This window comes from Myzus persicae, unplaced genomic scaffold (assembly GCF_001856785.1).
Source record: "Myzus persicae strain clone G006 unplaced genomic scaffold, MPER_G0061.0, whole genome shotgun sequence".
NCBI lineage: Eukaryota > Metazoa > Arthropoda > Insecta > Hemiptera > Aphididae > Myzus > Myzus persicae.
In genome coordinates, this window is record NW_019104344.1 from 218,125 (window position 1) to 362,303 (window position 144,179).

Consider the following 144,179-nt stretch of genomic DNA (forward strand, 5'->3'; position numbering starts at 1 on the left):
TCTTTTAATTTTAAAGGTGAACACTGAACATGTTTTAAAATATTTTTCCAAGAGTTGCTGAAGTGGATTATTCCTATAAATCGAATTTCACTGGTATATTTTTAGTTTCATAACTTAATTATCAAGATTTTCAAGAAGAAAAATTCGATACGTATCGATACGAAATAGTTACGTACCACCTCATATCGGAGTTTGAGTCCGATACCGGTCGGTACGTATCGCTTGTATATTGCACGTGTAACATCTTGAACGCTCAAAATTGACCCGATACGTACCGATTAGCTCCAAATTCTTTCTTGAAAATCTTGATTGTTAGCTGTTAAATAACGGAGAACGTCATAAGTGATACCCGTAACTGATACGCATGCGTATAGTCCTCAGTCATTAAAATATTCAAAATAATAATGATAGAAAATAGTAGTGAGTTTTCTAAAATAATTGGTGTCTTAAATTAAATCGATCACCCGGTATATAAATAGTAACTATACAAAATATAGACGCACTACGCACACGATCGAATAACGAAATGCATATGTGTAATACAATTATGACCCATTCTAATCAAGTCACGCTTGTGTGTCGAACACGGTGTTTTCGACGTCCCTCCCTCTCGGCGGCGGCGGCGACGATACTTTATTCCTGAGCTCGATCGAAAGCCGTTTGACCGCAGTTTGACTGAGCCGCTCGGACAACAACAATAATATTAAATACGATAAATAATAACTCTAAGAGTTTATCGTATACAGCAATGGGCGTACCTAAATTATAATATAATATATTATGTTATTATTTTTACGGGGTGGCGGTGTGTAGGGGAGTAGAGCCGCCAAGTTTCGTCGATGATTACGGTACGAAATAACATATCAGTTTTGGAATATCCGAGCTAGACTTCTGCGGAGTTTCCGATTTTCATACTCTTATAGTCAGGTACAGTCACTACAGTTAATTCTCTTTCTGCAAACTTAATTTTTATAGAATCTTCTCCTTTATTTAAAGGACACAACGATAGAGCACCCGTTGTGGAAATTTGCAATAAAAATACAATTTTAAACCATTTATACCTATTTAAAATATATTGAGAGGATCGAAATGTCGGCCGCGCTGAAGTTATCTTCTTTTCAGATTTTATCCGAACCCTTATCGCTATCGGAGAAGGTAGCAATTAAAAAAAATTCCTTAAATCATGGAATAAAATGAATGATATTTGACACAGCATTATTTTTAACACCCGGACTTTTTAATCTCGAATTGAAATTTTCTATCGTTTTCGAAAACTTTTGAATAAGATCCGACCGAATTCTGCCTAGGCGATCTCGCAGTTTATGGACGCACACATTTCAAGGGATATTCTCAGGATGCCGAAGTAGGAAACAATGAAACTATATATCTATATACACCCCTGCATTGGCTGAGTACTCGCGTAGTGTTCCGTAAAGTCGTTTCGGACCGCGATTATACGCAGTGCGAGAAAAAGGAAATCGGACGACGGCGCGGGCTTCCGGAATAATCCTCGCCACGTCCGGTCCAAAAACAGCAGCCGGGCAGAGGACTCCACGCGGCGTTGCAGTCTTTTAAAGTCTTTTTCTTCCCCCGCTCGCACTCTCCTACACGCCGTATACACACACACACATACATAAATATATATATATATGTTTATTGTTTATGTACGATTTGTGATTCGGGTATATACACGACTTATTGCCGCCACTTATGTAATGATATATACACCGCGATCGTATAATATATAATAACGTGACGCCCTCGAGCCGGACCCGATCGACTGGAAAATCGATTTTCCTCCTCCTCGGCCGTTTGGTTTCTCGTATATATAATAACCCGTATTAGTCACGTCCGGCGTGGTGTCCGGTGACACTATCTAAGCGCGGCCGTATAATAAGTATACAGGAGGGGTCACAGCACACAGTTTTTCACTCACATCCCCTACACATCGCAGTGGTCAGCAATTAGTTTCTAGTGGATGATCTGAAAACAATTCCAGAAAAATGATTATACATAATATTTTATTATATATTATATTCATACAACGTTATAGATAATAACCTGGGTTAGGTATTTACGTTATTTATTTCGGTGTTAAAACTTAGAAATGCTATTTAAGAAAATACTATAAAGTATATATACAATTCAATCACTTTGAAATTTGTATTAACTGTACAATTTTACCACGGGTTCAACCACCACCAAAGATGGAAGAATCTGAAAAGCAATTGTCTGCTGTGTGTGGACCGGAATAAGCTGCAAGATTGAAGAAAAACATTTTTGGTGCTCTGGCCTTTTACCCTCCACCGTTCACCACTATCGCACACCCTCTGGTCTATGTGAACACTCTATAGGTTCGTTGGGGCTAAAACACCGATTTGCGATCGCTCTGTATATACACGGTTTTCTGGCTCCGGTCACTGCGAAAGGCGTTCGAGCACGTTATACAATAGCAATATAAAAACCTAATATATGTTTAAGTCGCTTGCACATAAATACATGTTTATACCGTACGAAACGATCGTAAAAACCGTCTGAACCAAATCCCGAGAGTTTGATTTTTTTGGTCCATTCACCCTTGCGAGATCCTAAACGCCATATATATATATTTTTTAATAGGCAGGCTAGAGCGGTAGTAAACGCTCTGGTAAACAGCGATGGACCCTGCACATATACCCTTACCAGGGCGAGTTTCGAACCGAAAAAGTCGTTTTCCGGGGCGATTATTTCCTTTTCGCGTTCCTCCCAGGAATCGGAAGTGACGTTTATACTATGTATATACATTATACAACATATATATAACGAGTAAGCTCGCAGTTCCATCACTGCTGCAGGATCATCTCGATAGACGTCGTAATAGAAAACGAGTTATTTATAAATATTATGCGCTTAACACTACCAGTGTCTCGTTCTCGTGACTCAGAGACTTAAATATCAGCTTAATTATTCGCACTGATACTTTATAAGGCACGTACATCGCCGATTGTGTGCAAAATCGTTTACATAAACTCCGCAGTCCTAGCGCGTAAACTTAAAAGTTTATTATGCACGATTACATTATTTTAAAGCTTCCTGCATAATGTTAATGCTTAATAATTATAGTCATAAACTATTATTTTTTAATATTTACATGATATATACATGTGAAAATTGTTTTATCGACTTGGGCTTAAAAAATAAATAATAATTGAAAATTTCATTTGCCTATAAATGAAAAGACACATATGAAAATATTTTGTTGTTAAAGTTACACTAAAAACAAATATCCTTTTTTTTCGTAAAATGGTTTTGTGTAAAAATTCCCGTTTTTCCAGAATGTTTTGTTTGTTTTTCCTGTTGCTTTTGAAAAGTATTGGAAATTTTCAATTTTGACCTCCCTAATGCACCAACTAGATTCACTTGCATACCATAAACGCTGCAATTTAAGAAAATCGAAGCACTTTTACTACAAGAAACCGTGATGACAGAACAAAAAAAAAACTAAATATAAAAACAACACATTATTGTAATATCAATGCATTCATCGCTCCGCTCAGAATTTAAAATGTTAAAACATATGGTCAAAGTTGTAATAATTAAGAACTATAAAAAAATCATAATAATTCGACTCTTAAAAATATTACCGATATCATAATTTTTTTAAAATATTGAGCAGGCAACAGCAATAATATGTATATAATATGCATCGGCAAATACTGTCAGACTGTAAAACGTATATGAGTGGGATTTTCAAATATTAAGAGTCTGAACTCTGGAGTCAAATTTTTAACGCGACTTGATCACAAATAAAGCTTGATATAAAGCTGTTTATTGCATTGTACTCATTACTGTCTATAAAACTGATAGTATTTTTCGACGGAAATATTATCCACATTTTGCCATGTAATAATTTACTGTAAAAATATGCGTTTCTTGTGAATGAATGACGAACAAAACAAGATGTCAATTTTGTAATTCGTGAAAGTTTTACTTATCGTTTTCACTGTGATAAAAATATAAAAACAAAAGTTTGTTTTATATTATTTGTTTTTTTTCCCAAGTTTTATATGAAATTGTAATGGTGAAAAAAGAATTATAAAACTTTTAACTGATAAGTTTGTATATAATTAATTCGAGTTACTTTATCTTCGAAAAACTTTCAACTTGCAGTGCAACAATGTTACAACTTAATAAAAAAAAAAAAATAATAATAATAATAATAATAAAGTATAACTTTTATTTAACTCATTGAAGCCTGCTTGAATGCCGTAAAAATAATTAAAAGTATTAACAAATTATAGATAACTCTCGCCTTGTATAGCTTCGAACATAGGCGACAAATAGGACTGTTGAGTTTAACACCATGGATACCTACTTAAATAAAATCTTAAAAAATGCATTTAAAATCCTTAGAAACGCAATATAGGAAAGGGAAAAAAGACTAAAAAAGTCACGAAATTATTTTTTATCAAGAAAGCTGAGCTTTGAATAGCGAGCAAAAAACAAAATAACAATGCACTTTGCTATGAACCCGCATAGTCCTCCTAATTATTATAAAACGCCGGCGGCGATATGATGGTGCTGCAGTCCCACGTCAATAAAATACCGCATATATTATAATCCTTCGTATCTGCTGCAGTGACATCATCTGATGCGGTTGCGACGTACTTCGATACAGAAAAAAAATGATTTCGTGCGAAAATAAAAGCGAAAAGCGCGAAAGGATCAATACACAACATTACGGGACGCGTGTACCGAGAGTGTACGTGCGTGTGTATACGCTGCAAAAACGGCGTGTGTTGATCATTAAAAAAAAAAAAATACGAGGTCGACGATTTACGACCTTTCGCGTAAAGAAGGGAAAAAAATATTGAAGTTTGTATGCTATTATAATATTATATACACACATATATGTGTACTCACGCGTAGGTATACATTTATATATATATATACATATATATATATATATACATAATATATATTATATAGGTACACACGCGATATCATAGCGAGACCGGTTTTCGTGTTATTGGCGCGCGGAAGACGGCTGCGGCGGCGACAGAGGAGACGACTATTATACAACCGCGACCGCGACGTAACGATGGTATTGGGGTATAGATGTTATAGCTCCGTGAAACAATAATTACCGCGTGGATTTAAATGCTAAAACCTAGAGGCGTCAAGAAAATGAAATTTAAAAAAAATATATTTACAAAGTATATATTATGACTTATGACTTACGAGTTATGAGTAATAAGTGAAGAATTGTTCATAACATCATTTTTAACAAAAATGATTGAATAAAAAGTAATTGGTGTATTATTCAAATTATATAATTAAAATATATGTTTTGGGGTCGATGAGAGTCGTAAATAAAACGACCGATGTATAGTATTGGTATTGGTATATACAATCCTCCAGCGCGTGACGAAAGTATCGTCTATAGCTGTTGTGTATGGACTTCGTAAGGGGACCAACTAAATAAGAGAACAGCATTACTTCGGTATGGGTACACATAGACGATAGACTGTGTATTCAAATAATGACGACTGTCGAAGACAAGACGAAGATACTGATATCTACATTTTATATTGATTATATTAATCATATGTATGTGTATATGTTATATAACAGTTAACATATTTACGTAACATACATTATACATTTTTACATATCAATTTATCGTCTGTCTGCATGTCATCGTCATACGAATGTGCAGTTCTCGTGGATTTTGTTTGGTACATATAGACTATATTAGTTACACATTTTGTATCAAAAACTATCTTATAAAATATACAGAAAATGCAAAATAAGTTTCATTTTAAATTATATTGATGTATCAAATACATTTTTAATGAAATTTACATTCAAGTCGGCGCCATTATAATAATATTGTGGCCCATCAACACCTAGGTAATGAAAAGATAGAAACTCCCTACATGTATGCATGTGCGGCACCCTTCTCACGGTTGATTATATGCCGAGAATATGTGAAGTAGCTCTGCAGGGACGCTTAAAAGGAAATATCGGGACACCCCTAAAGATCTTTCAACTCGACCCTAAGCGACATCCATACAGAATACTGGATTTCTTGATGGCGTGAGTAATATTAATAGGATCACATTGCAGGTGCAGGTGATGGACCAATATTTTCAACACTTAATTGCACACGTTGCTTAAATATTTAAACCTTTCTCTTGTAAAAAATAATTATTACTGACGGTCACATTTCTATACCTTGTTGAAAACGTTGAGGTAACAAAATAATATTTTAGTAAGTAAATTATACTATTATATTATATACTATAATATAGTATATTATATTCAACGACGGCATTTTATCCATTCCGTTTCCCTTTTTGTAAAAGCGGCAATATTTGTATTCTCGAAATTCATCAATTTTATAAATTTTAAAAGTAAACAAAGTGGTATCAAGCCGTTGAACATTTTCTCAACTTATTAAAACTACTAAACACAGTAATTAGTGTACGCCACACACGACGACGTGACTTAAATAAATATTTAAATCCATAAAACCAATAAAAGTTCATTCAAAGGTGATTAATTTGTCCTCGGTAAGCAGCCAAGCAGGTACACGGCTGTAGATTTAATTTAATGAAAAAAAAAACAATTAAATAATTAATGTATAATTAAGAACCAATTTGACATATTTTGAAAAATAAGAGTCGGTTTAGCTTTTCCTTTTTTAACTCGCAATTAAAGCATGCAGTGATCACAATTAATATGGTCGTCATACAATAATACCGTCATCGTTATAACAAACCGTCTTGGAAAAATATAATATTTGTAGATATTTATTTAGGTACCTTTAAATGTAATTTTAAACTTATTCTTGCTCCAAAATCACTTGAAATATTATATTATGTGGATAAAATGTCAAGTCCGATTGCTTTAGATAACACCCTGACATTCTAAACGAAAACGATCAATTATTTATTTTGTCGGTGAATATGCTTTCCTTAATAATTACGCTGACCTACGTAACTACATCTGTACTCTAAATCTTAGAAACAAAAAATACAATTGAAACTATGTGTACATGCGTGCCTGAAGGTCTGAATTTTCGCGGTTTCCTGGCGGCTAGAATAACGAGTGTCCACGAATATCTCTGCACAACACGGCGACGTCGTGGGAAATCGACATATTATTATTATTATTATATTATATTATATTATATAACCCCCGAGTGCAATATATACATAAATAAATATATATATATATTATATATAGAAGAAAAATAATAAAGACGGTCTCGCGCGCTGAGAATATTATCATTATTATTATTAAACGATAATAATAATAATAATAATAATAATCGTAATCGTTAAATCGCGTTTTAAATGTTTTTTTTTTTTTTAATAACAGTTATAATAACGGCAGTGCTGCACGTCGATATCGGTTTTTTAAGGAACATACACCGCAGCGTTGTATCCGCGTATACCCGGCTATGGGTATTGGGTACGTATCGGCGCGGGTTATAATTATAATCGGAAAGGATAGGATAATATGGTGTACGGAGGTATATACCTACATACATATTATTATATTAAAATATACAATATAATATACCTACTACCACGTATAGGTACCTATACAAAAACGACGGGCGCGACAACGGTGTGGGAGGAGGAAAGTGTTTATGTGTACAACACGATGACGACCCCTTCCGCGCGCGCGAACCGTCGTAGGTATACTATATTATATTATAGTCTTCGCCCTTTTTCGTCGGAATATTATACACGCGCGCGTGTTTTACATATAATAATAGTAATAATAATGATAATAATAATAATAATAACAGTACAACTATACACACATAATTTCGATATTAGGTATCGTATGTATACCCATGCTTTATAATTATTGAGTACGGCGGGTAGGTATTATGTACATATATATATACATGTGCATGTATATGCCGGTATATATGGCCATTAAATGCTGGAGCTCAACTGCGGCATATATAATATTATAATGTTTGTAGTGTGTATATTACACAATAACGATATTATAATGTCGGCGGAGGACTAATTATTATTAATATTCATTGTTCACCAAAGCCACGGTATATGATTAGGGTTCGGATTTCAATGCATTTGGAATTTTTTGTTTTTCCGATTGGCCAAAGTTATTAATACGTGTTTCAATAATGATGAGCGATGGCTGCAGATGACGTCCTATTTATTTCTATACGAATTTTTTTCATTTTATAGCTCATTTTGCCCTAAATTTCTAGAAGTGTGACTAACAAAATCTGCGTTTATAGTTTCGCTTCAGATTGAATCACTACAAGATGTTATTAAAATATACACTGGTCGACCAGTTTTTTTTATATAATATAAAAATTCTATTGTATATTTTCAAAATTAAAAATTATTTGAGAGAATTTAAAAATTTTTTTAGAACATTGTAGGTAACTCAACACTGAATTTAAAATGAACTCTTTAACATTCAACACTAACTACAACTTATAAAAGTAGGTACCTATGTAAGTATTCTTCAGGCATATTACATTATCAGGGCTGTGAATTTAACGTTTCCTTACTTATCGACGAATTTCCATTTTGAATTCAAAATCATACAAAAAAATAACTTATTTTACATATTTTATGCGCATTAGTCCATAATTTAAATGCACATAACTGTTTTTACATTTTTATATTGTGTATTTCGGAAAATATTATGGATTTATCGTTTTTTTTTATCAATATATAATAAAATATTTGAATACTAATAGTATTATATTTTTTTTATAAGGCTTATCTATTTTGATTTTAAATAATATTCATATTTAATATTTTACATATATTATTATAGGTACCTTTCAAGATGCAATATAAAAATAACTTTGAATTTATTTTATTAACTAAATTTTGCATAAATTCACAGTTTGGAATTTTTGATGCATATATTTTCCGTCATAATATGCAAATTTAATTTCAACATTTTTAAGTGCAGAAAGTGCATGCTCATATTGCACGGTTTTTAATGCATTCAATTCACAGCCCTGGACATAACTATTATTAACAATGTATAATTTATCATGACGTGTAGTAGGTGTAACATTTTTTCAAAATAATATAGTTAGGTAGGTTAGGTTAGGTTAGGTTAGGTTAATAAAAGAAAATGTCATTGTCTTTTTAAAAACTTTTTTTAGCATTGTTGATTCCATATTCTACGAATTTCGATTCAAAACATACCCCACTTATAGAATGTTTAAAAAATTAAACCAAATCAACAAAGCAGGCTGCAATTGATAATAAATCTGATTCTTTGCGATAAAAGTTGATCACAAATCATCGTAAAATCTGTACGAACGGTCTGTGAACCTATACAGAGTAGGAAACTCGTGCACGGTTTAAAAGGGTGTGATTATTATTATTACTATTATTATTATGACAGAGGATGGGCGTTCAACGAGTTAAAAATTAAATTTAAGCTAAAACATTAAGTTAGTTTTAATTAAGTCACCTAATAACGAGATAGGTATATTTGTTTAATTTTGTTTACTCTTTTTTACGTCGTCGCCTAACGTGTTCTAAAATATAAAGGTTTACATCCAGTAATAAATAGTATAAAACTTATACTTTTGATAAATTTTTTTGTAATTATAGACGATATTGTAATTACAATATAAGTTATAACGGATTCTATACGATTTTTCTCCCTATCGTGCAGTGCTGATCAAATAAAACCAATTTTTTACTTTTGAACAATCCAAGTTAATTTTGTTCGTACCTATTCCGTATATTATTAACTTTGAACTTGATGAAGTTAAAAATGTTTGTAAACTTACCCAGCCTCGATTATACATTTCTCTAAATTATATACTTATGCGTATATTAGATTCGTTTTTTTTTATAATTTAAAGACCATTTAGTACCGCTCGAATTTTGGTATATTATCATCATAAAGAGCTGAAAACGAACGACCAATAAAATTATTGGCTGCGGAAAATAAAGCGAAATTGGTAATATCATGAACGATAGATTACATCAAAATGCATATTACGACATTATAATATTAATTATTGCACGGTCATCATTTCAGAATTTCGAGTGAAATTCAAAAATATTAGTCACAACCATGATAAAAGCTGCTCGGAATACATAGGTACAAATAGGTAAGCTCAGATTTAAAAACTAATAACTATTAACAAAAATGGTTTTTACTTTAATAAAAATGAATACTTTAATGGGCACAATTATAGCAATTATAACAAACCACTGTAAAATAAAAAGTGCATTTAAGGATGCATATTATAACTGTTGCATCTCAATTCCTGAAAACTTACGCCCCTGAATCATTGGTTGTTCGTATTTGTTTTTCACGCATATGGCTGTTATAATATTATAATTTATAGTATTATGCTATTATGCTAACACAATATGTCAATATATTGTGTACAAGAAGGAAACCGGATTTCGCGTTGCAGCAGACGGTTTTGTTTTTTACACCGCAAAATCGATCGGTGCGTTGCTTATTAAAAAAAAAAACACCAGCCATTTTCATTAGTCGACCGATACGTTTTTTTAACTGTTAATCAGTGCGTTTCGAGTATTATTATTATTATTATTAAAATACAAGATATACATACTGCAATAGTGCAATAACATTTCGATCACGAATGTTATTTTATCGACGGTGGAAAAGGCAAAGTGATGTAATCCACACCGCCATCGAAATAGAGATTTTAACTGATAATGTTTAAGACATAATATATACATGACTCCATAGTAACATAATACAACCCTCAAATAATTTTTATTAAACTTATTGACATTTTATAGTCATTCCTGAAATTTTTATTTTTGTGGGTCATCACCCACAAAAAAATGTCACTTGGTATTTCTACTATCAAATTATAAAAAAATATGATTGTTCTTATTTTAAATTTTAAATTTATAGTAATTAATCATAGACATATCGAGAAACGATAATGAGCAAAAAGTTAGAATTATTCACAATTTATTATTTATAGAATGTCTAGCGTCTGCGTGTACCTATATATTAATGAACATTAGTGTAAGAGAACTAAAATTGTTTAAAATTAAAAATCTTTCAAATGCTTTTAAAAATTGACGTCTAGTTTGACTAATGTTTTGTTGGAAATAGCTAAACGCTAAAAAGAAAGATTTTTTCAAGTACTACTTGCAATGGTTGAATTAAATGTTGTCAAATAGATTTTTATTCTTTTACCTTTATTCCGAGTTATGTATGATAATTTTTTAACGTTTCTTAACTTAATATTTGATTGAAAAATAATAATTTTGTTTTTTAAATCATTTTCATAAAAATAATTTTGAATTTAGACCTTGTTAAATTAAAAAAATTCTTCCTTCATAACCTAGAAGAGAAAAGCTGGTAAATGTATAGGCTACGAATTTAAATTCATACATACATTAAAACAGTAATCGGGAATTCGGACATCAAGTAGTAAGTACATATACCTACCTTCAACGTATTAGTCAAGACCACAAGCAATAAAATGTTTTCCAACAACCTTAATGTAGTACCTAGGTATATTTCAAACATGATCTAATCAAAATTTAAATAAATTATGTACAATAGTATTCGAAAAAAAATAGGAGAGCGGGCATATGCTTGGTGAATAATCTCCACCATGTGTATCATTATTTGTTATGGTTAACCGTGTTGTACCATAGCACATTGATGCGTCAACCAACATTTAACTATGATAGTCTCCTTCTCCCCATAATAAATGTTTGGGATCAATTGATTATACAGACTACTGAGTGGTTTGTTCAACGTTAGACACAACTTAATTAGTTCTTGAAAATATTCTTTTAGCATAATTATTTGATTTTATTATAAAACAATATTTTTGCAGACAAATTATATTTTTTCTTTTTTTATTGTTATAACTATTTCTAAATATTGACAACACAAAATTTCAATTTAAAATTTTTAAACATAATATTTTTGTACATCCAAACTTACATGATACATATAATTTCAAATTGAACGAGTAGTTATTTAGTTATAACTGTTAGGTTAGACGTTAGGATAACCTTGATTTAAAATTTGAATAGTGGACCAAACCTTTCACGGTGTACCCTGTACCATTCCATTCAGTTCAGTGAAATTAAATTATTTTATATTATATAATTAACTACTAATTAGAAATCAGATCATTAATATGTCTAATATTTAGGAATACTCCGGAAAAGATTCAGATTCTAAATATTTAAAGTTAAAAAAGTAGATATGCTGTCATAAAGTACAAAAAATATCACATAAATGTATCTAGGACATCTTAAATGTTAAAACCAACTACATACATCTTAAAAATGTATTATTTTATATTGTTATAAGTTATAACTCAGTTAAAAATTAATACACCAATAAAGTAAATAAATAAATAAGTTTTATGTTGTATTGTATTAACTGTGGTACCGGGCCCAGTATGGACCTTTATTATCTAAAATAAAAATAAATAAATACCCAAACACGATATGCCCTAATATATTGTTTACCTTTTAATTTGACAATAAAATTTTGAAACTTACAGCACAAAATGGAATTTACTGAACTCCGAAAATATCAAAAATATCGAACATCTAGATTTTAGACACGGATCAACACACACGTCCACGGTCTACTTAACACTGACAATTTTCAAAAAACGACTAGTGTCTTGCGTTAAAAGTATCACCCTATATATTATGGCCACATCAAATATACGATATGGCCATATATGTATAGGTTCACGTAGTATTATAATAAACGAAGAGTAATATTTCTGTTACAAAATCGTTGTTCGCGGAAACACTGCACACACAAATAGATTATTACTATTCGAGTGTGTGCAACTACGTGCACGTATAACATGTTTATGCGCTTGATATAAAATAATATTATTATTAACATTCAAACGGTGCACAAGTGTTTCCATAAAAATCCAAGCGCAGTGCTCGCGTCATACGACATTACAACGCATATCATATTATATTAGAATAATATTATACACGCGCCCTCCTATTATCTGTGTGTACTTAGCGTACTTGAGCGCATGCCAATCGCGGCCCGTACGCCGTTAATCGCCGTATATACGATTATCGTTATTACAATATATCATCGTAAATAAATATAATATTATGTTTGTGTGTGTGTGTGTGTGTGTGTGATATAATGATTTACGATTTAAGAGTTATGACTAATATTATTGCAGTATGGTCGTTGTCGTCACATGCACACTCACACACACCCGACGGCCCGCTAGCACAGTAAAGCGTAAAGCTTCGGGTTGTTATAGGGAAATATTAACTAAGCCTAGTTGAAAGTTACATTGTTTAAACTACTCACCCTATCGTCTTATTTGTTTTAACTGGAAAACGGTTATGAGTTTTGGTGTAGTTACTGTGGGCTGTGGCTTGACTATGAGAACACCAGCCTTTTCAATGTTTCGAAGTTTTGATCTGCTAGCTGTAAATACCTTCCCTCTTTTTCGCTCGTTTAGCAATAGATTTCCAAAACTGACCAAAATTGTTCTATGTGTTACCTAACCTATCGCTTGATGGTACTGTGATATTGTATATTTTATAATCGATTTTTTTAAGCAATCAATTATGTGGTAAATGGTAATGCACTAATTCTTTATGCAAAAATACTTAAAAAAACATAATAGAGTTGATTTCAATTTTAGTAGAATAACGAAGTTAAATTAAAATTATACAAGGTGATGGTGAATCATACTCATTCCCATTATTCCTTTGATAATGAATTTATTCAAATACTGATTTTTCAAATTTTTAAATATTTCTAGATTTTTAATTTTTTTTGTTCTACTTTAGGAGTATCATGTGCGGATACAAACTTACCCAAAAAAGTTAACTAACCCAAAAACTACTCTAACAAATTTTGATTCTGATAAGTTAAAATGTTCAGAACAATACTTATTTTAAACTTGTGTTCCTGTTCTCATTTGAAGTGTTCTTAGTTTGTATTTTCACATGACACTCCTTAAGTAGTACAAAAAATGTCAACAATTTAAAAATGGGGTCTTTATAAGAACATTTAAAAATTTTGAGAAACTGTATTGCTGTAAAAAAGGGGAGTGAGCATGCTTGGTAAATATCACCTTGTATATAATTAGAAGTATAACCATGTTACTAACTTAAAGTTATTTGTGGATCATTATTAATTTATCAACTAATTCAGTTAAGAGTTATCGAAAAACTTATAAATTATAAATTTGAACTTTCTAACTCGTAATTGCCCAGACTTGTGAAACACTACCCCATACGGATACCGATTATAATTTATAGCAGTTGTAGCTTTGAAGTTTATTATTAATGATAATTTTTAATCGATCTACAAATCAAACTGGGGTTGTTTCCCTGAAAAGTACAGAGCTGCACTGCAATACCAACATTTTATATTTTATTATTATTATATATTATATAGTAATAACGATGATATTAAAATAATATATTTTTGTACTGCCGTTTGAAACGTATGAGCATTATAACAATATATATAGTAATAATAAAATATCACGATTTTCGGACGACGAAAATTCCGACGGAGGGTCGAACGACGACTGTTAACTAATATAATATGTAGATAGCTCTACGTATAATACAATAGTATTTAAGGGGGGGGGGCATTGGGGACATTTACCCCGGGCGGCCGAATATTGATTTATTTAGGGGCTGTAATATTGTATCAATAAATATTTTTTGTTTAGGAAAGAATTTATGCCATGATATGGCCATAATTTGATGGTGTCATATTTTGTAAATCTGCAACGATAACTGATAAGTGCTAACATAGAAATATGGAATATAATTAATATTATTTTAACATAACTTCTATTGTAGATAGACAACCATGACATAACCATGAAGAATGATAACTAAACATTTGTTGAGAAAAATCAAAAAAGTGGATCTGTGTTTTTTTTTTTTGGGGGGGAGAGGGGAGTAAAATATGATTGATCCAGGGCGCAAAAATTGTGAATACAGCACTGGGTAGACGCCATGAGAATTCGATTTCGAAAAAATAAAACAGTGAAAACAATAATAATATAATATTGTCAACGCGGACTTGATGCGAACCTACCCATATAATGGTATGTACGTCACACACATGCCACAGCACGTCTACACGGCACTTCACACGCACTCACACTTGTAAAATCCGTTCAGGTCCGACTGCTCTAATGCACATATTATATATTATAGGTAATATACTTCGTATACTTATCTGGCGGATCTCTTGCGCTTCGTCTTCATCTTTGGAGGTCTGCGCCGCCGCCGCCCGTCTGCAGATCGACCGGCCAGATAATAAACATAGGTACCTATATATATATTTGTGTGTGTAGCTTTATTTTGGCACTGTGTCAATGCGACTTCAGCGTTTATACGTTGTGTGTACGTATATATGTATTGTATACGTATAGGAGACATAACCTACGAGTTACGCGCGCTTATTGTATATATTTTTTTTCTGATTTTTTACTTACCACCAAAAACCGCCGCAGCGCATAAGCCCCGCGGAGGCGACATTATAGCCAGCTGCAGCGGCGGCAAGGTCTCGTATCATCGTGGGCCGCCGAGAGAGGTGATATAATACTATCTTATTTTTTTGGCAATTTGTTCTCCAATTTTTTGGTTTTTTCGCTTTTATAGTCTAACTGACGTGGAATTATTTATATTCATAAAATTAAAACTAAATTGTTGACCCATATTCATCAAAAAATTCAAAATGTATGTTTCATATTTCAAATTTTCCATACGGGATGTATAACTAGCAAACTATAGCAAAGTGTACACGGTGTCTATTATGGGTATACAAATGTTATACGTCCAAACCCCAGAAATAATGATGTAAATAAAAATCACAGACTTAAAATTAATTGAGGATTTTCGAGTACTTACCATATATTGACCGCTCTAATTTTATTCAACTCGACCAGCCAAACTTCAGTGTCTTAAACAATGTGATGATCTTTTATCATGTTGTGCTGCAGTGTAAATTGTTTTTTACCACGTTTGAAAATGTAACAAACAATTGTGATAATAATACCAGCAGAAACGAAACATCAGACAGACACCTAGGTTCGCGAACAACTTACGTTAGGTTTTCTGTTCCTTGTCTATACTTAGGCCAGATTTCTAAATATTGCAAAACATTGTTATAGGCAAGCGCAGGTACAAGGATAAGTAGGACATTGAAAGTTTATAGGTATTAGGTAGTAGGTACAGTATTATAACATTTAACATGACTCCGCTCGTTTGTCTAAATCGTTTAATGTTTCTAAAATAATAATAATAATAATAATAATAATAATAATAATAATAATAATAATAATAATAATAATAATAATAATGATAATAATAATCTAACTAAATATCGTATGTACAAAGCTTTTCTCGGTTTACATCAAACGGTATACACACATTTATATTTATATATGTATAAGTTTATTTACATAATAATAATCGTTTAATATATGATATATATTCTGTAAATCATAATTTAATACATTTTACAAACTATAATAAATTATCTCGTAATATATATATTATATATACTATATACAAATCTGAGTTCTAAACATCGTTTTCTGTACAAGTTCACGTTTTCGACTAGCTCATAAATAATATTCATCTATTTGTATTATATATATATTTTTTGTTTTTTATTATTATTTTTATTTTTTTTTAGTATAAAATATGCGTTTTACATAGATGTAGACGTTGTACGCGCGTTTCAAAAAAAAAAAAATATATAAAATAAAAACTGGTTGTTTCGAGTAAACACTACATCGCCGTCATATAATATGTATAAATGGGCATTATAGGCGAAAAGAGAAATGAACGTTTATACTTCACCTTTGTTTATATATTATATATTTTTTTGTGGTTTTTTCAAGTTTTAAAATAAGGAGGAAAAAAAATCAGAAGACAATACATAATATTATATTCTTGTACAAAAATCCGCGACGGTCATCAAAAGGTTTTATCGATATGCGAAACGAGAAACAATAATAATATTATATATATAGAATTATAATTAAAAATAATAATAATGCTCGACGACATACGAAGACTATATATATACTTATACTTACATACATACATACATACATACATACATACATACATTCATGATACATACATACATAATATGTATACTGGCCATATGTGAGCGCGATTACGCGCGCATGTGTGTGCGTGTGTGTGTGTGAGAGAGAGAGTATTCTTATTTTTTCGGCTTCTCTTTTGACGGGAATATTAATAGGAACTATGAGTATATATGTATATTATTATGTAATATGTATATTATATAATAATGATGATAATAATATTGATAGTAGTAGTAGTAGTAGTAGTAGTAGTAGTAGTAGTAGTAGTAGTAGTAGTAGTAGCATAATAATAATAATAATATTAATATGTAGTACTAATGTTTGTCATTCGCCGACCCTGCTGTGGTTAGAGTGCCCGGGGAACGGCAAATCCAATAATCACGCGTACTCGGATCTCCAACTAGCCTAGATGGACAAACAGAAAGACAAAAACGGTTAACTAAGGTCACAGATATCGAACGAGACGAAATCATTGTAATAATATGTCATACTCTTTTTCCCTTTCTATTGCCAATATTGTAAATTTTTATTTTATTATTATTGACTATTGATCTTTTATCTTAAAGAGGCAACTGTACTATTCGATGTACCTATATTCCATAAGGGCCGCGATTCGCCAAAACGTATGCCAACTCAAATTGTTTCATTAAATATGCATTTATTAGAATAATTTTTGATTTTTGATATTTATAAGTATAGAGGTACTTACAGACCATAGTTTCAGTTAATTTAATTTTAAAATGAGAACCAGCCTTTTATATCCCTGATTGTTTTTAGGAACGGCTTTCTTGAAAATTGATCCTATATTTATTGAGTTACTTGAAAAAAATAAGTTTTTATCCCTACGGGATACTGCTTAAATGGTAACTCATTTAACTATTAAAAAATAAAGTATTTAAAGTAATTAAGTGAAAACACTGTCCCTATATTTGAAAATTGAAGTTTTAACAAACAAGCATTATTATAAAGGGAAAATGGGAGCTTTACAATGCAATAGTATTACATTATTGCAGTCTCAGATTTATTAAACTATTAAGATGGAATATAAAATTAAATTTTTTTAAATCCATTTTCAGAGAATTGTTATTTCAACTTGCCACCTTCCGAATACGAAGCAAAATTCCAAAAAATGTACCTGAGGTTCACAGGTGATTCGAATTTATGTAGTAGTTTCGACTTTCGAGTAAATAGTTTAATAATTATTGTACTTCGGCATGCTTACCATCGCGTTTGACGATGTGGGCAACCCGAGTCCGGTGAGTGACGCCATGTGATGGTGGTGCGGGTGTATGGGTGCGGTGGGTGCAGCTGGCTGCGTGGCCTGGTGATGGTGATGGTGGTACATGGCCGCGGCCGCAGCGGCCGCGTGGTGATGGTAGTGGCTCATTGCCGCAGGGTGCGGGTGCAGAGCAGCGGATGCCGGGTGGTGGTAACCCGCGCCGGTGCCGTCGCCGCGCATCATGCCGGACAGCGACAGACAAGCACCGCCGCCTCCACCACCGCCACCACCGATGCCCCCTCCAATTCCGCCACCTAGACCACCGACTATCGAACCCTTCTTCTTCTTAGACTTCGACGACAGCTTCCGGTTTCGTGTCTGTATTCCTTCCTTTTTCATCGTCAATGGCCGGTTAACCTGCAGCATGAAAATAGAGAAATGTCAATCATTGATAATAATTTTAGAACAATAAAAATCGTCATCTATTTGCACAATATCAGTTGTTTACAGATTATAAATGGAGGATATACCCATTCAAATAGCACCCACTAAAATATTTAATATTGTTTACAAAAATAAGTATAACAATAAACTGAAATTAATCTGACGGACGGTTTGGCTTGGCCCCAAATTTGGATGTGCGTATTGCACCAAATGAGAGCTAAATATAATGCTTTGTAAATGATGAGTACTTATTTTATTTTTGAAACTAAGTTTGGATTTGAATGTGGATACTTTAAAATTATATTTCTAACAGACAATATTATACATTCTCGACGGTCGAGCTATACTGTACAATATAATAATATATTGAATTCCCGATTTTAGGAGCAGTTATATAATATAATAAGCAGTGCTTCGGTAAGCAGTACTCGCCGCTGTCTTTCGTCACCGAGCCCACAACAGTGATGCACTTATAAATCCGATGCCTCGTCGCAGTTCTATAATATACGCACCAGAACGTATAAGTATTATTGTAAAATAATAATATGATTATATTATTATATAGAACGTCGCGCGTCACACATGATATCTGCGCACAAAGTCCTGAGATTGAGGCTAATTCGCATAATCCAATATAATAACGGATTCGATACGCGCCGCCGAACGCTTTGCCCGGCCCCGGTACAATGGTAATCGATTTGCGGAAGAAACGCCGGAATAAAGAGCAGGACGGTCGCATTATCGTGTCAAACGAAATACCGTCGACGACACAATACCAGCGTTTATATAAAAAAAAAAACCTATATAGAGTATCAATCTTCATATTATTATTATTTGTATAATATATTATTATTATTATTGTTGTTGCTGCTGCTGCTGGTTGGGCCCCGGTGGTGTATACACATATTATATCGGTCTTTTGTGCACGCGTATACTGTTTCGTAGCCGCCGATAATAGGTTTTTTATTGTTGCGGCAGCAGTGCACATCGTCGCTGCATCAGCTGCCGCCGGCCTAGCCGGTATACGCCCATCCCCATTGATACGCACTTAAAAACGTTGTACCATATAATCCTCCGAGATCGTCGTATAATGCTAAAATGTATATATTTTCTCCTCGGAGGCACCCTCTCGGAAAACGACCCTCGACACACGATAAACATAATAATATATACGACGCGCGTGTGTATATAGAGGGACTTCAGCGATTTGGCGACACGCATGTACAGTGTACACGTATAATGTATATGTATATACCTACTACGTACCGAATAAGTGTTTTTGTAAAACATCTCTACAATGTGTGCGTACACACACGACACGAATTTCGATACGGGGATGAGGTTGGGGTTGGGGTTAGGGGTTGTGTCTCACGCAAACCGCGAAATCCTAGCAGTGTTATGTATACGGCAGTGTCGGCCGCGGCGCCGCCGGCGGCGAGAGATCGCTCGCGGAAAAACCGTCTCGGAAACGATCTACGCCCCCGCGAAAATCGGCGAGATAAGCTCACCACTACCTAGGTATATAAATGGATTTATACCCCCGTGGCTTTACCTTTCGGCGCACTATAATATAATATATGGGCGCGGCAGTGACGATGACGGTACGCGATTGCGTAAACGATTGTCGTCGTCGACGGAAACGGTTCTATATATAATATTATGTTTCTTTTTTCTTTCTCCCGAGGCCCGCCGGGCACAATGGAAAGCCGTCGGGGTCGCCGAAAACGGCGGTCGTACACCTCTTCTCTACGCCGCGTACACGGAGAGCGGTTAACGATAATAATATGAAATTATTATCATCATCATTATTATTATTATTTTCGACGACCGATGAGGTCGTATACGATTATATACCTATATTATGGACCACGCGAGAGGAGAGAAAAATAACTATATACCGATGCGCACGAGGTGTTGACCCGCGGTAGGGGATTTGGGTGCACTACATAATTTGACTTTTCGTTTACGTTGTATAATAATTAGTCATTAGCGGTTTGCGCACCGTCGACCGATGTGGCGGCACCCGCGGAGCGCCATCGCGACCCATTGTCTCGGGCGCGGTTTGTATATTATAATATTATTGTTGTGCGCGCCTATCCTCTTCAACAGCGGTACCGTTCGTCATTGTTACGATATATTTAGCTGGATATTATTATATTATTTACGACGATCTCTCGCTGGCCGCCGTCGACCGACGGAATTGATTTTCTAATCGAAGGCTGAACTATGATACACCTCGAGTATATAGACATGTAGGTAATATAATATAGTATTATCTTATATTATAATATCACTCCAGAGGACTAAAACCGATACGACTAAAACGACGTCGGCACATGACGATCTGGTGTGTGAAACGAAATCGAATCGAAAAGAGCTGCCAGTGGCATGTCATTTCCTGCAGCAAAGTTTTCGGCTTTTCATCAGGTATGGCCACCGACGTATTCTGTGAGCTGCATTTTACTACTCGATCTTAGGTACATAATTGACACATTGGCTGCATTATCTTTACGAAAATTGTGGTGATAGGATTCTCTGACCTACAGTTGTCCACGACTATCGCGCACGGGACTGCAGTGGCGCTAAGGCGGCGGCGGGAGAGACAAGTCATCCACAGAAAATGTACCCAACAAACAACGAGCCGTGACGTGGAATAATGAGTATCGATGATATCGTATATTTTATTATTATAGGTATGTATGTATACAGGTAGGCTGCGCAGTACCGGCCATGTGTAATACTATATAATATATAAATCCGAGGAATTCGACTCCGAATATCGTAGCTGCGGCGACCCGTGACGACGAGACGGTTTATTTAACATTGTTTTAACATTAAAACGCCGGTCGACGACGATATTAAATTAATATATTCGAGACCACCCCTCGTACGGCGTGTTACATACGTGCACACAACGACGAAAAAATCACAAACTGACCGTGAATAATGTTTTATCGGAATAATAATTTAATAATCAACGTCGTCGACGGGGAACGACATTTTATCGGACGATGACAAACAACGGCGTTTCGGCCGTCGTAACAAGATAATCGAGCATCGTATATAATATAATAAAAACATGTCGACGGGCGGTCCCGGTGCAGTGTATCTGGTACCACGTCAAAACCGCATCAGGGCGCGCACTCACTCATACACACGCACACACACTCTATCAAACGCTATTTAGTATTTATATTCATATATGTACTAGTAATGATAATAACAATAATAATATAATCGGACATGGTTTCTATATTATATTGTGCAACGAGCTTTCATCGGGAATATAATATATTTCCGTTTCGCCTGGTTTTCGAGTATGGTTCATACACCGCAACCGCTGTAACAGTACTCGTCTTCTGCACGTCAGTTGCATATTTTTTTCGTCAAACGTCCTCTCTGGTGGCGGCAGCGACAACGGACATCCGATCACCACATTCTATAATATAATATTATGCTATGGTATCACTGCCGTGGGATATCGTCATCGTATACGACGCCGGAAGAGAATAATAATATTAATATACCGACTGATGGGTATATATACTTGGCAGATTTTGGCAGGAAACACGACCGCGGTTATGGTATTATAATATACATAATGTACACGGTATACCTATATAATATAATACACGGTGTACGTGGCTGCGGGTCGGAGGATGTCAAGATATATTCGCACGCACTCGTGACGACAAAGACGGCGGCGGTGTTTATAAATATTTCTCTTTTTCTTTTATTATATACTCTTCCCCTCTTGGTTTTTATTTTTTATTTTTATTTCTCTCCTCCGATCCGTCATTGTCTTTGCGCACTGGCGTCTATTATACACACGCACAAACTCGCGAGAGCTCGCGATACAGGCAATTATTATTAGGTATTATATTATAGTGTGTGTGTGTGTGTGTGTGTGCAGTACGTACCTATACATATGCGGTCGTGTAAACGGGACCACACGGCGAGTTGTTTAAAAACTATATATATTATCATATTGTATGAGCGACACTGTTTGTTACGAGACTCGGCCGGTGATAGCGATCGACGCCGTGAAAAATATAGATAGATAGGCGAGATCGAAAAAAAATAAACTTTAATGTGGTACGATGATTTCGGTCTCGGTCTTGACTTCTGTGCATATTTTCTCCAATTAGTCCGTCGCCGCCGGCCCTCGAGCGTGGTGGCCGGAGGGTCACAGCATCCCCGCGCGTTCAATTCACCGCATCGCGCGTCGACTAATTGCGCGTGTTTAAATATACATATAAGAGCTCTCCCCTCACCCGCTCACTAAACGTCATATTATTATTATATTATTACTTCTATCAACATCGTCAGCTTCATCGTCATTTGATTACAATCATCGTCGAGTATATATTTTTACACCCAGCGATGATGACGCATGTGCGTTAATATATATAAATAATAGGTATACAGTCGAGTCTTGCATGTGCTCGCGGTCGATTTAAGACGAGTATATTATAAAGGGTGAAAAAAACGCGAAACCGAACGGGTCATTAAATGGTCTAGTTTATAAATCGGCGGTACACGCGTAGTTATATTTATACTTCTTACGAGGTACGTGGTTACATATTGTAAATACCGTACGCCGAAACGGGTGGTTCGCTGCCGCCTGTAATGTCGGTTGGCAAAGGAAAAAAGGGAACGACACCGGCCCCGAGGGTGTGTATATACATATTATATGCGCCTAAATGCGTTTCGGAAGTCGTCGGTGTAAAGCGCCAAAAACCCTCTCGGCGTGGTTTGCTGCACGATATTATTATTATTATCATCATCATCATCATAATGTGCGCTTATATACAAACGACAGGGTTGGCGCCGGACAAACGGACGCGACGACGACGACAATAACGACGGGGCATGGGTGTATTTAGGTGAACCTATATAATGAAAGGGTAGTTTTTGTGCAGAGCGAATAAAGGACGCAGAAAACTCGCGATTATAATATACAATATAGGTACTAATATCACGTGTATTGTGTACATATAACGGAGCGGTACGAAGTAAATGTGAAATGCACGAACGTTAAATAAAATATTCAATTATCTTAGTTTTTGAATATATATGGACAGGGGTATTATGTTTATTTACAGTGGACCGTTTTCGTCAACATTCTTACTGATGAAATAAAAAAATCTATTGGAGTTCAAAAAATAAAGAAAAAACAATGAGACATAAAAATAAACGCGTGCGCCAGCCATCGTCGTTATGTACCCATAATGGCAATACGTTATAGTACACAAGTATCTCGAGAAAGCTGTGATCTGGCGGCGCTGCAGCTGCAGGTCATATATATGTACAATAATAATACATATAGTGTACGAAGCAGTTTGTTATATACTTTATATACCTATATATACTCGTACACGGCACGTCGATTGCGCATTGTATACGCCGAGGTGCAGGAAAATAAAATACGTTTTCTGTACTTACGTTGTGCAGTTTGTAGTAGAGACCGCAAGCGTTGCAAACGGGTTCGCCGTTTTGGTTTCTCCTCCACAGCGTCGTGGTGGACGTTTTGCAATTCGCACAGCTCGTCCCGGCTCTACGCGCAGCTGATTGCAAGGACTGTAAACCAATACAAAAAACAATCGGATTAGTTATCTTTTATATATTATTTACTATGTATTATTATAATATGCTAATGTGCTAAAGAACGTCGGACAGAGCAAAATAAATAAATTAAAAAATGCTCGACGAGGTAAAATCGTTATGGAGGTTCGGGCACGAACACATTGGTAACGGGTTATATTATTTCGATGTATAGGCAGTGGCGTCATGAACATTTTATTCCGAATAAGGGAAAATATTGAAGCTATTCACACAAAGAATTAAAACCTGCATGTGTTTGATTTTTTTTTATTATAAAATAAATGTTGATATTATTTTACAATATCAATTATTGTGTAGGTAACTTATACATTTCACTAATCAATACGGATTCAATATAATATTATGTTAACATTTCCTCTATTATTACATACAGCATTTGAGCATTATACAGAATGCGCTCTGTTATCTATGAGCTGACTTTAAAGAGAAAACAGTAAAATATTATATACCTATTGTATAATTTAATAATGTCAATTTATCAAATTGAATTAAAATCTGCAACATGTTAGTATATTACATATTCAATTATGATACCTAGTCAAATATAAAGATAAATTTACACCCCAACAAAGTTACCCACTCATCTAAAATTGTTGGTTTCAATTGCTCCGACAAAATATGTTCGGGACTTCAATGGATATATAGAGGTATACGTACAAAGTACGGAGCGCGTCGGGATTTCGAAATAATGAATAGAACCTAGAGGCGTTGTATGGCCACGCCAACAATATTGAATATTAAATAATAATGTCGTCAGATTGCGGGATCAAATATTTCGCAATATCGATATCAACGACGATTTTGCCGAGCCAAAAACGCTTTGAATACCTTTTTTTAATTATTAAACGAGCGTGCGATTCGAACGACTCTATGGCGTGTGTACACACACCACAAAATAATGGCATAGCAATAATAATATAATATTATTGTTCGTCGTGTACTTACACATTATACACGTTATGGCGCGCGTAATACGCGTGCCCTTCATAAATACTTCACGTGCACAATAGTAGGTACTTACCAATATATATATATATATATATACATGTAAGTACCTGCAGTAGTTAGTTAACGTATATACATACATATTGTCGTATATACTAAACATTACCTATATATATATATTATATTATAATACACGCGCCGCCCGGTAGTTATGATAATTAACAAAGGTTGTAAGTCGAAAAGATTTCTTCTCGTCCGGACTATTGTATCAATTAGGCCTCGCGTGGTATGTTTATATTCGAATTAAAAACATTCCACTGCATTAGCATAATATAATTCTGTGCGCGTTGTAAGCTGTCGTCCGTTCGAAATGTATAACGGCTACTGCGGCATAGGTCTGACTGTCTGAGGGTACACATATTATACCGCCGCGCGGCATGCAGTAGATACCTACTACCTACAGAATATTATTATGTATAATATAGGCAGGTATGCCTAGTTAATTTAGTATGAACGTCTCGAAATATTTTTGAAAACAAAAAAAATTGAATGTTTTTAATCATTTCCATTTTTCTTTTTTTTATATTATATTGCCGCTCCACCGTTTGCCGGATGCATTTTAACGTCTGCAGCCGAAAAAAAAATGTGTTGTACAATGAATTCGTGCGCGGTGGTAACATTTAGACCCGTTTTCTCGAGACAAACACGAACAATAATCCCCGCCCTTTTCCTGTAATTACCGTTTTATTTAATTAGTCGTTATATGAGTTTCCAGGTGTTTTGACCTCATCGCGCGGGTAATGATTGTATGACCAAAAAAAAAAAAATGACAACTATATAATAAATATATTATAGGTATTTAACAACATACCATAACATTATAACCTATGACGAGACGAAAAATTCAAATATTTAATTCCGTCGAATAAAGTAAAACGCTTAAGTATTAAAAATACTGGTGCCTTGGAGTACTGGCATACACACAGTAAATCGATACCACTATACCTGTATAATATATTCGACGTATACATAAGATATATATATATATTTATGTATAAATATAATATGTGCATTGTACACGGTTAAAACGTAAAATCGCTAAGTGGTATGAGAAAAAAAAATCACGTATTAAATATACGATAGGTGTCGAATTTCACAACAAATGTCATTCAAAAATAAATTCGTTTATAATATACGCACTCGACTACACAGCTTACACATATACATATATATATATATTATTTCTCGTTAGTCCTAAAAGGTTTTAAGCTATTGAAATATTTTTATATAGTGAAGACATATTAAAGTATTACAATGTAGGTACATAAAGCGTCCATTAAACGCGTCGATTTGGCGTGCATGCATCACGGAACGACGCCACCTTTTATATTAGGTACCCATAGGTGGGTACGTTTTATAAGATATATATAGTATGTATATACTAGGTAGTAGTATATACTGTATATGATGGCTTTTTATTTTTCAAACCCCGCCGACCCTAAATTGAAGGAACATCTCGGGAAACGTCGGAAGGATTGAATAGAGAGTTTTACGATTCAAACTATATACAATAGCTTTATTAATAGAAAATAAAATAAATTCTGCGTGGAATATTGGCGAACGGCGGCGATAAGACCCATGGCCAGGTAGGTGGATATATTATAATAGTACGTGTATAATTCAAAAATATATGGAACGGATACACACAGAATGGTTCTTTTGTAACGATCACGAATCATGAAACTACGACAGCTTATAATAGTCTACATCGATGATTTGTTTTCCTTTTCAAAAGAAATCAAACAGGCCTTTTATTTCCACTCTACATCCGTAGCACGAGTCCCTGATCACGTATGCACCGTTTCAATAAACAGGTAGCTCTGGGGAAAATACCATATCATCGTTACCGGCAATCGAATGTTTAGATCACCCTGTATTTTATATTATACAGTCCAGTTTACAAAATATTTTTATTGCCCAGCGAACAAAGTATCTAAATATATATCTCGCATATACATTATAATAATATAATATGTAATAGACCGCGGTATAGTGACGCAGTTTTTTTTCCTTCAAATAATATATAATATAAAAGTTTGTCCATTGTTCTAAACTGCAGTAGGTCTCTCCGCTAGCGAACATTATATATCGTATATATACATATACAGATATTATTATAAGACATTAGTCGTTCGGAACGAGCGCAAAAAAAAATTCTAAACAAGCCTATTGTTTGACGAAAATCGCGTTCGGCACTCGTATAATAATAATAATAATAATAAAATTATACAACGCTTCATGTTTAGGCGCGCACATATTATTTCCACGAGGCCCATAATGATAAAGATAATAATAATGATACTAGCTACGGATATTTCAAACAATCAAACGGTTATTCTGCCGTGGTGCAGTAAGTTGTGTAACGATTTCATGATCCGTTTTCGGGTCTGCTTCCGCTGTCGCGAGATTGATTTCTCCGGCGCAGGAATTCCACGGGCGCCGCCGACAACATAATAATATTGTAATATACTATAGGTACCTCCTCCGTATATAACACGCTGCTGCACATATCATATACCCACGTCTAATGCGGCGGCGGCTACTTATACCGTTTTTCGAGTATACTATACATATACGTCACGGACAGCGTAGGCATACATAACCGATCGCGCGGACGAAACGACTTGTCCAGTTGTCAATATTATAATAATAATTTATGTACGTGAACCGGACGTCAAGCGAACTCGCACAGTGTGCACCAATAATCGGATCGGTGTTGGACGACAGCGAGCACCGAAAACGGTCGTCCGTAGGTATGTACTATTATCTATATATGTATATATATATACAATATACACCTATGTATTTAAGCAGTGAATTTATAAATATATACTATACATATATACTGTCTATCTTCGGGTACGAGACTTGGGCCAACGAGTCCATTAGAGGCCCTCGAGAGACGTAGGCGTGTGCGCGCTGTGTAAACGCATCATATACATACTATATATCTTTGTATATATATACAACACAACCCCGCTGTACGGGGCCGATAAAAATAATATCAAATAATAACATTATACGTCGCGTTCGTATCGTCCAATTTGTGACTCGTCATTTTATATTTATTTTTTTTCGTTTTCTTTTATTTTCCTCCTTTCCTATTATGTACCACGCGCGAGAGATATCCGTAAACGGCACGTCAATATCATAATATCTTATAAGGTCCTCGGCGCGCGTGTATAATCCGACACGATAATAATATTGTGTTCGCCGATCCAATCATTTGATAAGTGCGCTGGTATTTTGATAAATGGACACACGACGGTGCGTGCGTGGCTGCTGAGACGCATCGGCGGCGGTATGGAATAATAATAATAATAATAATAATAATATAATAACAACATGTGATATTCAATTTTCGGGATTTGATACGTGCACAAAATTGTACGCGGCATAATAACATAATACATAATATATTACTCATATTTACCGCCACCGGTAACCGCGGTACAGCGCCGGTATATTTACAATATTATGCGTGTTCTACGGCTTCGATTATAAAGTATATGATGTTAATATTATAATCATAACTAATTGTGTGACGCGGAATGATGAAATATAGATTAATAGTAATTATTATACCAACTGGTTAGTATTGCATGCGCCGGAAAGCGGAATATTCTTCGGAAATCATTAAGTCTCTTGTCGTCAACGATAATAATATACGGTGTAATTACTCGAGACGTGCGAGCTGCACTAATTACCGTGAGATTTTGTCGTTAATCGAGACGCGGTGTTATTGTTTTCCTACGCGTCCGGTTAATCGTCGACGATTGAGAGTCATCGGAGAAAGGTTAGGTTAGGTGCCTACTGACAATAGGTACTATATAGTATATCACAGTGGAACTGAAAAGCGTGACAATTTCCATACGACTAATTTACATACCTATACGGGTTTTATATCATCAAATTTAAATTATTATCAGAGGCGACATCGCGGATGAAAAGTGAAAATTCCGCGGAATTTGGAGGCCGAATACGTGCACGAGTAATGATCGCCCCGACGGACCCCAAGGACCTGATTGAGCGTGAGAAATTGCTAATAGCTCGCCTATCCAACAGATCCACCACCCTCTCGTCGGCATCAAAATGAACTCTGATCTACCCTATTATGTAATATAGCTACTCGCGCCGCTCATAATATATCAAATCGTAGATGCGGCGGAGGCGGCGACCAAGTGACGACCGAATAAACGCGATACCCGTGTTACCGCGGTAACCGAGGGCGATCTATAACGACATTGTAATCGCTGCACACACGCACTGCACGTGTAACCTACTCGCGGGTATACCTACATAAACTATATACATATATACAGTATAGTATAAAAGCGCACGTCGCGTATTCCATCGGACCTATACAGGTATACACAATACGACGTTATACGAGTGTTAAACTGCACATAATATATAAAATTATAATATATTATACGCGTATTAAATACATTATAATATGCGCTAAACGGTCGTGCGCGAGTATATATTGAGGTACCTATGCGTCGCGAGATATCGAAACCGATAACAAAATAATTGGTGGAAAAAAAATTAAGTACAAAAAACTTAATGGGTAGGTGCCTCTCTCTCGTTCGTGTTATATATATATATGTGTGTGTGTATGGCATGGCATATAGGTATATAGTATAATAATACTTATAATATGTGCTCGCGATCGTGCGCGCGACGGCTACATCGAATAATGATGACGATAATAATAATATTATAACAACAACAGTCTAACGATAATAATAATAACCACATAATGTAAGAAAAACGGCCTAGATCGCTTCGTCATGCACAATCAATTACGCTATTAGACGATCGTGACGGGGGGTGCAAACACACATCAAACAATTCATTAGGGAAAATTTTCCTAACTCCGACCTCACCGCTAAGCCACAGCCGAGTACAATATATAATAACACATCGCGACCACGAGAGACAGCATATTATTATTATTATTATTGTTGTATAGGTGCGCGATAGGCGAAGAATAAGAAGACGACGACGACGACGGATAATCCGTTCGTATGACGGGCGTCGTCTTACGGGTGGAAAAAAACGCATTGTATAATAATTGCGGGGTACCTACACGCGGTATATAACACGCGCATGTCCACCCACCCCCGTCGAAGCGTTTATTATTCCATATCAACGCTCGTCCATCTAGTCTGTAGTCCATCCGCGGAATGAAAATAATAATAGCCCTTCTTTCTCGGTATATAACTTAATAAATTGCAGGTACAATGATGGTAAATACGCACGCTCACACATTATAGGTATTATAGCCCTCGAGACTCTCAATATCGTTTCTCTGCGAGTGTATATTATATTTTAATATACCTACACAACAATAAGTCAATACTATATTATGTTATCGTCAAGGTCGACGATATATAATATACTGTGTGAAAACACACCGACGGCGGCGCCGTTTGGTGCACATATGTATATAATATACCTATATATATATAATATAATCGAAACGTACGGAACTAGTTTTCGTGTGAACCGTAAAATTCGTATCCGTACATAATATATATATACTCACGGGGTGTTAACGTGATGTAATTAATATATGCTAGCGCATATATACATTGTAATAATAATAATATTATATATGGGGAAATATTATTATTATTATTTTCGTCCGTGGAGTGTAAGAGATTCGGCCGAGGCGAAGGAGTAGGACGACGAAGACGATGACGATGGCGAGGACGAGCTGAAGTGCAGGAGGAGGGCAAAAACAACTATACATGCGTATGGGTTATTAATCGATTTCGATAAAGCTGGGTGTTACGATTAAAAGTAAGAATAATTAATAGGCTAAAGGTTATAATTAGAGGTATATATTCTCTCCGTTAATATTTACTGTAAGATCGTGACCGAGGGGACTTTGCGCAGCACCACCCACCGCACGCACACATATAGAGGTATGTACGTGCGTATATTATACCTATAATATTATTATTATTTTCTAGCGGAGTCTATAAATATATATGTATACATTTTTTATAATATATTATTCGAGAAAGGAATAAAAAAAAGTAATAATAATAATATACATGAACCCGGAGTATATATAGCTGTAGGTAGGTACGCGCAATAATACATCTCATCGATACATCGAATAAAAATAATAGGAATAATAGTTTTTGTACACGAGAAGATTCGACGAATTATGAAAATATCAAGTACAACACCTCATGTCAAGTAAAATCATTCAATTTTGTGTTATATATTATACTACTGTTTAAATTTTGATTTAGGTACATCAACATTATCAAAAAAAAAGTCATCTGCTTAAGAATTTACAGGAAAAATGTCAGTGTAAAATTTTGCGCCACCTAACATACAAATCACACACTCGAAAGTTTTTGGCTTCTTCCAAATTATATTATAAAAATATATTGTTAATATGGCACATGGCAGTTAGTTTGACATTCACCATCTGCAACACGAGGTAACTCTAAGATAAAGTTATTAACAGCCATCTTCTACTTCTGATATCGGTATATCGTAATATCGTATATATAAAGTAATAATTAATCACCAAACGATAATATATATTATATATATATAGTATAAAAGTTTAAGTACCTGAAAAATTATTCTTAATTATATTTAACAATTCCAAAAATCATAATTAGAATAAATTAATCATTAAATGAAAACTTGGTGTACTAGAATGCTTGGTGAATCACCCTACATAGTATATACCTTACAGACATATAACACTGGGATATTACCATTTACCATAATTATTTAAGTATCCTTGTACCTATGATATTCGGACCTGTGCCGTACTATAATATAATACGTACTATAATATTATAATATTGTCTGGACTTCGCGATGCGACTGAATTAAAATTTCTACAATACATTATTATTATATTATTAATATTATCGGATCCCCTCGGGAATTGATGCAAAATATGCGTTAAGAATTTTTTAAACGTTTTGAGAGATCAACACACGTCGATTATATTATACGGTGATTATAAATTACCGCACGGGGCTGAGAGCGTAAACATGGTTTTCACCTATATAGGCGATTATGATATATTAATATTATACATAAAATTGTTATTTTATACATCAGCCACGCCGCTTCAGCCATACTGCACAAATATGCACTCACGCCTAATTTAAAATTTTATTTTTTTGGTTTGACTGGGAAAAGTATATTCAAAACCGTTAATTGAATTACAGCCGAATGGCCCGAATGCAATATTATATATCTTATACGAGATAGGTACCAACTTTAATGCGTATCGATTTTTGTGCTCGTACAATTTTTTTTTATTTGGAACCACCCGGCGATGCAAAACATAATATACTTACATTATAATTATGTCGATGTATATACATATAATGCATAATACTTTAATCGCACCACGTGATGAATATTCATGAGACAATATCACCGATTTTTGGTTTTTATTATTTTTATTTTGTTAAGTTACGTTATTATAAAATGGACAGACATAATATTAATACCGTATAAAACACGTTTCCGAGCAGCCATACACGTTCCCCGTACCAGTATTCAAACGGAATATATACGCGTTGTTGTATTATGGTCGCGATTAAAACGGAATTTATCATCGTATACAATATTATACACACGCCGCGCACATTATAATAAAATATACACGCTGGCAAATTGCTGCAGTGCTATTGTCGAAACACGAAAATGTCGTGTTTGCGCATATTTTCTCGTGTTATACGCACAATAATAATAACGCCGGGGAAATCGTTCGTGCTCGGTTCGTGCGAACCCGACCGGCCGGCCACGACGACGATGGTTCTATGTACGAAAACGACGACAAAAAAATAGGTAGGCAATACAAAGTAGGTGGAAAAAAGAGACAAACGGCTTATCGAACGATGATAATAATAATATTATATTATAATATGTTCTATTGTTAAACAATAAATATTCTCTTTTGGTCAATGGCGGCGGCGTAACGAAATATCGCGAGCGGCGGCTGCAGTTGTATAGGTTATAGGTACCTATAATATCGTGTATAATACAATATAGCATCGTGTTGTATTTTTAATGCGCGTTTTTACAACACACACACACACATTCACACACACAATCGCAACACACGTGGAAATATACAAACACGCCGAGTTCTGCAGTGCCTATGTGCAGAGGGTACAACAACGCACGAGGGGAATGAGAGATCCAAAGGGGGCGGCGCCGGGAAGGGAGAGACCGGTACGGGGCCGGGTCGTTAAATTAGCATACCAAAGCAGCAAATACACATATATGTACACACACGATATATCTATACATAGCTACTACTCTCTCACTCTCTCTCTGTCTTTGATCACTCGTGTAGGATTATATACTTATACATTATAACTCGTACGTACCAGGTATAATATTATAATATACCAACAAATTGGCCAGGAATCCGCTTTCTCACTTTTTCTTACTCAGTCGATGCTAGTTTTTTTTGTTTTACGAAAACGCGACATGATCACTGTTACAACAACGACAATGAGATCACTGCTGGTGGTGTGCATATACGATTTGTGACTGATATTCAATGGCGACGACGTTGTGCAGGGAGAAGGACGCATTTTGAAATATAGTATTAATATCATTATTATATATTATACCCTCGATGGATCCGACAACCGTGGAAAGTTTATTTAAATTAAACCCTCAAGCATCGAGTTAACTATTTTGCCTCCAATAGTTTCTTTTAATTGGCTGTTAATATATATGGTCGATACTATGAGTATCATGCTATTTATGTGGAACTTGAATCTTCTGCACAAAGATATCGTGATCGGAAGACGTATCTATCGTTTATACTGTAAGCATTATATTATGTTATACACCATAGGCGGCAGTGGTGGCTAAGACAAAACGCGTATATTATAGATTATTTGGTAGTTTTAAAAATAAAACAATATTTTCCGAGGGGAAAATAATTGTGGATTTCGGACTTATAGCCACGACATCGTATAATGTATAAAACGTAGAGTTGGAAGGGGTCAGACCTAGTGACGTCCGAGGAGTAGTGGGAGGGGGAAGAAATCGTGTGGAATTAAGTGGTCCGAAGAAAAATAATGGTTTTTAAACTGAAGGGTCTGGCTGCTGGCTGGCGGTGGAGCTCGGGAAGGTTTTTACTCTGAGCGAGTAGTTTTTCCGACGGCGGTAGCGGCGGTGGTAGGAAAAACCGACAGAGTTGCGGCGAGATGGGTGGTTCGAGGGAGCGCGGGCGGCAAGGGACAGTTTCTGCGATAATAAATCACGAGGGATTCGTAACGTTTAGAGAAGATAACGAAACAAGGGAGCTTTGTCATCGGTGTATATATATATGTGGTGCGACGGGGTGCGGGTGGCGTATATAATAATATATAAATAAACGGACGAGGCGGGTAGGAGAGTCGAGTGTATACTGCAGGAGAGCGGAGGAGAGAGATCGTTTATCAACGCGCGCGCGTCGTTGGCTCGCCCGCTCGGCGCGGCGCAGATGACTCGTCGGCGGAGCAAGGTGAGGGATCGAGCGAGCGGAATCGTAAGCGCGCGCGCGCGTCCCGCTGCAGTGGTAAATCGGCGCTGTGGAGTCCGACGCCAACGGCGCTATTGCCGCTGATGTCGTCGCGGCCGGCAATTGCGCAGTCGATACTATCGGTCGCCGAGCGCTTCGCGTCCCCCTTTTTCGCACGCACGCACAATGGTCGTCGACGGCGGCGACGGGTGGGGCGAAATACATTTTTACCGTCCCCCTCGTTTCATCCCTTATTCGCTGTGGAGTGCGGGGCGTCGCGCGCGCGATTCTTATCGGACGGCCCCTCTTCGGGTCGTTCGTCGTCGGGGAGGGGGGAGGGTTGATATACCCCGCCGCCACGGTTATATAATAATAATAATGTCCTCTATACATACATGGGCTATTTTTTTTAATTTCCATTATTTCCGTGTGCGTTTTTTACTTTTTCCAATTCAGGTGTATGATATTATATAAATATTATATATTGTACAGTTTTTTTTTCAATCCCGGCCCGGTGAAAATGGCGCGACGGGGGGCAACCCCGCGGACCGGTAGTGTTCAGCGGAAGGCGGGTATATGATTATATATGGCCAGGTCGACCCGCACACCAACGGCGGCGATTCGGAAATCAGATGACGTAAAAACAAACAAAAAGAACAATCGAATTTCCAACTGTCGATCGAGCCGCGACTGACGAATGACGATGATGCACAGCACGCGTACACGATATAAAACATTTATAATATATTTCTGTATTAAAAATGGATAGGTACTTATTTTTCCCCATTATGTTGTATATATTATATATTATACAACACGATTTGACCGTACGACGTATTATTTTACGCGAAGCGTATCCCTTGGCAACGGATTTGTTGTGACAATCAAAAAACGTAATATTTCGTATACGAGGATTGTATACTTATGCACATATTATATTATATATAGTTTCGACGACAAAGGTAACATAAAAGCTCAGCCAAGGAACATTTTTTTTTTTTTTTGACGGGGGTGCGCACTGCGTATATTTCGTAATTTAACTATTTTTTACGCGTACGAACGCGATCGACGACTAGAAAACAATGCCCAATAATATTATATAGGCAATGTTAATATAATAAAATAATGTATGTAAAAAACGAACGTTTGCGAGGCGGCAGAGTTCAATTAGACGACCGCGGCGGCGGGGTTGTCAACGACCGTTATCGCCGTCGTCGCGCGTCCTCTGCCATTCTGTTGTCGTCGGATCAACCGGGCCCGGTCAATCGGGAGGTCTCCCCGACGACGACGACGACGACGATACGGCGTGTATTTCACAATCACGCCGCCGCCGACTGAATCGCGTGCGTTTTTTTTCTCCATCATTACTTTTGTGTTTCTTTAAATAATAATACGACCGACAACAACGACGACGACATTTGCATACTCTTTGCACTACGCGCGCTGAACACCACTCGGGTAGAGGTATATTATATACATACACGACCGCGGTAATATACGAAAGCGGCGGCGGTTTGACCGACAGCCGGTTGCGGGCGGTACGGCCGCCACTGTTCGCCATGTAAGGATTGACGTGCCGCCTGCACCGGGCGCGTTTTAGCATTATATATATTATTATATTTACGCTCGCGCACGGGGGCTTTGCCCTAATTAACTCCCGAGGTCTACATATTATATATATTTTATATACTGCCTCAGCACGACGGATCCGCCGCGAGATGGGCACCTACATAGGTACGTATAATCTACATAATATCATGTGTGCAAGTACCTATATATATGTATGTATACTACGTTACATAAAATAGGTATAGGGATAAGGATATACAAATATATATTAGGTGTGTGTACCTCGTCAGAACTAAATAATATGCATGTATAAAAAAATCGTGAGTTGTGAGTGACCGTGATAAATGTTTAAACTATTCATAGAATGTAATATTGGTATAAGTACATATGTCACAAGTTTACTCATAAGTGTAATCAAAAGTGAGCATATTGGACTTGTGATGGTTTGGTGAAGTCAACGTTACAAGAACGTTAAGTTATAAGTTAATTTAGTGAACAAACAATAAATTTAACTCTAAAAAGCTTTAACTTCAGAATTAATAAGGAGACGTTTATTATTTTAACCCAGTTATACTTTAACTAATTACATTTTTAAATTGAATTATATTGATTAACTATAGTTGAGTTAAAAAGTTTAAAAACAATGCATTTTTTCACTTAGTTTTAACATTTTAACTAGCTAATGCCCACCTTTTCATGTCATAGGCACATATTACATATTGATGATAATTGTATGGTAGGTACCACATATTACTAGTAGTAAGTTACTACTATAGTAAAATGAGTATTGCAGATGCGCTGCAGAGCCGAAAGTGGTAATTATTCGTAAATCGAACCTTCACCCAAGGCCTTATGTATATTATATAGGTGTGATTTCGCGCCATTTTTTGACGCTCAATAGCGTATCATAAAGTATATTATGCGTTGTAGTCGTAGCGATGTATTATAATTAATGTTATTATTGTTGTATAAATTATGCCACGAACGCCAAAAAGTAAAAGCGGACAATGGGACGCGCCGGGCAGAACGAACGGACCGTGCGCGAAACGCACCGGAACGCGCGGGACGAAAACCGTCAAATGGCCAGCCGGAATATGGAATATTATTATATTGTTGTGTTATAGCTGAGATGGTGAAAATCGCGAAGATTTCGTTGCCCGACGATCGGAACAAATATAATATAATATACATCGTGGTGTGTAATTAAATGCCTATTATCGTCGGCGACGGACTCGAACCAATTGCAGTGACGTAATCGGCGGATAGTTTATTTGCGCTACGAACAAAATGAAATAAAATAAAACGGCCAAAGTATGTAGAAATTGAATTGTTTGGACCACTGGTTTGGGTGAAATCGGATTATCTCCCCTTCTCGCGCGACCAGCTAATACTTTTTTCTTCAGCATACTATAAGCATTTATACATATTATGTTTTCTCGGTGTAACGAAACCGTATTCGCGTGTATGCAGTGGCCACATCGTATAAAACACGCTGTTATCATCTACACTATTTATATCCATGTATGCTAATGCGTGTGTCTAGAAAGTTTGATAACACTCGGTTCGTATGTATTTTTGAACGTGTACAATATTATTATAATATTATTAGGTACTTATTCTGCGCGTAATAGCCTCATCATTCATCATCATCATATTATTATTTTTACTATATAGTTATATACAGGGTGAGTCACCAACCATACTCACTCTTATTTTTTTCCTTTAATAATGAATCTATTCAAGTTTTGAATTTTGAATTTTTAAACATTGAGGGTATGTGAGTGAGCATGCCTTGTGCATAGTTCTATATAATCGTTGCTCATATGATGAAAGTTATATTAAAATTTTCTCGTTATACCTACCGCATAAACTATTGGGTATAATTAATTAATATATAATTCAGTTTATAATATACAATATACATTATACCTACAAGATGTCCTACTTTGGAGGAAAAAAGTTACATGAAAACGAGCATCATCCTCTTCTCGGATGGAAAATCTGGAGTGAATCAGTCATAAACTGGACAAATGTTACAACAACGTTGATAAACACCAATAAAATATATTATATGTATCGTTAAATTATTATTGTAAATACGATGACTTGAGATAAGTATTTAAGATTGCGGATTTCGAGCGTTGTACTTAATATCTCCATATTTTGTTGAATTAAAATTCGCGAGGGCTATAATTAATAAAATATATAGAATATGCTAGATCGTAGAGAGCAAAAACAGATCGAACTTTTTAATCGAAGACGGATGGTTCGGTCGCGTTTATTGCGGATCGAAGTATTTTAACGTTCGCTGCAGTAAGCTCTTGGCAAGCGAGGGGCGCAAAAGAAAAAAAGAAAACCATTATGCCGAACAGCGACGATCATAATATATTATATTATTATAATACTCATACTATACCTACATTATATAGGTATTGTACCGTCTGACACGAGTGCGAAAATAAAATAAGAACGAGGAGGTGCGGCAGTTACGCCGACGGTAATATTTCATATTTTCGGATACTTTATTCCACATTATAATATACAACGTTACATATTATATTAAACTATATAGGTATATAGGCACCCGAAAGTGTTGTGCAGTGAGCGCGCTTTGCTGGCACGCGATATATATTATATTATGTACTGCTTAGCTCCAAACACGATGTAGCGCGCCGGCCGACCGTTATGTATATACAATATCGTGTATGTGTACGCGTCCTCCGTAAGTCCTGTGCATGTGTGTGTGTGTATGTGTGTGTGTGTGTGTGTGTGTGTGTAAGTGTTATCAAAAGTGAGCATATTGGACTTGTGATGGTTTGGTGAAGTCAACGTTACAAGAACGTTAAGTTATAAGTTAATTTAGTGAACAAACAATAAATTTAACTCTAAAAAGCTTTAACTTCAGAATTAATAAGGAGACGTTTATTATTTTAACCCAGTTATACTTTAACTAATTACATTTTTAAATTGAATTATATTGATTAACTATAGTTGAGTTAAAAAGTTTAAAAACAATGCATTTTTTCACTTAGTTTTAACATTTTAANATATAATATATAATATATTATGTTATTATAACTATATATACATAATATTATGCGTGTGCGTGCAATAGCGAAAAAACGCCGACCGAATGGTGACACGGCGAGACAAATTTGTACGACTATTATAATACGATGATATAAATATAATATATTATGTTAGGCATATATATACCTCGTGCTGCGACCGGCGATCGTACGATAATAATAATGATAACAAATAATAACGCGCTCGACTCCACTACAATATAATATGTATTATGTATTATTATAAAATAAGTTATGTTTGAAAGATATTTATAATGTATAGTAAATGTGTGAGAGAAATTCTTTATGTACCTACTGCGATATTTTTGGTTACGGAAAATAAAAATAATCATCTCAGCTATACTTTTAAATAAATGGTATTGCGTATTAGAGTTAAAAAACGAGCTTAAGCACAGTTTTAGGTAGGTACATGCAAACTTTGGAAGTGAGTCATGATGAAAATCCGATATTTGAATTTTTTTTTTGCTACACGAATTCCCCACACGCATGATACGACTCGTCTGAAGATTGGAGGGTATTGACGAATATAGTATAATGAACAGTATACGCGTCAAATGATGGTCGCGAGGGGTAACCAAGCGTGGTAACCGGTTGTTGCCGGGGACGAAAACGCACGGAAGAGAAATAAAACATAAACAGGGTTTCGAGCAAAGGGGACGAATTTCGAACATGGCTACTCCCCGTGGGCCCAGCAGCTGTCGCCCCTCGTTTTTCGTGCAGCTTTCCCACCGGCGCGCGACCGGGTAAAATACATAGGAAACCCAATGCTGTATATATATACTACAAGGGGACTATATAATACACACACGCAAACATAGAAAAAATATATATTCTTGTACACAGCGTGTCAGACGGAAAAATCAATATATACGAATATATATAGGCGGTCCCAACGAGGCAGTGCAGGCGGCGGTGACGGTTGAAATCATCGATTTCTATATACCAAATTGTATGGCGCGATGATTACGTTTACTTTTTTTAATTTCCGTGGTTTTTTATTGCGTATTTGTATGTGTGTGTCCACCCTCTCCGCTATTGCATATTCGCGAGAAGTGTAAAAAAAAATATATATATAAACATTATATATAATGTAAAACCGTATAGTTTGGTCGATATACGCAACACACCGCCTCCACTTTTAACACTGTCGGTCGCGTTTCACCCGATATAATAATATAATATAATATACCTAGTAAGTAAAGTGCGAGTACAAAAACATAATAATTCTATATTCGAGATAAATCAAAATATTACACACGGTGAATCAGACGCATGACCAAGTACTAATACTTCAAGATGCAATATTATTATTTTCTACCGTCGGCATAATCGTTTTACAAAAGTACGATATAAAAATGTTATACCTATCATTTACGCAGGTGGTGGAGGGATGAATTTTTCTAGTAACGTTTTTCCCGCCTTTTTTTTTTTGATACTCACGACTGTCGGGTCGTTACACGTATAATATACCATGCCATGATACAGTGCATAATATAATATATTTTAAATTATACTTAACAGACGGTTTATTTGAAACTCGCGCGCGGACAATTTATTCATAAATTCTACATAATTTATATGTATATAGAATAATATTATATAATAGGAAATAACATATTGCGCGCGTGTGTGCGTGTGTCGCTCGGGGGATAGTGGGAGATATATTACAAATTAGGACCTTGTTTTTGTCGTCCGGCACGTGTAACATAAAATATTGTTTGAAGAGAATAACGAATTTACATTTTTTGCGGACGGCAAAACAGACGTAAGTCAGTCAGTTATACAAACGCATATACTTAAATATTATTGTCGTTAGAGAGTAAAATACTAAAAAAGTATATTATACTGGAAGAAAAAACGCCGGTAAATACGACGACCTTCGTTAGAAGCACACGTGGGTCGTCGGCGGGCGGATTCTCGTAAAATTTTGTCGCGTATATATATTATTCATAATAATAAATATATAGGTACCGCAGAGCGGGCAGCACCATAATAATTCAATAAAACACATAATATTGTAGTACCGGATCGATAATATTTGTGTGCCTTCGTCGCGTTCGGTTTTTGTTTTTATTTTGTTAACCATTTGTGTCTAAATTCCGAAGTGATTTCTCGGGGTCGGGGTAAATATATTATATTAAAATAATATATATATGGGTATAAATACTAAACATATGCACACGGCAGAACAATAATTTCATTGTGCATACACACACACACACTCGCGCACTCACACTCATGATGATATACACGCGAGCTCGGGTATACATATAATATAATATATAACGAGCGCCAAAAGCGAACAATGGTGGCGATATTACTCACCAGACGTCTCTTGGGCTTAATCAGCGGCCGGTTTTGCCCGTTCATTTTATAGTAGAGGCCACACGCATTACACAGGTAGTGTCCGGTGCCGTCTCTCCTCCACAATGGAGTCGACGTGGCTCCGCAGTTCACGCACTCTCGTCCTTCTGCAAACAAACACACAACGCGTACACGCGTATAAATACAAAAACTCGTGTATATATTATATTATGCACAACACAATATTATAATAATATATTAGTACGCGTTATATATAGCGCCAAATGTCCCAAATCTGTTTGTACATCACACCACCAATCTGTACCTACTTGTCTTGTTACAGTATACCATAATATAATAATGCATATTAAACCTGGCAAAGGAGGTCTCTCGCCTGGACGCGTGACAAAGCAGGAGACCTCCCATCCAGGTGTCGTGGGGTAGCATAGACAATATTACTGACAATAACGGTGTATTGCAATGATATTATATTAGTCCGTAAACTATTCTCTGGTGCCTGATTATGAAAGTTGATTAATTCAAAATATCGTCGTAGGTATCATGTTGTGTACCCTATTAAGTAGTATTATAGAACGATTCGACCATTTTTTTTTTGTATATATTGTGCCAGCTATAACTGCGACATCAGAGATTGACTAAGCCCCACGGCATCATTTTTTATTATACATGTAATATTATATAAGATGTACTTAGAGAATTTGACAATTTAACATTTAAATTACAAATTTTATAAATATGTCATATCTTCCAGATACACCCTGGCACTCTAGCAGATACATCGGCGAAGCAATAGCAATTGTGGAAGTATCAATTATTATTCGCACAGTTAAGTTAGGTATATAATTGTAATATTTATATAACAGAGCGACACCGTAGCGATCTTAACGGATTATTCTATTATAATATTACCACCAAGTTCTCATGTGGAAAGTGAGTGATAGATGAGAAAGATCACGCCACAGCGTCAGACCAAAAGTCAAAATAAGAATTATTTATTATTTAAAAGAAAAAATTATATTTTAATTGCGTTAGGTACACGCGACAAGGTGTGGTGGTACGTCGACGTACATTGCCATTATTTGGAGGAGGAAAAAACCGTACAACCACACGTAGTGCTTATGCTGCGCCGATATAGGTAGGTAATAGTTAGTATATAGGTAAGATGCATGTAAGCGTTTCGCAGTGTGAAAGCCAAAAAAGAAACGGAAAAAAAATTTCCAAGAAAAAAAATACTGGCACTCAACGACCTCGTCTCGAGCGCATATATTACCGCAGCTATATTATACATTATAGGATCTAATGTACTTGCGTAATTTATATACTATGTATGATATAAGTATTTACGCGCTGCATTGGTGTTGTGTTCTAGCCGTTGGACGTTGACGAAAAATCCCTTTTCTATATTATACTTGTATACGCTTCAATAAACCCACTCACACACACACACACACACACACATGGACAGCGTACACGAGCGAGTGTATATATATTTATCGTATTCGATTTCACATTATAAGTAGGCTGTTTTCATATTACAAATACACACCGCTGCAGCAGCAGCAGCAGCTCCTTTCCAAATTAATAGCCACAATATAACCCGGCACCCGGCCATTATCTCGTCCCGGCATCACGAACTTCTCGTTATATAGATAGATACTTACACCTATAGTGTACACACGTATTGTGGGTAATTACGCGCGCGAGAGAGCACTAGTATATTCTTTTTTCGTTATTTTTTTTTTCTACCAACTCGTCCCAGAGATATAACGCTGCAGCAGTTACACCCATATGTGTGGATCTCCCCGCAGTCTCATTTCGAACTTTTGCAACCATATAATACCTATACGTGCGCACGGTTTAGCCGGTAGGTATACTATTATTATTGCGACTATACCAAAACACTAATCACAAAATTGTTATATATACCTATATGTAACGGAACGGGTACCTAAATGGCTATATTATATTATGTGTGTAGGTACCTACCTTCTCCCATATTGTGTGTATATATATATATATATAGGTACAACAATGTAATATAATAACGTCTATAATAACGAAAAAAGGAAAGAAAAAAAAATGATAATAATAAAATAAATAATAGGTACAACAACGACAACAACCGCGCGATGTATACAGTTCGTGATGCGTGGGCACTAGAAACGACCGTCGGTATGTAAATTTCACCGCTAATTAGACTGTATAGCGTATCATTACCCGGAATGCCCATTGGAATACGCGCGCGCGCGCGCACACACACACATATGTGCATATTTTACACACACACATGTATTTATACGAGTTGCTGCCGGCACGAAAATTATATTGTGCGCGCGTAATACCTACATATGTATATATTTATATATTTTATATTAGGTATATATATATATGTATATATATGTACATAAGTACACCTACTGCAGAGCCCGAGTGTGCGTGTACGATATTATAGGGACCTATATATATATATATGTTTACTTATTTCACTCAAGAGTCTTATTTTATTTTTCGCGAGGGGGTCGTCGTCGTTATATTATTAGCTGTCAACCGTGTGTACGGTTTGTGTGTATATGTCCATTGTTGTGTATATACACACACCCATGTAGGAAAGATTTTATTTCCAATCTTCTTAAAAGATATTTTATACCCGGCTCCGAAGAATACCCTCTTTCGGAATTGATATTTCTCCGTCTCTCTCTGTCTCTATGTATATAATATAATATATATAAATATAATAAGTGTATTTACGGGCAACTGGTCATTTGGAAAATTGAGTTTTTAACCGATCCGACTGTGTACACGCGTACTCACACACACATACACATATAAAGTACGAGTGTATTTAAGGATCAACCGTCCTGCAAACGAAAAGAAAAAACCGTTATCGCACCCCTCATGCCATTCAATCATATAAATATAAAGATAAATGTTGTGTGTGTATGTGTATGAAATTAGTAGAATAATTCGAGAAAAACGACGACTGACCCAGTTTTTGTTTTTAACAACTCAGCTGGGCTTAAGGGACGATAAAAAACAAGTCCAACTGCAAAAAAAAAAGGAAAACGTAATCCGGAGGATCGTAAAACGCAGTTGGTCGTAAAATTACGTCGATCGCTGCTAAACCCGGCGGCTAAAGACTATATACACACATGATATATATATTATTAAATATAGACTGTCGAGGGAACGCTTATAATTTTTCTGTGAAAAGGTCGTGTATGAGGGCGGGAGGGACGCGATAAAATTTGAAACAGCAAAATTCACCCTGGCACAGAAACGACGATAAGATATATTCATGAAAATAAAAAATGCAGTCTAGTCTTGTAAAAATGTGTCGCTAAAAATACGCTGTACCACGAGCGGTTAAAAGTGTAGGCGTTCCATTTTCGTTTCGCCAAATGTGCCGGGGCATAATGTAATATTATGATATCGACATATCGTACGCGATCAGATAAATCTGTGCGGGGAGGATCGATTTAGTGACGAAGATTTATTAATATGATCACAGCGTGCAGCAGCGCTGTTACGGTCTCTTCTCCGCAGGAAACGGATTGAAGCGCGCCTGCGCGTTACGTAGGTACTTATATCTATGTATATAAATATACTATATCATATTATATATATGCTTCACGTATACCCAACTCCGGGCCAAGGTCTCATTTCAACCAAAACTCGAGTCGAGGTCGTTTTTGTAGTATATTTTTTTCTTTATGCATGCGCGCGCGAACTTAACCCAATTACATACATATTACCTATATACTAAAATTTAGAATAGAACATTGTTATAAAAGCTTTAGGATATTTAACAATAATGCGAGATGCAGGGATCAGGAGCGTCATTTGAAGAACAATAATTTAAACGATAATTGGCCTGCCATACAATATAAATAGTCATACACGATGCAGTATAATTAACGGTAAAACATTTTTCATGCTCAAAAATCAAACTGCATCATTGCAACGTAATTTTACGTTAGGGAAAAGTAAAAGTAAGTAAACAATTATAATAAGTGAATATGTTAAATGTTAATACAAGCATGTATAACATACATGAAAATGTACATTATCGGCCTCGTTTAGAATTTAAATGGCGCCGCTGATACGAGCGAAAAGAGTATTTTTAATAAGTTTAGGTATAAAAATAATAAAATAAATGCGTCTTATTATTGTATTAATTTTCAGCAAGCGAAACACCCCTCAACCAAACGCCATGTTAGTATATTATTATATGTTGTTACTAGTTGTATAATATATACCTACTGCGGTGAGTGAAGAAGAAAGTACTCTATATTATACATAATTATATATATATATAGGTTTCAAAGCGGAAGTATAATAATAATAACAATAATGTTAATAATAATATTTTTAAGTCCACAGGGGTTGTCATCGTGTGAGGAAAAATAAAATATCGTATTGTATGTCTAATCACGAGAGCTGTAAAATTATGTTATTTACGTCGTATTTTTATGTGTGTGTAATGTCGGCGTCTGTTTAAGTGTGTGTAATGTCGGCAAATCGTTATGCTTCAGTCGGTATACATATATATATATATGTGTGTATAAGTAGGTACCATTAACGTGCGGCCCGCGCAGCCAATATGGCGGCCACTCCAGTGTCGCGTGGAGGTAACCATATAATAACGCAAGTCGAAATGAAGAATAAAAAATACTGCGGTCAGCGCGCGGACATAAATTACGTATGTACCTGTATTAAAGAGTACTATAATAATATTTTCCCGTACATATTCGACATTATATTATATTGTATGCGCGGTGGCGACTGTGTGTATTGTGTTATTTGGGATTTCAAAATATTATATTTGACACTAATTTATTGGTAAACCGTCGAAACGTTGCTTACCTACACGCACGATTAAGGAATGTTTATAAGACGTACTTAACCGAAACAATAATATCATGTGGTACAGAATACAAAAAAATTAAAAATCGAAAAATTAACTAAACACAATTATTTAATGATACCGTTGCGGCGGTGGTCAAACCTCGCCATGTGGCGATGCGGTCATCGGGTCCTGAGATCTACAAAACGAAATAAATAGCCGGTACATGTCAGTTTCCGAAAAACGCGTTTATCGTTCATAACGACCTCCTCCTCCGTAAATATAATAATAATATGTGATATTGTAATATTATGACGACGATGATAGGCCGAGCGCGAGTACCTACGCTGTTGCTGCTGCTGCTGCAAGCAACCTTGACAAATCTATTGAGACGGGTTGATGACATTACGCGAGACTACGCGCACACATCGTTATATTATTATTATAACAGAATTATACGTTCAAAAGTTGTTCGATTCCGAGACATGTGAGAGGAAAACATATCGTATAATAAAATCATATTATATTTTATACCCACGTACGTATGCGTATAGCAGGTTTATACATCATATTATACCTAAATGCACGATTAACTAATTTAGAGATTTTAATAGGAGACGACGCGACCAGAAATCTCTGGATATTATATTGTGTATATATTGTGTGTGTGTGTGCGCGCGAGATTGTCTCTATGTTTGTGTTAAGTCGTTAATGTTGTTTGAATTTTTTAAAATAAACTATAAGTCAGTAATTATTTAATAGTCATCTGGCAAGTAATAAAGTCAACAGCATAAATTAATTATCATAATAATAGATATGTTAAAATAATATCGTATGCTATAGATACTATGGGAACATAAACGAGTACCTATCTATATTACAATTTGAAATCGTTCGAATTGGTCAATTATTAAACCTAGCAAGAATAAAACGTTTTAAAACGTGTCGTGAGGATTTTCTCGTAAATTCAAATCTTATGGACTGTGGTTATTGCACGTCTACAAGTACCTATGATGAACGCAAGTTCTATATATATACGAAATCCACGACCTGGTATACGGTAAATTCTTATGATCTCGCATAATATATACACGCGTTCGTCTATACTGTGTACGAAGGTTTGAATGTCATGACCAAATAGACACATACCTATATAGATGCAGAGAATTTATGAAACACGTATATAAAGAAAAAATGCATAATTTTGCGTTGACGGCGGTAAAGCAATAAAAAACGATAAACGTGTAATTAATCTCGAATTAACGACCATAATTTGTGCGACTACGCTTAACCGCGGATATATAATAATATTTGAATCGGTGAATTTATATTATAAAATGATTTATCGTAAAATGTATTTATATATTATAAATATTAAATTTATATAATGCCGGTGACGGAGTATAATAATATTATATTTATTCTGCTTGCGAAAATTGTGCAACGCAAAATGCCGCCGCACCCATAATTGTATTTATTTTTTTGTTATTGGACGTGTTTAAAAGTCGAAAACACTAGCATGAGATCGGGTTGGCTAATATATTTATACACGAGACACGACAAACTTGAGGTATGATAGCTCGTTACGATAACCGGTATGAACACTAATGTCTAATATTCAATACTGTACTATAGGTTAAGTACGAGTTAAATAGTCGGGGCTGGAATTTCGCATTATTTATCTAATTTATATTTAAAACCAATAAACGGATTTTATAATATTTATGTCACGAAATATTGATTTTAGTTTTGCATTTTAATAAGACTTTTATAGCCCGACCTCTTACATTTATAAATAGTTAAAGTAATAGTATTGGTAAATAATATAATAACATTGGTAGGTATATAATATGTATAAGGAGTGAAACTTAAGTATTCACTATTCAGTATACCTAATATATTATGTATATGTGCAAATAGGTATAAACAACAAAATATAATATTGGATAAGTTATAATGTAAGCGTATAAATCATTTATGTAGCTGAAAATATATTAGTAGTTAGATAAGCGACTAACAGTGTTAGTGGAAGTTAAGGTGTAAAGCGCATTATGCTATTATTTAGTGTATATTATAGTTTGTTAGTATACATATATTATGTAGAAACTAAAAATGTTAAAATTCTAGTGTTATGATATAATATAATATCATTATTATTATTATTATATATTATTCGATCTACACAATGTTATAATTATAGTGTTATTGTATTATAGATCGTTAAATAGGCGGTTAATTATTATTAAGTGTCTGGGGCAAAATGGTCTTACCGGCGCTGGTCCTAGACTTATTTCTGGACGACGAGGACGAGGAGTTTTTCATGGCGTTGGTGCCAGGCGAATGGCATGAGGACGAGGGGTGTTTGGCGGGCGAGAAAACGGCGGGAGCGATGGCCGAATGGTGGTGATGGTGGTGGTGATAGGGGTAATGGGTGTAGGACGACGAGGACGTCGGGGCAGCAGTGCCGGCGGCCGGTTCGTGTTGACCGCCGCCACCACCGCCGCCGAGGTGGTGATGATGATGGTTCAGGTGGTACGCGTTAAACGAGGACGAGGCGGACGTCGAGCTGCCTGGCGACGTTGCGCCGCTCGACGACGAGGTACCTTCGCGCTGTTTGGACGACGAGCCACCGGCCACCAGCATGGACGGCTTCACGTCCTGGACTCCGACTCCTCCGCCTCCGCCGCCGCATCCCTGATGGTTGTCCGGGTGCAGGAACACGCCCATGGACGCTATGGAGTAGGCGGTGGCCGCAGCTGCAGCCGCAGCCGCAGCGCTGTTCGAAGACGAAGACGACGACGACGAGCTTGTGGCCGTCGTCGTGGCGGTGGTCATCGAGTCGGGCGTGCTGTCCTTTGGCGGTGTCGGCGGGAACGTGAACATCGGATGTCCGCCGCCGACGCCGCCGCCGTTGTTGCCTCCTCCACCGCCGGAATGTTGCATGTCTTTGGACGAAGAGGCGACACCCGATGGCGAATCGTCCTGTACCGTCGGCGAAGACGAATACCAACCGCCGCCGGGTGACGACGATTGCATTTTGGTGTCTAACTGGTTGTTACCGTTGTTGTTGTTGTTATTGTTGTTATTGTTGTTGTTGCCGCCGTTCAGCCAGGCTGCAGCCGGATGAGAAAAGTGAGACGGCCTACACATGTTTCTCGTAGATCCTGCAACAACAAAATGTAACAAATCAATACCTATATATTATAAAGATTTAATTTTTACTCAATATTATGGTAATGTAAACAAATATATGTCATATTACAAGACCTGCAGTATATAATACATATTATATACCTTGCACGGGTATACCAGAGAAGTTTGAAAAAAGTAATAACGTATATACATGAAAATATTTTAGTTGTAAAAAGGGTTTGTAAACTGCAGTATGGTGGTATTTCATCAGGCCCAACTAAGATGTTTGTCACTCTATTAATGAATTTGAAGTAATTTCTCGTCAGTAAATTCAACATTAGGATTTCAAATGTTTGCCTAAATTCACCGGAGTTGAGTGAAATTGCTAGCTGATTCCGCCGTTTTAGTTGAAAAAAGTAGTTATTAGGACGTCCTCTTTCGCCGAGTAATAAGCTCATATCGTAAAATGTATATTATGGTACATATATATTTTTATTGTTTATCAAATCGCTGCAATTTCACAATATTTGTCGTTTACGACTGCTGCTGCGGATAAAACTCCGGTGGAAAGCGTATCACAATAATATTGTATTATCCACACAACACACGCGTATAAATGCATAATAAAATGCGCGGTGCAGCGTAATTTATGCGTTTCACAGATCCGGCGCGACACTCAATCGACGAGTGCATATTAAATGCATAATGCATATTATACAATATACAGGGTGATCAATTAAATGTATGAAACTCATTATTTCAGAAATCAATAACGTTTCAAGATTTCTTTCACATAATTTTAAAACGTTACATAAAATTTTTGGAAAAATTATAATATTTTTTATTGTTATATTTTTTTAAGTCTAAGTCTTGCGAATGACAACATACATTTTTATCTTTATATTCTGGATAAGTAGTTTATTAGTTTTGTGTATTAAAAGTTTAGACGAGTGGAGTATTGAAACAACATTTTGCGGGGTACCCACCAAGGGTCACTCAACTCAGCTTTTCTAAACTTTAAATACTTTTAACTCATAACCTAGGTACTCGTCCAAAAAGTTCGAAGAACTTCAGAAGGTATTTTGCTTTGGACTAAGAAATTTAAAATGCTCGTTTTCATTATAAAAGTAAAAAGTGTGTATAAAAATGATAACGATAAATAATTGTACCTAATTTGAAGACTTTAATATAGGTTTTGAAATAGTAATGAGTGTCTTACAATAAAATGGATCACCCGGTATAATATTATAGTGGTCTGCATTTAGGTATATCATATGGGTGCGGGCAGCCTCAGGATCTTCGTCTCCCTGGCCAACCATACCTCAGCCGTACGGCACCAGCCGCGTTATACTTATTGTACACGTATATACATAGGTATTTATATAATATGATATATACACACATAAAGTAGCTTGTACCTGTCAATAATACATCAGCGCGTGTGTGTTGCGTTATTGGCTATTTTTTTTTTCTTCCGCTGAAATCGATTTATCGCGATGCCATTGCCCCTAGCCGCGCGTAATAGCTGCTACACGCGCTCGCCATTCACCGTTCAGGTACACACCACCACCGTTTACGTAACGACAATAATATATTACATGCATAGGTATAATACACAACAGTAAGTGGTGTACACGGCCGGTACATATTATTATTATACTTGTGCGCACACCTGTATACGCCGACGACGATGATGATGTCGAGAGCGTTTGCGGACTGCAAAATTAAAATATACATCTCGAGAGGAGGTCGTCACTGGCCGGCCGCTACACTACTCGTCTCCGTTGTCGCCGCGGTGACCATATACGTATAATAATATGATGTATACACATAATGTATGCAACCACAGTATCATATCACGTTTTAATGATATATATATTATTATGCGATCCGAAAGGAATTGTCTCGGTCAAACCGTGACGCGTACACTATATAGGGTGTGCCAGAAACGTGCGTCGATCGCGGCCTCTGGCCCTCGTCCAATTACGGAAAAATAATAAGAATAACGACGATATGACATATTATACGCGCGGGCAATATTATATATTATTATTATTATGTGCGGTACGAGTTGTACGCGCACTCTTTGAAGATGGGCGGCCACAGATAGAGGGCTGCGTTTTTATTCGTTCACACGCGCTCGCGTAATGCACATTTCGAGGAGGGAAAAAAACACAGAGAGTGAGAGAGAGGGTGAAAGAGCGCAAAGCGCGTGCGTTATCTACGCCATCGAAACGCTCTCGTGAAAATGCGACCAAAAGTCCGCGGGAGAGGACAAAACACGATTGCGAGCCCTTCAGACGAACGCGCGAAACGTTTATACAGTTGTTTAAACACCACAACGAAAAATATAATATGTGCCTTTGATGTGACCTGCGAACTCGTAATGACATCATACTGTATTACGCTGTGCATGTTGTTATCGCGAGCTGGTGGACGTGAAGGCTATTATCAATTGAATCACTCCGCTAATATAATTAAATCCATCTCACGAAACGCGCTTCTCGTGGGTTTGTAGTCTGTAGGTATAGGGCTATATTAAAGAATTTTCCACCGAGGGGCAAGAAGAAAATTCAAAAATTTTCATTTTCTCTCTGGATTGGGACTAGGAATATTCTATTAAATGGATCGTTGCATAATTAAAGATTGAGTTTAGATCACTTTTGACGTTTACGGTGTATATTGTGTTACGCTAATAATAATAGTATTATTATATTATATATCACGGTATAACAAAATATTGCAAAATGTAATATTAATCGTTGAAAATAAACGAATGTGAGTAGTTATGACTTTATGAGAGTTAAGTCAGCCCCTTATTGCCTCCTCACCACCCTAAAAACAGCCACCCGTTTGACCTAAATTATATTATAATCTATAACGATAATATTATTATGATGATACTATGTTAAGCGAAGAATCGTTAAGGTGATGGGGACGTACCCTTCCCGGTCGTGTGAAATCCTCGCCGTTTTCCCAACATCGAATTAATATTATTATTATTTTGATTTCTGACTGCGGCCCCCTCGGTGGTAATGTAATATTATTTCAGTCGATTAACCAACGACGCCGGACGGATTTATAAAATAATTCTATGAATATTATTCTCCGAAAACGAGCACCGTGAGTGACCACACCACCAAATTAAAATACTAATATATCGTGAGCGTATACGTCATATCGTGTTAAATCAAACGACGTCGCATGTACGGTGGATTCCTTGTAAATCGATAAAATGTGTGTTTAGAAATTAATACCCGTGTCGCTTTGTTCGGGCGATCGATCACGTACACAACGGAACAACTATTTATGGACACCTCCCAATAACGTACACTGTAATAATATTATATTATATAGCAGGTACTAATGTGCTGTATTGAAAAACGAGTTCTCGCCTCAAACACAACTGACGCATTCGTAATGCGAATATAATATATTATAACGCGCGTTACATATTTTTAATTTATCGAATTTTCTAAACCACCTGTGCGTACTTGTATTCGAATCGTGTACCAGTGCGTAATGTGTGTGTGTGTACTGTGTATGCATCGTGAACATTTTCTATATTATACACTTTTATTACTCCGTTTCGTAATTAACCGTCTCTGCGCGCCGTAGCTGTATATTTTTTCTTAACCAACGTAGGTATACGATAGCTATGTTTTATGACAATAAAAATGAGTTTTATTATTTTTTTTTTTTTGTGTAATGGACTTTTATCATTGTATATATATTATTATATATTTATGTATAGGCGTAACTATAAGTACTCGCATAAGTGATAGTAAAATCGAGAAAGTCTGGCGAACAGTGTATTTTTTATACATACACTCATCGGGATTCTAATGATCATGTCGAAGTTAAAGACTACACAACCGCATACAAGGTTGGTAAATGTATTTTCGTGACATTATCAATCGTTTATATTATAACGGTTAACGGCTTTACGAAACGCGTCGCATATAATATAGGTACTCTGCAGTAGGTAGTTATATTCATTAGCAATGGTTATCCGCCGCCGGTTACATATTATTATATAGATAGGTGTAAAGTTGGTAAAAACGAACTCGAGTAAATTCTAATACGACGATAGCCGCACAATAGTAATATTATGTAGTAGGTTTATGAATGACGTTAACAGTACGCAAAATAAGTGAAACAATGCATAACAATTATGAGTAATCCGTTTTTAGAATTTCGTTTCGATATTAAATATTAAGGACGAGAAAAAAAATTAAATAATGACCCGGCGACCGGTGTTGGTCAATACTAATTTCGAGCTGCGGCTGTATCATAGTAATGTTTATAAATTTTAATCTATAAAAGTAAAAAAAAATGAGAAAACAGGTGAATCGCTGCACCGGGCCTGCAATTCGGAGGTACCTCTAGGTAGACGAGACGACTAAATATTATATACGCGTGCTTGGAGGTGGACAGGTGAAGTCGGAAAATTGTCGCTAATGACGCGTCTTGCACACACACACACACACACACACACACACACACACACACACACACACACACACATTATCAAAAACCGTACACGCGTACGTCGTGCAATAATAATAATAATAATAATGAAGAAGTGGCGGCGTCGGTCCTACACGTACGACAACGAGAATAATAATAATAGTAATAATAATAATAATATAATCGTACACTCATATTATGCGCGTACAATATATATCCGTCGTTTGGTCTTCATTACGTGAGAAATTGGCGATTCAAAGCGCGGACCGGCGGCGTAGGATATATCGAGAAGAAGATGTCATGCGCCACATATTAAAAAGTCGTTTATAACTCGCGCGATATGAGATCTATAGTAATAAAAATGTATACACTATACCATAATACCTAACGTATCGGTATGTGCCTATACACTATTATCGAGAGAAAAAATATTCGAAAATAATAATACATATTAATAATACATTATATTAATATATACAATAAATAATATTAACAAAAAAAAACCGTTCACACCAAAGCCGTCGGTTTTTAAAACCCGCGTGCACGTCTGTTTTCGGTCTCGTGCAGTATATAATACTTCTTACGATAACGTTTTTACTATTTATATATACATATAATATATTTAAACACGTAGATAGGTGTTGTACAAGTGTGTCGAAAAACTATCAGCTCGCCACTGCGGGCCGCGCGTCGGACACTTATTTTGGCTGTCAATTTACTAATTGAGTCTTTGGACGCGGCGCACAAAGACCGTCTGACCGGACGGACGGGTGCTGTTGGAGCTGCCGTTGAGCCGGACGACGTCGACGAAGACCTGCAAGGAGGTGGAGCTGAGGTGTGTGTGAGAGAGAGAGAGTGAGAGAGAGAGAGACATTTTCGGGGGAAAATAATAATAATAAAAAAAAAAGGAGCGTACAGTTTTGACACGCGCGCGTCACTCCCGAAGCCTCGGTCCATTAGTCAAATTAGCTACCGCCCGCCGTCGTATATACATGGCCAAGTATATACGGACACAGACACACACGCACATATATAATATATACATAATATATTATTTATATATATGTATATTCTATGTGTCTGTAACGCCAACACTCGCCTCGGGTGCACGCGGAGTGAAAAACTAATAATAATAATACCAAAACCGAACCCGTAATATATCACACCCCGTGTGTCTGAAGCAAGTCCCGTACAACTGCATCAGCGCCCACGCGGTATATGCAACATATTATATATAGCATAGCTATATAGTGCTACACTACACCGCGATGCAGTGCACACGATGATATACCTATAAGCTAAGTATTAGACTTGACGACTGTGCGTGGCGTACGATAACATAATGATAACGTGAATAAGATAATATTAAGTTTGCGATGAAACGATATTATTTTAGTAATATCGACAAGGCGCTTATACATAATAAGATGTACAACAATAAACTAAAAGAATTCTTTTTTCCCGATCGAAACGACTTTGGCCGGTTTCACGTCATATTGCCTAATATTAAATATACGAATAGAACACACACGCGTATATACATGTGTGCGCTCACAAAACATTTGTTTAGGAATTCGAAGCTGTCAAACGGAGAATGATTCGAACTTCCTGAAGAATAATAATTTGTATTCCAAACGCCTATGCGCTCTTTTAGACGCGCATAAACCGGTTGTCATATACCCCTTACGATCATGATATTATATTATACATGGTATACCTATACATAATGTGTTATTGGTCCGGCGTGGTTATTGTACATAAAATATAGGTACGGGTTTTTTTTTTTAGTATTACATATATAGTTTTGTTTTTTTTTCAACTAACTATGGAATTAATTCAGAGCTGAAAAAAATAACTATACGGTCCAATGCGAATTATATTTTATGTACTCGTATGCATGCGTGTGATATACGTAATATACGGCCAGACTCGGTATGATTGTGTACATATACGATGTGCACGTATATTGATAATAATAACCAATATAATAAGAGATCAGCCCAGAAAATTTTGTTTTTAATTTCACGAAGGCAATGGCAACGTTACACACGTGAACGTGTTTTCAGTACTGCAGGCGGCGAATATCTATCGTCCATTAATGCGGTTGCATAAAATATTATTATATACCTACTATTGGCACCACCGAACGGGTGAAAAATCCTTGAAAGATATTTGACAACAATAATGCTAAAAAAAATAGATAGATACCTAAGCGTCCTTTATATTATGAATTTTTTCAACGCGAGACAATAGGAAAAAAATACGCCATAATGTGTTTTGAAAATCAAAATACGAACTACATATTATTATCTATATATATATACAACGTCGATGCGAACAAAAAAATGTCCTCCGCATAAATATTGCGAGTATAATGTATACCTACCTATAAATATATATTACGAACCTGCAGTGCTATAACGAAGCGAGGCTTGCAACTATATCTTGCAAAGTCGACGACAATAATATTTTATTGCACACGAAATTTACTCGGATTTTACAAATACATTTAACTCGGTGAACCACGTATATTTTTATACAAATCAATATTATATACTCAAAAATTGGACACCTGTTTTAAATGCACATGTCATACTTGGTAGTTGTCGAGAATATTATATGATGCATTTCAACGGATCGTTCAATATCAAAACAACCAAATAAATGGAATGTATACTATAGAAATTAGACCATATAGACATTTTTCCTCTATAGCCGAGAGAAATCATTGACTTTGAAACAATGACAACCACGACGTCATAAAATTATAATCAATAAAATTAAAAACAACGCTCGTTTGAACCTAACATAAATTCGACTAATGCGTATAGTATATAAGTACTGCAGCGGGTTAGGACCACATAATGATAATATTGTTGTATTTACCTCTATGCGAAAAGCGCTAAACATAAAATAAATATAATATTATGTATATTGTATGTATATGAATTTACAATTCTACGAGTTCCTTCGGGTCTTGCGGGCCACCACGTGCACGTGCCGTCACGTTCTGCTATAATATTTTAACGACGTCGAAACGAAAGACGATTCCCCCATCCCCCACCCACCCCAGAGACTTGAATTTAGCGTATATTATACTCGAAACACGACTCGCACACAAACGCACACTCGTCGGTATGACACACCACAGCATCTCCGGGCGGCTGTGGCGGCGATACCTGTTCTACCCAACGACAACTTACAGCAGTGACATAATTTTCAATTCTCCTCTTTTATTTTTATTATTATTTTTTTTTCCGCCGTGATGTATACGTTTGTAATAATTATTAATGCGCGCGCCTTTATGGTAGTAGGTAGGTATGTGTGTGTGTGTGTGTGTGTGTATATATATTATTATTATTATGTTCGCCGTGTCGGCCGAGTAACGCGCGCGACGGAGAGAGAGAGGAAAGAAACCGCCGCCACCGTCCGAAGGAAATAATATAATAATAATATTATATATTATGTACATGCAAAGCCTACGCCCTTCGTGTTGGCGCGACACACACAACGGGCGCGCGGGCCAACCGCGAACCGCACGCGATATATATTATTATTATTATTATTATTATGTGTACGTATATGCCTGCGTGGCCGACAAACGTCGGGGAAATTAATAATAATAATGAAAAAAAAATGCATATTATATACTGGGACGGAGTAAGGAAAAATTGTAAAAAAACACGACGTGTGCGTACAATATTTACGACGTATCGCGCGGACAAAGGTGCCGAAAAAAACGACGCGACGTCGCCCGTTCTTGTGGTGAAAAATAAATAAATAAAATGAAATATTACGTTATCATATACGACGCTCTTGCGGTATGTATACAATATTAATATTATTAACTTATTTTTATTATATAACATATCATAAGATATTATACACGTAAGTATAGTATGCGCAAAGAAAACGAAAAATAATAATAACAACGATAGAGTTTAAACGCGTGTGTATAATAATATAACTATATAAGACCGCATTATATTTTTGTTAAATGCATTATACAATATTTTGAGAGTTCGTTATAAATAAATATATATATATATATATAGGCAAGTAATAGTTACATGTATATAAAGTAGCTTCTATATGTGTGTGTGTATGGAATAGTAGCCGCCGAAAGAAGCGCGGGGCGTTTATTTTTTCGTCGGCGACGGTATTTCCGGCCATGTTCAAATTGATTTATAATTCAAATAACGACCAAAAGGTGCCACAGTCTCACGATCACAACAATGGGCCACGCATTCCACACGAACCGTACGAGCCGCCGTTCGTTGTTACCACCTTCGGCATTGTTTTTCTCATATCGCATAATATACATACGAAATATACGTGTTAGTGTAGGTAGTAGGTACCTATCTGTACAGTGTATATAATATGCTTATATTATATAGTTAGACCAAACGTTGGTCAAGTCTGACCGACCGAGTTTTAGAGCGTGCAATACCGCAAGAGGCAATAGTTGTAGGTGCCTACCTGCCAAAAAGCCCAGAAAGCCAATTTTCCAGGAGACACAATAATATATTATAATACATATAAATGAAAATAATAGGTTAACTGATTTAAATTGAATTATACGTACGAGGTATTGTGTTTCTTCATAGACGATATATCACTATAAATTATTCGCCCGTTGCCGCCGCAGGATGTTATTTATATATATTATGTATACATGGTATTATCATATTGTGTTTATATAGTTATATTGTATTGCGTCCGAGGACACATCGCAAATTTTGTAGGTACTTTCCTTGGACGTTGCGCACGGTGCGCACCGATTTTCGCTAGCCGTTATGACACACATCAGCCGCGATACACATAATAAAGTCATATACATAAGGATACATGTTTTACACACACGCAGACATATATCTATAATATAATATGTATAATAATAATATTATAATGTCGTTGTAAAGCGTTAATTAACTCCGCCGCCACCATTTCGGATAATCATAATAATAATCATAATCATAAAAATGCAGATATTTTGTTGTTTATTTTTTTTTCGAATTAACAACCAAACGCCCAAGGACCACTGCGATACTGCTGCACATTATAAGAAGGTCGTCGCTTACTATATTATAGGTATAGTATAATACTACACAGGCGCACGCACACCAGGATAATATATGTATTAGGTATAGGTATATAGGTACACTCGTCGTAATTAAAGTACGTACACGCCGTGTCCGCTCGCGTATAATTGGTATATATGTGTATACGTATTCACTATTCATATGTGAGAGTGCGATGTATATAATAATAATAATATTAATAATAGTATGGATATATACGAGCGATATTGTTCCACCGAATAATAAACAATTTTCGTTTTTATTTTTATTTTTCCCCCTCGCGCGTCCAAAAAACAACACAATATATTATTGCAACACTGCGGGTAAAACGCTGCTATTTGAAAATAAGTATGTTATGATATAATAATGATAATAATATAAGTACCTATTTAGTGCGTCGTGATATCATAACGAAATTGAAAAATAATATTATAGGTGGTAGACATACTATTATACAGGCGACCAGCAATAAAAAGCCGTGGCGGCGCGCATTATCGATAAATCGTGCGCAGACGACAAGCGAATTGAGTGTGCACAAAAGTAGGCATATTATTCTTAATATAATAAGAAACCGCGAATAGAGTGAAAATAAAAAAAACCTTCGAGTAAAAGTTTTGGCGAAAGTTTTTACACGAAATGAACTTACGGCCGCGGGGATAATGTTGTTGTGCGATAAAATATATTATATTATTATTATTATTATTATGACGACGAGTAGTTAACAGTAGTAATATTGGGCTGTATACGCTACACTCCCCGGCGAGGGAGGATTTTCCGTCACGACTTTCTCTATCCTATAATATTGTATATAATCACCAATAATGAGCATATAGTGTCGAGATTTTGGTATAAACAGCGGGAAAGTCAGTGCAGTGCATGCAGGAATACAGTTGTTGTAGTGCGTCACGGAGATAGGACGTGCCTACGTTATCAATAAACTACTCCTGCAGATGTGTTACTCTCGACACCAAATAATATTCGTGCCCACCATACACTAAGTCGTATCTATAATTGCATTTAATTGTATCGTATATATTTATTGTACTTTAAAGGTATGATAGTAAACAGAAACTCAGCTTATAGGAGGGTTGCAAATTAATATTTACTAAATCTGTATATTTATTTATTTTATTTCATTCATAACCATTTCATTAATATAATATGTAATATACTATCCTATTAATTGTACTACAATGAATTTATTTGCAAAATAAATATATTATTATTATTATATTAGTATACACGTATTAGGGCTTTGAGATAGGTGTTATATAATATGCAGGGTAACTGTTCTGCCGCCCCCTTCAATTACCACGAACAAGAAGACAGATACACGTTAAACCACCTAATTATCTACGGAATAATTGAAAAATCAACAAATAAAGCCGGATTCACAGCAGCGTCGTGTGCTGTGTCATTGGAGGGCGTGGTAACATGGTTACAACTGGTAACCGTATTGGTTTAAAAGTGGAGCTGTAGTAAATTCTTGGTATTCGGTTGAAACTCGGTTATTACATGATACCAAAAATGTAACGTCCAATTATTATGCGATTGGGACAATACGACACGACACACGACTTAGCTGTGAATCCGGCTTAACACGTGAGTTAGAATATAGGTGATGTACAGTGAACATTTTACACGTGGCCGCGGTTATAACCACTGCAGTCGTCGTATTTTCCGCGGTCGTCTTCGTTATAAACTTATAACAATGAAATAAAAATAATGATAACGATAATAATATTATCTCCGGTGCTCATCAGTAGACCTATAAAATATCATCGGAGAGACCATACATTGTCACAGCCAACCGGCACATTTCGACGATGAAATTGTAAGCGCGGAGCACCGCCCTCTCGGGGGGAAATATTTTATTATAAAAATATTAAAAGAGACGCACACTAAAACGTCACAATGATGTTATTACGGTTGTCGTGTTGTTATTATATACATCAAGTCCCCCCCCCACCGAGGCTGGGACCCGGGCACCATCGGAACTGACCAATCGCGTACCGAGCGTCCGGGGCAGCGGTACATACGTGCTTGCGGCGCGTAACGATACCGACGGACAGGAATGTGCACGCCGGACTGTCGCGGTCGCGCGCGACAAATGCGCGCCGCCAGAGCCGCGCGCTCGGACGACACGTATTACTATTTATAATATTATATATTATTGTGGAAAAAAAACTCCGAGAGACGTGCGGCGGCCGCGGTCTCGCCGGAGTGAGAGCGAGCCGGTTGTGCCCCTCGGGGACCGGTCGATTAATCAACCGCCGCGCCGCCGCCGTGCATGGAGCGCGGCTCGCGCGCGCGCGCGACGACCCCGTTTGTTGTTTTGTCTCCGCGCCCGGTCGACGACGGCGTTGGCTGATATTTTATTATATTATTACGGTGCGCGCCCGCGCCCAGAGACTAACGTCGCGAAAATGATAGGTCTCATCAAAAAATTAAAATGTTGTAATCGTCGTCGTTTTTATATTAGTTATTGTACCATGATATACCTACCTGAAAAACTCTAACCAGCACATAGGTCACATATATTGATGTGCAAAGTAAATAATTACCAGCTATATACCGACACCACACATAACCATTTTATATGATCCGTGGCCTACAACATCTAAGAAAATAGGTATAAGATCTCAGACAACGACCGGACACTCGAAGCATTTGCAAATTCTTAGATAGTGTTTGGAATATAAGAAAAAACAGAAGAATTGAAGTTTTCTATGAGAGACCCTATTTTTTGTATTTTTAAAAGTTCGGGGGGAGGGGGAATTAACTTTTTTGCTTATTTTTATGTTTTTTAAATGCTATTATTCATTTAGTGGTTATGATGAATACCTAACGGTTTAATACGAGTTACGATTTTTAAGTTAGGTAATATATTATTTACATGTTCAGATGGCGTGGGGACATAATATTTTCAGGCGAGAAAACACGAAATCTGATCGGAATATATAACATGAGTGAAACGACAATACTAAAATACGATTGAACGACGGTGTTGATTTTGAATACTGTATGTTTCCCGAACATAGGTACTTGTATATTACCTTAGGTGACGGTGTAGTTGAACACATTGTTTTAGTACAAAACGTTTAAAAAAATGTTTATTTGGTTTACCGGCTGTATGCACGGCGTAAATCGCAGTGATTTTTATCGGATTGTCAAATCGGTTTTTGTAAAACCGCGTACCAACTATATAATTATAAATAATACTCGTACACCTGTATACCTACAGTATATGTATTATTATGTATTATATTTAATAATATATTCTCTGCAGCAGATCGACTTCATATACATAGGTACTCCAAAAGACGCTAAACACAACGATTACAACCGTGTTAATAACATTAATATGTGTAGTTGTTTTTTTGTCTATAAAAATCGCTCTAGTATACGAGTTCTAGCTCTCGTATTCTAGCCGCGGGCCCGGCCGCCGGAATATAAAAACGATGGAGATACACGTTCGCCGCTGAAGCAGTGATAATATGGTTGGTGGTTTAGGTATATTTATAGTTATATAGGTACACATTTACACACACATGTATATACGAATTTAAACGCGTCTATAATATGAGTGAGCGTTTTTTTTATTTTTTAGAACGTTTTGCAGAGTATATTGTGTATTACGTTATACGTAAAGACGGGTAAGCACATTTAATATACTTATAGTGTTGTAGGTAGGAACGTATAATACCTATATTATACCTACCCATGAAGTATTATACACATATATATATATAATATGTTCATCATGCCCAGCGTTATTATTATTCAGGAATCGAGCCAAGAACTGCGTGTGTATATTATATAAAATGAAAAAGTGTTGTTTTTCTTTTATTACAGACGTCTGTGGTAGACCAATCCTGGGTCGGAGCAAACGTATCGCGATCGATGACGACGTTATTGATTTATACGTTATAGGTAAAATTGACAATATCGTATGTAGTATGCTTTCCCGAGGAATAAGTAGGTACCTATATGGGATGTGCAGAATGTGTACAGCACGAAAAGCGCATATCGACGAAAATAAAATATTTTAATCTGTCCGCTCAGTGGACATAATAATATTGTATTGTTTCGTACTTGTAGCGACATAGTATACCAACTATACAAGCTTGCAAGTATACATTATGTATTATTTCATTATTATTTTAATTCGTCGCGACACGGCGGATCGATCACGACGAAATTAGTTCCGCCGCCGGAGGTGCATATATATTATATATTATACCTATTATAGCGTGATATATATATATATATATATATATATATGTAGGTACTTATTATAAAATGTATACATATACGCGCAATGCACTGCAAAACGAGCCATGTATTTATCCATAATTTACAAGTGAAAAAAAGGATGTAATATAATGTGACAGATCCTTATCTCTAGTATACTTTTTCATATTTTTATTATTATCGGGTAAGAGCCAATTTTATAATGAGAACCCCGTGCTGCACGGTATCCGGTGCGAGCATGCAGGCCTGACCGGAAAGAGTAGAAGAACATTGCATTGCGTTTCACCTACATGTAGTTTGTGAACCTACAAACTCGGGAGCCGGGGAAAAATTAGTTATTATGATATAAACATTATTTTTTTACCCATGTGTGCAGTGCGTGTATATAGATACACTATATTATACCGGTGACGTTATTTCCACGTAGTATCGGAAAATCTGTTCAAAGTCCGACTTAACCAAATACTGTTAATAGTGTTTAGGAGAAATCCTATGCGAATGGTATCCTACCCAATGCGTATATAATGTATTGGGTTTAATACACTAATAATGTGATATTTTGGTTCACTGTGTTTAAACACGTTTCACGTTGGTGATGTACACGAAATGTGATATTTATATCCTTTTCGGTCGACCATATAGGCGTCGCGTATATTATAATGTACCAGGTACAAACATAGTAATAATAACGACACGACTCACGATGAGCATAGGTTAGTACCTACCTATATACAGATATATTATGTCCAGGGATAATTCTACGGTCCGAACGCGGTTCTTACCGGATTCTCGGTTTACGCTTACAAATTACCGATTCCGCGGTGGTACAATAACACACACACACTGCCGAGGCGGCGGCGGAGGAGGCGAAAACAAAATTTAATACGTGTAATAATAATATCGACGGGATACGAAACGAGAACGACCTCTGAATCTGGAAATTACAAAGCGATCGCGAGCCGTTAATTATGCCTGCGGAGCGGTTTTAATGAAACGCTGCAATGCAGCAGAGCGGGCGCGCGTTATACATAATATTGATATAATAATGTAGCACGGCCACCGCGGAGGAGGGCCGGTTCGCCGTTGGTATATAATACAGAGAAATAGCTGGTAATGTTCTAAAAACGGTGTTTGTCGAACACGACGCGAACAGAGGAAAAAACATCACTAAATCGTATGTACAGAGAGTCGTGGAAACGAAATTCCGGTGTATATTGTATTATAGGTGTATAATATATAATATTATAATATACAATTTGGTGGGCTGTTGATGATCGGGTGTCCTTAGAAGAAAAAAAACACGAAACGGCGCTCTGCACATATCATCATACTTATAATATACGCGTCGTGTACATCACATCACAATGGTGCAGCAGTATAATATTATATATTATTATTATTATTATACGGCACGCATATATTATTATTATTATTTTCTCTCGGTCGTTTTTTCGTCGTGTTTTTCATTATTATTGCGGGTTAATGATAGCCGCATATGTATAACGACCGACCGTCGACTTGCGTGTGTGTGTGTGTGTGTGTGTGTGCGGTGGTGGTCAACCAGGTGTAAAGAGTCAGCGCCATCATCAAGAGTATATATAGGTACCTATACTATTGCAGTGTTGTGCTATCTCGTCCATGACTATGCCACCATAAAATATAAATCCTTGACGGCGGCGGCAAAGTGTTTTCCACGGGCGGCATCGTGTGCGTGCGTGCGTGGAAAACGACAACGCGGTCGTGGTATATATACCTATTACCTATAGTATAATATTTAAGGCTGTGTACATCATCGCTGGCTGAAGTCTAGTCTCAAGCCGGGACCCAGGACTCGATATATATTTGTCTAGGTATATTTTTATTATGTATAGCCAGTATATAGCTGCAGAGCAGTGTATCAGCGATGTGTACATACTATAATATAAACATGTACGCGTTTGCCGCAGCAAATGTATTACAGTGTTTCACTTTCTACACTTGAAAATTACTCAATGTCCGGTTAATAAAGTGTATATATATATATTATATTAATTAATAATTAATGAGAAGGCCGTTAAATCGTATACCGCAGCGCATATAGACAACACGAAGCTCGTTGTGTGTATATTATATCTATGTGCGCATTATTCCGATATTCGTGTTCTAAACACACATAGAAGGGCGGCGGGTTTATTTATATTATGACGGACTATTGCATGATGGGCTTATTGTTGTTTTTGCGAAGAAATAGAATGACCAATGTGGCAATAATAATAATAATAATAATATATCATACCAGCAGGTACGTGTTCAACGGACGACTGCAGTACCTACCTATAATGATTATACAGTTAATCCTAAATATTATTATCGTATAGTGAAGTTGCAGCGTCTGGCATGACAGGAGCAATATAAGATAGGGAGTAGGACTGGTGCTCGGGAAACGCAAGCGACACTGAACGGGTGAAATTTCATGGCCGTAAATATGTATTATGTTTTCGCCGTTTTATTCATATCTAAATATTAATGTAGTTTTCGAAACGTATTTTGACACCTAGGTTCTATCTAATATAATATTATTACAATCACGTCGTCCTAAATGGTTCATGTACATTTATATAATATATAGGTTATATTATGAATTGTATATTTTATAGTTTAAGCATTGCGTAAAATGAATAAAAACAATGTTCCGGTACTTAGAGTGTATATAATATCATGGTAGAATCCAGACGGGGTATTTTATGATTTATACATCGTTCGCACACTCATATATAATATATATAGCTGTTGAAATATTTAGAATTTATATAGCTTTTTTTACTATCTATATAATATATAGATAAAAATGATTTTATGTTGGGATAGGTTAGGTATTTATTTCAAGTAGGTATAAACAAGCATTACTGTGTACTCGAAAACAAAGATAATTTGTAATGAACATTTAAGCGTGTCTTGGGAAAGACAGAGTGCTATATACACAAAGCCATCGTACATATTATAGTATAATATAATAATTATTCCGTTGCAGATCGTACCGATCAATCAAATGCGCGAATCTTAATAAAAATAATAAGTGCAGTTCCGTTTTAGTGTTGCAGTCGATAAGGACTCGGATAGGCCTGTACCATATTAATTATTTTAAACCTATTATAAAATATTCGATTAGCCACAGGACTGTTTCTTAGCATTTACGTACTGCGACGGCTAGATAATTGGGATCTCGAAAAAACATTTTCGAGAGATCGTCGCAGTCGTTGTACTTAATAGGTATAGTTTTATACCGAAAAACGATTGAAGCTACTCCATCTACGGCGGTTATAAATTATAATCTTTATGAAAATGCAATAATTTGTGTTTAAATAAATAATGTTGTTTTAGCTCAAAAAGCGTACTGCGATGAACGATTTAGAGAAGAACTCTGTAGGTCCCCTCACACTATTTCCTTTGGCATAAAAAATGTTTTAAATCAAATCGTAGGGGAAAGTGAAAAATAAAAATCACTGAAATTTGAATAGGTACATCGTTCAAACACTTCAAACCTTAAAATATACATATTCCTAGTGCTATATTCACAGTACAGTGGTGAAGACTTACCGTGCGACGACGTCGGTGGTGGCGGAGCGAACGGCGAGTGGATCTGCTGGTGATAGTAGCGTGCTGTGACGGTGAGTGAGTCGCGGTGATACGGCGCCGCGGCAGCGGCTGTGGCCGCCGCCGCCGCCCGGTGATGATGGTAGTCCCTGGCCGCGGGGTGAGCGTCCAGCGCGCTGACGTGGTGATGGGCGAAGAACGAGTTCATGTGGTCCGACATGTTATCGGCCACCAGCGGCTCGTCCCGGCACGACGACGACGATCCGGCCGGCGTCTCGTACCAGCTCCGGTGGTGAGGGTGATGGTGGTGATGATGATGAGCGCCGGCACCGCCGACCACTTCCATGCCGGCAGCCATTTCCATGCCGCTTTAAAGCGCTCTCGCGTATGTGACACGCTGGAAATTGGAAAATATGAAAATCAATTTATTTATTTACCACATTACAGTAGTAGTATATGAAATGCCCTAATATTTTATCCTAAAAACCGTGCCTGGGTTTTAGCCCGTCGGTGGACCTGTGATCCGACTTCCCAATGATATAAATTATAATATATTGGATGATAAAAACCCGTCGAAACGTCATCGATCGTTCTGAAATTCTGCGAACCGAACTCCAGTCCTATTAGCCATTAGGTATAAATGTAAAATATTATATGTTTCTCGTTAATTTCCGATAAGACTTTTGCCGTTAAATGGCATAGGTTCGTCCCCAGAAATCTAATTTTAGTTTTTATTGATTCCAAGAAACTCTTTTCGTCGATATGCGTTGAAGAATTTTCGAAAAATAGTTAATATCTCTTAACCCTATATTTTGTGTATGAAAGTGAAACTAATTTTTAGGAACTTCAATTGATTAAGATTCATAACTAGAATAGATTATTTATAATATCAACAAAAATCTCGACGACATTCAAAAACAGAGAAAGCTCTGCACTCGCAGGAGAGTAAAATATTTTGAAAAAAAAATGTTATATACTATAATAATATGCGTGAACCGAACCATCGAATAGAAACATCACACCTACATTGGTAACAAACACTGAAACATCTAAATAATTGATATGAAAATGAAAAGCTAATCAAATATGCACGTTTTACCGCAAATTACCGGAAATTCGGTGGTTTACTGACACAAGAACGGCAGTGGATCGTAAAATTCAGCTTTCCCCGCGAATTTCTATATGATGCACATACGAGTGAAAAAAAAGATGATAATAATAATAACAAACACGCATGTTTATTATACCTATTTACACGCGATTTTAAATTTAAAACAGTCGTTCCATTTACGCGCTCGCGGTTATCCATATAGCACCTTATGGTTGTATCTTAACGAGATCTGCAGATAACGTAATTATTACAATTAACCGGGACCAGTGAGTTCGTCTTAATTATTATTTTCATTTTCATATATTGGTGTAGGTAAAGCTGCACATATTGCTTTCAACGCCCCGTGCGACCGGAATGTTTCGCGCCAAAGGAAAGTGTTTTTTAGCAATAAAATAACAAAAAGACGTGGTGTATATAATGTTATCTAGATACCTTCGAATTATGACCATCATTTACGCATTATACTGCAGGTTATAATTAGTATCCATTATTTTATTTTAGGCGAATTGGCATTTTTACTTTTCGCCGATGGTATAATAGATCACGGGAGAATTAGAGACGAATTACGGCGGTCATAAACGCCCGAAAATTTTCTCGCAAAAAATAAAAACTCAACTGTTTTCAAATTGTGGTGCGCGTACCACTGATATTATACTCAGAAGTCTGAATGCTGGTACGCAAAAGGCCGTGAGATGGTATAGCGGAAAATGAATAGAATAATATTTTTACTTGTTATAATGTTTGTAACAGATTTATTATTATTTTATGTTTTGTGTAATTACGTCATATTATTAAAGGTACCAATTAAATACACTGTCTAATGTACTGACCTAAACTATTATGAAACATGATTATTGATAAATATTTGTTGAAATTTTGAATAGTTCTATTTTTAGTCATAAGTGGTACACGGCCGACCAATAATACACACGATTATGATATTCGAAAAAAACATTTAAAAAATGTCTGCCATTTAGATAATTATAATTTTTTGTACCCACGCTCAAATCCTGGCTAGTTATTATTATATTATAAACAGATAGGTATAGGCCTACCCATCTTAAATTTTCTGCACCACGTCTGAGGGTCATACGTTCCGTTTATATTGTATTATATAATAATATGCGATGCGCATGTTATACACCTTGTGCTAATAATAGCTGCTGTGAAGTAAATTAACTTGTACGCGAAATTACGTAAATCGTATTTATATAATATTATTATTATATTATGCGCCTATATATAGGTATATATTATAATATTATAAGTGTGTGTACCTATGTAAGTTTGAGTGTGTTAGTGTGTACCTGCGAACACTAGAACATTAATCATTGCGCGTGTTTGGAATTCAAGGTGCCCATTGTTCGATGGGAAAACAGTGGGAAAGACGATAAAACACACGATTTTCAACATAAGAAAAAATAATAAAAAAAAAAAAATTCGCCGCTACGTATTTTAATTGGAAAACAACAGGCGCCCGAACGTTGACAATGATGAGAGCACGTACATAATTTAATATACCTAATAATAATAATAATAATAATAATAAATGCATCGCTGCAGTATACTTAAATAATATTATTATTATTGATTCGATAATATGTTCCGTACGTTTATTATAATATTTATAATAATAAAGTACCTAGGTATTAAATTCAAATCATATTGTGTTTGGTGATAAAATAATATTCGAAAAACCGATCTACTCCGTGGTATCTCCGCATGTAAATTTAATTTCAGCTCTATAATATATTGTAATAAAACATTTTTGCCATTCTAATTATTATTAAACAGGATCATGTCCAAACTTATACGATATTCTATTAAGGTACCTAGCTGGTACATATTGTGTTTTACTATATAAAATAATATGTACAAGAGAAAATTGTTTTCTATCGTTATCGTTATTATCGTTATATTATTGAGCGTTGTTATTAAAAGCAATAACGTACGGTGTGCAAACATATAGGTACTCGACGATATCGCGGTACGAGGGCGATTGTTAGCGAATTTTATACATATCGTAAGGCTCACATTTTTACATAATACACACACACACACACCCGCACATATAGGTAAATAGTCGATCGTAATAATATTATAGTAGTGTATAGTACCTACTACCTAGTATGTGTATACGGGCTGCTGCAGATATCATATAGGCCGAAATAAAAATAAATAGGTATACATAGATACCCAAGGGATATATAAGAAAAACCTGATCGGAACAAAGATATTGCGGATATTTATGGAGGTCTTTTGCAATTTATTCTAAATAACGTATACAGCGTGCACGCTAAGTGGGCTAATCTTCTTTCCACATAAGGACAGACACCTGTAGCCACTATTGTTGGGGATACTCGGTGTATTATATTATATTATTATATACAAGCTGCTGCAGTAAGTACTCCTACGATGCTGTATTTATACATACATATATTATTATATATTATATATATACGCAAAACGGGAGGTAATTGGCTGCTGCTGCACCCCGAACACATGTACTTAATACTTATATATATATAGGTAGGTTGGTACTGGCGGAGATTTGCCGTAATATTATGTGGATGTCACCAATAAACAGTTGTTATGACGTAGGGGGCAAGCTATTATATACATGAAAAGCATCGACACTACATGGGGCAAATACTTATTATATTATACACGGTTGCTGGTTATATATACTTATTATATACTTATATAATAAGTTATAATAAGTTATTATACTTATATATTATATACTTATTATATACTTATACGTATATTATGTATATGTATATGTATATTGACATATTGTATATATGATATTGCATAAAATGTATTGTGTAGAGTTTAATTTTGAGGGACCACCGCTGTGAATTGTGATACGAGTCAATATATATAGGTGCGATTGGTACAATTATTATATGTAGGTACAATCTGTATATAATATGTTCAGACTATTAAAAAGTGTAAACGTTTACAACAAAAGACGTTTGAGAAAAAAAAATTTTTTATTGAATTTGAATGTACCTATAGGTATGTGTTTGACGTTTGTATTACATATCTCGTATTTTAATTCGATGCATATAATAATAGGAACCTATATTAGACGCATACTGCAGCTCATTTGAATGGTATTACTTCTACATTTATAACTAATTTAGAATAATATATAGAAGTCATCCTCACCCGTGTTTCGAAAGAAACATATACAGGTGTATATTTGAATAAATAGCTAAGCCCATACTTATATACGTACCCACTATATCAAATGCGAATTTAAATTAGAACGAATATTATGGAAATTATACACAATCAGATGCGTAATTAAATAATATAATTATATTTATCCCTATAAATTGGTATATACTAAATATACCTAAGAGAAATAACTATCTACAAGTTGATGTTGTAAAGTTTGTTGAAGCTATATACAATCTATGTACTTTTTAAAAATTTCATGGTTGTAAAAAAATAGATTTTGAAAACTTGGTAGGTATACTAAAATAAAATATTAATAGTAAAATTCTGGATAAGCGTGTGCGAACAAAATTAAAATGTTAATAATATCAATAATTATTATCTTGGTTTAAATTATTTTTTCACCTATCTCCTATCTTATATTGTTATTTTTAAATCGAATATTATATTCAGCTAATCTTTTCAAAATTGTTATTGTACAGACCTTTTGGGTTTTACCTAAGCGGGGTTTTGAACTTACGAATTTTAAACACATTAGGAAATGTAGAATTTAAATTATTCCGTGACGGAAAATGTATTAGAAATTTATAATGTGTTAGTTATTGTAAACGAGTAATTTAAGTACCTATATACAACAGTTATTGAATACCTATGCTTAGGTAGTATTTCAAAAATATTCTATTAAACTTTAAAAATAGATCAAATTGTATTTATTTATGTATTTTGTTTTATAATTCAGAAACATACGGTAAGATTTTAAATTATAGAAGATGCTTAAAAAAATGATGAAAAAATGCGTACCTATAGGTATTAGAAGTTTTTATTTGTAATTAAACAATGTACCTACGTCTTAAAGTAAAAATATTTCTAAATTACCATGAACTTTAAATTAGGTGCATTCTAACAATCGTTAAAAATAAAAAGTATACAATAGCTATATTATATTATATTTTGTTTAATTCAAATCTGAAGATGTAGGTACTTGAACTAGTGCACTTATACATGAAGATCAATTATATTTAAATGTATAATATTGTTTTTTGTTTTGTATGAAATGGGTGTTTTTGTTACTAAACAATTTTAAAAAAAAACCTCTAGAACTGTTTTAAGTGTATTTACAAGTTGCATTGTTTATACACAAGTGTGACACTCATAATATATCGAAACAACAACACCAAATTATAATTTAGACATTGGTTTTATTCAATTGTTTTATTATAATGAAAAAAATATTGACCTTAAAACGGCAGTTATAATTAGTTTATTCAAATTTAATACACAGTATTTTGAATTTTCGTAGGTTTATTATTTTAATTGATTGATCAAGAATTAATTTCTAATGCAAGAAAACGCATGTTGAAAATGAAATAATGCTGGCTATCATAGTTATATGATATTATAAAAAATTTAAAATTCCCATTTATATATTTTAATTATTTACTATTATAATATGAAATAGATATGAGAAAAAGTGTGAGATACATATATTATGTGGTGTACAACTAAATTTTTAATTACAATCCAAATTCTAATTAATCTAATATTTTTTATTAAATATAGTATATGTACCAGGTACCTACATATAATGTGTACACATATTATATACTATATGGTTATGTTATAACTATTTGGCAAATTTAAATTTAAATTCTATTTAACTATAATTATGATATGTAAACGTATTACACATTTTCCTCTGAAAATTAGTAATGTCTGATATGTAGTAACACCCAATTTTAGTATTTGACATATTATTTTCTTTTATATTTTTAATTTCTGTATTAAAATCGTATTGAATATTTTATTTTAGTATTGTGCATTTACATTATATAATATAATACACAATTGAGTATCTTCTTATGCCTAGTATGTTTGTTTAAAGAACTATTTTATGAAAAATTATTGGAAGATGTAATACATATAAGTACTTATGTATGTTGAGAAAAATAATAAAATAGCAAAAATTGTAATCGTTCCATACAAAAAATATTATCAAAATATTGGTACTTGAATAACTACAATATACATAGTATATTCTACCTACCTATACCTGAAAATATATTATATTATAATTGCACTCACATGTTAGGTGCACCTAATAAAAACCTATATAAACCTACCTATTTACATTAATGGTTTTGTTAAAATAATAATATAGAAGCAGCGCAAGTACACCTATACTTATGAATTTATTGTGAAAATATGTTTGACTAACACAATAGTTTTGTAAAATAGTATTAAAAGTGTGATTTGCCTATTTCAATAAATCATGTGGAAAATGACAAGATGAAAAATGTACTGAAATAAAAATAAAATTCATAAATCAGTACCTACAGTTTTTAATTAAAGAAATGTTTTAATCTCAACGATAGTGGTCATAGGTTGACTGATTGCTTTGGCATAGTCTGGAATATAGGTATATACCTAAGGAAATATACTATTTTTTTTTATGTAGTAAATGAGTTAAAAGACGTTTTTAAATCTTAAAAAATCTGATAAAAACATATAACTGATAGTTTGGGTGGTACTCTGGTCCTAAACCTCTACAGCATTAAAGTTAACTTTACTTTATGTGTTTTATACCTTATGTGTAGTATGAATTATAGACTGTCTATGCATATGTGTCTAAGACATATTATATACTTGTAAGCTTACATTTCACGTTTATTGCGGTATGTATAATATACTAGCAGTCGGTGATTTAAAATTTTTAAAAAATTGGATAAAATCCTTACTGGGTGTTTGGGCGGTGCTGATAAAACTTATATAGCATAAAAGTTAATTATATTCGACCTTAAGTGTAATAATAAGTGTATTTAATAAATTATAGACTGCGTATGTGTCGAAAACTGAAATTAAAATATTATACTTTTAAACTTACATTTCACGTTTACTGCGGTATGTATATCCTAGCAGTCGGCGTTCTGACGTGTAAACTTCATGACGCGATAGCACTGCGAATTAAGTCGATCGATGACATATATGCGCATGGAAATCAATATCACTTTGGGCGAAAAACCCGGAAAAAAAGTTTTCAACTGAAAATCGGACGACGAAAAACAAACCGCACAAGCGGAATCGATAAATACGCGACGGACCGCGAAAAACGAAACGATCGGAAAATGTACTCCTCGTATTATATATAGGTACCAAAATACCGATGAAATGTAATATTTTGTTCGAAATCCTCGGAACAGGCTGCACTGCAGGCGTGTTGCACCTATATTATTAATATTCCACGAACGGCGGCGATGTCCCGTAAACGATGATGGCCTGGCTGGCAATATTATAATATAATATTATATTATCTTCGACGCCGTGAGACGGTATAGATAACGATGATATTATTAATATTACTGCGGTTACGGTGAACCGATGTCGAGAGAGCGCGGACGGACGGCGGAACGGAAAAAAATTTCTCACATACTACACGATCGCAACCGGTGTCGAACATTGAACTGAACGCCGCGGCGTCGTGCGGCTCGTCCGTGCCCACGGCCCGTCGCGGACCCTCCACCCCCACTCTTGGTGCGCGACGCCGGCCGGGCGCCCGAGCCCCGCCCGCGTCGCGACGCCCCCTTGATCGCCCATTGGTCGAGCTGTCTCAACGGTCCGGCGGAGAGGCAGGCCAGAAAAACGGGGGAAACGAAAAAAAAAGAAAAAACCCAAAGAGGAAAACAAAACGAAACGAAACGGAACGGAAAAAAAACAGACACACACTCACTCGCACACTCTTTAGCCCTCTCACCCACCCGCACCCACACCACACATAACCCCTACGACCCACACCTCCCCACCACCGCAGGTCCACGCCAACTACAGCACTATATATAACTATCGGATCGGTTCCTATATATATATATATATCACGGTAGGTATATGTATATAGGTTTATATACATATATATCCATTATACCCTATACTCGGCACATCGAGAAAGAAACGTTATTACAGAGCGTTTTTTCGTACTTATGCTTTTTTACATTTTTTTCTTCCTCACCCAACTCCCCAAAAAGCAGAAGAGTTGCCGTACCCATACCGATATTATATATATAATATAAGGGTACTTACTGCAGTATTACATATTTTATGTGTCATTTTATATGCATAATTCAACTGCAGCAATATATGCTCAGTTTTCAGTAGGTATACCTACAGTACAGAACTATTTATGTAGGTTCCTATATATATTTAAAATACGAAAAATTCAAGTTTTTTTTAAACATTGAATCGACGACTGTAGTAAAGGTAGTATAAATTATGTTATTGTCAATAATTTATAATTCTTCACCTATATATTTGTAATTATATTATATTAATTGACGTTGTATAGAAGAATACTGTAAAGCTATAATAGTACCAATACCAGCTGCCATAGTAATAATTATACTAATCTATGTGTACTAAATAATTGAATCACTTTTATGGTGATAACTGACTATAGATCATAATATAATATAATCGTAACATGTTATGACACAGCTGAACACAACTTAAAAAAATCTTAGTTATTACAATTTTATTTTATGTGTAGGCTAGATATACAGTTACCATATTATATACTTTGTAACTAGACTTATTTGGTTTCTGAAATTTCCTTATATTTTGAAGTAAGTAACGTACAGTTAACCCTTATTATGATAACTCAACTTAACTTTACTATAAATAATAACTACAAATTTAATACATCTTAGTCTTTAATAATTTATAATTATTATTGTAAAAATTTGGTTTTCCTTAATTAATGGCGTAGGATATTTTACAATTATACAATAGTACTTATTATATGTAGTATACATACGCAATATGATTGTATACAATATCAACTATATAAACGTTTTAGATAAACACATAAAATATATGACTCGAAGTATTCATTTATGTAATATGCAAAATAACATTTTATATTTTAACTCTTGCGGTTATTAGGTATACCTATATATCGTCTCACAGCATGCGTATCATGACATTACGTATTTTAGCTTTAACACATATAATATTTGATATGCAAATGCGTCATCTTATACTATATAGCTCTAGCTGGTTAGATATGCTGTTCGTGTTATAATATGTATGATGGTTGTCGGGTATAAATATATTATTATATGCTCGGCATACCGTTAAGTACCGCGAGGAGTACCTACCTATGGGAATTTTTTTTTTTTGGTCTTTTCGGAGTTTCGGACGATAGCGTTTTTTGCCACACGGGACTAGCGTATATTATAATATACTGCAGTGCACATATATATATAATATATGTAAAGGTGCATATAGACACGTATAGTTGCAGGCGTATATCTACCTAGCCCCCGAGGAATTCGTGCGCGACGACCGATCGAACGCGGTCGACATCGCGATCTATACATCCGAATCGCGGATATGCAACATTACAATACGTGCCGCGCCGACAGCAGTGGTCGTCGTCGTGCCGTGGCGTTAGAAAACCGCTTTTCTAGCGTGCCGACGAGGAGGAGTTGTCTCGGCCATTTTGTTCTGTTCTTATACGTGTATATATATATATATATATACGTAGGTACCCTCCCTATATATATATATATATATACGTAGTTACCCTCCCACGCGTTCCAAGCTAAAGAGACAAAAGCACTATCGAAAAAAATTGAGATTTACTAGGTATATACTTCAGCCGGTATTATACATGAGTGTATACCACGATACCTATACCGTGGTTTTTGCAACCCACAGCTGGTTACGAGTGGTCCACATTACCGGAATAGTGTACCTATGTGTATATACCATCATTCATCAAGCTTGAATTACCTATAAATACTTTATACTTTATAACAGTGCACCATTCAGCATTTTCACCCCTTTTTTCTTCAATAATATATGTATTATGATCTTTTAGTTATCTATTCAAAATCTGTTTTTTGGAAATCTTAAATTTACCTATAAAGACCAGATTATTTAAAAACTTCGAAAATCAGAATTTTAACTCATTATTTGAAATAAATATAGTTAATAAATTGTAGTTAAAATTTTTCCATGTTTTACTTTTTGTTTAATGAAAACCTTATTGATTCGTAATTCCAAACTAGAATATTTTTTGGAGTACTTTGATGAATACAAATTGGACGAGTATAGTAGTTATAAGTATTAAAGTGTTGATAAGCGGAGTGAAGTGAATACTTTGCAAAATGCGTTATTGGCTTAATACTAGGTTCATCAAAACTGTAAATACTTATTTGTTATAGCTAATAAACTATACTTGTCCGAATTCTCATGGGTCGAAATACTCCAAATAATATTTTAATTAGGAAAATGAATTAAAAATGTATATAACTATATGTTGTCATTCCAAAAGAGTTAAAAACTTAAAAATTAATAACGGTAAAAAATAGAAAAAAACTAATATTTTTCTCCAAAAATATTATTATACTTAATATAACAGTTTAAATGTATGCAAAATAAATATTTTTAAAGAAGTTAGTGTTTTCTGTGAGTGTCTATAACGTTCAATGTATTACTCGTCATCAATTTATTGATAGTATGTTACTTATAAGACCTTATAACCGTAGTTATTTAATAATTGGTGTAGTAAAATATATAAATATAGTAATGCACCTGGTAGTATTAGTAAATTTTAATATTTTGGTGAATTAAAATTATAAATATAATAATATAATAATATTATTGATGATTTTTTTAAGCAAGTACACGTTTTTTAGTATATTTTTGAATATTCCATAATTCACATATATAAGCACATTATTGCACATTTTTTAGTAATATCCCTGAATTAACATCTACTTTTGTATAAATATAAACTTAATATGATATTTTATAACATTTATTTACTTATTTATATAATTATGTTCATACGAACTTCAAAGAATTTCAGGGTGGTATTAGCTAAATAGATATTATTATGATAATTATTTTATGAACGCATAACACACGACCGTCTTGGGGATACACTTGAGCGAACAATAAAAAGCGATCACATTTATCATCAATACCTACGTATATTTTTTAAATCACATTTCTTATTCAGCATTTATAAAAATATAACGCCCTTTTGCTCCTCCCCCCAGCTATATCTTCCACTGCGTCAACGTACTCGTCACATGAAACCGACCGACCTATGTATAATGTATATACAGTAAAACGCGATGAGACGCTCCGATATTATGGGTATCATATATTTTGTTGTACAATAAAAACGTGACCATAATATAATATATAGAATACATTTTACATAATTATATAAAGTATTAACAGGGTTTTTTTTATAGAACTAAAATTTTGTATTTTTGAGCTAAAGGCACAACATACCTTTATGAAGTCCTTATTCCCATTTCTCCCTTAGAATAATACCAATATTTATATTTAAAAAAAAAATGATTTTATTTTTAGTTTTTTTAACACAATATTAAAATGTTGAGTATATTATGATATAATTTATTAAAATATTTTATTATAGATTATTAGACTATACTTTTTTAATTCGAGTAGGTATTACATAAAAAAAGTAAGTATGTATAACTTAAGTTTGAAAAACGAATTTATTTTAATAAAATAGGTGTAACCTATACCTAATTGAAAAAAAATGAATGAAATATTTTCGTTCTTTCGAACTCGTTCCTTCTCTATACTGTGGTTCTGCATTTTAGTTAATTACGCATTATTATAGAAACATCGGGTTTATAATTGCTTTTTATTATTTAGTCTTTACCTACCAGTCAGTTGAATTAACAAATAAATACAATTGTTATTTTATGCATTTAATAACAAATAGTTAACAATCTTGTTAATATTTATAAGTTTATAACACAGCATAATGCATAAATACGGGATAAGCACAATTTTCCATCCTCCAAATCTTCTATGCTCGTCGTCTTACAGAATCTGACAAACTCACATTCTTCCTGTACCGAAGGTGGTACTCCACACCAGCAGCACAGCGTCCTACTGACTAGTCTCGTTCCCAAACCCGATAGAAACAGCCTGCCTCGAACACGTCTAGGTGTTGCCTCTTCCTGCCAGTCACCGTCAAAACCGACTGATTGCAAATCCAAATCGTCCGGCGCCTTAATATTATCGGTAGAATTTTCATCGACGACTTCAGCAACCGTTTACTGTGGAAAACTCACTGGCACAACAGGTTTTATCCCTGGTTTTACAATCTAAGTCGACAAAGCCGTTGACGCTAGCATTGGCTTTTCAAAACTCTATCGTAGAACGAAGTTCAATGATCTTTGCATTGTCGCCGACCTTAAAGATTTTTCTAATTCTACATTGCCTCTCTAGAAAACTACAATTGTACAGCAGAGCGGTACACCTATACTTGCCCATCATTTTATAATTCAAAAAGTATTTTAATGTGGTGTAGGTAGGTATATTTATCATTGTATACTACAAATTTTAATAAAATTATAAATCTAATATTAGTATACAATAAATAAATTTAAAAAAAACTGATATGTATACCTGCGATCAATATCCCAGCACACAGTCGTGTACAGCTATACAGCTAGGACTAAAGAAATCTGTCCTCAAACGTTGATCAATTTTCTCACTGGAATAGCAGTATATGTAGCATTATGTTTATAATCGAGTTGTAATATCCTGAAATGTAAAAAAATGCCATACAGAATTCATTCATCATATTATATATAATATACATATTATTAAGCCCTTATAAGTACATACAATGCCTATATAGGTAATAGGTACAACATTTATGACTAATATGAATCATAAATTTAAATTGTAACATAATGTAGTATGGGCACCTACAGGTATAGTATTGGGAAAGTTCCTTTAAAAAGTAATGAAGTACTTACTTCAATCAAACGGTGACTAAATAATATTACTTTAATATTATAAATGTTGCAGACTCTTTCCCTCTTAATCGTTGTTTGGAGGCGACCGGACGACTACTAAATATTATTATCATATTGTCTGTCTGGTGTTTTTAACGACAATCGTCAATCGATAACGAGATAGTGTGATACACATTCCACATGGCTTAAAATATGTGTAATATGCGAGACAGATAACGATTCTGACAACATAATATACATAAATAGGAGAACTGATAATTTATTTTGTAAAATAAAACCACTAGTATTATCTAGTTTAGATAACTTCGAGTGAAACCAAATGATTAGTATTTAATATGATTTAATATTTGAACATAATATTTTATTAGCAAAACATAGATAAGTAAAAAAAAAAGTTTGATATAGTATTACGAAATCGCTATTCTGTAAGTACCTATCTATATAATATATAAATATTTTATTTTGAGGGGGTGTCACCCAGTATAGGTTGTTCACATTTTATTCCACATATGCTTACAGAATAGATCTTATAATTAATTACGATCTTCAAAATAAATCAAGGCGATTTGAATTCATGGATACAGCTGCAGGTATTCATTTTTTGTCGATCGTTAAAATTATATTTGTTTAATTTTAAAGTTTATTAAACCAGAATTCAAATAGTTGTAAACATGGCAACATTATTGCAATATCGTTGAAGGCCTTGGAATGCGCCGGTATGAATAGTCCATTAAACAATAACACTATTATAGGCCAACATGGCAATATGATGTAGAGGGAAAGTTTTTTTGTGGTGCAACAAATGGCAGAACACCCAGCAACCCATGATAAGAGTAATCACTATTCTCTGCTTCATCTAACATCTTCTGCCTGCAATAATAAAAATAATATCATGTTATACATATGTAGGTAAGTATGCAGTTATAGGTAACCAATCTTCATTGTCAATACGATTTTTGTGCAACACATATAATTTATTTAATGCTAGACAAATATATATTTTTGTACATTTCTTAAACATTTAAATCGACCTGTATAATATGACAATGTATCACTGATGTATTGTTCCTATTTAAATTACGATTTATTTATTTATTTGCACTTTTAAACTTTGTCATAGATATTTGCATTTTTGATGGTTTTTGAAGTCGTTAACTTCCGAGCCCTATAGTTGGAACAAGGCTGTAACTATTATAAATATTATAATATCTAAATACTATACAATTATTGACTATGTTTATTTATAAAACTAATGGTAATATGCTTATTAATTTCTGATGGAAAAACTGAATATAATAATATATTTATCTGGTAAAAAAATGATAAGTTTTTTAATATGAATCTGCGCTATCAAATAACACAACCAATAGATAATAATAATTATTTATTTCGTATTTCCCCAACGTATAAAATATACGAACAGTGTGAATCACCGTTGTATTTCTGAGTGGTGACTAAAAAAATATACACATCCCTCTTCAGTGGTTTTGACGTATTTACAATTTCACATTCTATGCCTGTTCGTTATATGTAAAAACAAGTTTTCCTGATGTTTTGAATACATCTCGTGTATTTTTCACTATACATCATAGGTATAGGTATATGGTTATAAAAATATAGGTAAGTATTCCAAATTATAATGTAGATATGTGTTTAGGCTTAGCATTTTAATTTTACCCTAACCATTACCATACACCAACCATACACAATTTCGGACGACATTAAATAATATACCATATGGATTAACTATATATAATACCATAACAACCAGAATAAAATTACAGTTAACTCGAATTCCGTGTAAAATGGTAAGTATATATAATGCGTACAGCTGTTGTTGATTTTTCAAGACGATTTGCTGCAGCAGTAATCAAATACAATACACATACCTTTAATGAACACGAACGGAACAAAACAGGCAGCGTGAATCAATGCTTCGGTGACTACCATCAAGATAAATCGTTGAACCAGATTGGAATGTCGAACATCGTCCTGCACTGAACGTCATGGAGGACTTCCTGGATTGGCAGTACGTTCATCGATTACTCCACATACCTAATTTATGTTCTAGCTATTTTGATATGTCAACGAGCAACCAAAATACCTCCAGAGTAAACCGCATCAAAACTGCGTCAACAAATAACAAGTAGGTATACCTATCTATATAGGAACTCGGTGATTATTTTATCGTTAAACACTCATAATTGAAAAATATTTTGTAAATAATTATTTTTACATGATTTCTAGTCTTTAAAAAACAACATTTTTAAAAAGTTTCTTACTTTCGTGAATGACAATCTAAAGTCTTATTGTCATATACCGAAGTAGAATATTTTTCTGTCTATGAGTTACAAAGTATTTAAAGTTTAGACGTGCATAGTGGAGTGGTACTTGGAAACTATAGAAATACTTTTGATTGGACTTGCCTACAATGACGGCCAAAAATAAATATCTGTGAACAAATATATTTTAGAATAAAGCATGACAATGCGAGCCATGTGATGGATAATATAATGCCAATGAATAAACAGTATCTAAAACCATACTAGCTGATGTAAAGCACACAAAAACGGTTTTGTAAATAAAATATTGTGTATAGTTTATGTGCATCATTGAATTCGTACAATATGTTATATATCATAATATTTTATGTCTATATATTTGTATAATAATATAGTATTTATCATAAATATATATATATTATATGCATACATATTGTCGTATAGGTATCATTTTTCATGTATAGTATTCATATACATATAAGGTTATGTTACCTGATATTTGTATGTATTATACACCTATTACTATTGAAGTTTGTGTGGTTACATGTTAAGTTAATTTATTTAGAGTTGATGTATGGACAATTTTATGATGACGACGAAAGTCACTGTGGTTAGTAATTTTAGTCACAGTATCAGTTTAGTAAATAGTCAATATGGCTTAAGATATAGATACAACAGTATACATAATAAGTGTAAAGGTTTAGAGGTATATTTAAATAATGAGTATTAAGGTACCATATTATTTGTTATAGACTATAGTGTTCTTCTATTCATACTTTAAATAATTTTTTTTACGAGTTTAACAATCGAAAAAATGTATATTATGATCTGAGAATAAAATGTATTATATATAAAATAAATATACTATTTAGACGTTTTTATATGATTCAGTGTAAAAGTTAAGTTAAATACTATATATTTAACCTTATTATGTATACCCGGTGAAAAAATTGAATATATTTGATCAAACAACAAAAAATATTGAATTATGATTTGTGACACATAAACACATTGCGGGGTTTTCTATCGACTATTGACGATAGTAAGCTCATAAATTTTTAAGCCGGCGAGTATGGTCTATAATGGGGCTGGTGGTAAAATAACATATACATTATACTTAGCGGCCCCCTAAAAGTTTATCACTTTCTATCGCCAATATAGTACCTACTAACTTAGTACTTACATTATTATCTGCAGACACTATCGCAGGAAAAAAAAATAGATAAGACGCGTTATTATGATAAATAATGTAATATATTCATATAAAGGTAAATTATTATAAAACCAGAAGAACTCGTTAAACCGTAATATGCGCAAGCCAAACGAAATCTCGGCACTACACACTATATATGTATATACGAAGAAGCGGGATCTGTATTTTTTTATGCGTTAAGATGAAGCAAAAACATTAATTTTTATTCGTACCTAACCGACCAAGTACAAAAGCATGTATGTTTTACCTAAATTATTGTAATATAACAATGATGTGCTCCAAAAAGCCGCTTGTTCACAACTACGTCGTCTGCCGTGTCGTGTCCAAAAGTCGAGCTCGGCCCATTTCTGTGAATTTCCATGATTACGACCGCCAATCAGAATACTATGAGTCGAGTAATAGTACCTACCTATACCATGGTTGAATAAAAAGTCATGTCGGCAAACCCATTCTGCGCACGAAAGAATACATCTTGGAATAAACGAGATAATCATTGAAAATATCATGGAAAATAATTTTTAAAATATTATTATCATGAATAATTTTTCAACTCATATAAAATTTACAATTTATTCCAAGTTTATAGCACAATCGCAGTGATGTGGAAAATACATGTTGACATGCCTGTTTATTTATCATGACATATGCCGTATATTTTGTGATGGTAGAAAACTTGAGGACATAGTTAGTGCTTTTAAGCTCAAGGTTTCATTTATAACAACTTTGCAAGGTAGTCGGTATTTTTATACATTATTCTCACATCATAAAAACACAATGAATAGTATTTCTTACAGCTTTCCTAAATTTTGCAATTTTTCATCCTGAACTAAAATTTCCAGGTACAATAACTTATAAATATAAAATAATGTATAAATACTTATTTACAGGTCAAGTATCATAGAAACAAATATATGACAGCCATATTTTCTACGGTACAAGTTCCTGTAATTTCTCAAAAATGCCATGTCAAAACAACTGTGCAGCAGAAATAACTACAAACAAATGCTGTCTGATTAGGGTGATTGATAGAAAACTAAACATGCACGAATATTTGAATGAAATCGTCATCAGCTAGACGGACATGGACGGACAAAACGAGCACACGTTTATTTTTTGGTATTGATGATGGTCCGGTATCTCAAGACCGGTCTGTCTCTAAAACCATAAACCTATTTTTGCAGATTTTCCCCCTTAAAACACGGTAGCCTTGGTATTAACCAGATAATAAAAATAATATAATAGCGTTATCGTGGATAATACAATTGTTTTTTAAAAAGTCCACGGAAGTGTCCCCTCGTCCGATTTTTGAGTTTCCGGCAATTCACGAGGTTGTTTTCGGGTAATTATGTTTTAATTTTTTTGTTGAAATAAGGAGACGCAAAATAAAAGAGATATAAAAACCCCCGCGGGTCATAGGTTCCAGTGCAACTTCCTTCTTTTATTGTTGTATTATTATTTTGTTTTCAACTGCGGAATACACTTAAAGTTTAAAAATTATTCTTATATAAAATGTCACATTTCACAATGTGATTATGCGAATTACATACAACAATATGGCGTATTAGTACCTATAATACAATCTTTAAACGTCACATACAGTGTGAATCTTTCAACAGTGAATAATATTTTTTTTATCTCGAAGAATATAACATAACATGTACTTTTCTAAATATATTATTAAACGTTTCATCTACAAAAATTAGGGAGAGACAAAAATATGTTATTACAATCGGAAGCATTTAAAATTTTCCAAGTACTGAGACTCCAACTTATAGTTATATAGTTTACTGCAATTGAACAAAGCAAAAAATCACTCCGCATCATATAAATACGACTGACAAATATTGTGAAATCACATTAAGGCGTGTTGAAATGTGCACCAAAAATACATATTATTGAACACGTCATAGTATCATCATATATATTTTAATAAGGTTAGATATTATATTATTATGCATTATTGGCTTATTATAATCGTTATTATTCGTTATTATATTGTACAATATATTCTTCATTTTTGCTCGAGACTTTTTCCTTTTACACGCGTCCCAGGAACTCACGTGGATACCTTTATGACACTTGCGACACAATATGAATAATAACAATCGGCTATATGAGCCGCGCATTGTCTAATCCATATAACATTATAATATAGACACGTCATGTATCACTTATATCCATCCGTATTATACGTATAGGTACACCTATATTAGGTACATTGTAGCTTGAGGTTTTATGCAATTTATATTATAATAATTTGTAAGTACAAACATAATAATATATCGATAAAATATACGAGAATATAATATAATATATATATATAACGTGTTATATGCCCGCGGTTTTCGACGAGAGGTGTGAGGAAGGAGGGGAATAGAATATTATCATATTGTCTTCACTCTTCACTCATCGTCACCCATATATAATTTATACAGCATTATTTCTATATATACACGGAGAAACATAAAACAATGCACACAAATATACAATTTAAATAGTAATTATGATAGTGATCTCGAAACGCGTGTTACCACAGCATTGTATAATATATATGTAGGTATATATAACATATTTAAAACTATAGAGGTAGTATATAATATTATTATGTTTGTGTGATTGAAAATAAAAAAAACCGTTTGATGGCCAATGATGAACGGTTTTTATGAATCAAACTCGTCACATAACTTTTAATTACTAACCTATTAAAACTGAAACATAAAGCTTGAATGTGGGCTCGCTAAATTAATATTATTATAATAAATATGTGAGAAACGTGAGTGCCTAACCTATAACGCGTGAAATCGTGTTCAAGCAAAAATGTCGGAAAAAATTACGAAACACGCGAAACAGCCATACATACCTAATATAATCATAGTGCAGTATGCGACGAGCACGCGGTGTTCAGTTCGTTAATTTGGCGTAAAGAGCATTAGTATATATATATTGCTATCGAAGTCTGAAATCTATGTAGGTACCCACTATAGTCTATAATACACACACACACACACACACACACACACACACACACACACACACACACACACACTAAATGTATAATGTGTACCTATATATATAGTGTAATATTTTTTGTTCAAGACTCTGGCGAAGAAATATTTATAAGCACTAGAGTTTAATTAATTTTTTCAGCACACACTCACAGCGGCGATATGCCGCTTCAGATTAATCTCGCGCTATATTTTAAATTATAATATATAATTATACTCTCTTTTGCAACGTCTTTCTTATATACGCGACCGTTGTAAGAATGTACATTATATAGGTATAGGTACACGCATTTATACCCTTTGATAGTAGTTTGATACAATCTTTTTGACCATCTTTTTATGTTATCACTGTGCGCGGCACGTTCTAAATATAGTAAATACATTTGATGCCTATATATATATAGCTGCAGCGTCATTTTATATACCTCTCCGGAGCTTTTCTCTCTTGTCTTGAACACGTTTATATGTATAGAGGTACAGAGGCGTCTTATCTACTGCAGTTTCCCCTTATTTTATTTACATCTGAAGCCACTCCTAAGCGCACGCATAATATGTATACACTCCTCACTTGCAAATTAATTTTACATCCAACGACTATATTATAATCACATTATGAAAGCGTGCCTCCGCTACAGCGTCTTTCTTTCTATATAGTGCAAACGACGTCGGATGCTCCCTATGTATAGTGCAGACCACTCCACGTTTTTTACCGTCTTCGTCATCGTCTTCAGTGGTGGAAGTTTCTTGAAGTATACAAATATTATGCAACACCTATAGACATGTATTTTTTTTCAAAACTGTGAACGTGAATTTTTCGTTGACCTGGTGATTCTAAAAGGGTGTTATTACAACCCTTTCGACAAACAGTCGGCCATTCGCTGAGCGGCTTACGTCCTGTAGAGATACGCGCGCATACCAGTGTAGTTGTTAAGCATGCTCACTCCTTTTTTCTTCAATAATGCAGTTATTCAAAATCTGAGTTTTGGGATTTCTAACTGTACTTAAATACAATATTTTTTAATACTTTAAATTGTTTATACTACTTAAAAAGTGTCTCGTAGAAAAACAAAATTCCATTTTCAAATGAAAACCCAATTTTCTTAAAGGTACTTCCAATTATTTAGTCGTATCAAAATCAAAATTAAAATTTGAACTACTGCCAACCTATAGTTTTTGAGTTATTTAGCTCAATGTACTAATCTAGATCTACATTGATGTACCTAATGCGTTTGTGAAATATGGAGGCTATGGTGATTTAACAATTTAAATAAATCGAACTTAATTATATATTATTATATATTTATATCAATTTGGATGATTTGTAAAAATGGTATTACATACAATTTTCAAAAATGTGTAAACATGGTCTTTAAAAATTAAAAAAATTAAAAATTGAACAAACAAATTATGAAATTAAAAAAGAGGGCGAGTATGCTTGGTGAATCACCATGTATAATATATATCATATATTTATATAATATGATATGATTTATATATATAATATGTCGTTGATACAAGGAGTATATTATTATTATCGCTTATTAGGCCCACTGCAAATATTATATTAAACTAAAATATAGTAGTAAGTGGTTACCTATATAGGAACTGGGGATAGGAACTGGGGCTTAGTAGAGGGATTTATATCTTTCTTAAATTGTATTATATTATAATATTAAACTATTATTTATTTTTTTTATCCCAGTCATCAATATTCATTAAATTTTACATTTAATCATTAATAACTTTGATTGCCTGCAACTGTTACAAACACCTATAGGTAAATTAAATGAATTTATTATTAAGAGATATCCAGAAACAAACTAACAATACATTAAATTTTTTTAAGGTTATATAGTTACAATATTATGGGTATATTCAATATGTCTATATTGCCACATAAGCATGCATTAGCTATTATATAGTTAACTTACTGGCATAGATGTAAAAGTATATATAGGGTCATCAACCCACGTATTATATATTAATATATTATGTTTTCTCCCAAACCGGTAGAATATTGCTATTTTCTCGTAGATACAAAAAAAAATAGGTTAAGCTATTTTTTTAAAACTGAACAAACAATAGATTATTTTTACGAATGTTTTATTATATCTTTTGTGATCTACTGCTAAGCATCTAAGATGTAGATTTGAAAGAAAGTTCAGTAATATTATTCGTCATGGTAAATAGATGATGGAGCGTATATTTAAATACATATATAGCATGAAGGATCTATTATTTAACGAACAATTATGATATTTAACATGTTTAAAATAATCTAAGAGTTTCATGTTTTTTTAGATATATAAATAATACTGCAGTATTCTAATTGTATTCATTATTGCGTTGATATCCACACCAATATAAAATAGATAAGTTTGTAAGGAATAGACAATATACTAATGAATAATGATACAATCGCAGATACAAATGTATTATCAATATGGAAAATATGAAGAAAAAACTGCACAAATAACCTGTATTATACAGTATAATATAGAAATACAGAATTACTAAAACATACACACATATTCTTTGTAAGGAGGTACTTACCAGTTACCACTCTACCTATCCACCGTCCGCACATTTACAGTTATTTTATCACCTTATTTAATTTTAAAATATTAAAACCAGAGCAATATAATATATGTACTTTTTTTTAATTCAAGAAGAAAAAAAAATAGTTATAGTATATCATTATTATTATAACGTACTTTTATTTGGTGACTTTCCCGTTAAAATGTCCATGTTGGACTCAATTAAAAGTAAATTGAATTTTTGGTTTTTTTTCAATACTTTTCTATGTATAGGTATATTACGCCTCAGTAATTTATTTTATGGTCTCACGTTTGATAAAATATATATTTAAGTTAATGTACGGATTCTCACATTATTTTTTTAGGTGTTATAGCAAAATGAATATTAATAAATATATATACCATGATCTGAATACCGGTTCATTAGGATGAAAAATTGTCTGTTTATATTAAAACAAACATGTAGGCAATTAGTGAGTACAATTAATGATAGGTACACCATATTATAGTAGAAGGTTATAAAAATCTCATATTTTTTTTTTGGTAAGCTATTTAACGACGGTCGACGAGTGACACAAAATTCTACTCTTCGTATAATACGTATAATAATAATATTTATATGACAGCAGATTACAAATATAGATAATTCAAAAAATAATAAGATAAAATAAAAAATTTAGATTAGGTTTATTTTTAATGCATAGCTTAGGTTAAAAAGGGAGAGTTTGTTATAATAAAGTAATTAAAAAAAAAATACGAAAATTCAAATAGAATAAACTAATAGGCACATGAATAAAATCAAGTATAAATAATTATAATGATAGAACAATATTAGTATTCAAAACAAATATGAATATGTGATATGTTATGCTGGATGATTTTTTGAGTCTAATATATTTGACATGGGTATCAAACTTTTTTAAAGATTTACATCTTGGCTTATTTAATTCGAAAGCTTTACACCTACATTAATTGAGCCATTGATTTAGTATTAGAATTTTCCTCACTCCTAGCATTATACTTATGATTACACTTGATGTCTTCGAACTTAATAGAATACATATAAAATAGAATTTACATTATCAATAGAAAGTTCAAATTAGATATATTTAAAATTATTCTTAACATATTATTTAATGATAAAAATTAGAGGAAGGTGTGATTCATAGAATTAAGATTTATTATGTGTATATATTATACAGCGGCGGCGATTATAGATACAATTTATGAAGCGATCGCTTAATGATATCTTAATGATAAACACGTTTATAATTATTTAAGGATAATATTTCTGTACTTTTATGAATTGATTTTAGTGATGGTGGGAGAGGGTTATGGGTCAGCCATCCATTTAATACGGGAACAATTGGTGGGTAGGTGATTGTTTAATATAGGTAATTGCTTTGTAGAAAAAAATGTTAACTCTGCCACTGGATCTGTATAATATATATGTTATATACTATTATATAGAAGCCACTAAGCCTGCGTGTACGTAGGTACGCTGCTGGTTTTCAGGCGATTAATCGTCATAACGGAATCCACAAAAAAAGATAGGTACAGGTATTATATTCTGTATAATATGTACTATTATATATAGTACAGTATGTATCGTTTAGGTCCCAGTACAGTGTATCCCGCGTAGTGCAGTAGCTACCTCTATTATGTACAATTTTTTTCGCTTCTATTATCTGTTTCGTAAAACGAGATCTCATTTAAAAGCAACAAATCAATGCGGGTCAGCAGTCCTGTGCCACTGTGCCAGTGTACATACATATGTATATACATATACAGTATACGAAAGGTCCTATATATTATATTAAGAAGGTCTTAGGAGGAGGAGGAGGAGGAGAAAATATATAAAAACTGCACTATATACATATGATAATAATAATAAACTTCGCCGCCACTGAAGCGGCGTGTGACATGTACAGCGGTGGCGGCGGCGGGATCGCATGTCGGTCCGTGTCGGCTACTCGGCCTACGCACCGAACAATGGTTCATCGCTACGATGTATATTCGACGTGTGTATAACGACGACGAAGACGACGAGCACGACAATGGGGGCCCCCACGTCCCCACCACCGCGCCTCGTCTATATTATTATTATTTGGAGTTTTTACATTTTTTTTTTCCATTCCCCTCGGCGACGGCAGTACATTTATTATTATTATTATTATTATTAACCTTTTATATTATATCGACGAAGACGACGACTACGACGGGGGTAAGAGAAAATATGTGACAGTGGTCATTGTTGACGGTGGCGCCTGTGCGCCGAAGAATACCCGACGTGGGCCCGGCCGGACCGAGGGACACATAATATAATATTATATTATATACCTGCGCGCCAGCACTGCACCCGTGATTCCATTCCGCTGGGACACTGCCGCCGCCGCCGCCGCCTCTGCCGCAGACGGTATTATATTATATTATATTATTATTATTATTATTATATATATTATTTAGGTACAACTATCGGGTCGTCGAGGGAATATCGTATTATCATTATTATTGTTATCCTTTCAGACGTGGGCGAAACCTTCCCTTATTATAACCTTCTCGGAAATAATATATACCAATATCGTGTAGGTACCTACCTACCTATATATATATATAAATAAATATGACAAGACGCCGGCGCGCGCTAAATAGCATAATATAATAATATAATATAAAACGGGTAGTTTATGTGTTGTACACGCACGCGTATGCGATTTTCGTTTGTTTGTTTGTTGTTTCTCTTTTCATTCCTATTTCCCAACCCGTGCGAACGCAAGGAGCAGCTAATTTTCACGAAAACAAAAGACGGCTTGTCCCACCACACACCGCCCGCGATCACTAAACCCTCCCCCACCCCGCGCTAGCATCACGCCGACTTTTTATTACTTATATCTACCCCGCTACCACCAACCTATACCTACCCAACCCTACCACACCCTACCACCTACGATCTTCCTATATACCGCCGACGATTCGGCGAAATGTTGTGTTCCATACGCGTGGTTCATCCCTGGCAGTCAATTTTAAAAACCTGGCACCCGCGGCTGCCAGACGCATAAAACGATAAGCGGCGTGGAAATACGAAGGGAAAAAAAGTCGCCGACGCCGCCGCCGACGTCGTTTTTATCGGACGTAATTTACGTGCCGTAAATTTGTCAAACGGCTCTACGGGATTATATATAGGTAGGTCCTATGCGTAGCAAGTATATATGGCGCAGCCGTAATATATATTATTATTGTATATATTATATGAATTTTTTTTGTATGGATACTCGCACCCAGGGAAGACAATCGAATTTGCGCACCTGCGTCATATTTATATATATGTATACTGATGATGCCTTGGCTTTGGGACTGCAGCACAATAAAACGTTTGTTTTCTATAATGAGATTCGTTTGTATTACATAGGTATAGGTAGAGATGAAAAAAACACACTAAACAGTGATAAGTGTGTAAACGTGTTATTTATATATATAAATATTATATTCATTGTGTTGTGTTGTGTTGTTTTCGGAGTATATAGCTACCTATTATATATTTTAACAAGTCGAAAACTTACTTATTGCGTTCCCGACATTAATAAAAAAAAAATATGCAAAGTGATGCATATTATTCTATGTATTAGTTTGAGAAGTCTGCAGGGAAAGAATGTCCGACAGGCAACATTTTTATACACATTTTTTATATAGTTACTTAACTAATTTTTAGTACTTTAAATTTTTATAATCATAATAAGCAATCTAGATGGTGAAAACTAATATTTTTAACAATATAACAAATTATTGGAATACAATTCGATTGCCTCAATTTTTAAGAAAAATTAAAAACGATACATAATTTACATATGATCGCCGATTGCTTTGATCCGTCTCAAACATTAATAGTACATATTATATATACATCATCTCTAAATGTATTGTGTGCCTATGTAAACTAGTGCCACGCTCGTTAGTATAATATTAACAAATAACAATATACATAGTATACATATATAGTTATATAGGTATCGTAATATTGTAAAACCAACTCGCGTAAATCCACAGTATAATATGGAAAAACACACACACACACACACACACACACACACACTGTGGGGACTATAATAATGGGTACGTTGTTTGAAAACTACGTTAAAAAAAAAATAAGCCGTAAAAATAATTACCATTAATATATTATTATATAATAACACCTCTTGGTATTATATACATATAATACTATTATAAGCGTCAATGTTTTTTTTTTTTTTTAAATGTGTTATAATTATTACGTTTTGTATAGGTTTTTTTTAATGTCTAATCAGAGTTTAAATACATATTATTATTATTTAATTATATTTCAAATAATAATTAACACGTTGCACGTCGGACTAGTATTTTTACAAGACTTAAACTTTGACTAGGTATATACCTACTGGCTATTATAATAACATAATATGCACAATAGGTGAAACTAAAATATGATACACAATATTAAAAATGTTAAAATACAGCGAGTGTCATTGTTACGTAACATATTATATTGTTAATTACAAATTTAACAATATATACTAGACAGCACTTATATTAATTATCGTATGCATTATGCGTGATGTTTTAATTTTCTATTCTATAGACGATTTTAATTAATTCAGAAACGCCGAAAAATTCAATGAACATTATATGCGCGTGTAGATCATTCGAAATGTCTATATATTATGTCTGATTCGAATATCGAATATTTCAATGAATGAAGTTCTATCTAACTATTATAGTGCAGTGTGAACTTAACTATTCATATTATATTATGACGGAAGAATGAATGGAGACAGAATAAGGTGTATGTACTCAATAATATTGTTAAATCACTGTAAGTTTCTTGTACTTACTATAAACAGTTAGTCACAGGCAACGGCAGAGGGAAATGTTGATATAAATTATTTTCAGTTCTATACCTCATATAAATATTAAAAATATTTTATTCCCTGCAGACGAATTGAACGATGGACAAATGTGCAGTGAACACACAAGAGGGATTTATCGGCTGATATCATATTCCGCAATAATTGTGTCATATTATTTTGTAAGGGTCTCCCGAAATTGGTCGAGTAAAATGGTTTTTATTGTGATTTGGTCTACCTGTCCAAATGAATACGACACCATTCTCGAGAGTACCAATATTAGTATAATAAACCTATTTCACGCCATACAGTAATAAGTATAAAATATAAAAATTTGCGCGATAAAGCAGTCGGGGATACAGTGGTTGACATTTTCAATTCTTTATACAAAATGGTTAAGAAAAAAATTGATTTAGTAATATATTCTATTTAGTAGACCACCGCGTGTGAATATAATAACTGCTTTTCGGGAATAATAATTATTATAATTTGAGCATAATATATACGAATACGCACTTATTTAAAATTAACTGTTTTTTGGATTTAAGGCAATCTATAATTATTGACTTCGATTGATAGAAATACACGAAAACAAGTCCACGACAAAATGTGTAAATTTATTTTATTACTTTTTTTTCTTCTAAAGATTCAGTTGAGAATTATTATAAACTTTTATTTCGAATTAAACCTCGAACATAATATTTATTTTTTTATCGATTATGATATTAAATGCGTATATTAATATATAATGTATAATGTTTATGTAGTGTTTTAAATGTTAACATCGTTATAAGGCACATGCACCTAATATTTATTGGACAAAAACAACAGAAACATTAAATTATAATTATATTATTATCGGCCTTGTAGGTGCAGTAGAACACGCCGAGAACCTCTGCTCTCTCTCCGCAATATAGATGTGTATAAGAATACATATATATATATATATATATGTGTGTGTGTACTTATAAATATATGCATACACGTATAAGGAACGATGACCTACGGTTTGGAATTTTTTTTTCCCCTATACGCGATCTCAGATCTATACGCCAATACTCAACGGACGTGTCCTGTAATTAAAAGTGCATTTCAGAGTTCCGATATCGATTGGCAACATCGCGGGTATAATAATTCTATGGCGTATTTTTATAATACTATATATATACAGACTACAGATGTACACACTACACACTACACATTATAATATATATTATATTGTACGTATATAATAGGTGTTCCGAGTTCGCGAGTCAGGGTCGACTCCCCGGCGGCCAAAACGTGAAGACTACGACGACGGAGTCTAACCAATAATGCGTATATATAGTTGTTTTTTTTTCTCCCAAGAGTTGTTATGCAATTTACCATACAAATGTCAATTCCCGACACCAATATAGTCGTGTCGCAAACGCCTTTACTCGGTGGCTGCGTGTGTATATATATATATACTATATCGCAGTAGGCACTTACTATAAAATATATTATAATATAATATATGTATACGTTTTACGACTTTCGCATCACAATATTATTATAATATAGCTGCAGTAGTATAATACGCTTATAATATAGACGCAAATTTGTTTCGACCAGAGATTTTCAAGATAAATCTGGATTATCATAAAGTAGCTATATTATAATAAGCACATAAATTGGAATTAATTAGCACAAACATATTATAAATGCATGTATTTGTACACATGTACAATATAATACGTGGTAGTTTGGTACTTACCTTTATAATACACAACATGTATGGTTTGGGCATTTAACCAAGTGTATATAAGTTACTTTCAGTTGTAGACATACGCGAGTATTTTATTAGAACTCCTCAAAATTCTTTAAAATAAGTGATTGATTGGAACAATTTGTATAAAGACCTTAAACGAAAAAGTAGTAAAATGTTAACATATATAATTATATTGATTTTATATTCTTTGTTTAAATTTTTAAATTATTATGATGTTAAATTAAATAGAAAAAAACGAGCTCAATATAATGATTATTATTTTAAAATATGCGTAATGGGGTTTTCAAATGTACCTATGTTATTTTCATATTTTTGTGTCTTAATTAATTATTATTCCACGATAATATTCTATAATATCTATATGTTATAATATGAAAATAATATATTATTATTAATTATAGGTTATTAGCAACTTAATTAACTTAACCTTAAAAAAGTAAATACACATTCAAGTGTTGAAATCCATTATTAAATTCTACAAAAATGAAGTAGGTAAACCGTACAAGCTAAAATTTTCAACTTTTTAACTTATACAAATTCTACCTACTAATTACAATAATCTGCAATTAATCGTTAAAGTATATAGTACTAAACACCTATTTAATTTAATCCCTCTTCTTTATATAATCTACCCAATTAAAAACGATTTATTTGTTTAGTCCAAATAAAAATATATACTACGTTTACCTATCCCAAGACCTAAATATATATCAGAACACTCGACTTTTCAAATAATTTGAAATAGTCATGATAATTGCGAATTCGCGAAAATAATATGCATGTAGATAGGTACATTTAGAATAATCATATTATATCCATATACTGTGGTATGTGGTATAGAGTGATCGAACCTGCGACTGCGTTATAAATCATAATTCTACCACTGAAGCTTTAGATGCCACGGTGTCGTTGTATAATATTTATACGGGATTCGAAGGCGTGTATTTATTTTACCCTCGATTTATATTTTTGATCCAAATTTTTATTTCGTGAGCAAAATTAATCGCTGTTGGTATCCGTCTTAGATGTATAATAGGCAGAAGCTGGGTACCCGGGGTGTGTATATATTACAATAAATATATAATATGTATGTTTTACATACACGAAGGCATTATGCTTTTAAAGGTTTATTTGAATGCCAAAAAGTAATGTGATAAAACTATACCCGTTTACAAGGTCTCCCAAAAGTTCTTTCGCCGCGACCACCGCGTCGGCCAAGTTGGCTTTTCTTATACTCTGCGTGCGTATGCACAGGGCGCGTGGGTCTGCGGTGGTATATGCGGGGCGGGTGAATCTATACATATATATATATATGTGCGGGAGTGTACAAAACGTCCCTCGTCGGTCGTATATACAGCGGCAGCAGCAGCAGCCCGCCGGCGGGCCCCCCCCTCGGATCTGATAAGAGAGCTCGTCGACGGCGGACGCGGGCGGCAAAGGGTTGGTTTGTTGAATGCAAAGGACACGCGGGATCCTTTATGCGCTGCATATATACATACACAGATACCTATATAGTACATATATATATATAAACCTGGAGAGCGAGAGCGGGAAAAAAGGGGAACGAAAAAAGATAGAAAAAAAGCGGTTAGAGCAGCAGCTGCCGCTGATGCACTTTATAATAAGAAGCGCGCGCGTTATCCGTCCACCATCGGACGCGTATTTTCTGTTTTGACACGCGGATCAAAGAGCACGTTCGCCGTATATATACTTTATATAATACATGTATATATTTATTTTTTTTATATGGTGATGGTGAAGAGAGCGCCGCCGCCGCCGTAACTTCAAGTCGTCGTCGGGTCGAGCTATGATGGCAGAGAGAAAGTCGCCCGCCGCCGCTGCCGCTGCCGCGATCGTCGTCAGAGCGCGGGGCGGGTCGTATTTATGGTCGGGGGAGGAGATGAGGGGAGAAATAGGAGAGGACGCTTGTGGTGGGGGAGTGACGGGAGACCACAATGGCTTCGTGTCGATCGACGTCCGCGATAGTGCTGCGCGCGCCTCCCGTTAAATTCGTCTTCTCGTCGTGTAGAAAGAATCTGCGTGTGTAGGTACATATTATTATAGTAAGTATTAAATAGGTATATGGTATATATACCTCATATGCACTTCACACACCGCGGATAGATGCATGTTTTTGTGGCTGCAACATGGTGCCTGCAGATATCCGAATGTTTGGGAAAACTTTGCCATGCTCGGTTTACATCATTTAAATATAATAATTTTTTTTTAAATTATTATAGAACTGTCTACCTATAATATAGAAGCATGCACCTCCCTATATTATATTATATCTGGGTACATCGGATAGACCTACCTACCATTTGTATGATTGTCCTAATATTCTCAGTTAATTTTTGCTGTGTTTTAAAAGAAATAATTGTGTTCACGAAGAGTGTGAACTTTGGAGTAGGTACTATGCCTATTAATTATTTAATACTAGCTATATATTTTTGGAAAAATAATTCTTAATTTTAATGTTAATCATTACTTTTAATTTCATGCTAAGAAGTAGAATACTTAATTGGTATTATCTTTAAGTACAAGGTTATAAACAAACATGTTGGGAAGCTCACTCTGCGAGCGTATTCAATTCTCGTCTTTTTAAAGGTATTTTTTAATACAACTTAATAAACTATGATTTTTCATATTATACGATTTAAAAAACCTTTTTCATATCCGAAATCGAAGTGCCTTCACTGGTTGGTTCTTCCCCCGAGTCACTCAAGCCGCTACATTTTTAATAATAGCTACTATGAATCTTTATTAAATACTCATATTCTGTTTTTTTTTTTGGCTAGTATAAATTTACCTTAAATTTAATTGTGGTTATAATATATTATTGTGGTTAATATATTATACAAATACAATTGTAGCAACCTATGCACTGCTGCAGGTAAGTAGGTAACTAATGAACGAACGGACGTCGGACACACCGGGGATATAAATGTTCTAAGCTTAAATATTTTAGAAACCTAAAAAATTCTAACTGTTCACTATTTGAAAAAAAATCCACAAAAAAAAAATAGAATTAGTTTTTAAAAATGAATAATTATAAAATATAAATACTTCAAACTATGAAAAAAAAAACAAAAAACTAAGAAAAAAAGTTTTTTTATCTTTTAAGAGGACCTGTATCCCAACGTAACTGCTGTCACTATATTGTCTACAGCACAGTGATCCACTTACTATGTGTTGTCTCCGTCTTACTAACGTATTATATATCATCACTTATTTTCAGAAATATCAAATTTTTTACTTTGTTTTGTTAGATTCAATATTGGAGTAAATTTACCTATAATCGAACTTATCAGTAAAGGCAGATTCACAGCTACGCCGTAACTCGTTTATGTCGTGTCGTGCGAGGGTGTAGTAACTACTAACTACTGTTACAACCAGTAACCATAATGGTTTAAAAGTTGAGATGTAATCATTTCTTGGTATTATTGGTTATAACATGGTTATTACATGATAAAATAAAAAGTAATGTCCAATCACAGTGCTAGTTGATCGATACGTCTCGACCCGAAGCTGTGAATCCGGCGTAAGTATATCATTCTTGTCCCCTTGTGGGTTTTTTACAATATTTAATTTTAATTTTAATAGTATTAATTTTAGGCAACTCAACTTGAAATAAGCTAATTTTATTTAATAAATAAAAGGATTGTAATTTTGGTTTAGGACTCATAATTATGCTTATTTAAGAATTCGGAACAATAATCGCAAGTAAATTATAATATTATAATTCCACTATTAACGTGCAGTTTTGAGGAAAATGGCTTCAATAAGAAATAAAATACTCAAAAGGTTACGGCAACGTGGTGTAAAGATTATTTTTCACATCTGATAATCGGTATAAATACCAGTATACCACTATAACCCTCTGTAGAGTATAACACTATATTATATTATAGGTAGTATATTATATACACATACATACACAATGCGTATGTACCACGTAGTCACAATAATAATTATTATTTTGTCTCACAATTGTTACTCTCTTCTTTTTTTTTTTATACGCATGAACAAGACTGAAACTTTTTTTTTTATCAGGAAACAATCGCGTTGTCGTATATCACAATATAGACTGTGCTGCAGACACCTCGGACGGCCAAGCATAATGTACACAGTACTCTGCACACTACAATAATATAACATTATGTACACTATCGCTGTATCGATCTGGCCGCGGTTACGTGCAGAACACTGTAGACATAATATTATATGCTCATATATATTATTATTATAAAATATATTCGTAGGGGGAGTTTTGGGGTTTCGCGTTACCGCAAATCGGCGTGTGCTGCAGCGAGGACCATGGTATATATACCTATATACTATGGTACTTACGTATACGCACAATCGGGAGGAATCGCAACACGTGTGTACCTACTACTATAATATTGCCATATACATCATATACCTATATATTGTTGTACTATGTTATGTATAATAGAAGAAAATCGTACTCGAAAGACTATACAATATTATTAATACGCATACCGTGGTATATGTATACGCTCGGGATCAAAGTGCACGGTAGGTCGATCGATATCTAACGATGTACACCAACACCACCACCCGTACTTAAGCGTATATATAATAATAATATTGAGTTGTTATCAAAGATGGGCAGCCACCGGTGCAGCGCTCAACCACGTGTCAATTGTGCCGGAGAGTGTGCGCGGACCACACTCCATTGTAACCGCTCGTGTCCATGAGAGGAGGTTGGGGGGGGGGCGAGTGAGAGAAAATCGTTTACCGATGGTTATCGTCACGCGCGTACGGGCTGCGACGGGTCCTTATATTATTATATATTATTATCACATAACCGAACCGCGGACAGCAATAGACACCCGCGATTTTATCTCGGACTGGCATATATGTACCTATAGCGTATAAAATATTTTCCACATATATTATATATCTGTATATGCGCATTAACGCGGTTTCAAAATTCGACCATAGACGCGTGTATGGTGTTATAATAGGTAGGTAGGTATATAGAGGCGTAATATGTAGAAGCGAAAAAAAACCGTTTACATATTATGTATAATATTGGTAAGTGCGTGGGGTGCGTCGTGCGGGAGATTCGGCACCGTGACGTGTGTCACCCCGGGCTGTTGTCTTGGGGGTTTAAAAAAAAATGGAACGATAAGAACGATAAGAACGAAAAAAAGAAAATTACGCGAAACCACGAATGAGAAAAAAATAAGCCACAAAGAACCGCTCGCTGATGTACCTATCTATATATACCTATACATAAACCATCCAACTAGGACGTCGCATTATTTTGTCATGTAAATCGCAGCCCGTGGCAGATTATAATCAGATTCCATCCACCGATTAGGATGTTTCGCAGTTTCGCTATACATATAGGTAAATATATTAATATATATTATTATACCCGATGTACTTACTTAAATATATTTATGCATTTACACCATGTTATAATAAACGTAACAGCATATTGATTATAAAATATATATTATAATATAACTATTTATAATGTACTATGAACTATGGATAGATGAATGTTTATTTTTACCACCTTTATTAACGATATATTATAGTATGTAGGCAATAAACAATATGGTCTTCGGTTTCATGACACATTTAAAAACATTTAATATAATTAATGTTAGTGATACATCGTTTAGATTACGATGTTTTCAGTATTACCTATCAAACATATTTTTATTTAAATTTTATAATAAGACAATATATTGTATTTAAACAAATAAAAGAACTCATTCATGGAGTTACAGTAAAGTTCTAATAAAATAACCTTGTATGCGGAGTTAGAGTTGTTAAAAAACTTTGTATGTGGAGTTAAGGGGATATATTATGAGACTTTACAGTTCACCGACATGGATAACGCATATACGCATAATAAAACAACTTTTGTATTATATATAGATATATTTAATGACCAACCTATAGGCTTATATTATATAACTCAATGTTCACTTTTGACTCGACTTTTCTCTTTTTTAGTAACAGTACCAATGTGTATATCATAGTTAGTTAGATACTATGGTTATTTTTTTATGCACATTTCAATCGAGACACGATGATCATACGGCGTTTATACAGGCAGTTTCTAAAGTTGTCGACTAGCGATGCGACCACCACCGTTTTCCTACATTTCAAACGATGCCAAAAATCTTTGTAGGTATTAAAGGTAGAGAAATTTAAAAACCTGGCTACTTTACGCTATTACTACTAGTCTGTTGCTAATCTTCGGTAAACGTTTTGTTAAGTATCTTCTCAAGTGAATCTGCAGTTGAGCTATATTCTTACCAAATGCAGCAGCTTTTCTGATTTACAGTTTGGATTCAGACTAAATCATTCTACAATTCACCGGGTTCACTGATAGAAACTTATACAATAACCTCTGTGCTCGAAAAAAAGACAATACTGCACTGGACTATCCTTGAAAATTGCACAAGTGTTTGGTATTCAGTTTTTAAAACTAAAAAATGTTCTAACATTAATTTATCTAATTCTCAAATCATATTTAAAAAACAAGAAATCATGATGATTAAACATTATGTCTATGCCACTTTATCTCTATATATTTTTCCGTTGTATATAAATTGATTAAATAGCTGGTTGACTAAAATAAATTAAATCGTCTAGAAGTTTTTACAATTTATTTCTATACGTTCTGCTGAATTTTTCTCGATCATAAAACTTAATAATAAAAACATTATTTTCCGTGGGACCAGGATTCAAATTTGATGGTATGAAAAACCCTTAAATATCTGGATCATTCAATTTTTACGAAATATAGATTTCTGCATGCATGATTACAACAACTGGTGCTTTTTTTATGTGACCAAAGAACTATAAAACGAAAATGTCACAGAATTAGCTAAAATCTACTATACTAAACAAAAATCATCTAAAGTTCAAACACGGTTTTGACTTTTGTACCAGACAAGCCTTCTTGGAACAGGCAATTACTGAGAATTGAGATTCACTATCGTAAATCTATATGAGTTAACTTTCTTATCCTTGGAGGTAGGTATGTTATACCAATGGATGTGACTTCCTTTATTATGCTAATTACATAATGTACTAAAAAAATTGTGTAGATTGTATCACATTAATAAAAAAGAGGTTAGTAAGGATTAATAAAAAAAATCATCATATTACCTATATTATAGGACATTGGTACAATGTACAGTTAGCGATGAAAAAATAATTTATAATTATCATATTTGTATCTTTTTTAATAATAAAATTCAAATATATGATAATAATTTATACTACGATGTATAATATAATATATATAACATATTATATTATTGTGTCGTGTGGAAAATTGAATGGAATATTGTATTGTACTGTTGTATATAAATATAATATACATGCTGCAGCAGCTTATATAATCGTGATATTCTTCCAAAGCGTAATATAATAATATAATATTTATTATATTGTGTTAACATTTATGAGGGACACGACGATCTAGTTGTCCGACTGATTATATATTATACACTATTGTGTAAGCGTGTTGATTTGAACGTCCGAACAGATGTTTATCGACCCAATCTGGGAAAAAGTAAAGAGTGAATACGATGCATGTGCAACGATAAATATACTATAAAAGGGTTAGGTCTATAATATAGAAGTCGTATAGCTGATAAGGGCGTAGGCGGTGTTATTGTGCGCTACCTGACCCAGGCCAACAAAGTACGTGTACCCACCTATCGGCAATCAGCATCCATCTCTCGGGTTTGTTTGTTCCGCGTATTGTCATTGTAAGACTATTTTTCATCTCTATCTATGTAAAAGTAGCGTCTCTTTCCTGTGCGATGAATAAATGTCAATGATGTCGTGTATACGCGTCTCGTTATATATATTTTTTCATTCAATAGATAGAACTGCTTAAAATGAATTATATTATAATAATATAATAAATATTATAAATACTACACAGATCATTACAAATTATAGTCAAAATAGAATTTGAATTATTCCAAGCAGGTCACCGAGAATACAGGACTACCATTTTTCTCATGTTTGAAATACATTTTATTAGTCACCGATCTTGATTTCGGAAAAAAAATATACAATAATTTAGGCAGAAAAAAAAATAATGCTAACAAGAAACCTAACCTAGGAACACCCAACAAGAAACACCAACCTTAAACGCGCCACTTTGTGTTTGGAGTGTATAGTCATACATAAATACATAGGTACCAAATAACAAACACTAACTACATTATATAAAATGTTTAATATATTAATATACCATACGTGTTGATTAAATCAATTATTATAATATATTCAATAATAATCTCATCGCGAATAATTAATTAGGTAATTCGTTGAGTGCCTCGTAGTATTTGACGCTCGTTGTCCGGAATTCGAGTAAAATTGTTTCAGCGATTACGTCGGTAGACAACGTATTGACGTCGTCCTCCAGCGAAATACCGTCGTTTTTTCACTATATACTTACTTGTTTTTTGTTATTTGTTATTATTACATTTTAGTATTTGAATGATTAATACCACTGAATTAAATACATGATACAATCAAAATATGAAATTAATATGAATAGTCGGTACCTATACGACCGTGATTCCGAGTCATTGGAAAGCATAATGAAATATTATGTTATTAATGCAAATATTATGTTAAAAATCAAATCAGAATGCATATGGTGGCTCCCGTTTAGGCACATTTTACATGCATGAGAATTATACATAATACGCGTGCATTCTACGTATTTAGTTCAGTGATTAATATACAATAATAAAATCTACAGATATTTTATGCCTGTAGCAATGAATATTATTATATATACGAATCATTACAAAATAATATTATGATGTAAATTCCTTGTATTACTTTAGTTCATAATATTATAATTTAAGAAAAATACTTACGAAAATTGTGTACATAACAACATAAATAACTGTATATGAACTTATTATACGAATAATGTTTATAATAACGATAGTTAGATTTTCTGAGAAAAAATAACCATTGTCCATTACTGTGCTTAACATAAACTAACACAAAATCAAAATACATCGTTCAAAAGTAGACTTTTCTCTGAATAACTGTGACTAAATACAGAGGCATTGTTCGGATAACCAGGTGAATTATACAGCCCCAAAGATGGTGCCTGTACCGCAGAATAAACAGAACAGAATCTCAAGGCTAATCAAAAATCGGTTCGACATGTCTTAAATTTAACAGAGATGGAAACAGATATTTCTCTTTTTTTAAGTTTTCTGTGGTTGGTCACTGTAAATATACAATTTTTGACATAAATATGACTCACATTACCCAGACTACTACAACAACACACGAGTTACACAGGTGGCACGACTGTCAGTTTTCGTACTTCATTCCGGTTGGACTTGATTTTTTCGCTCCCCTAACTTTTGTTCTATTTGATGGTCAGCTTTTGACCTTTTATTTTATTTGTTTCGGTATCATATTATACAATATTTACCAAATGTCATTTGTTGTCAAAAATACCTCGGGTAGTAGATGCTCATTGGCGTTTTGTACCAGCCTTTGGCCAAACAACAATGACGAAATATGGATATATTTTTTCGAATTTCCAAAATACTATCCAAGGTAAGAATCGTTTATATTACAGTATTTACTAATAGTATGTCTTATTTAATTTTAAATACTTGTACATTATTGTATCTACTTAAATACCCATAAAATGCAACCTACGTATTTACGAATGAAACGTAAGCAAATGCAAATTAATAAGTATGTTATTGCTATACATTTTTATATTTCTTAAATAAACTACATGTATTGTTTAAACTAATATAACACATTGTACATTTACTTAACTTGTACTTTATTTTTTAATGTGTAGTATGGTACTGGATGTAGCTTAAATTGTATTTTTATTATAATTTTAGGTGTGTTCCTTGAGTTGAAAAATGTGAAGCCAGACATTAACAGATCATAAACCTCGATGTTGTAAACAAAACATATAAGTTGTGCTTTTTACATTTTGAAAATAAAATGTTTCTGAATACCTTAAAAAATAGAAACAGTTAGATTTCGATACCAACATTATTTACCAAAAACCCAGTTGAATCTCAACATAATTCTTTGGTTGGCTCCAAAAATATTGAAATTTCGAATCTGTCAAGTGAAAAAAGTAATGATATCAAACGATAATTAACCGATCACATTTTCTCATATGATGATCATCCATCGTGCTCAACACCTGGTACGTAACTCATTATTTTAGAAAAATAAAATGCACATTTTATTGCCTTTGGTTTCTTACATATATATTCTGTGTCGGTACTAATTGTCGATAACTTGTATACAAGGCACTCAACTTGACAAATAATTTTCCATTCAATTATAAAGATCAATTCTAAGATTTATTAATATAAAAAATAATAACTTATATAAATGGCTACTATAAGTTATAATTACATGAGTTTGAATTATACAAGAAAACATAAAAAAATTAAAACTTATATAGATACGTATTACCTATAAAATACTTAGTACCTAGTTAATAGTTAGTGTAGAATAATTGGTTAACTATTTATCTATAAACAATTTAGAAATGAGCATGAAATGTATAATTTAATTTATACACTTATGTAATATACAATGCACATAATAATTATATTCAGTGTTGTAACTTATCAACTTGCAACAAATTGTTTTTATTAGTATTTAAATAATTATTTAATTTTTTAAGTCTTAAACTTAAAATAAAAAAAAATATTTAATCTATCATAGCACCTTTATATTGTTATTAATAACAATAATATACAATGATTTATAACCGTATAAAAGAGACAAAATGAACAAAATTACGTCAACGCGTTTTTAAGAATAATAATAAAAATAAAACTAAAAACATTCTATACACTGATCGTCGGATCTAATTTGAAAAAAAGATTAAAGGATAACTGAAACTACTCGTATAATACATGGTGTCACGGTGTATATTGCTATAAACAATATGCATATATTTATATGTGTGTGCGCTGAGGTAGGTCTAGTATATAGGCATATACTTAATGTATGCACCTATCCTGCTGTAAGCCCGTACATAATAACATAACCGCGATGTGTTATCGGAGACGCTTGCAGGGCCGGGGCACCACGGTTTACATTTGTAAATACTCAATATAATAATATAATAATACATTTTTTTTCTCTTTCTTTTTCTCTTCTGTTCGATTATTATAACGCACCCGATTAAAATCAATGACAAACAGCTGATCGGCGCTACGGACTGTGATTAGAATCTACATACACGTCGAGCAGCAGCTCCACACTGGTTATAGGCCATAACCCTTCTTTTCAATTCCTCGTCAAACACACACACACACATACACACATGTACACGTACACATGTACATATGTACGACTTTGTCGTCGACGTCGTTCGTCCTTTTTATCTATCTCGTGTGTAACATTCATCCGCTCTGGCCAAGACCATTCATAAGCCTGTCAACTCAGTATTGTTTGTTTGTCAATTTTTTTTTGCCTCCTTTCACCCCTCTCCCTCCTGCTCCTTGCCCTTGAGGCGCTGCAGTTTTAATTATATGTCGCGTGTTTAACGAATGTGTATAAAGAGGTAGCTTGCTTGTGTGTACTTATTTCCCATGGCAGTATATTTATACATATCTGCATAATAGAAAATATCGATACTCATCATCGCTGCCACCACAAAAAAATAATTTTGTTTAAATATAATAGGTATGCACTATATTACCTATACATAGATTGTAGGTGTATATATAGATCGCGACTTGAAAGTTATTTGAATAAGCCGTATGTTAATTATATAACTAAGTAGGAACCTACATAGTTATATAATTACTATAAGCTTATTAGTAAAAGCTATTTGTCGAGCTTTGATTGTCATCATAAAGCATTTCGTATTTATCTAATAACACCAACAGCATTTTAATCTAAATTTTATAATATTATATTTTACTTTTTCTAGAAATTATACGCCGTTACAGTGATTTGTATTTTTTTCTGGATATAATAGGTATATACCTACGCAATGTGCAATATTAATACATTTTTCACTATCTATAATAATACGTTTAAATTAAAAACCTCTGATATGGTGTGATTATTGTCCTAATATATGGGTGTAAGTGGAACACAATTTAATTCTAAACTTATTTTTTAAAAATCGTTAGATTATTCACTATATTATGTATAATCTCTATACACAAATGATATTTCTTTTTAATATTATCCATAATATAATATGTTTTATTGTTTTGAACGATAAGTTAATTTTATGGTTAAATGAATAACCATAATAACAGTTAAAAGAAAAAAAGATTATTTTAATACGGATCAACTATAGAGAGGGGTGACTTTAATCCTACGATGACAACATATTATATATATACTTTATAGTTATGCACTTATGCCGTATTGGCAACACCTATAGTATAACTTTCAATGTGAATATCAAATAAATAATTATATTCAAATGCTCCGAATAGATCTGTTTGTTTATATAATCGATTCGAGAATAATTGTTTAATTTAATCGCATCCTTTTTAAACGGATACAATTGTTGGTCTACCGTTGAACGCTTTCAGATAATACCAGCACATTATACTGATATGAAAAATTATTAGAGCTATACAAATCCGACTTAACGGCAATATAATCAAACACCCACGAGTCACAAGGACCACGCATGCGTATTATCAATATAGTTTGTACATTTAAATATAACATGGCTGAAGCTCGGTCATCCATCTAGGACTCTAGGTATGATATAATATAATAATACAGTAATATTGGTCCTAAAATATTATTATATGGACAACCGAAATCCGAAGTGTCAAAATGGTCCACGACATAATTATCTCCCATTTCGAAACTATAACTAAGTTCTTTCAATAACGACGACGACCACAACGATGACGAGCAGCAGCTGCTGAATAGTGTCCACTATACAGTGTATCATATTATTATAGAACATATCTTTTTCTCATTTTTCTTTGACTTTTTATACACCTTTCAGGCTCATTGGCCCAACAACATGCTGTCTCCACTCATCCTTTTTTTTAGTGGTTTATTCTGGATTTCTTACTCCCAATATTTTTATATCATCTTTTACTATATCTATAGTCCATAATTGTCTAGGTCTTAGTGTCTCATTGTGTTTGAATTCCATGCTGTTATTTGTCCGATTAGTCCTTCTGATCTCTATGTACATGTCTAGCTCATTCTCGTACTTTTCATGGTTCCAAGTTTCTAACAATATCTAGTTATTTAGATTTTAAAGATTTTAGTTTTTTCGTATTTCATATTCTCCTTCATTGTTCCTCTTTGGTCTGCAAAGTTTCCCCAATATCTTTCTTTCAAACACTTCTAACATACTTCTTGTATAACATATTATTATACAATGCATTATAAAATATGCATATATATAACACTAGTATACTATGTGATTGGGGCTTATTGTTATTATTTGGAACATGATTATAATATGTAGGTACTATACTGCTGATAAGCTCTATAATATACATGAGTACCTACATGACATTCTGAAAGATACACGCGCCCGCGGTGATCCGACGCGCACGTTTTGTAAATGTGATGGTCATAGAACCGGCAATAAAAGGGTGTTTCCATAAAATATTATTGTTTACACAAACGCGCCGGGGACGAGACACTTGAAATATAATAATAATAATATATCATATGCGTATACCTCTACCTATAATAGTATAAAGCGGCAATGGCGCGTGTAATCGTATAACCACTGCTCAATATGACGTCGCGGGCGGTATAACGCGCACAATACAATAATTTATAATAAATTCGAAATGCAACAAAACATAATAATAATAACATTATCATCGGATAGCGACAATAATAATAATAATAATGCTCGCCGTCGATAGTTATATAATAAAAATAATATAAACGTCGAGACGCGCGTCTGCGACGGCAGCCGCAGCATGTATCTACATAATATTATATATAGGTATGCTGGTATGCGTATATATTAAACAGGGTGTCAAAACGACTGTGAGGGTGGGAATAGTACGGAAAATGAATTTCGGCAAATGATTTAGCACGTATTGCAGACATGTATAAATGTATAATGTATATAGTGGTTAAAAAGAAAGACAATTTTATAATAATAATATAATACAATAACCAAGTATAGGGTAATGGTACCTATTGACAAAGATCGCGCGTAAACATATTGCGCCCGGGCTTAACCATTTTTAAGTACGAGTGTGCGAGGGACCGTAATAATACTATTATTATTACATTATGATATGCATGCGGCAATAATAATAATGTCATCAGTCATCTTGCGGGACGGACAACCCCGGTGGCCTGCTCCAGCGGGGTGGCGTCTGAATATCCATCGATACGACCAGCTGAACTGCGGTCCAGCGTGTTTATATAAATTATATTTTGATTTCTCGCTGTTTACATAATAAAAACCACCCTCGCCCTATACACACACACACAAACACAAAAATATTATAAGACACATTCGTAAAATAAAATATTAAGTGTTGGTACCTACAGTTTTTTTTTTTACATATTATTCATATTATATACTGTATACTATTGTTATCATTATTACGTTGTCCGTTACACAATAGTAATAATATACATATAGATTTATTGGTAATATTATACAAGCTGAGCTTCGAACATAATACATAAAATATAAAAATTATCGTATTTTGGCATATCATATTGTTGCTTCGTTGTCGACCGTTAATAGTACTATAGTATTTATTTTTATCCACAATAACCTATAAAATCGCCGGCGTTGCATATAAGTATTTTGCAATAACCGTGAAGACGACTATTTCGAGTGACAAAAAGCGCATCGAAATGCATCATTATTACCGTGCAGCAAACAATCTGAACTCTGAAGTGCTATATGGAATGATAAAAAATATTATTTTCACGACGAGTCTGCACTCTGCAGTAGTTGTAATAATATTCCACCGAATTAATAATATCAGTCATATTATGATACATACCTAATATAATAAATTACAGTACCTGCGCCTATTCAATAAAGTTACTCTTAACCAGGTACTTAGGTACATATTATATTATATTATACCCACACTTGCACACTAGATTTCAAACCACCCACAAATTACGTGCGTTACTCTAGCATATACGGATTTTCACAATTTTTTTTTCTTGAAAATAATTAGTATTTGATTGATACGACCAATTTCCAAATTTGTACCCATTTTGTTTTTGCTCCACAAACAAAAAAACTGGAGTAGCGTGGAGAAAAGTTTCCCCAGCCTCAACAACCCCCCTCCAAAGAGAACTGATGGCTCTAGAGTTTTTTTTCGGTCTTATCATTTAATAAACAATTTGTATATGCCATAATTCATTTCACTTTGGCACTTTGGTGCTATTTTTAGTACGATTTGATTTTCAAGAGTGTATTGATGCCGCCTGCAATCTGCTCTTACTATATCCATTATACCATATTTATAATACATTAATACATCACTTATGGATATGATGGGTACAATTTAAAAATTATGTTAACGTCAAAACAATAATGTAATGAGCATATTATCAACGTTAAGTAAATATTGTTTTAAGTTTTGATACTTAATTAGCTATCATTTATTAATAATAGGTATGCGTATTATTCTATAGATTTTATTGATAAAGTCTTAAACATCAAAATATGTATCTATATAAAGATACGTCATAATGTTTCAATGTATTTTGTATTATACGACACATTTCGATATTATTTTACCATGTATATCATAGTAAATTTAAAAGTGAACTTTTCTATTGCATTAGGTAAGTACCTAACTAGTAAACATTAATTTATGCTATATAATAATATGTAACTAATTAAGGTTTTTGATGTCCCGTAATAATTTCAGGACACTTTATATTATTTTATGTACCTACTTCATTGGAACACGCTAATCTAAAATCTAATTGTACATTTATTCAAATTACTTTTTGCTTCTTTTTTTTAATCTTAACTACCTAGTATAATTAAGAACGGAATAATTAGTATTATTAATCTTATGATAATTAATCAAAACGTACACATTAAGAAAATACATAATATATTATACGACGTATACGATACAAAACTAATACCAAGTACCAATTTCAAAATTGTTTAAATAGTTGAATAAATATAAACTGATTTAAATATAAGTATTAGGTAGGTACCTATGTGTGTATATATATATGCCACAGGGACAGGCAGATAGATAATAGTATAATATAAATTATAATAACAAATAAAAACAACTTATACTTTTTTAGCATAAATAAAATAAGGAACCAATTAACGTGAAGCTGGTTTATCACGAAATAGCTGGTTTATATAAATCATCAACAAGGTACAAACTACTTTTGACGTTTGAAACAACCATATAACAGTCATCAATCATAAAGTTTTTTCTTTTGCTTTTGACAAGAGTTCAAATTTTAATTTGGTGTACCAAACATATTATGAATATTTTGCATAACTATTTCTTACATGGTATAATATATACTTAATATACCTACATCTATGTACATTTTATTATCGAAATACATTAAATTACATTTTTTATTATTAATATAATTCTGATTCTAGCTTAAACAATTTAATTACCTACTCAGTAAAAGTACATACAAATCATACTAATTTTATAAATGCACCAGTATAACAACATTTGCTTAATCCTCCGAGTATTAACAATTTGTCTGTAAAATAAAAGGTCGGGGACAGTTGAGAGTTTGAGACAATTAAAAAAAAAATACAATCTATTTTTATAAATAAATTCGGGGTACTTGTTTGACCATATAATATTTCACGATATTTTATTTCTTACTATAATCGAACCTGTGAATACTGTATAAAATATTAATTAATATTTTTATCTTATTGTTTGGATGTATTTACTATTTAAAAAAAAAAACATTATGGTATATGGTTTATTATTATACTTATGATGCTGTAACATATTTCATGTCTTGTTAATTAGTTAATAATATTTAACAATATATAAAAAAAAAAATGTTTTGTATTTAGAGTAAGGCATTAAGGCTCCAACTACTAAGATCATTGCCTGTGTGAGGGGGAACGGTAGGTTGGAACACGTATGCATGGCAATAATTTTTTGCTAAAAACCCGGGTAGTCACCCATCCAAGTGCTACCAAAGACAGCCTGGTCGGTTCATACTCTTATAGCGTTGCCGCAGATTGAGCGTACTACCGCGCCCTACCGAGCCACGCAAAAACATTATACTAGATATATTTAACATTATGTACTATGTAATATTTAGGTGATATAAAAGATATTGAATGTTATTTTTTTGTATAACCTAATATTTTTTTTTATGTGTATTTTTACACACTTATAATTTTAAATACAAATATTTTTAATGTATATTATTGATAAATCTATTATTGATGCAGTGCATTATTGTTGAGTTATTCGGAGTGCGAAAACTAACACTTGTGCATTTTACTAACATACATATTAACATAAAAATGGATAAAATTCACATATTATATATGCCACTATGTCATCTATGGCTTAACCAGGATTTATTAGTTGCAGGAACTTGAGTCTTGCAGAATTAAAAACTGCAAGTACCTACTATAATAGAACTGTGTGAGCGAGAATCTGCAGGCTGCGATTGTTTCTTCATAAGAACAATGGCCAATGGAAACTATCGCGGTGACACACCACGGGCAGTCGAGGCTAACACGAGTGGTACAGTAACCGGCATAACCAACGTGGTCCACCGTAGCTGTCACCCATAGATAATAATGTATTTATACAATATACATAGATAGGATATGAGTAGGTATTTGTAGTGTGAAGAGAATATGTGTTACCGCAATGGTTAAACATGGTTATGACCACGGTAACCTAATAGTTACCTCACACTGATTAATGATACTCCAGTCAAATTGAAAATTGAAAAGTAACAATGATAAGTATAAACATTTTAAAGCCCCGTTGAAAAAATACAAAAGAATATAGACTTAAAATTAATCACTGAGTTCTAACATGAGAATACGTTAAAAAATATTTCTTTTTTAAATGTGTTAACATTGGTAAGAAATATGATTTTACCATAAATAACTACTGTAACCAGTGTGGTAATTCTCTTCGAGCACATTATACCGCAAAAAAAAATTATATGTGGTGTGCCCGAAGTATAATTTGGGCTTGGATAATCGGACAGATTTGAAACACCGATGCATAACGTTTCAAACCCAGCTATTTATGATTATATCAAAATAGTGTACTAATATATATATATATTCATTCAATAATATGATATTATGACATTCGAAAAACGCATACCTTTGTGCTGCAGGTCTCTATAAGTATTACACTTTATGTATAATTATATGTACATCTTATACTTTATAGTATGCAGACTATAATTTGAACCTACTAATATACTATACGTAATACGTCTATTTATTTAATTAAAAATAATTAATTTACTTACGTACAACATTGATGACGATTTTTAGTTTTTTCCACGTGCAGTGAAATTTTGAGCTATAATTTACCCATATATTTATGTCACCACCATTTTTAGTGTATAATTTACATATTATTATAATAATAATATAAAATATTTTTTTTTTTAAACATCAACTCAAAATTTATTGTGAAATACCATCAGGCAGGTAGTTATGGAACGACTGCAATATTATAATGTGTATTTATGTATCTTTAGTACGTTTTCAGTCTTTGCGTCGTAAATAATCCGTTCGGGAATCCACAAGCCACACGCGACACTCTTCTTATCTGGTTTACGAGTAAAATCATTTGATATTTTCTGAAATCTTCGACGCCAAACCGTACACAATGGCATCTCCTCGCACTTCCGCTGCTTTATGTATTATTATTTCCAGCTATACAGTCTCCTAGATGAATGAAAATGGATAAAGCTCTCAGCTTATATATCACACACGATCAGATGTTATATAATATATTGTATACAATAATCGATAAAGCCTGGTGTACATTATTATTATTGATCGTGTGAAACTGTGAGAGCTTAATGCTGAAAGAGGGGTGAACAATTTGAATCGAAATAAAAATTCATGCAGTGTACAATGCACATATGAAGATTTGAGACCAAAAATAAATATTATTGTTTGTACTAACAAGTATTCATTTCGTTTTTATAAATTAATTATTGTTACATCATATTAATATTATAGGAAATATACTCATATAAGCTGTATGATGAACTTAAATCTACCGTAAACAACAAATATTTACAAATATTTTTGTTTTGCAAGATAATTCCAATATGTGTTGGTTATTTTGTTTTAAATTAAAAAAACATTAAAATGGTATACCTTTATATTTTGTCATTAGCTAAATTAATACCATACGAAAAAAAAGTCTTTGTTGCTCCGATTACAATTGAAAAACAAATACAATAAATTTCGAATAATTAATTCATTTTTCTTTATAATTCAACATACCTCATATTAATTATAAATTTATGATAATATAGTAAAATAAAATTGTATTATTATATACTTTATATAATAGTGTACTACACACACGGAAGGTGTATGCGATCAGACGATGTCGTCTTGGCGATCAGGTTACAAAAATATTGTTAAAATCCGTCTACTAGACGCGTGGCGGCGTTTTTTCCCGCGTGAAGGACCCACGACCTACCTAATACCGCCCGAATTCAAACGGTGGTGATAAATATTGTGTGATAGAGCAGAGGTGAATCGTTTGAGGAGGAAAAACAAAAACTGAAAACGAAATAAAAATAAGATAATCTATTGCCGCAGCGTCCCGGCGACGGCGGTCGTATATACGTTTTTCGTGTGATTTCGAGGTTAAAACAAACGGATGGGGGGGGGGGAACAAATGACAAAAATGGTAAGAATTTTGACTATTTCAGAACGGGGCCCGCTTTCTTGTTGGCGGTGGGGGCGGAACTGTCGCGGTAGAGGGAATCTACATACCTACATAGATATAACGTTATATTATAAACGCTCGGGCTTGCGGTGTTTACACACACGAGCATTATAATAATACAAAAAATAAGAATAAAAATAAATTACAGGTGTAAAGCGAGAGACATAAATTTGTGTCGGCGTCGTCGCTCGCTTATAATGAAAATAAATAATATTTTTCTTTTTCTCTCATTCTGTCCGTTTTACATGACTGGTATATAATATTATACACGCACACACGCACACATAGATATAATATAACATTATATGGGACGACCGCGTCGTGTCGTCGGCGGCGCATGTCGCACGGGCTTTCGACGGTTGCCGCCGACCGTTAAAATTTCTTCTGTCGGAAAGAGCATATTATATAAAAATTGAGTCGTATAACGCGTTATACCTACCTCTACGAGTAATCGGATAAGAACGCGTATACCGGTATGAGAAATCCATCGCGTATGCCGGACACGTACAACGAATAGTAATAGTAATAATAATAATAATAATAACGTGACCAAAGCTACAGAAAAAAAAAAACGCGTCCTCGTTTCGGCGGCGGTGGCGGCGGTCATTGTCAAACGGTTTGACGGCGGCGTCAGCAGTGTTTTCGCATTTAAATTTATCATTATTATTATTATTATTTTAACGTTGCTCTACGATACTGTATGATATATATAATGTTTATTACAATTTAAAATATTATACTAATATCGTGTAGGTACTCAAAACGCTGCGCCTGCTTCTCTTGCAGCCAAATACAGCAGTGCATGCGGACAGACGCCACAGACATGCGAATATAACAATATAAGCTAATCGGCGGCGGCAAACGATATAGATGTGATAGACACGCCACGCACATAATATTATTATCATTATTATCATCATAATTATTATAACGTCTAATCTGCAAGTGCCGGTTGAATGGTAGCTGCTCGTTGTTGGCGCCTCGGGGGTGTGGTGGGACCGGGACGGGGGCGTTTTCGGAACATTTGTTTCCCGTCAACTTATCGATATTCGGGCGAGCGACGTACGAGTACAATGCGCTTAAATTAATATAATATAATATAATACACACATGAGTAGAATATTATAATATCGCAGTATAAATACGTACGCACATGTACGAGAGCTGAGAGATACGGATGTCCGGATAAAAAAAAAATGTGTATTTAATATATGTTGCATAGATTAAAAAAAAAACGAGAAAAAATTGCGGGGGCGTAACGTGTTGTGTTTTCGGTATATATATATACATATCACACACGTGATAATATTGATAACATAATATATAATAATATGTTTGTAGATTTCCGGATGCGCGGCTGCTGTGTGATGCATTACATTTATCGTATATAGGACAATATATTATTGTATATTATTTTATACTCGCTATCGATGTTGTTTTTATCTGGACCATACTATTATTAGTATATACGTACATAGGAAAACCAGCCACAGTGCTCCGTAATCGAGTTTTATATTTTGGGTGAAAAAAATAATAATTATCGCGTTATTTCGACATGACATTGAGCACACGTGTGATATGTGACTGTATCTGGTGAATATCGCACACTGTAATATTTTAATATTGTTGTCAAACATTATAATAATATATGTTTCAACATAATATTTTCATGTTGTGTTTACAAATCTATTCCTTTTGAAATGAAATGTAGTTATTATTGATGCACATGCATGCAAGTGAGTGCAGCTAGTGTACATATTATATTATGTGTGCATAGTTTGTGAATTTGTCATACCTATACACTCACATGTTCAAATGTTCAATCAAAGATTAAAATATAATGCCCTCGATATCCTTTAAAATACGCTTGGAAATATGCTTTAAAACTTTTAAGTTTTATGGTCCATTATTATGCACTTTTTAAATTTAAATGCACTAATAAATAAAAACAGAACAGGATAGGCTTAAAGTTACCTGCAGGACGATTTTTTCATTTCGTTATAGGATAATGGTATAGTGAACAGTGGTGGTATAGTGTGGTATGCAAGTGTATCACATATAACATAATATCACATATTTTAACACCGCATGGTAAGTTTGTAATACGACAATTAAGTATACCTAAGTATAAGTCTGGTGATAAACTGATAACAACTCTTTATTATATTTTCTAAGATTGGTTGTATAACTTTTCCATTTGTGTACAGTTAAACAATTTACTAAGAAATTAAAAAATGCCAAATGGTTATCACTATTTGCCGTAATATTTATATTATATTATACATAATAATATGTTCCTTTAAAATACATATCAATTTTATATTCATGTTTTATACCTACCTATTATAAGACATAAAAATAACACATTTATATTATTATATGTTTTTTGTACAGTTCCTGACGAGGAACATTAACTATATACATTATACATAACAAATTTTGGGTTATAACCCCATTACGATTAGATTATCCATATACTTAGGGGGAGACCGGACGTTCTCGCGGTTGGGGGTCGTCTGAGAACGTGCCGGAGGTGTGTCCCCTTTAGCAATATGTATGACGAGAAATATTATTGATCGGAGTTCAACCGTTTAAGTGCTCATCATTTATACATTTACAAAGTATATTATATTAAAACCGTATATAATAATATAAAGTCTATATGCATTACTAAGCACATAATAGATAAATAATTGTCGGAAGCTATATAAATATATAATATATATCCTTAATATGCGAATTAACTGTATTATATATATAGATGGATTCATACATTTCCATAGTCTAATAAATGTAATCAATGTCAGATTTGACCAAACAGATATAAGATTTAAAATTAAGATCCCTGAACAAACATTTCGATCTTATTTAAGGCTAACATAATTGGTTTGATATAGATTATAGTTCATTAATACCGAGAAGCATACAAAAAGTATTAATTTAATAGTTCACTAAAATTTAATGGATAGCCAATCATCGTGGACTACCAAATAATGTTTATTAGTTCACTATATTGAGTCATTAAATGTTTAAAAATTAATTACACAACACGGTCTGTGTGATATATTCTGTACTGATATAGTGACAATGAGTGAGCCAAGTACCGTGTCAATATAGTCAATACCTTATTCGGTTTTTTTATATTACAAAATACTGCAGATTGTATGATTATAAAAACATGTAAAGGATAGTACTACATTTGAATAGGTTCATAATGTGTTAATTATTATTTATTAATTATTGTAAATAAAAATCAAGAACAAAGAATCAAATAACAAATAAAAAATCATTGAAAGTTATAATATTATAATTCTACTGAGCCAAATAATATATATAATTTATGTAATACTACTTTATTTAAAAAAATTAAAACGGTTTAAATACGAGATTCAACTATTTTTATTGTTGAATTGTTGATTTATAAATTTTATTTTAAAATATAAAATAGTACAAATTCGTATTATCCTATTTTTTTCTTTTAGGTAATAATTCATCTTTTATTACAAGAAAATACTTTTGTTATGCGAGTTCTCCTCAGCTGTTGTTTAATTAATTTAAAGAGATGTACTAAAACATTTAACAAAGGCGTTTCATGCTGCGTATAATGTCGTAATCCTGGTAGTTGGTATATACGTTTTGACGAAAATATCGACCGACATTTTTTTTTTGAAAACAAAATTATCAGCAATAATCTTTACAGCGGATGCATTTTGAAGCTCTGACAATGTAAAAAATAAATAATAATAATAAATCAACAACAACAACTACTACTATGCGCTATAACCCCAGTACAAAAAGATTCCGGAGAGCGCGCGAATGGCCACTCGAGCCTCATAATGCTAAAACATGTCGTCGCAATGCCAAAAAAAAAGCCCGGGTACATAGTCTTTTTTATTTTTTATTATTCGGATGGAAAAATTATAATAGACGTCGTCCACTCGAACGGGGGGGGTTTTCATTAGGGGACAAAACATGTGTTCGTTGCATGCTCTCGCGATTTTCGGTCGTCAGTTGTAGGTGACATTTGCACTGCAACGTTTTACGTGCAGCCACCGATTATTATATTATTATATGTATTGTCAATGTTTAAACATCCGAAATGTTTATTGTACACAGCGCGATTATCTAAAATCGTAATATTGTAAAATGGAAACGGAGGGTTAACGGATATTATCGTGTATAGATGGTACCTATATGAAAACTACCTATATGTAGTGTATACCTACAGGTACAGTGATGCGTTTGAAATATACATGTCTGAAACTGATTGTTATCAATTTTAATTTAAAACACTGTAACTACAGTGTGTAACGTTTATGTATATACATATATACTCGTACACTATATATATAATATACGTGGACATATAGGTGTATATAGGTAGTTTGTACAACCGCTGCAGCAGTATACACAAATAAACATTCAGACTGCAGCAGGTACATTTATGTAAAGGTACACAAGCGACGCACTGTATTTTATAAATAATAGACGTTTTAATGGCGTATAAAAAATACCTAGAGGTCTGTGTTGGAAATAAAAAGAAAAAAACGTGTCGTTTGTATTGTACTGTTGTTGTTGTTGTTGTTGTTGTTGTTGTTATAATTGTAGTCGATTTGTTTTCCCGAAATCCGAGACCGCGTGACTATATTGAGCACTGCAACTCTTTCAACGAATCCTATAGGTTGAGTACGAGCATGCCCTATAAAACATAATAATATTACAGATATTCTTATAATGTGTATTATAATATAATATATATAGGCGTGTGTTGGGTTTGAAGTATTTATCAATGTCAATATTATGTTCGTGTGACTGTGGCGGTTCGAAAATTTAGGCTATTCGATTCTCGTGGGATGCGAACGAAAGAGTTGTCACCTTATAATATTATATTGTATATGAATAACGTTGTTGTTTAGTAAAATCTTTTAAAAGTATTTTGTATGACTGCTGCTCTGTCATCGTAAAAAGAGTTTCTCTCGCGGTTGGTAAGTGAGCAGCCGAGACGCGGCGTCTTGGGTTACGAGACACACAATATGATTTAAAAAAATAAATAAACATAAACACGCCTGTGTGGCCAAAGGGTGTGTCACAGAGTTATGACAATTTCAATCAATTGTAAATCGGCAGGGGATTTGTCCCGATGATGGTTGTTTGTCCTCGAAATTGAGACCAATTTGTCAGTGTCAACCTGTCTTCCTTTTTTGGCTCCAAGGACACGTCCCGTCGTTACAAAATGACTTCCTCGAGAGAAAAAATAGTTTTTAAAACATTCTATATATGTTTGTGACAGAGTCGCATTGCAATTAAAAATAATGGTATTTTCCGTCAGAATAATAATATGGGCGTGGATCAAAAATCTCAGGTATGTCTTTCATCATTACCTATCCAACACCTGTGCTGGTTTGGTCATCAGTTGACCATAACAAGGGGCACATACGTATATTATATTATTTCAATAAAAATAACCGCGGTATATTATAATAACACTTTAACAGGTTACGTAATTTTATACTAGACAAAGTAAAACCAAAAATCATGAATAAAATATTAGACACAGAACTGCCGAAATAATTAGAGAAGAAATATAATAATTATATCGTGTAATAATAATGTATACAATATTGAAATAGTAATAAGTACCTATAATTAGTTTATAAAATAAAGACGATGTACGACGCTATTATTAAATCCTTATGTATACGCCTAGGTTTCTCGCCCAGCTTTTAATGTTTCTATTCTTTTTTTTTTTTATTACCATGGATTTAATGATATACCGATACAAATCTGTACATGGAGTGGTCCATTTAATGTAAGACACTCTTTATTTCAGAAAATACCACCGTTACTGAAAATATTTCTTTTTCATAAATGTAGATAGTTACAAAACAACATTATTGCTGACTATTTTTTAAATTTTTTTTTACGCTTTTGAATGATGACATACATTTTTAATTTCTTATTCTGAAAAATAATATTTTTTAGAGTATTTCGATCAGTAAACATCAAATTTTGAACAAGTATTCTATTACCTAAAATTATAAGTATTTAAATTTTGAAGTCCTTATGAGCGGTGTAGACCAACATTTTTGTGGGGTACCTATCCCCGTTTCACTCAGCCCCACTAATATAAACTTTAAATACTTGTAAGTTTTAACTCATAAATTATTCATCTAAAATTTGATTTTAATATAAAGACTTCAAAAAATGTTCAACATAAAAATAAGAAATTTAAATAATGCAGTCTGTACCAAAAAAATTATATCGATAAAAATAGAAAGATATATATTTTTTTTAGAAAAATGTTGTTTTTGACGACTTGAAACTATGTAAGAGAAATATTTTCAAAAGTGCCTCGCTTTGAATAATGAATCACTCGGCATCTACAAATATAGTTATAACCTAACCTTCGGCAATCGACAGTTCTATTAAAATTTATATTTTTAAAAAGCATATTATTCCTGTCCCGGTGTTCTATACAAATTATAATATTGTACACGATACCCACAACGTATACAGAACGACAATAAAATCGCGTACTCGTCATGTCCGTCGAATCCGCAGCAGCCTTTTCGTGTACTAAAATAATAATATTAATATGTAATGCGCGATGTAAATTTGTACTCCCGAGAAGAGATGGGCACCGCGGATATAACTTATTTTATTGCCGAGTCGGCGGCGGTCGACGGATCCGGTTACACGCGCCAATTACCGGCAACGGCTAGATATAGGGGGGTAGGTTATTATTATTACTGCTGCAGTTTTCGTTGGGCTGCAAAGTAAGAACGCGTTTGCGACAACGATCGCTGCTCACACACACACACACACACACACACACACACACACACACACACACACACACACACACACACACACACACACATTCACGCGCGTATAATTTGCGTTCGGTGTGAGCGATTCTAAAACGTTCGGTCCGCACACCAGCGCTGCAGAGGGTGCCGAAACAATAAGAGACGATAAAATTATGAACGCTCCCTGGCGTTCCCCGGGGACCCAGACATATTTATAGTGGAATAAATCATTAGAAAATATCGTCTTGCCAAAATATTTACGTCCACTGTAACGAAACCTATTATATATCGAACGGTTCGCTTAAATATTATTATTATATTGTACATACGCGATTCAGATGATACAATAATAATATATAGTAATAAAAATAATAATATATTATTATAATAGTATCCAAGCGCGCGTGGTTAGACGTCGCGGTTATCGCGACTCGTGTCCATTTGTCATGCGTCGGTCACAAATCAAAAATCCACGACTTTCTCACGGAGTCCCCGAGGGCCTTAGGTATAATTAAATAGAAATAAAAATAAATGAATCGTTTTCCCGACCCCGGTATCATACAATAATAATAATATTACGCCCTTACTTCGTATATTGTTTCGAGAACAAGGTTTTTCGAAAATGATTTCTCCGGTGGCACTAATCCCGGAAGTTGTAGCATAACATTGTCGTGTTATTGTACTATAATATTATTTTCCCGATAATATTGCGAACGACGTGTACAATATTATGTGAATCAACTCAGTTGTAAATCAGATGGATATATGTTAGCCTCTTTAAATATATTATACGTTTGTAGCAAAAAAATATCTAAACATTTTCTAGATTATTAACTTGATTAAAATCCAACTGCATCAAAGTGCATGTGTACTATCGTTTAATTTAATAATTATTATTTATATCAAGTCTCCAAATATCAATATAATGGTAAATATTACAACCAATAGATCAAGCTGCAAGTACTAAAATACATTCATATGCAGAATTGTAGAATTATTGTAGAACTGTTTTCGTAACTATCATCACTTAGAACAGAGATTCTCAAACTTTTATAAACACTGTACCCTTTTTTATCAATACATTTTGTTGAGGACCCCCCACTTAGTTATTAAACTAAAAAATATATAAAAAAATTTAAAAACTTTTAAGGATTTTTTTCCTAATTGGTTTGTTGGAAAGACTCGTACCCCTTAAAACATTTCGAGTACTCCCAAGGGGTACGCGTACCACAGTTTGAGAATCCCTGACTGAGGATATTGTATTGAAGTTTAATTCAATTTATTATATACTCTTAACATTAATTTATAATTGAATAACATATTTATATCAAACATTTTGAACGGAAATGTGCAGTATAGTGTCCAATAAATCATTAATATATGATTGTTTAATTAATGGTCCGATATTTAGGAGATGAAACACAATTTTACTGTACCCATCGATCTAAGATAATTCGAACATTTTAATTATTAACAAATAAAAAACAAAAAAGCAATTTCCCATATATCCAACCAAGCAACAACTTATTATCATTTTGTATAAAATAATTTTTTTAGTATGTAGTAAACAATATTATAATAATGTTTGACGGTCGACTGTAGTTATTTCCATTACCAAATTTGAAACGTTAGGTATTATTGTGCTTACAATACACGGTGATACATAAATGATAATATAAAATGTAAAAAAAGAATAATGAAACTCCATGAATGTTCTGCAATTTCATTGTTATTTTGTATAAAAGTGTGATAATAATTATGAATAAAAAGTGCAACATTTACCTATTTATTTGACGGAATACTTTTGGACGCTTATTTGTTTGAATTATACTTAAAAGTTAAAACAGTATTTTTTTGTTGTGTATATATAACTATACTTTAGATGTATAATATTAGATAATATTTTCATTACATACACGTGATTACATTCGTATATTATTATGTATGTATAATGTATAAATATATATATTTTGTTATTCATACGAAAAACGAATAAATTTAAAAGGTCGAAACGGGTTTTTTTAGGGTCAGTCGTTCCTTTTTTTTTTGTCGGAAAGGGAAAAAGCAAAAAATAAAAAAATCCCGTTGGAAATATACGATTTCAAAAGGGGAAATGCACAAAAAAAACCTCCCATAAGCGTGGTGGCGGTGAAGGAGGAGGGACCGTTGTTTTATTCCCAAAGCCAAACCGTAGGTAACTCAGCTATATACACAGGCCGAAAACGGTCGTGAGGGGGACGAGTGGGGCACGGTGGTAGTGCGGTGCCAGTGAAGAATAATAAATCAAAAAGTTTTTTAGTTGAATTTATTATCGCGCGATAGCGTTTGTGGCAGAGGCAAAAGAGCCGGATGCTGCAGCGCGAGGGCTCGTTGACGGTAATGGTGGTGGTGGTGGTGCAGGTGGCGGAGGTGGTAGTGGTGGTGATGGCAGAAGGGGGTGGTCGAGCGAGCGGAAAAGAGTTTCCTGCACAACGATGGGCATTTATACATCGCGGATGCCGCAAAAACGTTAAAGGTGTATTATTTGCGGAGCGAAAAATAAAGAATGGCCTTTTTTTCACCTCCCTTCTATACTATATACACATAGGAATACTATACATAGGTAGGTACTTATACCCATATATACACAAAATATGTACACGAGCCTTTCTCCACCTCCCATCTATATGTTTCTATCATGTGTATATATTTATATATTATATTATATAAATATATGTATATACACGTATATTATGCCCACTAAACGACGATACTGTTTCGATTATGTGCGTTGGAGGGTCAAGGGGGCTGGTCTCGTGCACAGTAGGGTGTGGGGAGGGGGGTACATCGGGTCCCCGAGCACTGGTATTATGTTCCGCAGATAAGGCACATTCGTATTGTCCTCCGCGACAGCAGTCGGCTCGAACCTACCTATATTATATTATGTATACGTACCTATGTATAATAATAATAATAATATATATTATTATAATATTATAACCCCTTATGTTCGGTTGTCCCACTATATAATGTACGTATGTGTTATAATAATGCTGTGCCAAGCAACCGGGTCGCAATATTATATTATTATCGCGATTTTCCCAATCCTCCCTCCGACGGCCATCGCCGCACTCTTATAATATTTTATATGGTAATAATATGGAGATACATTATTATTTTTCATTATTTTTCTGCAGTGCTAATGTGTTCTACCCGTTTGCGGACACTCTCTGTAGGTACCTACCTACCTATATAATATTATTAGTGTTTATGTAAGAGAACGGCTTCATAATACGATATAATGTTATCACTTATCACATATCGAAATCACGATTCACCATTCACAATAATTTTTACCTTTAAAATATCACGAATCCGTTGTAATAGGTACACTTTATTTTCATTTTATTGAGCCATTTCAGAAACTGAAATCACACGCTTTACTTAATTTCACTCAACCCAAACAAGTATCAATCACATTGTAAATCCCTTTCCTTATCTTAGAAGAATCTGGAAAAATGTCTATCGGTTTTAAGATCTAGAGGGTTGAAATCAGCTCAGTCTCAGTGAACCACATTTCATGTCATTACACATCCCCAAATTGAGAGGGGCCTTTGTCTAAAGCCATTTATTACATTAAATGCATCGAAAACACTATTTTACAAAATGTACAAGATTATTTTATAATCTATAATTTATATCTTAAAATAGTAAAATCTCTCGAATCTGTTATCTTAAACTAAATGAATTCTCTAATCAACATGTAAATAAAATAAGTAACCTAACCTAACCTATTCATATAAAATATCTAGTGTTTTTTTTATTACCTAGCTACTGTCTTATTTGGCATTTGCGTAGGACATGTATCAATGACGTAAATCAACTGTTCTTGTGTTAAGGCTGTTGAAAATGGGTTGTCCATTTATACTAATAAGCAAAATAAAAAATATATACTTCCGGAACTCTCATTTCAATTTTGAAAAAGATTTGAATTTGTTTGCTTCTTATCTATGTTACGTAGGAAATTAATTTTGTTAATGAATTAATAAATAAATTATAGTATACATATATATTATATTGTTTTTAAGCTATTGTCTAAAATGTTTTTTTTAAATATTCTTGTATTTCTATTTCTAATTTCTGACATCATCATAGGTTGTAGACGAGAACACTTTTTTCCAATAAGATGTTATACCTCAGTAGATAGCAATGCCATATGCCTATAATCAGCTCCAGCTGTATGTGAACTCTAGAAATATACAACTGTTATTATTATTATAAGACTCACGTTCGTGGTGCATTTTTCGACAGCTCAATATTATACTCATACAATAGAAATATAGTACATATTATTTTATGACACATTTTCAGTTGAAAGTATATTACGCTTATTTGTACCGAGCGTGTTTTGTATAATGAAGTCGGAAATCGCGGCGGCGCATACTCGTATGTCCATATTATATAATATTATACAATACACGTGACATCATAAAGTCCCGCTCGCGATATGATATATATAATGCACATAATGTAATGTCATTGTATCGTTTTAAATTTTATGCGCGCGAGCGGCACGCGCTGCCATGCCCCTCGGCCGCGTGGCTCCGGGGCGGAGTGTCGAAGCGTCCGGGCCCCGACCGATAAGGGACCAGCCGCGGCCGCGGCGACGCACGCGACGCGCTAAATGCCGCGATTAATCTTATTTCGAACGGTCCGTTTGCGCACCGCAAACCCTCAACCCCTCCCCAACCCCCGACGAGCGGCTTGTTGTTTTTTCGCATCGTCCCTCATCTCCGGTTTCCATGGTGTATTTTTTTCTTTTTAATTCCGTCGGCTCAGTGATCCGGTCAATATGCTACTGTCGCCGCCGCCGCCGGGGACAATGGTACATCGGCTCGCCCACCCCGCCCCCCCCTCTTTCCACCCCCTCGGATCACAGGATATTATTATTATTATTATTATTATTACTGTGCATGTACACCGCGCGTGCATATCGCGGTGTTAGCGACCGTGTTGTATGGATTTAGTGGTGCGTAATGGACGAACGGTCGGTCACGACGCCGAGAGGGCCGTACACAACATATATAGGTAGTATTAAACGGGCGTTCGGGGTGTATAGTCAACTGTATTTATGTGTGTGCGCATTATATTATTGTATGTTATTGTGCTTCTGTGTATATATATATCATTATAGCGCCGCACTAAGTACATAAGCCAGGGCGCTGGTGTCTGTAATTCAACAGTACAAATCTAGAAAATTATCGTTTATATTATATATTATATCTACTATATATATTATTATAGCTGCAGTATTACCCGGCGTTTCCCGAGGATAAATAAAACCTGGACGGGCAATCCGCCGGCGGCGAGTGGTGAATAATGGGTAGCTCATTGTTTTCTTACGCGTATGACCTGCAATCTAAAACTAACATGCTGTATGGTTGTGATTTTCGTGATATCAATACCGATTAAGCCACCCTAAAATAACTGCAGGTTCAATCTATACTACACCTCTCTCGAATTGTCAAAATCAATGTCTAGTGTTTTTTTGATTTCATAAGTCTCAACCTAACCATACACTTAGCCACTTATATAATTGTATAGATAAGTAAATAGCTGTTACCCGCCATTTCGCTATATTATTATAATACTTATCCGTCAAAGCAAGGATATCGAACACACTTTTCGTGCAAAATTTGGTGCCAATAATCCGTCAAAAACTGAGGATTTACATAAATGCTCTGTTTAGATATATAACCCGACTAATAATCTTTGTATTAGCCGGCTGTCTATAATATTATAAAATCTATCTATTTATCGTTTCCACTTAACTTCTGTTGATATATTATTCTCAATTGTTTTTTTGTAAAATCAGTTCGCAAACCTCAATCATAAACATTGCCTTTTATGTATAATTTAATAGGTGTTACTCATTTTTACATTTTTATAGAATAGCTAGTTTTATTAGGCACTTATTAGCCCATGTGACAAAATATTATAAATATTCAGTAAGTACAGACAGTTAACACATTACATTGTTATTTGTTTCCAATCGGCAAAATTGAACATACTATAATGTAGTAGTCCGTATAGAAATTTGTGAATTGAATTAAGAACATTAGTTATACAATACATAGTATATTGTACGTGTACCATTAGTTTGTCAACTCGCTGCAGCTATAATTCAATATGTTTTTGGTTTGGAAATTATATACATAATTATATTTACAATTTACTTATACAATAAAAATAAATTGTATTAATTAAGCGAGAAGAATTATGAAATTCAAGTATAAAACCGATACCTTCAATATATGATTCCCCGGCAAAATCTAAAGTAAGGGCGTTCTTGTTTAAAGAGATATTCAAAGTTGATGGAGTCCCTCTATATACGATCCCCACTTAGGGCATAAATAATCCACTAAATTGGACGTTGCCGGGAAGGGCGATGGCCAAAAGGGTATAGTACGCGATACATGTTTTGCGCTAAATTACTTTTTGATCTTATCAGTTTCATACCAACACTATTTCAGTGTAGGGCAAAACCGTATTCGTTATTGTATATATATCTGAGCCATTAAACACGACCCGTGGTTATATGAATATACATATATATATATATATTATATATACACGATCATGCTATAAACGTAGTTCACAAGGTTGTGTACACTGTACTTGTGTGTGTGTGTGAGTGTGAGCTAAAGTATTCTTTATAATAAATATATTAAAATGTACATGTTATATATTATAAGCAGAGTCATGCAGTGGTGTGCCCAGGGGGGGACGTTGGGGGATATGTCGCCCCCTGTGTCTGGTAAATCCTCTAACTTGCGTATTCGGTAATTATACTATCACAATTCAGTTTAATGTATTATTAGTTTTAACACCATTTCTGGACAATAAGCAGAGTAATTAGTATTTTATGGATTACAGTCATAATTTTATGATACAAACGTAAAGAAAAATGTACATATATAGAATCGTAATAAGTAATAACATACCTTATAAGTTATAATAAGATACAATAATCACAAAAAAGTAAGGAGTTTTTTTTTGCACTCTTGGTGAAATTTCAAAAGGTCATCAAACGTCGAGTGGTGGCTGTCATATTATGTACGATTGTATACGAAACAATGTTGTACGAAACTGTTCCTAAAGTGATCGCATTAGCCACGTGACATCAGTAAGCAATGTTCTTTTGATTTTTTGAATTTTAACATGCTTTTATTCTATTCCTATAATCAAATTGATTTTAACCTGCTTTGGAATAACCTTTGAACTAACCTAACTGGTAATTTAATTCTACTGAATTAAAAAATAAACATTGAGGATGCAATATACAGCTTAACAATATTATTTTAACATAACTTCCAAATTGTTATTCTAAAACAATTTATTAACTTAAAGATCCATAGCATAATTAATGTATTTGCATGTTTTGAGTTCATTTAGTCTAACAATTACCTACACGGCTACACAATACTGTCAGTATCTATATCGTATTATTATTATAATACAAAAAAAAATAATTCCAAAAAAAAGTTAATATACTTTTCGAAAAAATTAGTGTTTCCTTTAAGACAATCAACCAGTGTATGTAAATATTTATAATGTGTATTGTATGTACAATATGCATAGTTAAGAAAATATCTATCTTTTTTAACCGTCGATTTTTCCTGGTTTGTACTATTAGTAAATTATTATACGAGTTTAATATTATTATTATATGAATCATTTCGCTATTTAAACTAAAACATTCCATATCAATTATTTGTATACGGTTTTTATTTGAAATGCTCACAGTCTGATAAATAATGGTATCATATAACATATTTTAACGTCAAAATTATCATTTATGTTTCCGTATTACATTTTCACACGACGTGTACGCTACCTATATGGACCTAATATACGCCAATATACATAATTTAAACATTATCCCACAGTTTATTTCTGTCCCATTGTTAATACTGCAGAGCACAATAATTACTAATTAGATAAGGAATTTTATAATATTTTAAAAAGCTTGTGTCGTTAGAATTTAAGAGAAAATAATATATGACTGATTAATGTGCTTTCTTCATTGAATGTAGAATAATTGTTTATTTTTTGTAAAATGTGCCAGTGTATGATTGTTAATATTATATGATCAGAATATAATATTATGATTCAGTTCTGCTGCTTCTCATTTTAGTTTATCATATTATACTATCCAAAAATCAGACAATGTCACTCGGTTTACATTTAGGTACGGGAGCGAATGGTTAGGTAAGATCTTATTACCACTCAAATGATTAGGTCCTATTACTAGTCAAATGATTGTTCCTTATAGTTTAATAGTTTAAATCGTACTGTGTAGGAAAAAATAATAAAAATCATTCGAGATTGAATAGTGTCAATAAAATACTAAAGTAGTTGAGCAGAATATTCTACGTTATACATACAAAAAAAATTTTGAAACCAGTGAAATATAAATAATTATAGCAAGTAGGTATAATATGCATTTGTTTGAACTACTCCATAAAAAAAAAAAAATAAAAATTCTCAATTATTTAAGGTTTTGGTTTAAATTTATTCTGCAGTGTTATTTTAAGACGCTCGAGTGTACGATGATACAACAGTCACGTGTGTATATATTTTGTACTATTGCGCCGTGACGGCAATTTATTTATCGTTCGGTACTATTGGACAATACTGTATAATAAGATTATAAGTGTAATATACCTAATATAACGCATTAACGCGAACTGCATATCCATTTTATAACAAGTGAAAGATAAATAACCACTGTAAGTGTATGTCTTAATAGCTGCACAAAAAAAAAAAAAATCAAAATTAAACTACCGATTATTTGTGCGTTTGGTTCTGGTTTTAATTTATTCAATAATCATTTTAGACGCACAAGTGCACTGCGATACAACAATCGCGGGTGTATATTATATATACTTTTTCGCCGTGACGGTTTAATTTATTTGCATCGTTTGGTGTCGTAGAGGACAATATTGTATATATAATGCATATTGCACATATGGAACTGCACTGTAGTAAACGCATGGGGAACCACCGCGACACGAAATTTTTTTCGATTCGTATTGTATTCGGCATGTCGGTATATGGTCGGCTATTATATTATTATCGGTCGCCGCGGCGGTGGTGACTTATTGTCAATTATACACAGAACGATATGTGTTCATTATTTATATACGACTGATCCGATTGCCCCGACCAGTGCAATAATAACAATCGCGGTCTCTCGCTGTGGCGGCTGTTAACTTTTAACTAGTTTTCGACCAACGCGAGTGCATTTAATGCGCTGGCTGCAGCAGTGTCTGTCACCTACCGCGCCACATAATGTTTTAACGATAATAATATTACCGCGTAATTGTGTGTGTGTATATATATATATATTACACTATATTGTCAGCTGTACATCCGACCAGCACCCCCCGCGGGGCGATGGGTATATAATATTATAATGTGATATGCGCGTACACGCAGTCGTACTCGCGCGCGATTGCTGCACCCTCGTCGTTCGATTCGCAGTGATTTACAAACCGCATTAAACCTGTCGTCGTCGTCGTCGTATGTGTGTATAAAAAATAATGATCAAATAGAAATAGTCATCCCCATCGCTGGGGTTCGGCGCGAATGCAATATGCGTTTACGCCTTATATTATGTTTATACATACGGACAGAAGAATAGACAGATAGTCGTATAATGTGCACCGTTTCTATATATATATATATACAATGCACTCGTCCATATTATTATTGACCATTGTCGTCGTACACTATATACCGCGGTACATACATACAACTCTACTGTATATTATACCGTGGTCGTTGTACTCGCGATATAATTTAATTGCTTTTCTCGATCGTCTCGTTGTCGTCGCCGCCGAATGTCCAGTCCTCCGGGGCCGCACGCCCCTCGAGTATTAAAACGTAATCGTCTCGCGTCACCGACGTCTCGTCGACGCCACCCCGCCGTCACCCCTAATAATTTGGTCCTTGAATTTGATTTTTTTTTTTTTCTATTTTCGACTCTAACATATTGTCGCCGGGTCCGAGAGCGTACAGATAGTTGTATGGGGTTAAACGACCGGGTGTGGCGAAGTGTTGTGTGGGTGGGTGATGTGTGTGTAGAAAACCGTAACTTGTGCGCGCGTCGGACGATCGGAAAATATACACACACGCGCTCACATATGCACAATTTCCCCGCGGGACTTTCATCAGTGACGTTTGTTTTCATCCCTCGTATTTAATAATATATTAAACCCCGTAAATAGGGTTTTCTTTTGTCACACACACACACACACACTCGCGCGTGCTCACACAAAAGTCAAACCACGTGTCTATATAATATTATACGTCGAGTCACCCGTGCGTGACCACGGCGGCGGCGGCTCGGGCCGATGAGGTCCGTTTAATCGCGTTTATTTTAACACGTTCGGTTTGCGGAGGGATGAAGAGGGTACACGTGCGATCTTTTTTCGCTCCTCTTCTCGCCTCTCATATCGCAGTTGCATTTGTCGAACGAAAAAATTAAATTTTGTATAATGAGTATATTCATATGACTTCGACATAAAAAAATTTCCGGCGAACGGGTTAAACGACTAAAAGTTCCGTCGATATTTGAAAGAGCACTGTTAATAATATGCAGTTTTGCCGAAGAATTTTTAACTTTATCATATTTCAAATAAACGAGATATGAAAAAAACATTAATTCTGCTTAAGACTTCTCTGCAGCAGAATGAGATTTGCACTTTTGTGTGTTAGTATTTTGTAAAATATATTAAAATGTATACTGCAAAAAAGAAACCAGCACAGCTCAAAAACTCAAACTATTACCACCTCAAACCCAGCTAAACTACCAAGTCAAGTCGATTATAGTAATAAGTTTTTAGAATGGTTCGAGTCGTTGGAAGGCGGGCGCTGATGACGACTATCCGACGCACCACTCGACAACATTGGATGCTCTACCTATACGTTCTTCAGGCGTTTCACTCTTAAGAACGCGCTATAATATTATATTATTCTACGATCAAAATGATTAAAACAAAATCTCGGGCTGCGAAGAGTTAATATATTTATATTTATTTTTTGTTTGTAATTCTATATGACGAAAATAAATCGTACACTAGTCAATTTTTTGTCTTTGTTATCAATTTAGTTGCTTTTGTTTTGAAATCCATACCGATTGTTTGTATATACTAAACGCACGGCCAGAAACCACCTTAGTTAGGTACGTGGTACGTCTATATGTCAATATACGTTTGAATTTTATTCTCGTAACCTTAGTGACAAAAATGTGATATTAACGTGATAAATTTAATGCCGATTACGTCTTAAATAGTCGTAGGTTAGGTTAGGTTAGATTAGACCTACGTCTTAAAATAACACTTGTTCACAATTTCGGACTAAAACGACGTGGCAGAATAATAAACGTCCTGATTTTACTGTTTTAAAATATATCTCTCGAAAGATGAGTTGTAATCAGGGACCCCCCCCCCGGTTCGCTTTATTTTTGACGAGTATGACTTTGTAGAAAAATATCTACTGACTGCTTTCAAAAAATCTCCTATAGAGGAATGAACGTTTTAGATTGGACTCGGACAGTGGTATAATATTATAAGTAGGTACCTCGTAATGATTCAAGCTGTTTGTAATAAACTGATATAAATGGTTGTTAAAACTGTTTTTATTTTAGTGGGATTTATTTAATATTATATCATACAATATCTGGACATTTAAAAAGTATACAATTTATCTCAATTACAAAACTGTGTAAATATTAAAGAATACAAATATAATTTTTATTGTAAGTTAATATTCATTGCATACATCAACAGAGAAATTAGAAGTTACTGTAGTAGGTCGAATTATTCTGTAGTTATTGCATTTGTATAAAAAAGCTTCACTCTTTTTCGCAGAACTACTATTAAAAACGAATACAACTCTTTTTTGATGATATTTTTAATAATATTTTATCTAGGTACTCGGGTAAACTTGTATAATCGTATTAGTTATTTTACAAAGGTGACACGTATTTGTCAAATGATATTATTATGTAATCGGATTGCTTATAAAGTTATAATTTATCAAAATTATATAATATAACTAAATATGTATAACATTTATAATGTTGTTAGTCTTGACTGGAATTTTATTTCGATAATTTTTTAAAACTTCCTCATGTTTTCGAATTAGTTGTTGATGACTGTACATAAAGCTAATAGCTTACAATTTGGATATTATAATGTTTACGTATAACTTTATTTTATGCTATTTAGTTGTCTGTCGTTGTATTTTCGTTTGGTGTCAGATGATGGTATTTTTTATATGATAATGTTATCAAATCTCTCTGTTCATATATTATTATACAGGTCCGTATTTAGTGATTCATTTACCCCAAGATTATTGCGACTCACACTAATAATATTGCAGTTTTTCTGTGATATTATAATCAAAAGTATTTCAACTATTCAAATTATATAAATGTGGGATAAGAATAATACGCTGTTGATGAAATCAAATACGAAACAACAACGGGTTATAATGGATATTTATATAATTACACACGAAACAAAAATAATTGACTAGGTTTTAATAAAACAGTTAAGTATATGTTTTTAAGCAAAGACAACAAATTTACACAAATTTACCTACACAATAGATAATATCACATGTATAAGATATATTAATCGTTTGTTGACAAGTTGTGTACCTATTTTAAAATAAAATTTCGAGCCTGAAAACTTTGGTCAAAGGGACTGACCCGTGGGCCGCGATGGTTGATGAGATTCCTGAGTGTATATCATAACAATACATACTCAGTCCTCCGGTTGTGTTATCCTCATATATGGTATGTCATTATACCGCGACCTTTTCGCGTGCATCACATACAACGAACGACGATCGCAGATCACTGATAAAATAATATAATATGTACATATCATATTGTTATAAAAGTAACGAAAAATAATAATAATGAGATTTAATATGTTATATTGATATATTACAGCAGTAACCCCTTCACGGCTTATATATAATAATTATTTTAAGACCACGACGATATAAACCACGCAGACGTAAATGGTTAATAATATGGGTACCTATGTGACGTATATTATACATAATTATCGAATTATAATATACTGCGACGACGACGACAGTAAAATCGTTGCGCTATTATTTTTATTTTTCACTCAGCTTATCGCATAACTCGGGTACCTATTATTATAATATTACACCGTCATCATCATTCACATATTATTATTATTATCATTCACCGTGCAGCTGTACAATATCCTATTATTATGCATTTGTGCACGCGTTCACGCACTGAAGAATGCATCAGCATCAGCAGCAGCAGCAGCAGCAGTTAAGTGTCCCACTCGCGGCTCCCTGGATATTGCAGCAGCAGGATTCGCGTGGTCGAATACCGCGAGCGTCGCATTGTCTGCGAGCTTAAAAAAGCGTCGCCGTCGGGACACGTCAGATGGCACGCGCTACATTATTATTATTATTATTATTATTATTATTATTGCCTATATTATGCGCAGCGAATCGTCGACGGAGTTATTATTTTATTTTTGACGACGACACAATAACGCTCATCACAATATATATTGTATAATGTAGACGACGAGAGGTTATGTTATGGAGACGGAGAATAATAACATGTATGATATCGTATAAACAATCGTTTTGACGGCACTCTTCAAGTGCTGCACATTCGTGATGTATCGGTATATTATTTGCTGCGCGCCGATGGTGAAGACTGAAGTGCCTACCTCGTATTCTACGCCGGCATAGTACACGCGTGCAGATATTATCCCCAGTACTTATATACATATTATCCTGGGTACTTATATACATATTATCCTGGGTACTTATACACATATAAACACATGTATGTTATATTGTTTGTGGGTGCTTGTGTAGAGGAGGAGCGCAGTCCTTTTGTTTTGTCTGTTGCATTTTTTTTTTTGCCGTCCGCGTACAAGTGGCATAATAATGGTATAACGCGACAATGTACGTACGTACACCTATGCCTGTGTGTGTATTATTATCGCATTATTTCATACTACTAGCGCGCATACCTATAAATTATAACAAAAAAATTTACAACTACTGCAAACTGTATCCGCGCGAGACTCAACTTCGCGTATGTGCTCGCGTGTGTATATTATTATTATGCGGTCCCTTCCTACAGGTCGAGTGGTTGCGTTCCTATTGTGCGCGCGACGTGATGGCGTTGTAAAAAAAAAAAAAAATATATAACCGATTCGAAAAAACACCCTCAGGCTCATTGTTGTTTGATTTGTGACGGGAACTCGTACTGCACCGCACAGAACCGTCGCCCTCATCGGTGTGTGGGTGTGTGGGCGCTTTTGTAGCCGTACGCGGACCAAACGACTCGGAGGAAGTCACGTGCCGTGCGATGCCTTTCGGGCCGCGTTTTCGGTAACTAACGAGCTACTGATATCGTTTTGATTGTGTACAAGTTGGGCGACTGTCATTTGGAATTTTTTATTTATTTATTTTTTTATGTATCGCCGGCGTAAAAAGTTCGTGAAAAAAAAAAACAGTCGTACTGCACTGCGCGCCCACCCTCGTGATCGAGTTACGACCCGAGCCCGTTTCCTGGTTTCCCACAACTGCCGCGCCAGCCCTGCACGATGGTTGCAGCAGCAGTATACTTCATGACGTATATAATGTTTCACGAGTACTTTATATTTTATTTCAACACATTATTATACGTTCATTGTATATATGTGTACGTATTTCGAGTCACATATTGTATACATGCGTGGTGCAGTATACACACAATGGGCCAGAAATTAACCACGTAAACTGCTCTGAACGGCGGCGCGGTAACCGCGGTCTAATTTCCGTAAGATAAAACCCAATACCCGACGTCCGACGTCGACGACGCTTCCGGTGTACGCGCGCAGCGAGCTAAGAGTGTGCGACACTGCTATATAATATTATATAGCATACAGTTTACGACTACATGCGATATTCTATAGCAGACGTATATCATAATATATATGTTATTATTTGAAAGCCATCAAATGGCATTTTTTTCGCACTTACTCGCAGTTACATTACGCATCAGGTTACAACAACAAGAGTAAAAAACAATTATTCTGAATACAATACAAAGATAACGATGACGAGGAGCGTGGTTTAAACATATGCAGTTAAAAATATGGGCCAGGAGGCTATGAGTGATTGGGTCGTAATTTTATTTATAAACGATGATGATAAATTAGTGCAAACACGACTTTTGGACTAGAAAGTATAATATTGAATCGAATAACTAAACCGTACAGTAACTGTAGCTGTATTCAAACGTTGGATATCCTAAAACTCGGTGACCTAACCAAGGCAAACTATAATATATTGGTTACAGAAAATAAAATAGTTGTTCAAAACGGAATTCAATAAAAGACCTGTATTTTACGATTGACCAAATCTACACAAATGATTGTGTTAAAAATATTTGTAGCTAACATTTAATGCGGTTTAAGGAGGGGTGAATCCAGGGACATGTAATTAGAGTGTAAGGCAGGGTGGTAAATCGCACACCCACTGGTATTATTTAATCTGTAACAGCCTATGCTATGTAGGGTAGTTTATATAATTAATAAATATATCTACTATGTACAATCAAAGTCTTAAAACGAATGACCCTTATTTTGAAAATACTCAATGCATTATATATTCAGTCAATAGATTTAACGAGATTCATATTGTCGTGGCTAATTTTTATTTGTTCTTTTTAACTTTTCAGCACATAAATGTTGAATATACTTGATTCACAAAAAAATAATAATAAAAAAAATAAATATACATTGTTGTTATTGGTTGCAGAAAATTAAATAGTTATTATGATTGGATATCATTTTTAGAATTTTATTTTATATATTTGGTCAAACCGTCCAAATTACTATGTTAAAAATATTTGTAGTTTATATGTGTAAAAAAATGTGAGACAATGTAAATCGTAAATCCACTTATATTGTTTAATTTGTCCATATTGACCCCATAAAGGGTCAGTTTTATAGTTAGTAAATATATATTTTACTATACATGTAAATATTAATTGGAATGCCAGTAACTTTAATTAAAAATAAAATGCAGATATTTTAGGGAAGTTTTTTTCAATGTAATATATGACTAAAAGCCTCCCTTGTACAATGTTCTAAAATAAAAAAAGTCAAAAACTGCTTAATTTTTTTTTAAACATTCTAAATTAATCATTTTAAATTTTTGTTATTTTCAATATGGAGTATTCTTTTTTTATTTACTAATGCAAACTTGTTACAACTAAATTAAACGTTTATTGGTTAAAAATTAAATTATGCCATTATTTTTAATTTGGCAAAGTCACAATATGTTTTACTTACAGTTATGCATATATATCTTATCCAAAATGGATCCGTTGCAATAATACAGCTCACCAATTCATAATGAATTTAAAAACTGAATGCACAAAGTGGTAAACGAAAAAACCACCCAGAAAAATTATAACAGTACATTTTTTGAGACCACAATATTGGATAATGATTAAAATTAAAAATAAAGATAAGGTATTAAAACAGAACACTATTAAATTATTTATACATTTTATGCTTTTGAAAACTGTTAAAATTATAATATATAGTACGAAATTGATTAAACTTATGTCTAGGGCTTATTATTGCCCGAATACTGAATTCATTTTAGGGACGATGACATTAGTGTTAACCTTAAAGTTATGACATTTAACATCAATACATTTTCACATATTATAAGATTCCAGGCAAATGTTTTTTGTATACCTATAATGGTTTTAAATTAATATCTCTAGTTTGACACTGACCAGAGCGGTATCCTGCTTGGCGTGTAGTAGACGAGCGGTGATGGTGGTGGCCTGATCGAGTCTGTTGTCGAGGGCTTAAGTGATGGAAGGTGACACAAAAACCAAAAAAACGTTTCTTCGCCGGTATCACGATGCATTATTGGCGATTAATAATTATGTGGTTTTATAAGAATTTACAAAACGAGTGCCACAGGTACCGTTAATAATCAAAATACTAATATAGTGCATAGTAATGTAATATAATGTAGCACAGAACAGTATATTATATTAAAGCGACACTCTGCTTGGTAGCCGAGAGCTGGATCTTTGGGGTTGAGATTATAAACGACTACCTGCAGATTTGAGTGCTTTGTTACGAACGATTTTTATTTTACAATAATTGATTTCGAAATGATGTCGTAATGTATGAACTGTTAATTCAACTAATTCTTATTAAAGTATGATTATATATTACAGACTACTACATATAAAAATGACTTAACTACTTTAAAACATTACTCAAAAACGAAAAATTAAACATTGAAAAAAATATTAAAATGGTGTCAATAACTGAATATGAGCCGTCAGCTGATTCTGATAAATATCGAAATGGCAGTGCCTATAAATTCGAGGCCATGTATCCATTAGGTATTTGAAAAGCAAAACATAAACCTAATCTAGTAGGGCTGATACGATGTACACGGTCGGGGAGGATAGGTGTTACAAATTTGAATCACTTCAGTAAAGTCGGTGTGTGGACTGTGGGGCCAATAATAAAACCTAATCTTGATTAAAAATTTTAAAACACAATATGACAAATATTATTTATATTTTTTTTACCGTGGATGGAAAACGTTTTCAATTTTTTCGTTTTTGTACTTGTTAATTGATTTGAAAAATGTGTTTAAGTTTGATGTTTTAGAAGTTTATGGTTAATGCATTGACACATAAAAGATAAGTAAAGGAAATATGCGTCCCTTTACTTAACAATTAGTTATCAAAATTACCGAATTTTCGATAGCAGAATTATTATTATTTTTTTTTTATCGTAGTATAATTTATTTTGGTTTTCGGTATCTTTTTAGTATCGTCTTATAGTTTTTTATTGTTTTTCTTTTCGATTTTTTTTTCATTCAATAACGCTTTTTTTAAACACTTACCATCCCTACTATTTATACGTTACTCGTTAGTATAATATAATAAGATTTCTAGTAAGTGTTGTATTAAATTAAGTGATTATAAATAATTGAGAAATTGATCTATAAATGGTTCACTATATTTTATTAATTTAAGATAAATTTGCATTAGGTATAATAACTTACACCGTCGTAGTATTATTTTTCGTTACAGGTACAATTAGATTTTAAAATGTTTTCATCGCCCTCCTAAAGCAGAAAACTTTCTTTCGCTTCAAAGAAGAAAGATTCTAATCAGTCGTTCGCTTAGTCAGAAAATTAAAAGTGGTTAATACGAGTATCCATATAGAAAAATGTTTCACGTGGCATCTTCCCGCCGGGACGAGGTGTTTATTAACGGAGATAGCTTTATTCACTTGGGAAGATGTATAGAAAGAAGAAATCTACCATCTTAAGTCCCTCACCTACTTGACATCCCGGGAATATTACTTAAACACGTCTTCTATAATAATTTATACACTTAACCTAACTAATTGCAATTGTCAAAGACGGTGACACGTTTTTCTTTTCATATATATTTTTTATTATTATTAATCTGCTACTGTATACCAAACATGATAACCAAATATTTAAAAATGTTTGAATAAGACTCACTAAATTTGTAATAATATTATTTCGAAAATTCCATCTCATCCAATAACATTTCACATTTAATAATAATTAATATTCATTAATCATTCATTTTTGAAGAACCGATAATATAAATGTTTCGGGTTTCGACAGCTAATATATCATACTCTGCAGCAATAGTTACGCAGAGAGATTTCAACTTTAGATCTATAACAATACCTATAATACTGCATATTCTTTAATATACAGCACTTTAATATACTTTAATAATCATAAACTAACAATAACAATATAGGTTAGTATTCATAATCAATGATGATACTGAAATGAACAATATAATAGATTGCATTACATTATTACAATTTTAAAGTTGGAAAATTGGTTTTGACTTTTTCCATTATTAACAAATTTCATCTAGTAAACCTGTTTTTATGTGTACTTATTAACTTTAAGTTTATGTATTCATTTTTTAGTATTCTTATGTGATATTTAAACGAAGAATTGTAATTGTATTATTGTTAATTTAATGTATCTATAATACCTACATCTATACTTGAGCCTATATGGCGTTTATCTTGACTAAAAAAAAAATACTTATCTTCTGCAAATAATTCAAAGTTCAAACTACCTATCTTTAGGATTAGGGCAGAAAATAATATTTTATTGAATTGGCTGTAGTGTACCAACATCTGAAGTTATGACAAATTGATACGTAAAAAGTAATTTTGATCGCACATAAATATGAGTCGTAGACAAGTCCAAGCGAATAATTTTATCAGATAAAAATAATTATTCGTTCTTCTCGGTACCTTAGAAAAAACCTATCTTGATCTTTTGTACGCCGTAGGGTGAATGGTTTCTGACGACGCCTTAACATTTTAATTAATAAACTGCTTATTATTATTATGTAAAAGATTGGGCCTGCAGACTGCGGGGAGAAATTTCAGAGAAAATGTGTTTTTAGTTTTGGGTGGGTAGACAGAGAGGCTCGCGCGAGCGTTGATGACACTGCTGTGGGGCATGTATTGCGGCGAGGTGGCCGGTTAGCAGAGACTATATATATGTATGTGTATATAAAGTACGTGTATTTTGTATGTATACCATATAATGAAATAGCAGTGGCAGCAGTGGCGGCGGTCGATGGGAAAGTTGTTATCTGCTTCTTGAATGGTCCGCAACCCCTTCTGCGTGGCCGATCAATATCTGCAGATACGCGCCGCCGAGGGGCGAGAGGGGAGGGCGCGCATACCGCCGGCAGCCGCCATCTTGATTTCACACCTCTCTTCTACGACGATAAAATTCAAGATGTCGGTGGACGGGGGAAGAGGATGGAAAAACCGTCTCCCCAGTTTTCCAACCCCCCCCCGGTCACGAGTTTTCGCTTCAACGTATTTGCTTTTTCTTCTCGATCCTTCATCTCTTCCCCGCGTATGTATATATATAATATATATATATATATACACATTACCTCCACATACTGCAGCATATTATTATTATATACATACATAATATACTGCTGCTTATATTATATATTATTATTTTGACGTACACTCGAACTACGTCGTGTGTACGTTTTATGAATATTTAAAATCAAATTTGCCCGTGGAAAAGGAAAACGTTTTTAAAAAATATCACGAAGATAATGTCTAATATTATATTGAAAAGTCTCTTAGCTGTTGCTTTGAGTAGACATGTACACACACACACATATATATATAATCACAACTGCCGTATAATATATATTATGTGTAATGTATAATGCTCTGCAGGTAGGCGACGACGACGCCGGAATCGAGTCGAGTAAATTTGTTTGAAATTTAGATAAGCCACGAGGAGGCGAAAGTGATCGCTGCAGTACCCGTTTTCAGGGCAAGCAAATGTTTGCTTTGCATACTCTACGGAGTAATGTATATTATAGTATTATATATGCACGAGGATTGTGGAGGATGTGTCCGAAATCGGTAAACGCTAAACCGGCAGCCGGAAAATTCAAATATTGATACGCATTACACGATTACATTTAGTTATCATGTTGTGGATTTATAAAGTAATTTACTTAAATATTAAAAAATGTATAATTAGTTAAAATGATTTGATAAATAATGATGTTCTATCATACTGTTTCAGTACAAATATTGATGATTTTAAACCTAAACATCATCATAACACAAGATTAAATGATGAAGTAAACATTAATACATCGGTATTGATAAGAAATTGTTTGGTGAGAAAATCATTTTTACTTTTTAGTATTTACATTAGTCTCTTAAGACGAGTAAATATTGATGTTTCTACTTTTCACTCTAAAAGTACATTTTTAAACTATGTAAATGATATAGATTTAAATAATTTAAAAATGTAGTTTTATTTATCTCCTTACACAGAATTTGACATTTTGTTTGTAATTTTTATTTAATTTTCGACTATCCTAGTCTGATGAGATCCCATATTATGTTTAGTATTATTTTAAATCATGTACAATTGATCATGTATAACTATGTTTTAATTCGCAGTTCCCTATCGTAAGCTCGCTTATTGGGACAGCCTCATCAAAATACTTTATGTATTGAAAATTTATTTTAAATTTGTAGGTATACCTTGTACTTATTAATAATGTGATAGAAGATCATTCAATATATAAATAAATATAGTAAATAAGTTAAACGGTATGCTTGTTTTTAATTTTGGATGAATTATGTTATATTTGGTACCTATCACATTGTATAATATACATATATGTGTTTTGTTATTTCTAAATCAATCGATTTATCATTTCGACTCTTCTCCATATTGGATGGACGCG

The 144,179-nt window shown here is 33.8% G+C and overlaps 1 protein-coding gene across 2 annotated transcripts; it reads right to left on the reverse strand.

Moving 5' to 3' along the window:
- Positions 1-16,638: 16,638 nt before the first annotated feature.
- Positions 16,639-75,012, reverse strand: LOC111041341 (GATA-binding factor C). 2 transcript variants are annotated; one of them, XM_022325580.1, is made up of 7 exons: positions 74,438-75,012; positions 67,263-67,656; positions 49,353-49,913; positions 41,907-42,052; positions 24,222-24,356; positions 18,336-18,749; positions 16,639-17,518 (listed from the first exon to the last, which is right to left on the reverse strand). In XM_022325580.1, the coding sequence occupies exons 2-7, from the start codon at positions 67,621-67,623 to the stop codon at positions 17,492-17,494; spliced, it is 1,644 nt and encodes a 547-aa protein (XP_022181272.1). In that variant the 5' UTR covers positions 67,624-67,656; positions 74,438-75,012; the 3' UTR covers positions 16,639-17,491. The 2 variants fall into 2 exon arrangements, with proteins under 2 accessions (XP_022181272.1, XP_022181271.1); XM_022325579.1 differs by having other exon boundaries at positions 49,020-49,913.
- Between the last annotated feature and the right edge of the window lie 69,167 nt (positions 75,013-144,179).

Excerpts from the sequence above, each read along its gene's own strand:
- LOC111041341 (XM_022325579.1), bottom strand. The coding sequence starts at position 67,623 with ATGGAAATGGCTGCCGGCATGGAAGTGGTCGGCGGTGCCGGCGCTCAT. Across the intron at positions 24,357-41,906 it reads TTAAGCCCAAGAGACGTCTG|TCCTTGCAATCAGCTGCGCG; the intron begins GTGAGTAATATC and ends ATTGGTTTACAG. Across the intron at positions 18,750-24,221 it reads TCTACTACAAACTGCACAAC|GTTAACCGGCCATTGACGAT; the intron begins GTAAGTACAGAA and ends TTCATGCTGCAG.